Raw genomic sequence first — 144179 nt, 5'->3', positions numbered from 1 at the left:
TGCAGCCACATAAAGAACCATATCTTGAAATGTGACAGTCAGTTCAGTTCAATGCTGATCTCTGCATTTCAGGTTATTTACAAAGCCCTCTGTTCACACGTCTGTGTCTAAAAAAGAAGACAAGAACACAAAAGAATTCACTGACTCATAAAACATCACATAGGTGTGGTGGTGTGAGATGTTGTCTTTAGGGTGTGATAAACTATAAATAACGTACGCCGATATGCTGTCTGTTTCCAAAAACATCTTCACAGCAGTGGCGGTTCCTATTTTTATTGCACACATTCAGTCTCACAAAAGAAGTGTGAGTGGTTTGAAATGTAGAAAAACAATGAATCAGCAAAGAAGTATGTAATAAATTAACTTACTAGCAGTTTAATTAATTGTGGGAGCTTGTGACAAGCAGCAAAAATACTGGATTATACATTTAACCAGTAGTTTTACTCTGGTTTCATGTTAAAGTCATAACGTATCCGTCTGCAACCCTGATGAGAGTCCACAACAGTTTCAAACAGGAGTATCGCTTCATGTGCTTGGAGCCATAATGTTTAAAATGAGTTGATTTTAATTCCTTTAACCGCTTTAATGCACTCACCAGCCACTTTATTATGTACACAGGAAAATCACTGGATGGGATATCTGAAAGATAAACGAAAGCTGTAAAAGACGTATATCTATCTACATATATACAGTATATATATGTATATATATATATACATATATATATATTTGCATGCTTCACTGTGCAGACTGTAAATATGTAAAATGAAAACCAGCAACTGAACATTACCTGAATCATGTTGTGAGCTGCTTATTTCCTCTTCGTGGGAGAAGAGTATTTGTTACACAGTTGGAGAATTTCTTCATTTATTTACTTAGAGGCAGATACAAACACAGCAGTTGTCCAATGCATGCATCGCAGTGTTTGTAGCAGATGCTCATTTGAAAACCCCTAGAAGGGCTTTTATGACAGGAATTGACAGAGTCTAAAAGTATGAAACATACAATAAAAAGACATTTAAACATATGTCATAGAACATGCAAGGACTACATGCACTACATGCAGCCAGGATTTGGCAGCTCTTTTAAAAGATGTTTTACAGAATCTGACAGTACAGTTTCCACTTACTTGATGCTGCTCTGGTGGATCTGCTGCATATCTGTGTTTCTCTGGATGTGTTTACAGAGAGGTGGAGGAGCGATGGTATTTAAAACATATGTAAACAAGCTTAATGTAGTGAAATTCAATCAAAATGCTCAAAGCTCAAGATCTTGTATTTAGTTCAAATGTGACAATGATGAGACCTTATTTCTTTTAGGTCTTTGAAATAGCTTGAAATGATTAGGTGGTAAATGCATCAGTTTTAATTTTTTTTTATCAGCTTTGTGGTTTAAAAAGTTATAAAATTATAAAATGACTGATACTGTTATCAGTAGATACTTAAGTTTGTGATACTAGTGTTGGTATTGGACACGAAAAAGTAATATTGAGCAATTGCTAGATCTAATGGCCATTATTGTTACATTCTGTGGAGATTTCTCTAATAAAATAAAGTAAATCCTAGAGAAAATTTTGTGTGGAAAATCCCACTAAAGCAGCAGTTTCTGAAAAAACTCCTGCCAACCTCTGAGTCACTGAAATTATCTTTCTTGATCATTGCGATTCTCGATTTGAGCTTCAGCGGGTCGTCTCGACCGTTCCTGCATGCCTGAATACAATGAGTTGCTGACGTGTGATCGACTGATTAGGTATTAGCTGCGACACAAAGTTGAACAGGCGTACCTAATAAAGCGGTCGGGGGGAGTCATTTCTCATGTTAACACACTGACTTTTTTCCCCCCACGATGTCAACATTCTCCACACGATGGATTCATAGCTGTTCTCTGTTGAAACAGATGCACATTCTCTCCCTGAGTGGAGTAAACTGGATCTCAGAGGAAGTTTAAACAGACACTAATGTTAATGTTTGTGTGCTTGCACAAAACACACACAGACATTGTGACATCTGTGTGCATTTTCACTGTTAATACACACCTACACCTCACAGCAGAACACTGTAACAACATGTTAGAATAAGAATACAACACACTCCGACAGTGATGAGACATGTTTCAGTCTGAGAATCAAAACAAAAGGTTTACTTTTCTTGTCGTGATTTACAAAATGTTACTAAATTTCTTGCCAAAAAAACAAAACAATCATGTTCGTAAGTGATTTTTATTCATACATGTGTAACTGTACATTGAAATAAGTGTAGGAATATGATAAATTAACATTGACTTCAGTTTACGCGAACAAAAGAGTACTGATAAAGACGAGCTTTTCTGCAGATTAATTGTAGCTTGTTCTACTTTTTCTACTTAAAATACAGCATGTCACCAGAAATGTGCAGCATGAATAGACGCTATCTCAAAAGCGGCTTAAAAATAACCCATTCATAAAGTATAGCTGAGTGAAATGACAGTGTGGCTGATTTTTTTCCTGTCAAACGTCTATGACGGGAGAGGAATTTTAAAATGAAGCAGAACAGGATTCGAGAAGGTGTGTGTGTGTGTGCACTTTTCTTTTTTAGTTTCGGTTGGTTGACGGTTTGTTCTCGATGGTTGAAATAAAAGTAAAGTACTGGTCAGTGCACATTAAAACAAAACACTAGTGTCATTCAGGATCAATGAGGATAATCAGTTTGGGTCACGTCTGCCCATAGTGTCAAAAAAATGTAAATCAGTCGTCAGTAGATTTTCAGTTTCTCAGTTTTTTTTTTTAAAACGATTCCTTAAAAAGGATGGTATTGTAGTTAAAACTCTTCAAAAGAATGACAAAACTTCAATAGATACAAAAAAGGCACATAAAACAGCAATTCAGTCAGGATTGTACAAAAAAACAACAACAACAAAAACAGTCTTTGATCTACTGGATTATTCAGTGAGGACCAGTCATTTTTGAGGCATCAGCACTGGTACGGAGCTTAAATAGGGGCAAATAAATTAGGAAGGAAAAACAAGGATTGTTCTTCTGTCCTGCCTGATTTTAAATCTAAATTTTATTTGCAAATTATATCCGTAAACACAGATTGAAGAACCTGCATGTGAACTCCTTTTAGTTCTCTCTGCCTTTCTAAAGGCAAAATAAAAAGAAAATAAAAGAAAGAAAAAAGTATCCATTAAAGGTTGCAGGAGGGTAATGGTGCAGTTAGTGCTAATGCAGTCGCAACTATACAAGCTAGTTAATGTTTCATAAAAACAGTTTGCAGTTTTGCAGTTTGCAGAGATCAAGTCATTAAAGCACATTTTATTGATAAGGCTATAATATAAGATAACTAAGTTAAAAAGTAACTTTTAATCAATACAAAAATAAATAAAAAGAATAAAAAGATTTGATTGTTCTGTGGCAGAGGTAAAACCTTTATTTCCTAAAGTGTTTTTCAAACAACTTTGCACAGCAGCCATTTAGATGAATCACAGTAAACGAAATTTTTAGCTTCTACGCGGTCACCATCAGTGACGCATGTGCTTTTCCTGCTGAAACATCTCAAAATGGCTGCTGTGCAAAGGGCCGATTGTTTTTATTTAAAAAAAAAAAATAAAAAAAATAAAATGTTTAAACGCTTTCCCTTCCTGATCGAAAAAGGAAAATAACGTCTAAATGAACTTTTCCCTTAACGTGCAGTAGTTTTCAAACATATCAACGAAGCATGTGGACATAAAACGTCCATCATTGAGTGAAAAACTAAAAGGTGAAGCATTTAAGTTCCGTCACAATAAGCGCATGAAACCTTTTCTCAGTTCCCTTATTTGGCTAAATGTCAGAAGTGTGTCGACGACAGTTCTGCACGGCACAGACCGATCAAGTCTCTCACACACAGTCAAAGTTCAGTGCATCAGTTCAGTACGAGTTCCTCATATACGCTGAAGTATAAGTCGTACAGTTGAAGAAGCAACAATAATATCAATAATAATAATGATGATGATGATGATGATGGGGGATTGTGGTGGAAGAGTACCTGGTTTCATCTATGTCAAACTTTAGGTGGAAGCTCAGCGCTGAGGAGAACAGCTTTCAGAAGCTCCATGGAGTCACACATCGTCATCTCTGACCTGGAGGAGAATCAGAAGAGAAGCAGAGAAGAATTACTTTAAATGTCTTTGTTTTAGTAGTTATTCATATAAATTAAGTACATGTTAGGTGTTAGGGTTTCTTTTATAACTACAAACAACAGTATAGAAAAAAATCAGGTACAGATAGTAGCAGTGACGGCCAAAGACTGGGTCAGGACCCACTGATGGGTTGTGGTTGATTTTATTGTTGGGTCCAAATTTCCCCAACTTTTTAGATACGATTTATGTGTAAATGTTTTAAATCAGAGAGTCAGGGCCCACTTTGAAATCCAAACAAAATCCTCTGATGTCCACATTTAAACCTTAAATCATGACTCTGATCAACACTAATAATAATTCCCATGTATATTATTGTTTTCATGTGAACATGGATGATATAAAAATCCAGTGCAGATGAATATTTATTTCTGAACTTGCATGTTTTCAGCCCATCACAGCTGGGCTCCACGTCATATTTTAAAGTTTTTGCGTAATTATCCATCAACATAAATAACAATGTAAGAATCAAAATGAACAAGTTAACATTGAGTGCAAATACTGAAATTCTTTGGCCTGTATGCTGAGTGACACTAGATACTTACACATAAAATGTCATAATATAAAAAGTATTTTTCAAAATCTAATGTACATATTTTAAAGCAGTTAAAACACATGTATTTATAATGAATTTCCTTTCAGAGTCCAGCTGCAGTACCATCATGGCCCAATAGGGGGCGGAGGCCCACACTTTGGGAATCACTGTTTTGAAAACTGTGCACAAAATGAAGTTGTAATTAATTCAGCAGAAATGGCTTAGCCATTTAAAAAAAAAAAGTGGGTCCACATGTAGAAAGTGTAGAAAGGAAACACTGCCCTAAAAGGTCCAGTGCGTACCTGTGTACAGTGTTACCTGCAGGATGCAACTTTACCAACTGAATTTTACACACTGTACTTTTAATAATATATAAAAATGAACAGAGACCTGTTGGGTTTGCACAGGTATGAAGCTAAATTATTATGCAAGTTTGTAAAATGTACAATTTGCCCACTTTACCTTTCATAATGCACACTGATAATATACATAATATGAGGAAAAATTATAGTAAAACATAATTTCAGTTACTTTCTCACCTCTTCACACAACCACGTCAAATGCAAATTTCTCTGCCGCACGTTTCCTGTTGACAGACAGAAAAACAAACATAAACAACATGCAGATAATTTACCAACAACTCCTCGTCTTGTGTTGACACATACTGTATGTGTGTGTGTGAACCAGTGGAAGACAAACGTGCACACTTTCTCACGAGGGAGCACAGTTTATCAGCAAAAGATAATTAAAACGTTTCCTGAAAAGCTGCTTTTGAACATGTCACGTGAATCTAAACAAGCACCTCTCTCACAAATCTGTCATTTTCGGCTTAGTGGACTTCACAGCCACAGAATTGTTGTGTATTTACACAATAGGGACAAAAGATGACGTGTCAGTCACAGAGAGGCGTATTTTTCTTTGAATTTCTCATTGATAAAGTGTCTGCTGTTAATTTCTTTGACACTTAAGGCAAAGTGATAATTATGGTCATTAAGAAAAACCACACACACACCTCTTCTTGTATGCCGGTAAAGTTCCCGGACGCTGAATGTTCAAGGGAATAACTCAACTACAGCGTTGTTTGTAAGAGAAAATATTTGTATTTTAATCGACAAATGAAGAAAAGATCCTCATCGTGCACTGCAAATACAACCCAAGAAAAAAACAGAACACACGCTTCAAGAACCGGAACACAACCAAATACAATAACATCAGCTGCATACACACAAGGAAATCCACAAACATGATGCACACTTGTCTTCCTGGTTGTGTTGTTGTGGCTATTTGCATATTTGTACAGGCCATGTTGTCAAATGACTGTCAATTACACCAATAATTGACATTTATTGGTGTAATAAAAGATCCATGCTGACACTGGAGCATTAAATGCAGAGTTGGTGAATTGTCTTTTGGGTTTGTGCAGGATCTCACAAGAGCCTCAGGTCTGTTTTAGGTCGTTTTCACACCTGATAGTCTCCGCTAGACTCGGTACGGTTGGGGATTCGGTTCAATTGGGGGTTGCAACATTCAGCCGGTCCGAGTTTGCTTTCACACTTTCGCACTTTAGTGAAACAAACCAAACCTTTTGAATTACGTATTCTCCTCCTCGCCTGAGGCGGCGCTGCATCAAGAATTACTGAAGGAGAAGACAAGACAAACAATGAACAAGAAAACTTGCTCATCTGTTGGTTAACTTCTGTTTCCTCCACATAAGAGCAAAACATGGAGCTGCATCAAACCCTATCATTTAACGTGAACATACGACACATATACGCTGCAATAATGGGCTCAGAAATTAGTAGAATAGTAAAATAGTGAGACACTGAGTGAGTGAGAAAGTTAAAGCATCAGCGACCTTTGACCCATTTTGACTGATACATTATGTGTTTACATATTTATAATTTGTAAAGGTTTGTCTTTAATTAAAAAGAATACATGTGAGATTTGTGTCCCCTTGTCCTTTTTGCATGACACAACCTTGTTAAAAAAGTAAACTTCTTTTTAGTAAATTCTAAACAAGCTACTTTTTTTACTTCAACTTGAGTACATTTTTAGACCAGTACTTTAACTTGTACTTAAGTAAAATTGTATCAAATTAGTGATACTTTTACTTGAGTAGAATATTTCAGTACTCTTTGCACCTCCGCTTACACAAAGCCTCTTTAAAGGTCCAGTGTGTAAGAATTTAACAATGAGACTGCAGATCTTTTGATTCCTTTGCAAACTCAAACTTTTCACAAACATGTCACAGAACTGTTGACATGTTTGTTCTTATATTGACTGTTGTTCTTATATAAACATACTGTGGGGGGTAGTAAACTCAATTACTGCCAATAAATTCTGCTAAATGTTAAACACTAGACCTGTAACTGTCCCATAAAAACAACAACATTAACAATGATACATTCCATCCATGATGTTTTAGTACCTGCTTTTCTTCCTGTGATACTGCTGGAGCTTAGCGATAATGAACGCCAAGATCACCAGGCCAACGATGGCGCCCAGCACACCCAGGGTCAGCGGCAGACTCAGCGCCCCGTGGATGGTGTCGTCGCAGAACTCGCCCTTGTAGCCCAGGTCGCACTCGCACACCATGGCGGTTCCTCCGCCCAACGGAGGCACACAGGTGCCATGGCTGCTGCACTGCAGCTCTCTACAGGTGGACAGGCCGGGTTCAATGCCTCGGGGAACAACAGAAGGGGTGGTCATCGCAGAAAACAGGGAGGGAATGAAGGAAAAGTGTGGACTCCTAAGGGAAGGGAATGACAATAGGAAAGGAGACAGATGAATGCAAGGGCACACCCATTAAGACAAAGGTAAACATGACAAAGCAAGAGCACAGACCCAACATTGTGAGCGCTCACTCTGCGCTGACTGGATCACATTGTTCCAGCCTGACTGGACTTGTGCTCTAAACCACTTCTGTGTAGAAAATCCATCACAGTCCATGTCAAACCTTAGCTTTACTTGACATTTAACAGCACATAGTCTTGCTCAACAACAATAAAACTCAAACACAGTGTGACGGCAGAGCAACAATAGTAATGTAAATGGTATGTTAAAGTTTTACTGTGAGCTGCTTGGCGTGGGTGCCTTAAACAGATTTTACTTTTAAATCATAACATGCAAATGACCATAAACTGCAGCTGGCAGATAAACATGTAACAATGGCAATTATTATGTTGTGATGTGTCATTGATTTTAAATTGTTATATTTACTTCCACTACTTCCAGGTATGAATGAAGATGACATTCTAAAACGTTTTCTATACACTTATAGAACTGTCTGGCGATTTTGTACATACATTTTTGACACATGTTACCCCATTATCTATAAATGAAATGTTTGTTTACTGTTTATATGCACATTTCTGTAAAAGCAGTAAATAACTGGTGGCCATTATATGTACATATTAGTAGTTCCGGACATATCTGTAAAATCAATCTCACTCAAGGAAGATCCACAGCGAAGGATCGAAACGCTGTGTCCCCAAAATAAAAGTTTTTTTGTGGCTGTGACAAACATTTTCCTCTAATCTCACCTGTGAAACAATGAGCAGGTTTTAGGATCTGTTATAGTTATATAGATATGTATAATGAGGTGTGGAAAAGCCAAAACAATGTTTTATGACAGTTTGTTAATAGTTAAATGGAATAAATGGTGTTTAGTTACTCTACTTTTCTCACTGTTCAGGTTTCCCATGTCACAGCAGCACAGGATGGGCACACAATAATAGTAATAAAAAACCAAAATCATGTACTCACAAGATGAAAGAATGCAGCCCTGGTGTCCTGAAACAAAGGCTGTGGAGTTGTAGTTTGTTCTTGTCCAGATGTTGGGGAAGAATGTGAAGTTCCTCTATCAGTGAGGGTATCTGTCACAGAAGAGGCAGGAAGAGGAAGAAAGCTGAAACCTATGAATACCTGGCCTCCTCTTTCCCATGAACACACACACACACACATAAAAAACACACTAAACCTCATGCAGCAACTACAAATTTCATAATTGTCTGCTGCAGGTAATCTCTGACTCACCCAGATTAATGCTCTCGCTCATCTGTGGGAAAAGTAATCTTCATGTGAGTGCTGCCTCGCAGACTCGTAGGAATGACGCCAGCTAGAAATGTGACAAAGACACTCCACCTTTCCTGAGAAACACAATAAAAGACATGCCCGATCTCTCTCTCTCTTTCCCTTTCTCTCACACACCCTTACCTGAGGACGAGTTTTATGAAAAACAGTGGGTGTGTGTGTGTGGCCTGTCCAGTGGGGGATAGAGAGAGAAGGCAAGTCAGAACAGGATACAGCTCACACGTCAGTGTCAATGTCTGTGTAATGTGCAGGCGTTCACATATCTTGTGCGTGTGTAAATCCTTCGTTATGCATTTCTAAGCACTGTTTGCTGAAATAATCTATTGTACAGAAGACAAAACACCTTTGGGTTATGTGTTTTTTTTCTCTCTCTCTCTCACAAGTTTGAGTTATAAATTGCTGTGTCACTGGCAAATGTAGAAGAATCACATGGTCAGGGGAAACAAATCACCACCGGCCGCAAACACCAGCATCAACACAGCAATAGTATGGATTAAACTGCACTTTCTGACCATGTTTCAGTTTAATGATATTTGTTATATTACATCTTTTTATTATTTTGTACTTTTAACAGATGCAGTTTCACATAATTGTACATAAACAAAAGCCTCTGGTGTGCGATTGGTCCTCTGACTCAAGTCAAGATACACAACTAAGACATTAAAGCCAGAATAAAATCATAGACAAATCAAGGAGTGGAGGAAAAATTATCTCACCAGTTCGATGTAATTTTTACAGTTAATCTCCATTATAAGAGATAGGGATTTCATGAAAATTTGATAATGTTTAGTGGTGTCTGAGTGGGAAGATTCTTACCTTACTTTAATGGGAACATAGTTAGTTGACGCCCTACCCATCACAAAACATTCAGATTGATCCGTCGACCCATGCTGATGAAAACATAACTTCATGGTGGAGGAAATATTTAAATCCTTATAATAAAAAAGCAGAAAATAAGCAAAATGTCAAGTTAAACCAAAATGAGAGCGAAATATCACATTATGTGTATTGGTCTGTCATGAATGTTCAAGATATTTTTCCATGAACAGTTTAAAAATTTTAAGGCTGTACTGTAGATGATATACAGGTACAGATACGTTACTTTTATGCACAAAATACCTAATTATAACAACTACAGTAAAAATACATGTGCACAGACATGAGTCTCTAGAATTCATGCACGACATCCCTGAGATGAGGTCTCTCCAATTGTACACTACGCTGATTATTAAAGTTAAAAAAACTGCAATAATTAGCTGCAGAACATACCCTTCATTTCTATACAATACCGTCCGATTCTAATAGAAACAGAACCTTCTACCAAAATAGGTCTGATACAGTGATCTAACATCTCAAGTTAACATGCGTTGATTTTATTTATATGTTTATTTCGGTCATGTCAGTTAGATCACTCATCACACATCATCTTGTAGTTCACACAATACACATAACCGAAAGGGAAAGCGGGAGAAGCAAAAGCTTATCTAGTCCCGCCCCCATTATCCACAGAATACATATTTTCATCATACAATGAAGAAATACATGACTCAGCTAAAAAGCTCTTATATATTATTTAGGTTTTCAGAATCTGTGTTTAATGAAGTGTGATAATGAATCATTTTGGAAAGTATATGATTTTTTCATTTTCCAATCCATTTATTTTTACCAGTAATGGGCCGATAACGACACTCTGTACTCGGTACAGAGTTATCGGCTCATCCCTGCTCTCTAGATGGGAAATGTAGGTCGTTTGTGTCATTTCTGAAGTAAACAGCAGTAAAAACATGCGCACACAAGCCTTTACTATCTATGTGAAGATCAGCTTTGGGCGACTGTCAGGCGGAAGTAAATTAACACAGAATCATCCAGTGACAAATATGGAACTACATGTAACTGAAGAAAAGGAACCAGTGTGTCACAAGGAAGTGTCTGGTATCGGGTCACAGTTACGGCTCCAGACTGTCGTGGAGGGCAGTGACAACACTTTGCTGCTGCAACCTGAGCTGAGAGGAGAGAACGGGAATGTTAATGAAAAGTTAAGGAGAATAATGTCACGTTTGAGAAAAACTGCTTACAGGTAGAGACATGACTGAGGTTGCCCTCCTTCCTTCCTACCTGGTCTGGAATGTTTGATTCACACAGACAAAACAATTGCACATGCTCAACAGCTGATATGACAAGTTAGCTCAAGTAAAACAACACCGACAGACTAAGTTAATGTGGAAGGATTAGATGTGTTGAAATATCTGTCTGTTCAAAGTGTGGGTAATAAAAACTTAATTTTAAGAAGTTGAACTGACAGGACAGTTTAAATTGTTCTCAGAATAATTAATCTGGAAAAGTCTCATATGCGGCCAACAATTCAGTCAGAAGTGAATTTAAAACAGAGTCTGGTTATTGGTTCACGTCAAATTGTGTTTATTACAAAATAATCTGCATCAACAGGTTGAAATTCAGGCCCCAAGATGTATATTCTGACATGACTTGTGATATCTGATCAATAACAATACCACAGTTCATCTATTTAGGCTGGAGGGACTTCAACAAAAGCGGGGGGTTGTTGACGTCAACTGGGGTCTCGAGCTCCTGTTGATGAAGAAGAGATCAGAAATGTTGCTCAATAACGACCATGTACAGCAAACTTATAATTAGAACAACCAGTTACTCGTAAAAACGAGGAAAAGCTCGAGAGGTGGAGATATGCTCTAGAAAGGAGAGGAATGAAGGTTAGTCGCAGCAAGACAGAATATATGTGTGTGAATGAGAGGAACCCAAGTGGAACCATGAGGCTACAGGGAGTGGAGATAAAGAAGGTGGAGGACTTGAAATATTTAGGGTCAACAGTCCAGAGCAGTGGAGATTGAGGAAAAGAGGTGAAGAAACGTGTTCAAGCTGGTTGGAATGGGTGGAGAAAAGTGTCAGGGGTAATGTGTGATAAAAGAGTATCAGCCAGAATGAAAGGAAAGATATACAGGACAGTGGTGAGACCAGCGATGATGTATGGTCTAGAGACAGTGGCACTGAGGAAAAGACAGGAAGCAGAGCTGGAGGTAGCAGAGATGAAGATGTTGAGGTTCTCTTTGGGAGTGACGAAGATGGATAGGATCAGGAATGAGTCAATCAGAGGAACAGCACATGTTAGATGTTTTGGAGACAAGGTCAGAGAGGCCAGAATGAGATGGTTTGGTGATGTACAGAGGAGGGATAGTGAGTATATTGGTAGAAGGATGCTGGGGTTGGAACTGCCAGGCAGGAGGTCCAGAGGAAGACCAAAGAGAAGGTTTATGGATGGAGTGAAAAAGGACATGAAGTTACTTGGTGTGAGAGAGGGGGATACAGAGAACAGGGTGAGATGGAGGTTGATTCCCTGCGGCGACCCCTGAAGGGAGCAGCCGAAAGGAAAAGAAGAAGAAGAAGTTACTCGTAAAAAGGTCTAGGAATGTTTACTTATACATTTCACTTTAAGCTGCCATGTTCATACAAGCTATTGGCAAAGTAACTGTAAAAAATAAAGGATAATTCAATTCTAGACGTTTAGTCCGACAGTGATATTGGGTTAGAAGGAAACATAACTACTCCACAGAACAGGAGAGTGTAAAAGCCCTGCAGAGACACCAAAAAGAATATTTGTGTGATATCATCTCATCTGTCCAATAACACTACACAATACAATTTGAAAAATACAAATGTATATGAATATACATAGTAATTTGTGAAACATGGAAAAATAATCTAATTCCCCAAAGGAGAGGCATAATCAGATCCCTTGACTCTTTGGCCAAAAGGATAATGGCAGTCTGAGTTAATGTTTTATTAAACAAATTATTTAAAATCACTGATCCGTCTCTGTATTTTTAATTAATGTCACACTTGAGAATAATATTTCAAGAGTTAACTTTTACTTCCAAGTGTGTTGGAGAACCTATAGTGGCCTTCATTTAGCATCAGAAGTCAAGATGTTTACTTTTGCTGCAGTAGGTAGACTAAACAAAGTCAGGAAAGGTTTTTACCTCAGAGTCAGAATCATAGTGTTCAGATGGCAGGCCCATGTTGGCCATCAGAGTTTCCTTGTCCATGGATCTGTTCCTGAGGGAAGCCCAGGCTCTCCTGTTGACGCCAAAGAACACAAGTCAAACATGTTTATGCCATAGGTGTTTCGGACTAGATTCCCTGTGGTCATGGTGCAAAAGAAATCATTTGATACCTTTTCACAAACATAAAAACAGCAACTGTCAACAGAGCAACGAGGCAGAAGACACCCAGGACAGCAGGGATGTGGCTGTGTCCACTTTCCGTCTCCTGGCAAAACTCTCCCGTGTAACCAGCCAAACAATGGCACCGAGTGACTCTGTCCTCGGAGACACAGTTGCCGTGGCCGCTGCAGTGCTGGAGCTCACAGGACACAGAGTCTTTTTTAACTGGAAGAACAGAGTCTTGTTGGCTGTTAGGGCGAGCGGTGTTTAACAGCTGGGTAGTGCGACTGTCAGTGGGTCTGATCCTGGAAGAGTCCGTGTTTGGACCTGAAGAGAAAGACCATGTTGTTGACAATGGATCTACACTTAGAGGGCACTTTATTAGGTACACCTGTTCAACCAGTTCTTGACACAAATATCGAAGTGATCCGTGTCGAGTGAACTGTCCAAAAAAGAGAAACTATCCTACGGTGGTTCTCTTTTTGTATCACGTCATGTTCATTCACACGCTATGATCGGTGAAGCTGGCAGGAGCAACACGGGTTGAGTTTCTTGCCCACATCAGCATGTAGACTTGCAGAGCCTGTGTCGAACTGCCCTCTGTATCTATCTGTGATAATGTATTTAAACCAAAAAAAACAACATATTTTAGTCCTCTGAAGGTCAATCTTCTGAAAATATTAACTGTATCAAAATTACATTTGCATTATTATTTATCCATTTATAAAGGCTTGTGGTACAGAGGAAAACATCAGACCACAGATTCCAGGTTTGACTCCTGTTTAGATGTGATCATCTTTAAGCCGACTCATACTTCCATCAGTCCAGCCAGCTTCTACCGCTTTATCCTCCACATTTTGTTCAATATTTCTCCACATGAAGTGTATGAAATGCCTCTTATACTGTAGCTTTAACAGTGCAGTGGTGGTCTACATGCTGATGTGTCCCTGGGCAAGACAATTAACTCCAAGTTGCTCCTGACTGCTGAGCCAGTAGCACAGGTTCCATGAAAGTCTTTGCGCATGGCATCGTCTGCCAAATGACCAAATGTAACGTAACAATTTTGTTTGTTTATGAGCTGTAAAACAGTTTCTCCTGTTTCTCCTCCATCTGTCTGAAAACTCACAGGCCTGTTCGTCAGACTGGTCCGAGCAGTCAGAGTGTCCGTCGCAGAACTTGCTGAAGCTGATGCACTTGGTTCCATCGGAGCAGGACTGTTCTCCGTCGGGGCAGTCGGGCAGTGGGATGCAGGAAGTGGCATCGAGGCTGTAGAAGGCCTGTCCACATTTACATGTCCGCCCTCCAGGATAAGGCAGACACAGGTGTTCACACTGGCCATTTTTGTTAGAGCAGCTATTTGTTCCTAGAAAAGATGTGTATTTATTAGTTTCCATTGACAATTACTAATTTAATTTAAATTCAAAGCTTTATCTAAGATGATATAGCAAGGCAAGTTAATTTATATAGCACATTTCAACAAGGCATTTCAAAGTGCTTTACAATGAAAAATAAAAATACAGCAGCAACAGCATTAAAGATATAAAAGACATAATAAAACACAAATGGAGAGGTAAAAGCAAGACGGGAGAAAAAGGAAATTAAAAGTGAGTAAAAGTTGCAGTTACAGCTGACGTGCAGCAGTGAGGATAATTTTAATTTTATTTAAACACAGTGGCAAACAGATAGGTATTCAGACTACATTTTAAATAATGAATTAATGCACTCTTCTGGTTGTTTGCTCCAGATATTTGGGGCATAAAACCTGAAGGCCGTTTTGTCCTGGTTCTGGGGACACAGAGCAAACCTGACCCAGGTGACCTTAGTGGTCTGGAAGGTTCATAGTGAGTCAGCAGGTCAGAAAACCTTTTTTGGGCTTAAAATATTCAGTGCTTCATAGAGTAGCAGCAATAAAAAAATGGTTTGACAGATGGGAAGCCAGAGAAAAGGACCTCAGAACTGGAGTTATGTGTTCCACCTTTTTGGTCTTAGTGAGAAGCAACAAGGGAACCCATTTTATTTGGAGCCTCGAGTCTCAAAATAACAATTTATTAATTCATTGCAAAATCATTAGGGCATGTGGCTGCTTGTCTTTCTTGGGTTTCTAGATTTACACAAATTATGGTTTACACAAGCAATAAAGTTCTGTTGTGGGTGAATCTAAAATATATAAACTATATGAAGTCGATCATTGATGTGGTGGTAACCATACCCACCAGATCATGGGACCTCAACAGTCTTTTATTGCTGTAAATACAAATCAAAGCCTTCAGGCAGTGTATAATGTATGTCTACGCAGACAGTGAGAACATTTCCAGTCAAAGACTGAGTCACACCCAGATTATGCCAAACAGGTGTGACCTCACTTGTCAATGGATAATTGTGTGTGTGGGGAAAGAGCACCAGGCTTCTGCACGTGTCACGTACATGAAGCCAGTGTATTACACAAAGATTTGTGTGTTGTTTTACATTACTGGGCTTTTATTGCGAAAAGGATGTTATTCAAAATGGGAAGGCTACTTGTGGGAATGTGTTTTTCTACCAAAAACATAAGTTTTTTATTTACATAAGTGTTAAGTTCAATTTTACATTCTCACCCCCCCCCCCCCCCCCCCCCCCCCCCCGCAATTCTTCACTTAGATTTTCTTAGTATTTCACCAACTATGTTTACATGAATTGCAACACATTATTTTATGTTGTCTATTTTACAGATAAGTCTGACTTTGCACTGTATGCTGAGCCAAATCCAACGATTTTTGATTCTGATATTAACTTTAATAACACAATCGTTGGACTGTGATACCGCAAAGTAAATAGCATTTACTCACTGGAACTTAACCTGAATAAAGACATACTCAGAATCCTACACTGTAGACAAAGGTAACTGACACAGCCTTCCAGGTTCCTCCTGAAGCCAAATAGGAAGTGAAGATAATTGACTAACCCTGAGGGTGCGACTCCGCTGGTTGCAAAAATAACAATTTGAATGGGTGTCTATGTTAATATTAGCCTCTACTTTGCACTTGGTTGAAAATGTCAGTAAAACATCCCTAGCATAGGTAGTAATAAGTGACTGTTGTGACTATTTTTTTATTTTTAAATTATTTTTTGTAATTGTTGCCCCTGTTGAAGGTATCGCGCACCATTACAGAGCAAAAATGTGGTTGCAAAATTGAGTGTCATCGGTCATGGAAAATAAGCAGGAGGGAACAGCATGAACCTATATTTTCAAACTTCATTTGTCACCCGTCTTTCCAAAGGCAGCAAAGATGGCGACAAGCTTTTAATTTTCCATCTCCCTGCATCCATCTCATTACTCCATTAACTATTCATCTATAACCGAGTGCAAGCTAATTCTATTAATTCTGCAGTGGGGCGTCTTATAACATTTCATCCACTTTCTCCGCAAACAAAAAGTGAGGTAAAACTACACGAGCGTGGACTAATTCATGCAGATGACTAACAAACTGGTTTGACCTTTGCTGAGCAGTGTGCCACAAAGCTGGTTTGCGAGCATTACAAACCTGTTCACAAGCTACTTCCACAATGTGTTCAACAGAAATCTCAACACATCATGGTTAAATGTTAAAAAAAAAAAAGAGGTCTTTGTCAACAGCTGATAAATCAGCATTGCACAGTTGACAGGTTGCAAACACCCTGTGGCCAGTCCAAGCTATGAGTAATACGTGCATGTTTTTGATTACACATTTCTATTTACGCCGCTTGTAAACACCAAGTCACCATCACTGGAGAAGATTCAAAAATGATTTCTTATTTCCTGAAGACTGAATGTTTTTGTGTCATGACCTGACACCTGTGTGTGTGTGTGTGTGTGTGTGTGTGTGATGGCTGCACTGTGCAATAAGTAAGACCTAAAAAGACTGGATGTAAAACATTTTATGACAAATAACAATAATAATAATAATAATATTTTGTATATATAACACTTATTTTTGTCTCTGGTGGTAGGAATAAGTCATCCTTCACTCTCATCCTAAAGCATTTTACCATCATCTTGGCTGGGATATTAACTAAGCATGTTAACTTTTGCAGTCCCACATTTTAATATAGCGATTGGCCAAATTAATTTATTTTTTCTGGTAATGATCTCAAGTCGCCCACAAACTGTAGCTGCAGGTTTGTCACTTGAGGAACAAAGTTCAAATTCAACAGGTTTTAACTCAAAATTATTCCACACTAAGTCTCATTGCTCAGTTTTTGCCTCCATTTTCACTGATTTGAAATTCTGTTTTGCTTTGTTATTTTATACAGTCCTGTCTTCTCATTCCATTGCAGAGTGTTTAAAATCACAAACACACCTGCTGCAGGGTGTAGCCTTACTAAACCTTCTTCTGTTGCCAAACCTATTCAAGTGAGCATAAGTTATAATGCATTTTAAGAGCAGGTGACATTTAATTGTAGAGACACACTTGTTACCCACCAGTCTGGCTGATGTTGCTGTAGGCTTTGACCTCCTCCACGATGGTCTTTGTCTCAAACCACAGTTGTTTAGGCTGAAACCCGTCAGTGAACCACAGCTTGATTACATCTGAATCAAAGATTTAAAAAAAAGATGAAGCAAAAATCCAAGGTTAAGTAACTCTAGATTTCTCTAGAATTAAATAGTCACACTGATGAAACATTAAATGCTTGTGACTGGATATTTAACAGAAAAGACAGGTTTAATGGAGAGAGGAAAGTGTACCGGTGATTTAAAGTGGAAGTGCTTAAAGTTGTCCAACAGAGCAGAGTGATAAGAATTACGTTACTGAATAATGCAAAGTCACATCAGTCTGTGATGCCATCTGCTGCCTGAAGGGGAAAAAGACAAATGAAGTGAAGGTGAGGAATTGAGTTTCCATGAGCAAAACTCAACAGGCTTCAGCAGTGGAAGAGAAGGAGAACAAACCAAGACCAAACCAAAGCATTTAAAAACCCGATTAAGGTTATAATATTTGGGAAGGTTTATTTGAGGAAACTGAATACACCTCCTATCAGTATATTTGCAAACTGTATGACTGCTTAAGGTAAAAATCTATGTTTTTGTAGCCATTGGGGACGTTTATACACAAGTTATACAACACTAAATTTCTGCTGCTCAGCGTCTCTTCATCAAAGCAATAACAAAAGACTTCTGATGTCATGAAGGAGCATGGGAATCATCGTCTTTCAATTTTTTAGATATTTTTATGCATAAATTTTACATATTCTAACTTTAAGCCAAGGGCATTGTCTTATGGAGGCTGCCTCTTTCTACAGCAGCCTGAATGGACGTGCTAATTTGCATTTTGAAGTGGAATCTTATTACACAAATGCAGCAGCACAGCTCCACTCACGCAAAGAAAACTGCCAAGAGTGGGGAGAAAAAAGAGTTGTGAAAGACTAAGGTCACCATTGTTACCCGTCATGCTAAAAAAAAAAAAGCCTGTAAAATAAAAATAGCCTTACCTTTGTCCAGGGTGACCCAGAGGAGGTAGTTCTCAGCATGTGTGAAGGAGATGAGCATACCTGGCCCTGTTTTGAACTGTTTATAGCCTGATCCATCCACACTAATAGAGTTGATTACTCCCTCACCTGACAAAAGGAGAAATAAGAGACATGGAGCAAGCAAATCGATTTGATTTTCTTTTAAATCTACATACCTCTATCAGCCCAGTAGATTGTGACTCCTGTATTAGAAAACACAAGCGATGTGGGGAGGCTCGACTTTCGCCACAGCACTGCTTTGTTCCTGCCGTCCATCCAGGCGCAGTTCACCTGGGCCTCGCTGTTTTCACCCACCACAAATGTTGCTGTGTAGCAGAGTCGTCCTGAGGGAGGATGCAGTGCGATGGATGTGGTGCCCTGAAAGGACAAACGCAGGGGAAAAACTGTAAAATGAGAGCAGAAGCTCAAAAATAGGGAAAAATAAATGCATTGGCTGGGTGTGAAAAGAAGCTTAAAAACGGACAAAATGTGAGCAGCACCTTCAGTGATCCCTGCAGCAGAGAAGTGGTGTAACTGCCTTGGCGGGAGGTCACATGAAGATGGGGCCTGTTGGTGCTGCTCCAGTACAGGTTGGAAGTCACCCAGTCAACTGCCAGAGCCACGACTGGATCATCCTTTTGGGCAGGAAAAAATCCCCAACAGGTTTTCAGGATCTTAACAGACAATTTAAAAGCCTTCAATTTCCTTACCTTCAGCTTTAGGATTTGTCCAGCAGGGGTCAGCCCCTGCCTCGATCTGCCAAGTTTCAACACATCCACAGTTCCTTGATTTGCATCTGCCACAAACACTGACAGCTCATGAATGGACACGTCGAGTCCTGAAGCCTCAGTGACTCCGGGGAGATCCAAAACTCGATTGTTAGGCATTTTCTTAAGAGAAACACCCTCTTCATGCATAGAGCGCAAGAAAATCTATAAGTAGCAGGAGGACAAAATGAAGGAAAACGAGCAAGATTAAGACAAGAGAGCAGTAAAGTAAAGTCACATTTGTTAAAAACCACAATGAGATGATTGACCTGATAGGCTGTCTTGCTAGACAAAAGCAGGATGAAAGTTGACTCTGTGGGCAGAGAACAGGTGATCTTGTCCTTGGAGAGCAGCAGCCCCTTTGGGCATCGACATACTGCAGTAAGGTCACCCACCACCAGAGCTCCTGGAGCTTCAGTCCTGCCTCTCAACACTGGGGCCAAGAGGCAGAGATGGGAGCAGTGTAGCTGATCACAGGGACTAGACACGAATGGCTGGGAAAGTGCATGCATCAGCTGTGGAAGGAGGAAACATGAATGAAGGCTCATAGAAATCCAATTAAATTCTGCACTATATTAGGTGAGATGTGTACTTAATTGGCAAATAAGTGTATTTGTGTAAACAAATGCTCTTTGTGGATGAAACACTTTGTTGAAAGAGGCCAATTGCTCACTTTCAGTCCAAATGGTTGCCCTGGTCTTTTCAGTAGAACCTTTTGATCTTTCCCAGTGTTCTTGTCAGCTGAACGAATAGTTCTTCTCTTTGTGTCGGACCAGAAGACTTTGTCATTGAAGACTGCCACGGAGAAAGGGCTCGGAGTTTCAGCCAACTGAAGAATCTAGTGAGACGAGACGAGCTGCGATCACACGCTCTGAAACATTTTCAGTACAGCGCTTGCTTTGAGATTCACGATGAAAACCTCTTTACCTTCACGTTGTCTCCATCCAGAGAAGCTGAGCCGATGCAGCGCAGCTTCTCATCGGCCCAGTACACCCTGTTGTCCAGGAGGTCATAGGCCAAACTGACAGGCCAACTCAAGCCTTGGCTCACCACCACCTTCCTCTTTGAACCATCCATGCCAGACCGTTCAATCTGTGGGGTGCTGCCAATCTCTGACCACAGCATCAGGCTGAGAACGATTGTAGAATTTATGAAATAGTCCACAATGGTCTTTAACTTTTTATATACAGTGCATTAAAGATAAGAACAGTCTGCAACCCAAAGTCTGCTCAAAGATAAGCAGTCTAGCAAAGGGAGGCAAAAAACATCAGTTGGTCTAATCTTGTTTTGTCGTCCGAGTTCACAGTAAAACAACAATGCCTTGACATGTGACAATGAATTGCCCTTCTAGGATCAATTAATCCTACCCTTTGTGGGGCAGCAGGACCAATGAGCTGGGCTGCTCCAGATCTTCCCCCAGGACCACAGTGTAGTCCTGGGATCTCACTGTAGCGTCGCTGAGCTTCACAGCCAGAATCTGGCCAACAAGTCCATCCACCCAGTATAGGTTCTTACCGACCCAGTCCACAGCAATAAAATCAGACTTCACTCCTGTGACAGATTTCAAATTAATATTTCCTGTCATCACGTGTCAACAGGTCTACTATTAACTAACTAACTTCAATCCTGAGATGGCTCTTACCTTTGATAAGTGTCCCTTTGTTATTTGAGTTTTTCATGTCAACCCAGCGAATGCTCTGATAGTCGGGGCTCAGCCAGTAAACTCTCTGCTGTTTCCAGTGATAATCCAGTGAGAAGACGGGCCGACTGGCAGACGAGAGGAGACGCAGGTTGCTGCTGTGGACGCCCAGGAGTAACAGCTCAGACTGCACCGACGCCAGCAGCCAAGGCTCGTCTAGAGACGGAGACATGACAGCACCAAGAATAAGAGCAGAATTAAAATTAAATTATTGCCCAAGCCAGAAATTGTAAAAAAATAAAAATAAAACACCACATCTTTGTTCAAGGACCTTTTGTCTTGCAGCTTTTGTTGTCAGGCTCCAGGTAGAAGCCTGGGTGACAGTTACAGACGTAAGACCCACGGGTGTTGATGCAGATGTGTCTGCACATGGCGTAGGGTGTTGCTTTGCACTCGTCGATATCCATACAGGACACACCACTGGACTGAAGTCTGAAACCTGCCGCACAGTAACATCTCTGCAAAAATGAGGAGAAAAGGGCATTTTTGTTCCCCAATCCAAAAAGGAATGAGAATCAGTCCATAAAAAGCATACAGAGGTCAAAATGCGTTGAAGGGCAACAGACCGCTCCATTTGGGGTGCTGACACAGCGGTCGTCACAGTGAGGAGCCAACAGGCTGGAGCAGTTGCGTCGAGCACATCCCACACCCTCATCTGATCTGTCAGCACAGTTGGTAAAGCCGTTACACACCAGGTCCATGTCCACACACTCGCCGCTGCCACACTGGAAAAGGTGCGACAGGCATTTTTTCTGGGTGCCTGTGAAAGCAGAGATAGATTTGCTGAGTAAAAACTATTTTTACCAGTTGGGAAATTCTTCATGTTCAATTTTTTTCTCTTATTAAGGCAGTTGCTCTTTTGTAAGTCGCTTTGGATAAAAGTGTCTGCTAAATACTTAAATGTAAATAGCTATGAGTAGAAAGATGCTGAAAAAAATATGCTCACATTTGTTTTCATCTGCACCATTGTGACAGTCATTTGTTCCATCACACTTCCAGGACACCGGGATGCATTGACTGCTGTCGCCACACTGCCACTGGTACTCCCTGCATTTTGCTGGTGGTGTCACACAGTTCTGAACACAAATGAGCAGCCCAAGTTATATATGATGCTTTTTCAACCAATTTCTTTTTCCATTAGCAAAAATTACCTTCTCGTCTGACCCGTCCTTGCAGTCGTCTTCACCATCGCAGAGCCACTCCTTCTGCAAGCACTCGTGGCTGTTTGAGCATCGCAGCTGTGTAAGGCAGCGCGGGGGTCTTCCACATTCCATCTCATCAGAGTGATCCCTGCAGTCAGCGTATCCATCACATCTCAGAGCCTCAGACACACACTTGCCATTAGCACAGCGAAACTGGTTGATCGCACAGGAAACCAAACCTGGCACAGAAATCCAAAGATTAAAGAGCTCTGGTAAGTCATTCACTTGGAATCACATCAATGCTATTTTGGCAGGAATATGTGCTGTTAAAATCTATTGACATAACATATTTAACAGGAAATATTTTAGGCAACTAATCTCTTTGTATGCTGTATTCATAAAAGTGAAGATGTGCCAAAATTGCTGGGAAAAAAGCTAACTGGAGATCATGTTACCAGATTTGGATAATTGACATAGAAAACACTTAATGAAGTGATAGGATTCTTGACAGTTAATGAATTCCACTGATATCTGGTACAGAATTAATCTCTTAATTTAACATTTTGTTTATTTCACATGCATTTCTCAGAAGATTTTTCTCCCGACATGGCAGTGTAAACAGTCTTATGATAATTCCGGAGCTGCAATCCAAGGTCAAAGTCACATACCACACTTTTCCTCATCTGATCCATCACCACAGTCTTTCTCGCCATCACACAGGAAGGTCTCTGGTATGCAGCGAGTGTTGTTGTCACAGCGGTGATGGCAGCCTTCACTTTGCTTTGAACAGTCCACTTCATCAGAGCGGTCCTGACAGTTGTACTGACCGTCGCACACCTGCTCAGAAGGGATGCATCTATTCCCATGAGCGCACCGAAACTCACCTGAGGAAAATCAAAGACCTCATCTCTAATATTATCGAATCAAATGTCTCTTACTTATCGTACTGACTGAAAAACAAACCTGCTTTGCACTGAGCAGCACATCCCTCTTCGTCTGACCCATCCTGGCAGTCTTTCTCGCCATCACACACGTGGCTGTACATGACACAGTCAAGGCCATCTTTACAGGGCTTGAAACCTTTGCGGCACTTCAGAGGTGCTGATTTGGGGTTGGGCATATTGGAGGCTTGGAAAAATGACAGATTAACAGATTATGAAAAGATATTACGAACACAGGTGAAACGGATCGTTTTCTCTTAATTATCAAATGTGTAAACTGATTATCTGTACTTTGATAGCTTTGATCACTAAAATGTTAGGTTGGCACAGCGATGCATGATGGCTTTTAGGATGTTGAGAACTAGTTGAGTTAATAACATATGGCTTGTTACGATGTGGTGTTTTGAGTTTGTAAAGTATTTTGCATCTAATTCACTAGTAGACAGTTCACTGTGTTACCATGGATCAAAATTGGGTTGATAGGTATGGATGTTATTAGGAATGAAACTGATAAATAAAGTGCTTTCCATGTTACTGTTGCATTGAATTTTTCTTACAGAGCGGTATGGGATCACCTGACAGGCACTGCATCTCATCTGAGCTGTCAGGACAGTGGGAACGACCGTCGCACACATTCATACTGGAGACACACTTTCTTCGGTCTTTGCACAAGAAGTCATCTGACGTGAGGGATGAAAGTAGATTTATCAGGAATCAACCAAATTACAGCGACTGAGTGTACCTACTTTTGTATCGAGGTAATGGCTCACCTTTGTTTTTACACTGGAAAACACAGTCTTTCTCATCAAATCCATCAGGACAATCTTGCTGTGTATCACACAGCTGTTTATGAGAGATGCACAGCGATGAACTCGGACAGAGGACAGACGGAGAGATGCAAGCAGACGTGGAAGTGGAGGCAGGAAGCTCGGTTGTTGTTGCGGCAGTAGTGGACTCTGGAGAGTTAAAAACTGCACTGATGTTAAACTCATGCAACCGTTTCAGGACTTAGAAGCTAGACTGTCAGTCTAATTGTCAGTCAAATTGTTTTATTAGGTTTCTATCTCCAAAGATGAATTTACTTACCACAGCCCACTTCATCCGTGCCATCCAGGCAGTCTCTTTCACCATCACACAGGAATTTCTTCGGGATGCAGCGTTTGCCATCGGCACAACGGAATTCGCAGCTTTTGGATTGTTCCCAGCAGTTGACCTCATCAGACTGGTCCCGACACTGTGACTTACCATCACACACCTGAGCTGCAGGGATGCACATATTCCCATGGGAGCACTGGAACTCACCTGGGGTAGCGCAGAGGGGAATGGAAGTGTCACCGTAGGAATATTTCATTATTTAATCTATTACAAAAGATGATCAGTTAAGAGATTATTTGTAATTATATTATAAAGACACAAATTTGATTGCAATGATTTAATTTACCTAATTTGTGGTGTATTTATTATCACAAGGTGGCAGCAGAAGCAAGCTTCAAGTTAGTTTACTGCAGGTGTGTTGAATTGAAATTCTAGGTTTCGTGAAAGCATATTGAAGCTGCTCCTCTAAGCTCAACACACTGTAGATCTCACAGAAGTGATGACATCTATCAGGGTCTTTGAACGCATCTTGTTAGCTGCTCCACTGAGCTCAACACACAGAACCCTGCATTACTTTCTACTAGCTTTAAAATATTTGAATACATGACAAATAATCTGAATGAAGATTTGAATAGTATTTTTGTTTAAAATCTCCATTCCTACACAGTCCAGGGATGTACCTCACTTTCATTTCCACATGTTCTTTTAGTGCTTGAGCTTGATAAAAAAGTGATGTCATCAGTGAATAGGATACAGGAGAAGAATCAAAATTTCAATATAACAGGTTAAAATAACTCACATCATGGTTAAATATTAAAATTACCTTTTTGGCATGTTTTCTGGCATCCCTGCTCATCAGATCCATCCCTGCAGTCCTCCTCTCCGTCACATACATGGCTGTATAAAACACACTCTGTGCCGTCATTACACGACCGCGAGCCAATGCGACACTTCAAAACACTCAGCTGAGATATGGGAGCAGGTGCACTTGGACAGTCGACCTCGTCAGACCCATCGTGACAATGAGAGCGACCGTCACAGACCAGACTTTTTGAGACGCAGCTGCGACGATCTTTGCAGTGGAAGTCAGCTGTGAAAGGCCCAACAACTTTCAAAGTCAAATCTTTTGATCAGGTTTTTTCTGCATAGTTCAAACATACAGAATATGTTGAGTTAATGCACGCCGCTAAGAAGCAACTGAAAGCTATCATTTTAGCTGCCCATATCCCGACTACTTACTCTTATAGGGGCATCTTTTCACACACTGTTCATCAGATCCATCAGGGCAGTCTCTCCTTCCATCACATAGCTGTGTCGAACTTATGCACAAAGAAGAACCTGGACACAGAACTGAAGGACTGGTGCAGCTTGGTATGGTGGGAGACGCAGTAGATAGTTCCACAGGTTCGTGCGGTCCATTTATGGGATTTTTGGTGGTAGAGGTAGTGTCTTTAGCATCTGAAAGTTTGGTACCAAGAGTTAACTGAAGAGAGTTTCTTTTTGAGATAGATTTCTAGATTTCTCAAGTTGTGATCAAAGAACAGCAAACTGAAAAGCAGCTTTAACCTCTCAAACCAAAACTCACCACATCCTTCTTCGTCTGATCCATCCCGGCAGTCTTCCTCTCCATCACAAACGTGACTGAAGAGAACACATTCACTTCCATCTTTGCAATGTCTGGAGCCAAAGCGACACCTCAGGATTTTTGCCCGTGCTACAGGAGCATCTACAGCCAGACAGTCAATCTCATCGGAGCCATCGTGACAGTGAGAGCGACCGTCACAGACCAGACTCCCTGAAACGCAGCTGCGGCGATCTTTGCAGCGGAAGTCAGCTGTGAAAGGCAACAAGTTATCAAACTCAATTCTATTGATCAGACTGTTTTGCGTAGTCTAAATCTACAGATTAACTTGAGATGTTGATATTTTACAGTGCTGCAGCTAAAACCCTAGCTTCTTGTTTAAAGGTCATAACCGACTACTTACTCTTATAGGGGCATCTTTTCACACACTGTTCATCAGATCCATCAGGGCAGTCTCTCCTTCCGTCACATAGCTGTGTCAAATTGATGCACAAAGAAGAACCTGGACACAGAACTGAAGGACTGGTGCAGGGTGGCATGGTGGGAGGCTCAGTAGATGGTTCCACAAATTTAGATTTATTTGAGACGGTTTCTCGAGGAGTGGTGGCATCTTCAGAATCTACAGGTTTTATACCAAGAGTTAGCTGCGATACAAGAAAAACAGCAAAGCAGCTTTAACCTCTGGATAAAAACTCACCACATCCTTCTTCGTCTGATCCATCCCGGCAGTCTTGCTCTCCATCACAAACGTGACTAAAGAGAACACATTCCCTTCCATCTCTGCAATGCCTGGAGCCGAAGCGACACCTCAGGACTTTTGCCTGCGCTGCAGGGGCAGCTGCAGTCGGACAGTTGAGCTCATCTGAGCCATCATGGCAGTGAGAGCGACCGTCGCACACCAGACTCCTGGAGATGCAGCTACGTCGGTCTTTACAGCGAAAATCGTCTGCAAGATAATTGATCGAATTTTAAAAAAATCAGTTCAAGTTTCAGGAGACATGAGGACAGCGTCAAATAAGTTATTGTGAATAAGAAATGCCAACAACACATGACTTACATTTGTTGGGACATCTCTTCACACAGTTCTTTTCATCAAAGCCATCAGGACAATCTTTACGGCCGTCACAAAACTGGCTCGGAGAAATGCAAAGATTACCAGAGAGACAGAGCACAGAGGGGTTGCTGCAGGGCGGCGCAGTCATAGCAGGGGATGTTTTAGATGTAGAGATGTCAGGTGTTGTTGAAGCCACATCTTGGAAGATAAGAATCATCCGGTTAAAATATTATACAACTAAATTTTATGGTTTTGAGCAATTAAGTGATATTTTAAAGAAACCCACCACATTCTAGTTCGTCTGATCCATCCGTACAGTCGCCCTCTCCATCGCACACATGGCTGCTTAGAACACACTCTGTGCCATCTTTACAGGGCTTTGAGCCTATGCGACACTTGAGGACATATGCTTGAATTGCAGGAGAAGCTACGGTCGAACAGTTGACCTCGTCTGAGCCATCGCGACAATGAGAGCGACCGTCGCACAGAAGATCCCTGGCGAGGCAGCGGCTACCGTCCCGGCACTTGAAATCCTCTGAGACCGTTAAATCAAAAAAGGGTTAAAAACACATTTAAAGTCAAATAAGTCAGTCGTGAATGTATTTGCGGATTTGATTTGATATGTTGATCGAAAATAGTAGAAGAACTTTAATATCATATTGAGACTTTACCTGTAGACGGACACGCAGTAGCACATAATTTCTCATCATCTCCATCAGGACAGTCCTGTTTGCCGTCACACAGTTGGGTTTGTGAAAGGCAGACTGACGATTGTCTGCACGGCACAAACGGTGCACTGCAGACTGAGGAACTGGGCACTGAGGAAAGACACCATAATGAGGAAAAATACAATAATAATAATTACAGAAGTGTGCCAAAGGAAAAACAAACATCATACAACTGCCACAACCTGCTGTTGGCTTTTAAACACTAAGAAAGTATTGTACATCACATGTGTTTTTATATTGAGGGTTTTTCTCAGGCTGATAAGGGCAGCTGGTGGCCGATAACTGATGCTGATATTTTCTAAAAAAATATCTCATGATAACTACAAAAAACTCACTTTAGTAACCGGTTACTGAACAACACTAATGGTCTGTCTCTCCAATCTTCATTTTACATCTGTACTGCAGTGCAATTAATGTAGATGGAGTATTTGCAATAAAAACTATGTATAAAACTATGTATTAAATATACATGACAATGTTTGAATGAAGGTTTTAGTGACTTAGTAAATTGTCATTTGACCAAACACCTTGAGATAATTCACTTTTTCAAGCAGAAGCTTACTAGACAAACAAAGAATGAACTTTCTGCTTTACAAAAGACCTCCATAGTTCCATAAAACCCTCAGGAAAGTGAGGATAAGCAGAGGAGGCCTCTGATATAATCTACTACAGTGTCACCACTAGATGTCAGAGAATCTCACACAAAGAACCTTTGCCATTGAATTAAACAAATTCAAAAGGACGCAACAAAATACTAAATAAAACAGAACAGTTTTATTTCTGAATAGTTTTTCTATGCAAGAGTAACATTTGTCTGACCTGATAGAATTTTCCCAAGTGCAGCGATAACTTCTGACACGCGACCTCTCACTGGCATGTTCTGGATAGCTCGGCCTTGACGCCTGTCCCACAGAGTCATGACGTCGTCAGAAAGGGTCAAGAGGAAGGGCTCAAATGCAGCTACGACTGAGCCTGAAATGTTCCATCTTCTTCCTGCCTGATGGCTTCGCTCTTGCAGCAAACTCAAAGTCATCAAACCTGTAAACAAAAAAAGGAAGAAGCAAAAAATCTGGAATAAAACTGTGGTCAACAGTGCAAAAAAATCTGACCTTGAAATGAATACTGTCTTTTTAAAGTGATCTGGCTGGAATATGCTCTTCTCCCTCTTAAGAACTACAACAAAACTATTAATAGTCACTTATTCTTACACAAGAGAAATTTATTTCAGCTGCTGATTCAGATTGGTGATATATGAAGTTAGACAAAAAAAGAAAAATCAACCTGCTGTTTTTGAGTTCCAGAGCAGACTAGTGGCCCTGAGGTCAAAGGCGATGTTGCCTTCGACTCTCCCTGACAACTGCAGCAGCTGTTTGGCTTTGCCTCCCACCATGCTCATGCTGAGGATTTGGTTTTCCTCCAGCCAGAGGATGCCACCTCTCAGCCAGTCCAGGTGAAATTTTCCTATCTCCCTGGTCGTGCGGTATAGCTGCTGCGGGGAGCGACCCTCAGCTGTGGTGGTGCCGATTCTTTTATGGTCACATGACACCCAGAAAACGCTCCCACTCCTCTGGTCTACTTTTATAAGACATACTTAAAAAGAAAAACGAGAGAGACAAGTCAGCAGAAAGAATGCTTATACCTGGAAAGTGACAAGACAGCACCACTATGTGTCAGAAAGAGCTGAAATTAACCATTTGTAACATTGAATTAAGTGTATAATAATCCTGTAAAGGTTTGGTGTCTAAGTAGTGACATCTAGTGGTGAGACTGCAGACTGCCACAAACATAGGTCTCCACCACTCACCACCTCGTCATTTAAAAACTGCATTTTCAGATAGAATTAAAAGGTTTATCTTTCAGAGCAGTACGTTTTTGCCAAAAAACAAACCTAAATATTATACCCTGGACCTTTAAGAGTAACTGATGTGAATATAGTCCTTAATGTGCCACTCAAAGCACAAACCTGGCAAAGCTGTTGGTACCACCTCAGTCTTGACCTGGGTTAAACTAGTCCGTTGGATGTGGCCAGTGTTGTTGGCCCAGAACAGCCAGTCTCTGTACCAGTCCACGTCAAAAGACAGGATGCCGTCATTAGTGGTAAATAGCTGGGTGTCAGTGGACACGTCACCGCTGAACTCCACCAGGTTGATGTTGGTGCTGGTTGCATATACAAATCTTGGATCTAGGGAAACAAAACAAGAAAAAAAAGACTTGAATAAATTCATCCTCACCAAGATTTCACAGGATTGTAAAGAACATATCTGTACAACTGTTTTTCAATTTTGTAAACTACACTTTCCCAAAATGGAGAAGCATGAACAAGCCGGCCTCTTTTCAATAGATTAGTTTTAACCTTGGAGACATAATACTTTACCACTCTGGATAAAGGCACCGTGATGCATAGTGCGTCTTGATAAAAATCCTATTAATAAACCTACATTCACATGTCCCATCAAGCAACAGAACTTTGAGGTTTGGACAAGCGCAGGTGAATCCAGCAGGGTTTCCTTTAGTTAGATGGCAGAGGTGGCAATGAGTCCTCACACAGGCAGAAGAACCTGATGAAAAAACAAAAACGGTGACTATGCAACACCCAGCTCAAAGCAGTACATTCGTTTTTAATGCAGAATACTATGCTATAGACAATCTTAAGGCCCAAACAATATACTCTGATGCAGGCAATTTTTTATTTTCCACCAAATAATTCAGATTTTAAATGGACTAGACTAAATGTGGGCAAAACTGCAGACATGCATATGCAAAATACCTCGAGGCTGCTGAAGCTCATGGAAAATGGTTATTTGAGGAAATTCAGCTTTCCAAAGAAATGTCTTCTGGTTGGGTCGATCCTGCGGAACCTGCCACAGTCCTTTGTCATCAACCCAGTAGAAGAAACTCTCAAAGACAGCCAGGCTGAGAGCTGGTCTGCTGAACAATCCTGAGAAGGAGTAACGTCCAGTCCCATCGATCTTCACCGTCTCTATGGACTGAATAATTATAACACAGTACAGATCGTTTAACTCAATAATTTCATATTCAATTCCCAATATAACACTTCTGTCTCCATTCAATTAACTATGTTTATATTTTTTTAATTAATTCACCTTCTTGAAGTCACTGAGCCAGTATAGCCTCCTGGTGGCCACGTCGGCAGTGAGGCTGTGGGCAGATTGAGCAGTGAGGACGGCCAGAGAGCTCCTGCCTGATCCATCCATCCACGACTTTTCTATCGTCACCCTGTCACCTGGACCTTCATTCATCCAGAACATCATGCTAGAAAACACAAGAAAATCGTTGAAGGACTAAGAAACTCAACAATTCAACAAAGTCACAAAAGAACAAACCCTTAACAAAGTGTAATAATTAAATTAGTATACATTTAAATCCTGTGTCACTAACAGAGATGAAAACTAAAATCGTACCTCTCCACAGGTAGAAGCACCAGATCTGACGGGCTTATGTTTTTGTTGAGCACAGTGGTGTAACTGTTCCCATCTGTTGCCTGCATGTAGATGGCCTTTGTCTGCTCATTGGTCCAGTAAAGGTTTCCATTCAGCCAATCACAAGCCAGACTTTTGATCCCAGGCTCACCTGTTTAAAAGAAATATAGGGACATTTATGAAACATAAGGCTGTGGTTAAAGCTTCACTGTTCAAGGTCATGATCAAACATGATAGAGAACACCCAAATCCAGGCAGCTATGCACCCCCCCATGTTAATGCACATCCTCTACTCTTCAACTCTTGCACTATATAGTTATTCATAGTTGCTAGTTGAAGTTAAAAGTTGCATTTTAACATTTAAGTCCTTAATTTTTCTATAACTCAGGAGCATGTTATGCCATTTTTTATTACATTCTATCAGTTTATCCCTTATTTTTGGGCAGCCCGTGGCCAAGTGGAAAGGGAACTTGGCTTGTAACCGGAAGGGCGCCGGTTCAAGTCCCCACCAGGTCAAAAGGGCTGGGGTACCACTGAGCAAGGTACCCAACCCCCATTGCTCCCCGGGTGCTACTCAGTGTGGCAGCCCACTGCTCCTAATTCTAGGATGGGTCAAATGCAGAGAAATAATTTCCCTAAGAGGATTAATAAGATTTAAATTTAACTTATATGTAACTCCCAGTTTTGGTATCAATAATTGTTACTATGATTTACATGAAGACAAGGTATTTCTCTTTTTAAAAGAAAGTCCAAGGCTCAAAGTCATTGTATCTTTATAAGTTAGCTATAGGAAACTGAATAGTTAGGATATTGCAAAATATTGAGTATTTGCGAAATCATATATTGCAATATAGCCACATAATTACTGTAGTGAAAGCAAGCAATGCCACAAAATGTTTAATGTTTATTTGTAACATTGGGTAAAAAAAAGATATGTTTAAAAACAAATCAATACTAAAAATGCCAAAACAAACAAGTGGAGATGAAAAATATCCTACTATTTCATGTAAATCCAAGCTAGATATAACAAAATCTGCTGTTAAATCACTGTCCAGTTACTCGCTACACTACATTTATGAATGTGACAATTGGAGCACATGACTGACCAGTGTAGGTTATCCAGCCTTGCCGTCCATCACTTTTGTAAATGCTGCCACGGCCGTCGGCCCAGTAGAACAAACCAGGGGCGATGTCGTATGTCAAAGCCACTGCATCCAACACTGGAGTGTGGACAACTTCAAACTGAGACATTACATTCAACAGTCCGATCGCTTTCCTCTGCACCATCAGCAGTCTGGTAGAATTGCCTGGAAATGTTTAACAAGGAAAAATTTAAATATCACTCCAGGTAAGTGTAGACACATTTACAGATTTGGTTTATGGAAAATAACTTTGTAACACCAGCATGTCAAGTGACAGTTTCAGGTTTTGATGTCAACTCCACTGTTTTTGAAGTTCAATCTATGATCTTAGTGATGCTTTTATCTTACTTTTGTCATCTTCTCAGTCACATCAAAAGCCTTACAATTAACATGACAGTCATCTTTATTGTCCATGTGCACTTCTTTTCTGATTTGATCTTTTCAGAGGATGAAACTACAGCCAAAGTAGATTCACAATGTGCACTTAAATTCATGACTGGTTAACCAGCATTTGATCTGTGCCAGTATGTAGTGTGTTTATTTTTTAACTGATAATTATTTGATGCGGGCAAAAGGAAAAACCTCAGTACCTGTTGCAAGACAAATGGAGTTTCTACCCAGCGTGAAGCCTTCTCTGCAGTGGCAGTAGTAGGATCCGATGGCATTAGTGCAGTGATGCATACAGGGAGAAAGAAATGAGGCACACTCATCCACATCTGGGGAGAAAGAGCTGGTTTTAGCTTCACAGGAATTAAAAAAAAACCTGTATTGACTCGTCTTATGCACTACCGCTGCTTTTTTTTGTCATTTTGCTCATGCTACAAATTAAAGAGAAAATGATATAAACATCAATAAACATTTAAAGGCAATAATGGGGGGGGGGGGGGTGTTTGCCCTACACACCTTCACAGATAGCTCCATTAGCAGCAAGCTTATACCCAACAGGACAGGCACACAGACTTCCCCACGGCTCGTCCACACACACATGGCTACAGCCGCCGTTGTTCACGGAGCATACACCACCTGCAAGAGGCAAAATGTGAAGCTTGGTTTTATAGAAATCCATGCATAGGAAGCTTCTTCCATCGTTGTACTTTAATCAGCGATAAACTTACCACACGTCACAGGCTCGTCTCTGCCATCTGAGCACTGAAGTTGTCCATCACACCTTTTTTCAGGGGACAGACATGTCCCATCAGGACACTGCACACTGCCTTCCCCACACACACCTGTAACACATACATTTGTTGTGCATTTTTTTCAAGCATGATATAACAGAATAACCCATAAATGAAGTGGTGGATGAAATAAGGAATTTTTCTTATTCAATTTTTGAAGTCATGAGACAAATTAGATTTTATCTGGCTTAAGTGGCATCTAGTGGTAAGGTTTGCAGATCACAAGCAACCAAATATCGTATGCATACTGTAGCATATCATTCCCAAAAATTGGGTGTGGATGTATTTTTGGGAAGCATTTCAAGGCTTGTGATTTATTATGTAACCTAGTTGGTCATCTTTAAAAAAGGTGGGGCTCCATAAAACAAGTTTGGGGAAACAAAGCTGTAGATCTTTCAAAATGAGACACAGATGAATTCAACCAACTCATCTTGCTCACCACAGTCTTTTTCATCGGATTTGTCCATGCAGTCGTTCACTCTGTTGCAGCGCAGCTCTTTAGGGACACACATGTGGTTCTTACAGGTCCAGTCCGAGTCCAAACAGCCGTCAGTGGCAGGGCAGTTCTCCTCGTCTGAGCCTGAGGGACACTGGGCTTTTCCATCACAGCGGGCTGACGAGTCCACACAGCCGACAGAGTCCAAACAAGAAAACTGACCTGGTGGACACTGAGGGGAGCCTGAGGGTGCTGGAGGGGAAAAACAGCGTGACATAAAGGTTAATTGTGTCCTCTAATATATTAGTTCATAAAATAATCCATTATGCCACTCCTCCACAGATTAAGAGATTTGTCCAGCTCTTGATAATTTGATACCTATTTTTAAGGATCCACATACTGTCTTTAAACTTTATATGTGTATTTTATATAGTGATATCATATTCAGTTCAGCCTTTATTCAGCATGCTATTGTGAGCTTGTGTGTCTGTTCACCTGGACTACAGAAGGAAATAGGCGAGTCGCTTCATTTGAAAGCTCTAACTGAGCTCAAGTATTTGGTACACAGTTCATAATACAAATAAATGTAATAAAACTAAACATTCACAGAGAGAAGGGCAAGAAATGCCATCAAATAGGTGTTTATACAACATATTAAGTTAGAATTAATCTAAATTCACTGGCAATACCATTACAATGTGGTGTTAAATATTTAAGTCTCTCCTTAAGACATAAACTGTGCTACGATTTGTTTTTGGATAAGACCATAAAGTATACCGACCTGCACATTCCATTTCATCAGATCCATCCAGACATTGTCCGGTTCCATCACATCTCAACACATCAGGGATGCACTTTCCATCATCACACTGCCACTGGCCTCGAGGGCATCTGGTTATTTGGCCTAGAGAGGGAGTGAAGATGAAGTCAGAGCAACAACAACACAGACAAGAAACAGAATAGAAAATACATGTCAAGTCATTGATCTACTCTCCTTTTACAAAAAAACATTTAGATTTAATAAGATTTAGACTTCAAATACACTAAATTGTCAACTGAATGCTGCTTCCTGGGGGTCACGCAATAACGGTCATGTCTGTGAAATCTTCAGAGAAATTCATGCGGAAAATAGAGACTTCAACAGAGCACAGAGGGATGTGAATATACAGTACAAGTGTGCTTTTGATTTATTTGCATCTGGAGAAAATTAACCCTGAAGTTGAGTAGTATTTCACAACAGACACAAATGTAATGGAGTAAAGTTGTAAAGTTGCCAGTCCCACAGATTTTCACTTGACAAGAAGGATTTTTTTAAAGCAGGGGCCTCACACTCAAAATGGTCAGGAGGGGAAAATGAACTTTTCAGTGATAAATTAAATTAAAGGTATATCTTGATAATTCATCATACAAGTGCAAATCAAAAATAGCCATGATGACACTGCGCACCATTTCAATGTGGTTGTTTTGATATATAGTTCACAAAAAGAACAAGATGATGAAAATTAATATATAAATAACAAAAACAGACTTAAAACAAAACAAAACATTAAACCAATAACATGTAGACAATTGTAATTCAAACACTGGACAAGCTTGTATATAATTAAATGTTGAATTTAACACATTTAATAATCTGTTTTAAAGTCTTTAAAGTCTAGTTACAGTCCCAAAACCACATAACCTTGTAGGATGTTACAATCTGTACAGCCTACAGTGTCAAACTGATCAAGAACCAAACATAAAATCTGGAAAACTTGAATCAAACACAAACTACAACTACAAACACAAACAAAGCCACTGTAGTTGGTCAAAACCCTTACACACTCCAATAGATAAAGCTTTTATTAATTCATCTGAAGAATTGGTAAATCAACTTCAAAGCCACTCCCTGCCATTTCGAATTTGAATGTGGCACAAAGAAATGGTAATCTGCACAATGCTCATTTGTATAATTACTTAACTGTTGAACTTATATTAGTAAAATAGACAGATTAAATCAGCCATCATTCTAGGTTGATTAACTTCACCTTAATTGTCCAATGTAGAGTTTAAAAGCAATAAAGGCCAATTGAAGGCTTCTACATTTAGGTTTGATGAAAACAGAGGTGGACGCCATGTTACTCCGCCATCTTAACCCAAATCAAAATGGCAGACACAGCCACCCAAGCGTGATTAAATTAAATGAAAATACCACGCTAAAACATACACAGAGTAGCACAAATTATACACAAAAGCACCATTATAAAAACGTTGTTACCTGCAGTAGCTCTCAAGTTAGCCGCAAGAATCAGGCAAATGACGCAGTGCAGGTCCATGTCTGCCCGCGAACCTCCCCGAGACAAACAGCGTCACCTGAGAGGAAACGCTTTAATCAGCGGCTGCAGGTGCGCGACTGTCATCATGACCACACTTACGCAAACAACTTAAATGCTTTAGTGAATAGGTTTTTTTTTTTTGTTTTTTTTTTGCTAAATTCGGAAAATAAGAAATAAATCAGTGTGTTTCTTTGTAATTTTGGAGAAATTTGACACAGTTGGTTGACGTTTTGGTTTTATGGGGTAACATAGCTGTACTTTTTAATTTACTTCGTGGCGAATTTTTAATAAGACATTTTTTAGTGTGTGATCTGTTATTTGTTTACTTACCTGAATGCAATATTATGTACTTGTATTATTATATTTTACTTTTATGGAGGTGAATTATTGATATATATGTCTAAATTCGTAACTATTATCGACAACCTTAATTTGTGCCTATATACCTAATATTTTACATTACATTGTTCCTGTTTATAATGTTTTTTAAACACAGAAGAGAGAGAAAATATATGTTATATTTCATTGTGAATGTTTTCAGTGAAAATCTATTCAATATATAAAAGTATGTCACGGATTTCAGTGAGATTGGGATTATCACATTTGTTTAATGCTGTCCTTGATTACAGCAAATACATGTATTATAATTTACAAATACATAATTTAACATATACAAGAAGGGGAAATACCATAACCAACATATCATACATGGACAAATTGAGAACACATAAACAACGAGGACAGGCATTTTTTACGCACGTTCATTATCCATGTTTATTTCTTTCCTATTTAATAAAACATGATGCCAAAAGTTTAAACTGATATAGAACATTGTTGGGTAAATTCTTCATGTGTTGGTCTGATGAACACATGGTGAATATTTTTTGCTATTCGCATTCAAATTCAGTGGACACCTGTGCGTAAAAGCTCCTGCAAAATGTGCATCAAGTAAAAAAATAAATATATCAATTCTATACATCTGTATTCTATAGAATTTATAAAGAGGTTTTCTGTCATCTCACTCATCCCAAACATCAGTTTACCCTTTGAAACTAATATTTTTTGTTTGATGATATTACAACAAGGAACTATCAAAGAACAGGAATTCTTTAATACTAATGGGTCATTTTTTCTGCATTTGCTTTATTCTCTTTACACATCGTGTTCATCAGAAAAGGATCAAAAGCCTTGTAGTTTTCCTTCAGCTGTTTGTTGCTCTTGTGGAGGTCGAGTGTGCACTTTGTTGTATAAATGACCACCGATCAGGTCACGCCATTATTCATGTCTCTTTCAAGTCAACTGTCAATCATCGTGTATTATTTTCATTGAAGGTGCGCACAATAGTAAAAAGTAAACTAATAAGTGAACCAACACAATATCCTGAAATATATTCATTTAAAAAAAAATAAAGAAACCTTTAATTCAATGTTGATTTCTGTTTACTTCAAAGAAATTTAAGACTAAACTAAAAAAAACAAACAAACAGGATTATCAGAGCCAAAAGGGACAAAACTAAATCATTATTTATTTCATTTGTTGATTTTAGAGGATCAACGAGAAATGTTAATATACATTAAAATAATACACAGAATAGGAAACGGTATATGAAATAAAGAGATGTGCAGGATTAGTCTGAGTGGCCCTCACAATCTTTTCTACATATTGTTGCATTATTCCAATAAAACTGTATCATATTTAATTGTCAAACATTTTGAATGTCTCTATAAAGTCTTTATTTATTATTAATAATAATCATTTTAAATAGATTGGTTTTTATTTCCCAATTGTGTCACAATTCTGTATTTCAATATTATTGTATTACTACTACTACATTTATAAGCAATTATAAGCTTGGAGTATAGGGCACATATTGGCTGCTGAAACTTCTTTTATATTTGACAAATAAATGTTTAGAGGAAACAAATGGACTAGTAAGAAATTTAAATCAAAAATTCAGAATGAAAAATATGACCTTGTTGAATAAGGGTTATGTCTCACATTGACGTTCACGAGCCCTCCTCCCGTGTCATCAGCCGCAGTAACAGGTCTCAACCTGCGCCACAGAAAGTCATTTCTGATTAACTCCTGCCTGTGTTTTACCTCGGTTCCCCATTAATCACAGCGCAGTTGTGCGCTTTGTATAATCTCCTTAACCAAAATTACTGTCACGGCTCCTTATCAAAGGGATCTGACGCGAACAAAACGACAACAATCACCGCATCGTTTCACACCTGAGTCACTACAAAGACCCAACTGGTTTCGATACACAACGACATTGGCACAGTGTTGGAGCGCGCAGTGTTGGATCACACACACGCCCCATCCATCAGGATTGACACTTGTGTTCAAAGGACGTCAGTTCGGAGGTGTGCCAGTATAAATCCAGATATCTGGATCTGACCTGGACCACTCTGAGTTCACCTCTGGAGGAGACAACAGCACCTGCAGTGGAATTATGAAGGGACTAACTTTGGATTTCTCCTTTGCGCTTCTCTTCTTCTTGGTGGATTTGGTTATGGCTCACCGTCCCGACGCGCTCCTCAGCGCCATCAGCTCCAGACGCACAGTGCAGCGGCAGCAGAGCACCAAGCTGCCCCTCTACATGATGCAGCTCTACCGGACTATGCTGACCGAGGACCGCCGGGCTGCTGTCCCCATGAGCCCGATCAGGGCCGAAGATAACCCGGGTCTGCACGACTCCGACTCTGTCATCAGCCTCGTCGCTAAAAGTGAGTATTCAGCAAATTAAAAGCAAATCATGTGTTTTTTGAATGAGGTTTGGTATTATGGTATAGAATTTATATGACATTCTGTTTTGGATTAGGAATGTTCTGCATGAATAATCTCCTTCATATTGTGAGATGTTATAATCTACACTCCTTGAATGCCACATTGATGGATTTTAGCATCATTATTCCTGACTTTGCATTAACACACGCCTACAGAAACTATAGTCACTATAATTTAATCATGTTTCTAATTAATCAAACTCTGCTTGATGAATGTTTTGAAATGCTTATGCAATCGTAGGGATAAAAGCCCCAATGTGCAGATTAGATTCATGAGAATTTGGTGTTCTAATCAATTTTCTTCACTCTCGTGTTCTCCAGGTTGCCACCAGGTTGGAAAACGGTGGTCCGTCACCTTTGACATGTCCTCCATGTCAGCAAGCGACGACATCCAGCTGGCTGAGCTTCGAATCCGCCTGCCCGCCTTCACCGAGTCCTCCCGAGCCTCTGTGGACATCTACCACTCCCAGAAAGTCCAGTGTTTCGACTCCCACTGCCCACAGAAGAGGCTGTTCCTGGGTCACCTGAGGGCTCACCCCAATTCTGCGGCATCCACTTCCTCCTGGAAGGTGTTCAACATGACAGAGATGCTTCACCACTGGCTGCAGCAGGAGCACACTGTGCAGATAATGAATGATGCGGAGGAGGAGGTCAGAGAAGGAGAGCAGGAGGGGGTCCAGCACCATACAACAGACAGGGTCATGATGGTGGTCTTCTCCAGGCAGAACACCAACAGGACGCCGACCATCATCCGCACAGCAGAGCACTCCAAGTATGTCGGCCTGAACAAGGAGCGGGCGGTGGATGATTCAAGCAGCTCCAGGATGAGGAGCAAGAGGCACCACAGGACCCAGGAGCAGAGGCGGAGGCAAACCAGAGCTGCTCCTGCTCACAAGCCAGCAGAGGCGGAGAAGAAGGGTCCTCTGTGCAGGAAGGTGGACATGTGGGTGGACTTTGAGAAGCTCGGCTGGAGTGAGTGGATCGTTTATCCTAAACGGTACAACGCCCATCGCTGCGAGGGGAGCTGTCCCACACCAGTAGACGAGACCTTCACCCCGACCAACCACGCATACATGCAGGTAAGACTGAGTTCATTCACGTAAGACAAAAGCTGTGTGAAGTAATAATTGACGAATGTGCTCTAATCACATGTCCTTCTCCTTCTTCCAGAGTCTTCTGAATCTTCATCACCCACACAAGGTGCCGTGTCTGTCATGTGTGCCGACGCGCCTGGCCCCAATTTCCATGTTGTACTACGAGAACGGACAGATGGTCATGAGGCACCACGAGAACATGGTGGTGGAGGAATGCGGCTGCCACTGAGCGACAGACCTGCAAAGGTTGAAAGGGGGAGAAAAACGCGGGGACTGTAACCGAGGAGTGTGCAGCCCCACAACCAGACACAAAGTGGATGTTCTACATACCGAGCGTCCACAGGCACTTTACAGAGACATTCTGATGTTGGACACTGGGACAGATGCTACTGCTGTGATGCAGGGACATTTTAAAATTAAGGATATAAGAATATGATGAGTTTATTCATACTGTTAGAAGATGAGATGACTGAAGCACTGTAGAAGCAGCTGTACACGAGAGGACTTATGTATGAAGCTGAGATGTTTAAATGCCATAGAAATGACAAAGGAAATGGTGTAAGCAAGCGCTTTAACTTTATTAAGATGTTTGGGTCACATTGATCCATTTATGTGTTCACTATGTACAGTATTACAATAAATTATTTCTTACCTTGAACAGATTTCAGTGATTTTTTTTAATTTTATTTTGACAGTGTTTAGTATGTCAAGTATGGCTGTGTCTCTAACTTCAATAATTTCTGTTCTATCAACATCTCACTGACAAAATGTGTTGTCAGTGATCCAATAAGCGCATCTAACAGTAAATTAAACACCACAGTGTGTGGAACAAATTTTAAATGCCAAGTTTTTGAATGCACAAAATCTTCCAGTTTCTTCCAGGCAACCAGGAAAAAAAACAAATTATATCGAACAGCCACAAGGGGGCGACTTTACTGGTTGCAAAAACATTCAGTTTGAATTAAAGTCCATGGGAAAATAAGTCTAACTTCTTACTCAATTTCTAAAATCACTAAAATATTGATTGTATTGAATGCCTGTAACAAATTAGCACAATTTCAAAATAAAAGTGTTTGTTTTGATACAGAATGAGATATAAAATTCAGAATAAAAGAGGCAAAAAGAATTTTATAAATATCAAAAAGAGACATTGAAGTGGCGGGCTACATGACATTGATTCGGAGGCCGCATGGGGTCCACGGGCCACGAGTTTGAGAGCACTGGACTCTAAAAAGTAAAAGGTTATTTTCAGTGAATTTAAGATAAAATGTAATACATTTTACACATGAAAATACTGGATTTGGCCTCTAACTGTTACTAACTTATTTGTATATCACTGAACATAATGAGTTAAATCACATAAGACATGAATGTTAATAAACGCTGACTTGTGTGACTTGAATGTAAGTCATTTTTTAATGCTTAACTTTAAGTGTTTTTTTTTTTTATAAGAGTACAACATTTTTACACATATTAGCTTTTACAAAGATAAACAAAAACAAGGTTTTTCCCCCCCCAGAATAAATCTGAAAGAAGATTAAACAGTTTAGTAAAACTAGGCCCGTCTTTTCACCGCCACGTAACTATGTTAAAAACCCAGTGGACGACTCTCATCAGATGTCCATTTCGAACTGGGCATCATCTCCTGTGAAGAGAGAAAAGACGTTGAAGTAAGAGAATCGTGGAGAACAGAAAACAAAAAAACTGCGGCTCCACTCTTCCGTCCACATCTTACCTGCCATGTCCTCCGTTTCCAGGCTCTGCTCAGAGACGTCACTGCTGGGCGTCCGCTCGGGCTGCTTCTTGTGGACGGACTGGTTGGGTCTGAGCGGTGTGGTGACTCCAGGGATGTCGGGTAGTTTTGGAGGCGTGAGAGCCAACGGAGAAGTCCGACACTGCAGGAGGAACTTCCTTTCGTAGATGATTCTGGTTCCTGCAGTAGGCAGCGGCGGAAGGGAAGTTATCTCTATGAGAATAGCTATAGCGATATTTCCACCTGTAACTGTATTGTACCAGGCCACACTGTTGTTGTAGTGGTTAGCACTCATGCCTTTGCAGCAAGAAGACCCGGGTTTGCGACCCGGTCGGAACAAGGGCCTCTCTGCATGGAGTTTGCATGTTCTCCATGTGTGCGTGTGGGTTTTCCCAAAATCCAAAAACATGCAGATTTGGGGATTAGGTTAACTGTGGATGGTTGTTTGCCTAAAAATGGCAGACATTTGTGTTAAGAGAAAAAAGATCGAGACTGGAATCAAGGATTTGGGGAATCGTGACTGAAATAATATCAGCCAGTCACATGGCAGCAGATCGAGTTCAGACCGAGCATCAGAGTAAAGAAGAAAGGTGATTTACGCAACTTTGAACATGGCACAGTTGTTGGTGCCAGATGAGCTTGTAAATTCCTCACCAACACTGACAAACAGTGAGCTACTGTATGTGTGCATGTCTACATGATTTAAAACCAGAATTTCAACCTTCAAGTGTGGGATTCACTGTGATACGATATTATCCCAATATTTAAGCTGCGGCTCGAGACCAAATTTACTTGCCGACCACTGACCCAGTGCTTTGTTTTTAAAACAAGTCATTATCACTTATTCCACAGGTGTTCCTCAGTGAGCTACAGTAACTTTTACATCTTTACTGCCTAAAAACCAGGCCGTCACCTATGACCTACTTTTTTTTTTCTTCTGACGTCAACACACGTCCAGTGACCTAATTCACTTTTGATTTTTCAGCATAGAGCCGACTAACAGGACACATTATCAGTTGTATGTAATACAGACGTGCACAGTGTGTGGATTTTCCCACAGTCAAAGAGACGCTTTACTTACAATTCATAATTTATTTCATGCTGGACTCGGATTGTTGTTGTTTTGCAACTACCATATATATTCATATAAAAATATTTTGGATTCCTAACATTTTAGAAAACAAGCAGTAAACTGCTTTTCTTTTCCCCCACTTTAAATCTACCCACTGTGGCTCAGTGTAAACCACATCTAGTAAACATGTTGCTGAAGCTCGACTACAGCGTGAAGTACTAAAAGGTCTATAAATAGAATATGAGCGGGTACAGTCCTATATTTGACTGTACAGTCCTTACAATAACCACTCTATTTCTCATTTGCATTAAAGGTTAAAGCTGCAGCAGCATCAAGACAAATGCCCATGGAAATTAAGAGTCAAAACATCATATCTCACACAGCATCGTCTGTAAAAATGAATACTTGTTTTTTTCAATCAAAACAGACAAAACGAGTGCTTCAGAGTGTCTGTACACATTAATGCAGGCAAAATAGACTTAAAATATGAATATATACAAACCTGCAGTCAGTAAGTGCTAGGGAAACAAACGTATGGTCAGTGAAATTAAATAGATAATTGCAATATAATAATTTAACAGTGCAACTGATATTGACATAAGGTTCATACATGAGACAAAACACTTTGACATAAGATAAAGTGTTTTTTTTTGCCCATTAAGTTTAAACCACTATTAACTTTATTTTGCAACTTGCAAAACCTGCAACTAATCACTATATTTCTTCAAAATGTTTTGATTTGTCCACAGACAGTGATTTCAGTGTCACAGAAGAGCTTTGGTTGATTTAAAAAGCTGAAATCACAGAACCTATATGATCCATCAAACGAATCGGTGATTAATTTAGTGCAGTTACAACTGCAGACATTTTTTTTCTCCTTCAACTGTCCCTTTTGACATTTAACACAATAACCATGAGCACCAGTTTGTTTTATTGTGATAACCTTTTGGGTTCTAATTACAAAGGTCTGTGAAATGTGCAGAACTGTTCAACAATCAAACATTAACAGAAACACGACATATGCTGCAGGTCTTAAACCACTATACTGCAACACAACACAAAGTCATTTTACCCAATTTTATATTTTAATGCATTTATTTATTTCACCTATTTAAAGTCAAATCCCTTTAACTCTTTCAACACTTCATTCCACTTAAGCCTTTAATGTCTATGTTATTCTTAAAATTAGCTTTCACTGTCAAATTCTGTGATCACTGTCATTTAGATTAGAACGATGTGACTGAAAGTTGGTCTTATATATATATACATAATATAAATATTTCAACAAGCTGTCAATGGAGTATTTTCATGCATTTCTTGAATAAACCTGGCATAATAAACCTTTTTCACAGCAGATATTTATTTAAGACCAGGTTTAACCAGTAACATTAATTCTGGGTTCCACTCCAGATTTTAGAGAACCAGGGTCATGCTATAGTTCAAGTTCAAGGGCAGATCACACTCAATACTTGACCTTTGCCCTTTTTCCTGACAAATGTGTTACTTTAATCTAGGGCTGAAACAATTACTCGACTATTAATTGTTTACGAACCAAATCGTCAACTATGAACTAAGATTTTCTGATTTTTCAACTTCCTAAATGTGATTATTTCCTGGTTTCTTTGCTCCATATAACAAAGTAGTCATTAAACCTGAATCATTTTGGTTTGTGGACAAAACAAGACATTTCAGAAACACTGGTCAACATTTTCTGACATTTTATGGACCAAACGATTAAAAATAATCGATTATAAAAAATTTAAACCTACATACATGTTTCATTTCATTTACTGGATGTGTCCCCATAAGGTTATTGAGAAATAATTACACTGTATGGTCATTATAGAACATATAGAATATAAAACAACAAACAGTGGTGATTATAATACATATTCTACTTTGAAAAGCACATAGAGTAAAACTTTTTGTGAAAAAAAGTAGCTTTACAAGGATTTAAAAATAAAACTAGCCATGCTATTGTGACAACAAGTCAAAAACACAATTAAAAAGTAGTCTAAAATGAATAAACGCTGATGTTGAAATGTGTCATGTAAATCCCAGTGAGTCATATTTAGTCATTAAATGCCACATGTCACTTGACCGGGTCGTTACCTCCTGGCGTGGTGCTGAACAGAGTTCCCCCGGGGGTCGTGGAATAGTCCACGGGCATGTGCGCTGCATCGTGGATAGCGACCCGCCTGACAGCGGGGATAGCCCGGCTCTTGGTGGTGCGGCCTCCCGCGGACATGGTCTCTGAAGGTCGGAGTACAGCTGCAAGTGGAGTCGCTGTCAGTGTGGAAGAAGTCAGCAAACTGTTGAGAAACTGGACAGACAGCAGGGGAAAATAAAAATAAAATTCTCCCCGTGGCTCCACGTGTTGTAAATAAAATCCAAAACAAGTCAGAGGAGCACAGAGAGAGAGAGAGAGGACTTCCTACAAAACAACACGAGGAGAGGAGAGCTGTGATTGGCCGAGAGAGGGGGGCGTCACACACGCTGGAAGTTGTAGTTCTTTTTACAGATACATGGAACCACTAGCTCAAATAACATATGTAGTGCTAATATATACTTTTTCACATTTAAACTTGAAAAAAAGTATGTTTCAAGGCTTTAATTGATCACGTTTTAACTAATTCAACTCATAGTTAAAAAAAAAGTCTAGTGCAGGGGACTCAAACTCAGATAATCTGGGGGCCACCTGAACTACAAATCTGGGTAAGAAGGGGCCAAAAATCCAGCTTTGTGGGGGATTATGATATAGCAACAAACGACAGTTGTGACACTATTTTGCATAATTTATAAATAAAAGTGTTTGTTTTGATACGGAACAGCATATAGTTCAAAATGAAAGACATTTATGATATGAAAAGAATCTATAAATATCCAAAAAATAGTGAGTAAAACATTATTTTGTAAAAAGTTTAAGATAAAATGACCTACATTTTTTTTAATAAATACATAAATAAATAGGGCCACACGGTGATGTAGTGGTTAGCACTCTCGCCTTGCAGCGAGAAGACCCGGGTTTGAGCCCCGGTTGGAACAAGGGCCTTTCTGCATGGAGTTTGCATGTTCTCCCCGTGTGTGCGTGGGTTCTCTCCGGGTTCTCCGGCTTCCTCCCACAGTCCAAAAACATGCAATGTGGGGATTAGGTAAATTGGACACTCTAAATTGACCATAGGAGTGAGTGTGAGAGTGAATGGTTGTTTGTCTCTATCTGTGTGTGGCCCTGCGATGGACTGGCGAACTGTCCAGGGTGTACCCCGCCTATCGCCCGATGTAGCTGAGATTGGCACAGCACCCCCCGCGACCCTCTGGCAGAGGATAAAGCGGTAGATGATGACTGACTGACTGACATAAATAAATAAATACACAAGTGAACACTCACCATATGAACAGTTGTTTGTCATTACACCAGAATGAGTGTTTATCAGGGCTGGTCCAAGCCTTAAGCAGAACTTGATTTGGGCCCCCTGCTCCCACCACCTGTGCTTAACTTTTATTGATACAAATATAAAACTATGAATTCCATTAAATATAGATGTGTTATTTACAACAAATGTGTGTGTGTGTAAATAACCTCAGTAGGGCAGTAAAATGACCCAAAAGTGGCCCCTAGATAATAAATAACAAACATGCATTTCCACAGAACAAATGTGCACTAAATGAGCAATCTTTAACTACAAAATCAAATCAAATAACTTAAGATAATCACTATTTAGATATTTAAAAGGTCAAATGTGTACAATTTGGCCAGAATTTTTTCATTACCGAAGAATTGACCACCATGTTCTTGCAATAGCCCACAGTGGACATATTTAACATCATTTGAGTTTTCTCCAACACAAGTGAGGGATATTCAACAGCAACATGTAACTTCACCAATAAATGTTGCAAACACACTGTACCTTTTTTCGCGAAACTGCACAAAACCTGTAAAATGAAGAGTAAAAATAAACAAAGGCAGCACAAATTTTGTCTCTTCACACACAAAACAAGGCACGACGTTTGCTCGTTTGTCACATCTTTGTTTATTAATCCTTGTAAATGGTTTGAGCTGGTGTAACAGGGTAAGATGATCTATACATATCTTCATGTCAGAACGACTCTGATTGAAAGGCTTGTATACATGTTCACGGTTTAACTCTCCTCTCGACCAGGGACGATACAAAAGAAAAGCAAACAAGTGGTCATAGCTACGAAGCCTCTACATTCCCCATGAGATGGGCGTCGGCCTAGTCTACATAATGCTTAAAGAACATCCACAACAACTCTATGAGGGTGCATAGCATTCTAATTAAATATATTTTGTCATATATTTATACATATATTTTTCATAAAAACATCTTTTCTCTTTTTTTTACGTGTGCATGTGCGCGGTTGCATTCCTTAGGATAGAGTATATGATATTGCGTTTACATTGCCATGTATCCATACTAAAAGGAGTATAGGTGATCCCTATTCTTTCGATACACTTAAAATTGTACAATACTCGTTTTTAAAATACATCGTTGCAGGGTTACATGTCCTCTCGAGTCACACGCCGGGTAAAAATCTTTGCTTTTCTTACCCCTCCCCCCGGATCCGAAGTAAGTGTAAAACCAAGCATGATCTCACTCACTCACTCACTCACACACACACACACACACTCACGCTTACATGATATCCATGAAACATAAAAATAGTGATTTTTCATATAGTGCAACATAGAGGATCACGGACAATGCACGTTCAAATTATATCCGGACATAAAACCAATGTAAATGACTCCTGGTTTGCAAATCTGTAAATAATCTAGTTTTTTTTAAAGCAGTAAACATGAGGATAATGCTTGAAAAATCTGTAAGTTATACTTACATTTTGATGGATTTGGTGGTAATGACAAATGAGATGGCGTTAAGACATGTCTATTTAAAATTTAGAACGGCCTCCAGTTTGATGTCGGGAAACATTTTTAAATCTGAAGGCTGATTGGAAGTTTTCCTTGGGAAGACTAAAGACCGTCACCAGGGTCTTTGACCGCCTGATTCAATAACACCGTCTCACACAGAGACATCAATTTAGAAGGGCGGCTTCAAAGAAATTTAAATACAAAAATAGGGTTAATTCTTAAGTAGGTCTTAAAGGTCCAGTGTGTAACATTTAAGATGGGCAGAAAGACAATATATGACACATAAGTATGTTTGAATATGTGTTCAACTGCTTTAAAATGTAAGCTATATAATACAAAATCTATGAAATAAGAATGACTAAAATAAGGAGAATATAGAGAATTAGCAAGAGAATAAATTAAGCAAAAACAGTTACGCCCAACAGACTAGGGTATTGCTTTACAGACGCCGCCATTTTGTTCTATGTTTCTACAGGAGCATGTACGGATGCTTTTTTAAAAAACATAAACAAAGAACAGCTCACAATGCGTAAAACAGCCAAGGACAAAATGTCAGAGAGCTGTGAAAGACGTCCTTTCTGGTATGCGAAGGCCACCGTAGTTCTCCAACAGTCTCACCATTAGATGTCACTAATTCCGACACACTGGACCTTTAAATTCAAAGCTCTAGTCATATGTTCTTTTCTTTAAAATGCCGAAATTCAGCTTCTTTCTTGTGCTCACACCAGAACAAGATAACGAATAAAGGAGAATGTGTCACTTAAGTGACTGTACTGAATAACCAGTATGGACTTTATGAGATAAAGTGTTTAAATTGAATAATTACTGAAATAAAAACACTGTCGGGGCTGCCGTTTTGTCTAGCAGGGACACTATCTCTACGTGTTACAACTACTAGGTGTGCTTGTTTGTAGTTGGAGTGAACGACAGGGTTCCCACACCTTGGTTGACGTTAACTTCAAGGACTTTTCAAGGACTTTCCAGGACCAAATGTGCTAACACAGGTTAAGATGGGAGGGCCGCTTTTATTGATTTGCAGCACGCTCTGCATCTGGACAAATAGATTGTCCTTGGGATCTTGGTGAAAGTCAGTCTTTTTTAATTTTCTTTGGTGAGACACGAGATCTTGGAATTTTCATTTCACGTTTACTCGCTCATTTCTCTGCATGGTCTCACGTCAACTTAACTTCTTTCAAGCACTTTCAATGACCCATGTCTATTAATGGCGATTTTCAAAAAGTTTTGTTTTTAAATGAACAAACTTTCCAGGACCTGTGGGAACCCTGGAATGCTTCACTAATACCTTTTTGGTTTTGTTCATTACTGTTAAAAACAAGTGTCCCTTTGCTGCCCCAAGGAGCTGAACACAACGTGTTTAATGACCTTTTTTTGGTATTTGAATCCAATAACTCCCACTCTCACAGACACACGTGCACACAAACTCGTCATACATGAACCAACAAACACCCCCACCTCCCCCTCCCCAAAAAGCCCCCCCAGCTTGATTCATTTTTTTGTGTCTCGCGCTCTTCCCCCCTCCCCCGAGAGGAAACTTAAAAACATTTTGATTCTGGCCGAGCAGAACTGAAAACCTGAGTGGAATAACAGTGGAAAATGTGTGATATGTGAGTAAAACGTGCGATATACTGTATCTGATGAAAAACATTGTGTGCATTCATATCATGTGTTGGTGTTCATTCATTCATTCATCAGTTTCGGTGTCTCACTCATTCAGGCTACAGTAGCATTTACAGTACTTATGGGATACATGTTTCGTTTTTGTTTTGCAGGAAGTGTGTGTGTGCTACGATGATGTGACCTCCTTCACATGCTGTGGTGCTGCCTTCAGTTTTCTGCATACAGAGAGGAAAAGATCTGGCGGTTAACGTCGACTAAAACTTAAAAGTACACAGAAAAAAATAAAACGAGAGTGTGTTGGTTTTCACCTCTGAGCAGCAGCAGCAGCAGGGTAACATATGTACATTGACACGTCCTGGTTTATAATTTGCTACGTTATATGTTTAAATTCCTTCCCATACCGCTTCAGCTTCAGCTTTTAACCCATTGTTTTCAGCAACAAAGCCTTTTTTATACTGTAGATGAACACAAACTACTCAGCTTCCACTCTACTGTGTACTCTTCGTTTGGTATTATTGCTGTGACATACTCCAAAAAAACTATCTGAGCCATCTGACCAGGCAATGACATATAATTACATAATATTCATGTGTTTGTGGGTGTGCTTTTGTTTGTCTACATGCTTTTTTTTTTCTCTGTTGTGTGTGTGAGTGTGTCTTCACAGTTCACGAGTCTGGGGTCAGTGTTAGTAAGACGTTCACAGTGCTACCTAATCCATTCACAATCACACTCATGCATGCCGCATGATGTTGCCAGAAATCCTTCAAATTAGATCCTTCTCCACTTCGTTCACTTTAAAGTTTCAAATGAAGGAACCAAAACAAATTGGACGCGGCAAAGGTGCTACACCCGTTGCGGAGAAAAAGTAGGGAGCTCACAAAGTTTTCATACATGACAGATGCAGATGGAGATGCCCTGTGATTTTACTGCATATTGATTGAGGCTACTGATAAAGGATGTGCATCAAAATGGCGTGCGCTACTGGGAGGAACCGGCAGATGAAGGCAGAAAACGTCACAAGGGAGGAAAAACTTGATCTTTGTGTGACAGAGCTGCTGCACAGTACAATCAAGCATCATCGGCTGCTTTCTGACGAAAACATTCCACGTGTCTGAAAACCATGTGTCCACGGCAAACAAAGCCGAAAAAGTGAGGCGGACGCGTGCCCTGAAGAAAGAAAAAGGATTTACCAAGAAAGCGAGCGTTGTTTCGACAAAAGAGAACCAAAAAGGACACACAGACGAGAACACTCACGAGTGGAGGAAGCACAGCGGCTTTTCTCACTCCGGCGCTGATTGCGCCGTGACATCACAGGGCCAAATAAGCCAATCATGGGGGGCGGGGCTCAGCGCCACATCAGAAGCAAGAAACACATGCGGTTAGAGAAGAAAACACGCACACATACGCACACATACACAATCTGACACATAGCATAGAGTGCATATATCACACAGAGAGTAACAGGGGAAAGGGTCCAGTGAGAGAAGCGTTTGGAAGGCTCAGCAGAGGCGTAACTGTATACAGATCCATCCGTTGAGGGACTCTTTTTTTTTTTTGGCTGTTGTGTTTACGGGACTCAACTCGCTGACACAATCCACTCCACTTGGACGGGAATTAGGTCCTGAAAACGGCCCATGAGCCACACGTGAGTCAGTCACCGAACCTTGTACCCCTTCAGTTTGTAGATAATGACAGTTGAAAGAGTCAAAGGGCATGCACCAGCAGTCATCATGCGATTACAGTTCACAGGAAGCACTTTTTGTTGCTTTTTTTTTTCTTCTTGGTTATTTTTACTGACATTTATGTTTTGTTTTGTTTTTTTTGTAGAAAAAAATCATGCCTTAGTCTAGTCGACATTTTTCTTTACAAATCTTATAAAACTACACGTTGAACTCCTCTTTTTTCCTCCCCCTCCTTTTTTTCTTTTGTGATTCTGTACGGTCACAGGTTGAGGATGATTCTTGTGTTTGTTGTTTTTGTAGTTTGCACTTTTTTTAGTCTCTGTCGGAGTCTTTCTCTCCTCTCTGTTGCTCATTTTCGTCTGCGGTCTGGTTGTGTTTTTGATGAGGATGTTTTGGCAGTGGCTTTCCTGTCCTGGAAAACAAAACAAACATTGTTAAAGCTGTGGTTTTGTTGATGTTGATGATCATTATTCTGCCTCTGTTTGGTTAGTAAAGCAATCTATCCGACCTGACTGAGGGAGTGTTTGTGTGTATACACCTGCAGCGCTACACGACAGGGTTTTTTGATCAGCGAAATTACAGATTGCATGAATGAATCACTTCCTGTGTGCAGGAATCTGAGAAACTCACTATACTGAGAAAACCAGAGAGAGTGTGGAGCTGATAGGCCTGACAGATATTTGGTTTTATTCAAAAGTTACACACCACAGTTTTTCATTATACATTTTCAGGATCAGTGTTTAGAAATAATGTCTAATTCATGGTTTCAAGATTGTTTTCAGACATAAACTGCAGAAAATGTAAGGAAGATTTAGGCCGAAACATTTTGTGGGGTTTGCAGTTCACCCATGATGAACGTAGTGGAGGATTTTCTGGGTCAAAGACATTAGAGAAAGCGGGAGAACATCTGGAACATCCATGTACAGGTGGAGTCTGGTTTGAGCCTCCGCTCACTGTGAATTATCTGGCGCTTTTCCTGTCACGTTCTCACATGAATTCACTCAAACTTGATTTATGCCCCATCACTTGACTTAAGAAAAATGGGCAGAACATTTCCTCTCCTATCATGTACCGATTTTCTCTCATGTCATGTGATGTTCGTCTTCAAATGTTGGACCAAAACACTCTATGTTGTGCTCATGATTATTCCATTCCATGGATTGTCCACCTTTGTCTACAGTAAATCAAACATTTCTTCACATCTACTTTTAAGTTCTCAGGTTTCATTGAGCAACAGTCATCAATGTATAAACCAGGCTTTAGATTTTATCGAGAGACTATGAGAGCTGACAGGAGAAGCTTGAATTCTCACTTACTTCCCCTCAGGATGGTGGTTAATTTGAAACTCTCTTGCACTGGGCTAAGTGACTGATTCATAATGAGTTTACAGTGTTTGTGTGTGAAACTATGGCATGTAAATGTAACACTACAAATGTACCCTTCTAGCGAGCGTGGTTCCATGTTCATCAGCAAACGGTGTCTCAGCAGCAGCATAGTCCTCCTTCTCCCCTCTCTGTAAAGAAGAAACATAATTTGAATATAAATATAAAACCTTAAAACTGGTATTGGCATCAAAGTTGTTTGTAATCAGGATGTAAAACAAAAGCAGAAATTATCCGTCATCGCAGAAATTCTCCATGTGTTGCACCATGCAACACATTATTCTGGTCTGATTCTGTGACTCCATCAAAATAATCAATTTTGATGACGGTTGTTAAGTGAGGCTAAAATGTTTGTAAATGAGTAAAAACAAAACAAACTGAATGTCTTCTCATCTGATCATTCAAAAAAGGGTAAAAAACGGGATGGACAAAAAATGTTCCTCCTTCAGGCACAGGAAGCGGCGGGTGGTTGGCGTAGCAACCTGACCTGGACCAGCCTCTGCCTCTGCTCCCAAGTATGTTGGCCCGCCTCCTGGTGAGAGAAGCCCAGCCCCCTGCCAAAGGGCTGTGTGTGTCCATGCAGCACATGAAAGTAACCCGTGTCACACACCGGAGTCAGTAGCGCCTCCTGAGCCACGCGCAGGCCCTGCCCGCCGGCGTCACGTCCTGGTGACACAGAGCCGACCCAGCTCTGCAGGGAGTCCTTGTCAGGTAGATAGGGTTGAAATGCTCCACTTCCCACCACCCTGTGAAGAAAAATAGCGATAACGGAAAAGGAGTGGAAGGAGGAAGAACAAGGATTAACACATGACATATAAGTTATGTTGGTGGCCATTTGACTACAGTTTGGTTTGATATTGATACATAGTCAATGCTGCCTTAACTGTGTGCAACTCCTGCTGGTCACTTGCACCTAGAACAAGCGTAAGACATGCTCGGTCTCAGTGAAAACATGTCTGCCATTGAAGACACAAGGAAACACTGATTTCCACCACTAAAATCAACGGTATCTGGTCAGTGATTTTTCATCAGGGCACACAGGAGTTGTTGCTGTACTGCTGCCTGCATTAGTGAGATCAGACAAGTTATTCTTTTACTTTGGTGTTTGAAATACTTTGTTTGGTTTTACATAAGTGACACAAACTTAGTAAACGAGCAGCCGATCAGCAACTCCTGTGTCTTCAAGAGCTAAAAATACAGTTTTTCCTCTATGGACTTCGGTGAGTGTTTAAAACCTTCAGTTTCCAGTCACAAAAGGCTGTTGAACAGCAAAAGGTGGTTAGCTAAAATATACTATAAGGTCCAGTGGGTAAGAATTATGAGACGGCAGACCGTAACAAATGGATGACTCCTCTGCTCAGTGCTTTAGGGAACTACAGTGGCCTTCATTTACCAGAAAGGATGTCATTGTAAGCCTCCACTATAAAATATGGAACACACTCTGGCAGTTTTTTTCTGTTTGGGTTGTTGTCGAAAATAAAGCCCTTGTCTAAGTACATATAACAGGCTTATTCTAATCTTAACTATCCTAGAAGTTCCTAGATCACTCTGCTGGCAGCCATGTCGTCAGTGAGAGCAGGCCTGTTCGCACAGCTCGGCAACACCGATTATGAGTCAGTACCTCGGACAATAACACTTCAATAAACTTCAACTATCGCTTTAAAGTTGACATACCGGTTGTCTCCGTTGTGTTCTGTGGCCCGACTCAGCCCTGACACCTCACACCGCTGGGCATACACCTGCTGGCCTGCAACAACAGAAATCCCTTCCACTGAACCCAGCCTTTCACCTCCTCCTTTTGCTCCTCCTCCTCCTGCCGCAAAGGCGTCCCCTCTCCTCCCATCCAACCTCTGACCTCCCAGCTGGCCATTCAGGTTGACCTTTGGGACAGCGCCACTTGCCCTCACCCTGTCCCTTTCTGCCAGTGCACACACCAGCTCCTGTGGCGCCTCCTCATCCTCAACCTCTCCTTCCTCCTCCTCATCCTCCTCTTCCTCCTCCAGCTCCATGATGGAGCCGCTGGCCCCGCTGGCTCCGCTGCTCGGGCGACCCAAGCTGTAGGGGAGGGAGAGCGTGGCGCCCTCCGAGTCGTCGGCCCGACTGCTGCCATCTAGTGACGAGTCCTCCACTGTAACCAGCGAGGGACTGACCCCTGCTGGCCACACCTGAACATCTGACATCTCCATTAACGTGTCTTCCTCTGTGGTGGCAATGGGCGCACACTCGAGGCTGGACACTTCCTGCCAGTACGGCTCCGCGCCCAGAGGAGAGGGCAAGCTGTACTGCATGGAGGCCGGGGACAGAAGCTCCTCCTGCACCAGCCCGTAACCTGGAGGGATGACAGGGGCGAGACAAAAGAAAGACTAACACCACGCAGGCACAGCCAGGGAGAGCACGGGGAGGTGGTGGGTCAACTGTTTCTCCAGGTTGTCAGGGAAACAGTGGGTCTCAGCTCTGTCCCAATATACTAATATATTGCTATATTCTTATTCCAAGACCCTCAATTAATGCATGTCAATATATATATTTCCACTTTAAAGCAACACTATGTAATTTTGCTAAACAGCAGCACCCTCTTCAGGGACAAAGGTTCAGAGTCTCAGGTTTCTACAGAGATCTATATAAGAAGCTGCCACACAGACTGCTGGAGAATGCGTTGACGTCACCGCCATGTTGGGGGTGCCATTGACAGTGAGAAGGATGCCTTACTCTTGGTATTTTTAGTTTCCTGTTTTTGTTGTGATTGCTTTCTAAGGGGCAGATCACGTAGAGATGTGCTGCGACAGATTATCCTGTGCTGCGACTTTATTAAATCCCACACCAGGGAAATTAACGGGAAAAACACTTTGGAAAAAGCGGGGAGAAGCTCATGTTGGTGGTCTGCGTGCACAACTGGGCAAACTAATTTTGAAATATGAAAGGCGATGGATTCGAGCAGATGACAAACTCTTTGCCTTTGCTTTTGTTTTGGTAGAGGAGCAGGAGGTTGAAAAACTATAAAAAGCAAAGGTTTCGGATTGCAAAGCTCACGTCTTGTTTGTGCCAAGTGGTACTTTTGACCGCACACCTTGCCCTGAAAAGTTGAAAACAACACAGTCGAGTATGTTATTCCTGTCAATCAAAACAACCTACAGTAGTGTCAGGAGGCAGCGTGGGATCATGGGAATTGTTGATTCTGATTGAATGATTCTCAAAAATTACAACCTCGATGAGTGAGGATCTACACAAACACAGGAAAATTATGTTTTTTTCTGACTGGTTTCTCCACACAAAAGACTATTTATTTAATTTCTTTAATTAACTCTTGACCTTGCCGGGTATGATTAAAGCAGTTTGAGCAACTCACAAAATCAAAATGATGAAGTCGTCTTAGTAGGAAAACCATTAGTGTTGCTTTAAAGGGTAGAATAGAATAACACTCAGCTTTTTGTCAAAACATTGACTGATTTCCATCTGTTTTTGGGTTTGATTATACTACTGACATTGGGACACAGCAGTAAGAGTGAGGTGTGGGGAAAAGGGTTGTGGTTTTTCATCCACTGTGAGGTGAACGATGCAGACTTTGCCTCCATAAAGTAAGTGCATATACAGAGCATATACTGTATACTGCATAATGGTTTCTCTTGATAAGAGAAGGAAACAGGTGAGTCAGTAGGAATTGTATGTGCTGATGGGGTTGGCACGATATAGATTTCCAAAGATTTGTGTTATGATCACAAATTGAGTTTATTAAGTATTCAGGCTATCTTGTTTTGAACAAGAAATGTAGCTGCTGTGATACAAAGATCAAAGCTTTTACACAAACACCTCTATTATCGTTCCAACCCGTGGCAGAACTCCCTGGGTGGGAGTCGGTGGCATGTCACAGATTCTGTGGAGGAAAATGCTAAAAGTTACTGTTGCTCTCACACACTTTCCTGCAGCTGCACATCAGTCATTCTTTCATTTGTCTGCATACCAAGCATCCGCTCTCTGCGATCACTGCATGTGCTCGCTCACACTCATACAGAAACGCAGACACATTAAACAAAGTGTCATGTTTATTTGATTTGTGTCTGGTCCCCTTTTATAGTCTTGACTGAAATATGATGGTATGATTTAAAACAAATCATAATCAATATAAAAGCTGAAGTAGGCCTATGTATTACTTAATATTAACAAGGACTAGATCTTGATTTATACGTGAATGAACTTAAACGATAAGGGATATAATATGTATTGGTTAATTAAAAATAACATATATCTAAGAAGATAGTTTAGTTATTGAAGATAGTTAGTTGTTTGTGTTACCAAGACAATAAACAAACACACAGTATAAGGACAATTGAGCGTTATATTATTCCCATGAAGAGTTGAGGTCATTCATAGTTTTATTTCCAATTTAAGTTAAAATATGTATGTTAAATTAACAAAGTAAACAAAGTGATGTAAAGATTTTCATAGCTGATATTTGTGAAAGATTTAGGAAAATGTGGAAGATTTTTTATTTAGACATTTTTCTGAATACTGTAAAATAAACTGCTATCAGGTTAATTAAGTTCAGTGATATTGAAGAGTAAACATATATTTCACCTTAAAACATGCAGACATAAGGGGTGCAGTTTTCAGTTTTGGAGGAAGAATCCAAGGTTCATTGTGAGTTAAGACTTCAAATGTAACTTCAGTCATTTAATTTACAGTATTTTCTGGATTAATCTAAATTATATGACGGTAGACAATGTAAAAAATTGAATATTTCACAAAACCCTTAATACAATATTAGTTTTTAACCTCTGGAGATATATCTATCTTTTAATGTGACAAAAAAATACTGTAGAGAAACAAAATAATAAAGTAACATGATACTGTCAATTTTCAACCTAAAATTTGAAATACTACAATTCATATTCTGAACACACAAACTAATGTGTGTATTTTTAATAAATTACCTATAAATATCCAAAATGTGATTGTGATTTAATATAAATATTGTGTTTGAGTTACCAAAATTACCAAAATATTCCTCAGTTGAGGAATATTACCAAAATATTCCTCAACTATTCTGACAACTTCTATTTCTACATATTTTAATAGTTATTAATATTTATTGCAGCTTAAGACAACAATATCAAGCATTAATGAGTCTTTATTGTGTTGTTAAATGTGGCTCAGAGTTTATGGGCGATAGTGTGGGTCGGCATGTGTGTGTGTGTGTGTTTCTGGGATGGTACAGGGCCAGGATGATGGGAGGTGGCATCAGAATGAGGTGAACAGGGTTGAAGTAATGAGTCGAGATTAGAATGAGAGTTAGGATGAATCTGGGTGAACCTTTCCCTTCACTCCCGCCATTTAAACACAAACACACACAAAACACACATTCACACAAGTGTGTGAAACGCACAGGATGTAGTGAGACACAAATACACTCCACAGTTTGTCAAAAATACACACCAACCACGGACAGACACACTGCACAGCACGCTACTCACTTCACTGTACACACACTTACATACACACACAGACAATACTTCACTCATATTTACATACAGATGTTGACACACACTTTTTGTCTCACAGGGGACACTTAAATATACAGATATAATCACACAAACACACGTCACATTATCATCCCTGCTGGCAAACAACATTCAGATAATGTCATCAGTGAGTCTGTCATCAGACTTGGGCAAAAATGGTTTTATTAAAATCCTTAAAACGTTTGAATTTATAGCTGTAAATGTGGAGCATCATTAAATACAAACCCACAATATTTAATGAATCTAATCATTCAAAATGACATATTTTGCCCATGAACGAAGACACAACATCACAGCAACATTGTGCTTTGAACAATATTATGAGCTAGGCAGCTGGTTATTTGTAATAACGTAGCATTAAAAACCCACACACACCAATTATTTTACAAGAAAGGAAAGTAAGAACATATTTTGTGTTGTTGTTTTTGTTAATATAGCATGTAAAACAAGACTTAATCACACCCAGTGAACAGAGAAAACATTTTACACTGTGAAGAAAAGTCGTACATTGAAAGCATGCCATGCACATAACGATGTCATAATCAAAAATAGCACATTTTATTTCATACAAGAAAGTGCACACTCACACATACATTACACAGTACAGACAAACATCTTCTTAGCTAGTTCTGAGAATAATTATATTCAACTTTCATGTATAAATTCAGTTGCTTTCTTTAGCTTTTTTAAAAAATAGTCTAAAATATCCTCTCTCACACACACACACAAACACATACAAACAGCAAAGCATGCAGCATGCACATGCGCAAACTTTAGTACACATACACACACACAGAGCTGGTTTGAGAGAGGAGGAGAGGGTCCACGCTCGACTGAACGTGGGAGGAGCGCGGGGTAAATAAGATGACAAGAGAAGAGGAGGCCCAGAGGTCAACATGAGGTCATATGAGGTCAGAGGTCGGACAGGTAGAGCTGTGAGGAAGAAGAGCAAGAGAAGGGAGGAGGGAGGAAGGAGCAGGGCGGCTGGGCAGCAGATATGACATGTCATAGGTTCAGAAAGAGAGAGACTGACAGAAGGAGGGAGAGATGGAGACGAAAGAGAGTGAGAGAGATAGAGAAAGAGATTTTGTCTTGAAAAAAAAAAAGGCAGAATTTCAAGGTTGCAAAGACGCTGCACTCACTTAACGATGGGGTAAAAACGTTCAAGGTAAAGACGACAATTTGAATTCAGAATACATTTCATTTTGTCAATTATGTTATGTCAATGTTGTGACTTGCTCGTAGAGCATTGTGGGTAATGCAGTCTTTTAAAGAAACAAAATAGCAGTCCTTGAAAGTATGTCTACCAAAGTACTTTTATTTTAACTGTTTATCCTTCCACAACTGATAAGAAGAAAAAACACTGGTCGGGCTGGAGGTGACACAGTTTTCTTATGTTCTTACACTTAGTGTGCTTTTTAAAAAACTTCTGTGTCGTAGTAATAGGCAGTAAATTAAATGTGCTTTGATTGATTTTAATGTCCTCTTGCTCTCTCGCCATTTATATATTAATATATACACTGTATACTAATAAAGAGAAATGGAATTCACATTTCTTCCATTTCCCTGGCATCCAGTTCTCACCCTTCACCCATAATAATCTCTTTTGAAGGTTTTGAGATTCATGATTTGACAGGCGCCATGTTGATGGATGACAACACCAGCTGTCAATCACACATGGTGTCCACTCACATGCTGTGCTTTATCATTTACAGTATTTACTTCTTTATTGAGACATAAATTACAAAATTGACATTGAAACCCTTAATTCTTCAGGAAAATGTTTGCTGATGTTATAAATCAAGAGAGATTAAAGGATAATTTTCTCCTAAACTTCCATTCAAAGTGAGTTCTTTGTGCAACCAGGTAGCTTATCAAAATATTTTTTACTTCCTGATTGACTTCACAAAGGGTTAACCGGAAGCAGAGGAGACATATCTGAGAGAGAGCAGTGACAACTGCCTTTTATAATCTTATTGGCGGACAGTTAGACAGCTCTGTACATGTCGAAATGGTTTATTCCGTACACGGATAACTGTTTTTTACGTCTATGTAAACATAGTAGCCATAATTTCTTATAAGAGTGGTTTAAAATTGGACTGAAGATACTATGTAAATGTAAACACAACTATTGTCTGCCGTTAGTCAAGCATGAGATTGTGCTTGGTTCTCAGGCAAAGAAAGAGGAAGAAAGACAGCAAGAAAGACAGAAAGAGGAAAAAATAGAAACAAGGTATGAAGGCCCAGAGCACATCTGTGTACTTTTGTTACCTTTGTGTATCCATCCCAGGCACACACACACGCACACACGTATACACACACATATGTGCATGAGTACACGTGCGTGCATGTGTGCACACCCTCACACAGCAACACATACACCCAACATGTAAACTAAACATGTTTGATTAACATGATTAACGTGTTAAAAAGTATGATTTCCTTCTAAAATCCCTGTTAGTAAGAGTGAATGGGGGTTATATCCTCATTTCTCATATTTGTAAAAGAAGAATAAGAACCATCATGTTCAGGGCTCAAATATGAAGTGAAAAAACCGCAACCGAAAAAAAAAAAAGAAAAAACATGAATTATGCCACAGTGCCCTCGGTGCATGCTGCAAAAGGCTGGTGGTTCATGGTGAGAGAATGACACCATTCCTCAGACCTTATTAAAACATGATTTGAGCTCCATCATCATCATCATCAGCATCCTCACTGCTTTCGTTTACATGAGTAGCAAACCACCATGCAGCCCCTTCAACTTACCCCTTCTGAAAAACGGGGGTCTAATAACTCGTGGCTTGTGCACTAGGCGCGGTGGCCTTGTGTCCGTGATCTCTTGTGGAGCAACAGAAACAAGGTAAAAATGCTGTTACCCACACTCAAGGCAACATATAGTGTTGTCTTTACTTGCATGTGATGACCACTAGTTCTGTTTGAGTAAATATGGCTTCCTTTTGCTCAAATACTTACTCAAATAGAATTAGTTTGACTGACCAAAATAATCTGGGTGTAATCTGTAATGATCTTATCTTCTGATCGTTACAGATCAACTAAAAATAATCAAATAATATGAAATAATGAGCTTTATATCTGCCCCTATACACTGATGACTAAGTATTCTCACTCACAACATCATTAATCATCTTTTCTCTTACTGAGAGCGGAGACAATTCATAAAAGGTCACATATTTATGTGGTTGAATATATGAAATCACTTTCTTTTAAAGTTAAAATCCACTGACCACTGATCAACATACTGTTTTGAACAAGGCATGATGTGTGTGCGGTTTGCGACGTGTTTAAGTGCGTCTTACCATTGATGACACTCGGTGACAGCAGCGTGGAGTCACGGTTGCTGAGTCGACATGCTCCCTCCTCTAAAGAACCGGGTGCTGGCTGCGGAGCCTGACCCTCAAGAGACTTCACGATGTCCGCGCGGTCGATGTTCCTCAGTGCGGCGTAAAGACTCTCCACTGAGATGGGAACACAGCAACGGTAAAAGAGAGGGGGAGACAGAGTGCAGAAGGAGATAAAGAAGCAAGTTCAGGAAAGATGGGAAGTTTTATGATGGATATTTTTAAAAGGGCAGCACAGACAGATGCACAGCTTCATACTGAAGAGCCCTAGTTATTAGATCAGACACTGTACACATATCCACTGTGAAACCGGCCTCGGGGACAATGTTGCACTTACTCTTGGCCCTCTTGCCTTCTCTGCTCACCCACAGGTTGAGCAGGGCAGAGCTCTGGTCCAGCAGAGAGTTGGGATTTTCCACACGGATCCTGTTGATGTCGTCCACACCAAAGTGAAGCTCTCGTGCCAACTCTGCGAAGAGGAGAGCAAGCAGGTGAATAAATACACACAAAGAAGAGGAGGAAAGAAAGACATGTACAATATTATAAGTGACTAACCTGCCCAACTCAAACCCAGCTGTTCAGATATGATGTTAATTTTGATCTCTGTCCTCTCCATGGCATTAACTGTGGCTGAAGAGACAAAAACACTACGTTAAGGAACACCTAAAACTGAAAACTGAAAAAGAGTAGCTCTACTGAGCTGAGGAAACTGTAGCTCTGACTCTATTGGGCCATAATACATCTTCTTCTTCTTTTCCTTTTGGCTGCTCCCTTCATGGATCACCACAGTGAATCAACCTCCTCCATCTAACCCTGTTCTCTGTATCCCCCTCTCTCTCACCAACTTACTTCATGTCCTCTTCACTACATCCATAAACCTTCTCTTTGGTCTTCCTCTAGACCTCCTGCCTGGCAGTTCCAACCCCAGCATCCTTCTACCAATATACTCACTATCCCTCCTCTGTACATCACCAAACCATCTCATTCTGGCCTCTCTGACCATGTCTCCAAAACATCTAACATGTGCTGTTCCTCTGATTGACTCATTCCTGATCCTATCCATCTTCGTCACTCCCAAAGAGAACCTCAACATCTTCATCTCTGCTACCTCCAGCTCTGCTTCCTGTCTTTTTCTCAGTGCCACTGTCTCTAGACCATACAGCATCGCTGGTCTCACCACTGTCCTGTATATCTTTTCTTTCATTCTGGCTGATACTCTTTTATCACACATTACCCCTGACACTTTTCTCCACCCATTCCAACCAGCTTGAACACATTTCTTCACCTCTTTTCCACAATCTCCACTGCTCTGGACTGTTGACCCTAAATACTTAAAATCCTCCACCTACTTTATCTCCACTCCCTGTAGCCTCATGGTTCCACTTGGGTTCCTCTCATTCACACACATATATTCTGTCTTGCTGACTAACCTTCATTCCTCTCCTTTCTAAAGCATATCTCGAGCTATTCCTCAACCTGGTCTCTGCTCTCACCACAGATCACAATGTCATCTGCAAACATCATAGTCCATGGAGATTCCTGTCTAACCTCATGTGTCAGTCTGTCCATCACCACCGGAAACAAGAAGAGACTCAGAGCCGAACCCTGATGTAGTCCCACCTCCACCTTGAACTTCTCTGTCACACCTATAGCACACCTCACCGCTGTCTCACAGTTGGCATACATGTCCTGCACCAGTCTAACATACTTCTCTGCCACTACAGACTTCCTCATACAGTACCACAGTTCCTCTCTCGACACCCTGTCATAGGCTTTTTCCAGATCTACAAAGGCACAATGCAGCTCCCTCTGACCTTCTCTGTATTTCTCTACCAGCATTCTTAAAGCAAATACTGCATCTGTAGTACTCTTTCTAGGCATGAAACCATACTGTTGCTCACAAATGCTGACTTCTGCTCTCAGTCTAGTTTCCACTACTCTTTCCAATAACTTCATTGTATGGCTCATCAACTTTATTCCTCTATAGTTACTGCAATTCTGAACATCTCCCTTATTCTTAAAAATGGGCACCATCACACTTCTTCTCCATTCCTCAGGCATCCCCTCACTCTCTAAGATCCTGTTGAATAATCTAACCAGAAACTCTACTGCCTCCTCTCCTAGACACTTCCATACTTCCACAGGTATATCATTGGGACCAACTGCCTTTCCATTCTTCATCCTCTTCAATGCCCCCCTCACTTCATCTTTATTAATCTCTGCTACTTCATGGTTCACAGTAGTCACCTCTTCTACCCTTTGCTCTCTTTCATTTCCCTCATTCATTAGCTCTTCAAAGTACTCTTTCCATCTTCCCATTACTTCTGTGGCACCTGTCAACACATGTCCCTCTCTATCCTTAATCACCCAAACCTGCTGGACATCTTTCCCATCTCTATCTCTCTGTTTTGTCAACCTGTATAAATCATTCTCTCCCTCCTTACTTTCCAACCTAGCATACAAGTCATCATATGCCCTTTGTTTGGCCTTTGCCACCTCTACCTACCTATTGGGCCATAATACATATACATGTGTAAAAGTAGCTGTCAGTGTTTTGAACTTAGCAGGTAAAAAGTAATAAGTATTATATTTTTTTGTATTCCTAAAATACTTACCTTGACAAAAGCACTGCTCTGTTGAAGGAAATAAGCAGTGCCAGGACAACAATGTTTTTGTCCAGTTAATCCTTGTGGTCAGCACATCATATGTGCCAGGTGCTGTTACAATATCATTCCAGTGCTAGTCCCAGCAATCAAAGTAGCATTCAGAAACTGTTACAGAGGGACTGAGGTGCAATGTAGCAGCGCTGTGTATTTGATAGACAGAAAAGGCCTTTCCCCTTCAATCCCACCCACTATTGGTGTCACATGACCAGAATGGCCATCTTGAATCTGTTTATTAACCACAGGCCAGTATCAGGGCTCCTCTGTCTAGCTCCACTGCGAGTTCCTGCTCATTTCCAGTGCTAAGCTACGCTGCTAACGCAAACAGCATCTGCTGCCATGCCATTGGAGGTCGCAGTGGAGACACCAGCGCCATGCAAAACCAATCACATTAGTCATTCATTGGTTGTCATAGCTACCAGGACACTGAGGAAAGAAGAAGAGGCTATTTAGCCAAGTGCCATGGAGCCATTTTGGGAAATTGTTGTGAAATCTTTGCTCGTGTTTTGGTCGCACATTCAGCCAGATTCGCTTCAACTGCACTGCAAGTCTGCAAGTCTGGGTCATACTGAGGAGCAGTGCATTGCATCCAAGGCTCGGTCTGTGTGCCATGCGTACACCCAAGACAGATAAGGGAAAATAGAGAGTAGGAAGCAGAGGGTTTTGGGTAAAAAGGGCAGTGCAACATTCAGTGTCCATCTCCGCCGCGTTTATATCCGGAGAGGGCTGAGGATCAGGCGGTGGATGACTCACCTCCTCCAGACTCGTTCAGAGCGCTGTAGCGCTCTCTCAGGGCAAGAGGGGTTAAAGTTCTTCTGCGCTCCTCACTTCCAGCAACCTTTCGGAATAGATAACAAGAACAAAAGTCACATTATTCCTACATTTAGATTTATATCTGGCATGTCAGTAAGGTAGTAGTTTCCAACCCTGTAAATGAAAAAATAATGATAACTAATAATGAAAAGCAAAGACTATCAACCGATCAGTCAAATCAAAAGCCAAATAAAAGTCAAAATCTTTTTTTTCTGTTCACTTGCTCAAACAGAATCTAAACTGTGTCACCTGATTTTGGGTTTGCATGATCATTTAACAGATTTCTGTTAAGGTCAAATTGTACGATAATTTTGGTATATATGCAACCATTTGCCACGCTTATAATAGATTTTAAACTTGACCTATTTAAACAGTCACTGCCCAGGCCAAATTATGAGAGACTTACCATTAATAATAATATAATATACAGTCTGTCCTCCAGCCAATCGATTGTTCTACAAGTGATGACATCAACTAGTGTGTTTAATTTAGTTTAATTTACTTTAGTAAAATGTGATCTCATCTGGAAAACTCATCAAATACATAGACATGTAGGTAAAATTCAGATTTTGTAAGTCCTTACCTTGACACAAGGTGGCATTGCTATGTTAAGGTTACACAGGACGTGCTGTGTGTCCTCATACTTGGTGCACTTCCTCAGAAAGGATAAAAAGCCAGTGGTATCTTTGTTGCTATCTCTGACCTGGTATCAAGAAAAGACAGATGGAGAGAGGAGAGAGGACGAGACAAAGGAAGGAGAATATGGACAGAGAAAACAGCAGGGATATAGAGAAAGAAGATAGAGGACAGGATAGGTTGGTAAAAGGAGTAAGCAAGGAGAGATGAAGCAAAGAGGATAGGAAACAAGTGAAAGGAAGAGTCAGGTTAAGAGAGAAAGTGAATGAGAAAGGAAGAGAAGGGAAAATAAAGACAGATCAAAAAAGGTATTAGATCCCTCCACAATGTTTGGATCATGTGGCGCAGTAACATGGGACGAGAAGCAGGGGGAAACAGGGATGGAAGCAGTCCACAGGCAGGCGAGGAGGAGAGATTTACCTGCACATTTTACCTGGACGTCTGTCAGACCAGACAGTTACAGAGTGACCCGTGAGAGAAAGAAAGAGAGACAGTGAGACAGACACATAGAGACAGGCAAGGCCGCAAGATAGGAGGGCAAGCCAAGAAAGTGAGGGAGTCACAGGACATGCAAACAGTTACCTGAGTGGGTTTGACAGGTAGATACGCAACCACAATTAAAGTATATTCATCAACGTATTCATGTTGAAAAGTATTAAGGGATGGACATGGACAGAAACACAGTGACTAGGAGATAAATTACCCGAAATTGAATTAATGAAAAAAGAAAAGAAAAATGACAACTATGAAGAGGCACATACATATGGAAACACAGATAAAGTGCAAGAGAAGATGACCAAAGGGATACATTAAAAAATAAAAACATAAAGTAAAATTATCTTTTAATTTGGTCAAAAATAAAAAAATAAATATTTGACAATTTAAAAGATGAAGAGACATACACATCATCCAGTGTAATGTATGTGAAATATATCAAAAGTTATCAAAAACAACATTTATTCATATACTGTACCGCCAAACTAAGACTTACTGCTTGGACTTTAATGAATGTAATTATATAAACAATTGCATGGCTTCTCAGATGTAGTTTGGTGTTTCTGTGATGGTAAGTAAGTGCCAAGGAAACACAGCACTGTTATCTGAGTTTTTAACATGCTAATGTTGAGACACACTGAGTTTAGCTCACAGATATCACAGTATGCACAAAAACCAGCATGTGAACAGGTTGTCTGGGTGATCAGCAGGGAAACTGACTAACAACAACAGGACACACTGAACCCAACAACAATACGATCACAAGCACAGTACTGTGTATGAATAGTGAGTGACAGAAAAGCAGGCATGTGAGCAGTGAGACAGAGACAGACCTTGACAGAGACAGGCAGTCTGTTATCTCTGAAGGCCTGGAAGCTGAAGCTGCGCGGCTGTTGCGTGGCCTTCCTGATGGGCACAAGGTTCCCAGAACACTCCAGGTGCAGCGGCATGCCCTCCAACAGCTGGGAAATAAATGGTACAGGTGACAAGATAAATCAGAAAAGCATGTGATAATGATTCGACCCTCATACAACAACAGATCAATGTCATTAACATACTTTATAAAGACAAAGTGACTCCCCTGTAAGGTAGAAAACACTTCAGAAACAATGTCAGCAAAACCAGCAGTGACAGTGATACTAGCTGCAATTTTGGCTGATCATAAACATGATTACTGGCTACCAGTACACTTTCGGATTGATTTTAAAATGTTCTTGTTTGTTTTTAATTAATTTAATCATTAAATGGGCTGGCACCTGGCTAAACTGCTGCACATACACGCTCCAGTCAGAGTGCCAAGGTTAGCTCCTCGGCTTTGGAATTACCTGCCCCGGGACCTCAGATGTGCCCAGTCTTTTGAGCTATTTGAATCTTTTCTAAAAACCTACCTTTTCTCCTTGGCGTTTAATTGTTGAGCTGGACTCCCGTTTGTCTGCTTTGATGTGCTTTTATATGCACGGTATCGTTTTTTTTGCTGTATGTTTTTGACATCAGTCCGCACAGCACTTTGGTCAACCTTGGTTGTTTTTAAATTTGGTCTATAATTACAAGTTGAGTTGATTGTCTGATATTGAAATTTGCCTAAACCCCTGTCTGCATGTGCCAAACACAGCTGTTGCTGTTCCAGCACCAAGCAGCTCCAGAATTTCCTGGATACAGTCTGTACAAGTTACGTAAAAGAGAGATATACAACATATAATTAACCAAAGTACAAACAAAAATCTCCTCTTTTTATGTGACTAACTAGAAGTGTCATCCACCAATATATGAAATAAGTGAATGATAGATGATATACATAATTAGGAGCTAACTGCCTAAAAGTAGACAACTAAAATTCTCTGACTCTTCATATGGTATGCTTCAATTCAAACCTCGATATCTCGACTGCGAGCCACTTCAGTGAAGTTTTCGTGCAGCTCCAGCGTCTTGTCCATCTTGTCGTCTGTCATGCAATAACAACGCAAGCGTCCTTCGCGGGCTTCATTCATCTTGGCGAAAATAACAAACTTGGCCATATATGGCACAGCCATTAACTCCCGGTACAGCAAGTTGGCAAAGGTCACAACCTCTGCTGTGCGGGGACAGTCTGCCAGCCAGAATCTGGATGGAATAAAAGAGACGAAATGTGGCAGGTTGTATTAATGACATGGGGAAGGGGGGGGGGGGGGAAGAAAGCTTATCCAGGTTTCTGGTGAGGTGCTCACCTTGCAGACACATTAGTGGTAAAGCTCGCACAGTTATTGGCGTACATCAGCTTTGTGGTTCCAGTGATGTCCTCCCACTGAGCTGGTGCTGTTCCACCTGAGGCACAACAACCACACTGTATCATTTGTGCTCTGATAAATAAGGTCAAAACTCAGAAAACTCAACTAAAAGACAATCTTCAAAGTCATTTGTACCAATGACACTGCACAGGAGGCGTAAGCTGGTGGTATCACCCTCCCCGGCATCCCTGGGACTCTCCTTCCATGATGGTGGCAATGGGATGCGCAGTCCGATTGGACGGTGGAATTTGCGTCGGCGTGGTTCGATGGTGACCACTGGGCTGAAGGTCGCCTGGTTTCCAAGCTGTCGTGTCAGCAGTTCATCAGGGATTGGCTGTGCCTGTAGTGGAGGTGGTGAGGGCAAAAAAAAAAGGAGTTAAGCAGGAAAAGGGGAAAAAAACAAAACAAGAATAAGATATAAGGAGTTGAACAGAAGGCAGAGGTATAAATATGCAAGATAAAAATTCAAGCACAAGCACAGTATAAAAGCTAAAATAGATAAAAGTCATTCAAGAGGACAGGAAAAGCGTAGAGAGGATACAAAACAGGACAGTTCTTGTGCAGGAGACAGAAACATCAAACTCACAGCCCATACTCACACATGCAACCCATTCAAATTTCACAACTGACCCAACTCAGATCAGTGCATCAGCTCGGTCAGTGTGGCTCACAACTTAAATCAGGGAACTGAGGAGGGATGAATGGCTGGATAAAAAAAACAGGGAAAACATAAACATAGCAGCATAAGGCAAAGCAAGACTTGCACGCATGCAATTTCCTCAGACAACATCAGCACCATGACAGCTTGCTACTTTGACAAACACAGAAACAGAGTACAACGCAGTGTACAAAAAAACGAAAATGGCGAACCCATAATTTGTCAAAATAGCAGAGGTGAAGTTTGAAAAGAGACTGTGTGTGTAGACATCTCGAAGAGTGAGTCGACCATACATTTGACAAAAAGCTCCAGTTTGGCAGGACAGACACCACGTTACAAGTAAAGCACACTGCAGTACAGCACACCACTTCATGTTAAGTAGTGCATTATCCTGCAAGATTATATCATTAATAGTTATTAATAGTAAAACAAAAATCTGAACAAACCATATGAACACTAACTATATCAGTGTTTAAATGTATTCAAATCAATTTCGGGTCATTATAAATTCACAAATGTCCAGTCAAAGCAGATGAATCATAATAATAATCAGCATTAAAGTGTACGTATCATTTGTCGAACAGAACATCGGTGTTAGACTTGAAATATGTCAAATAACTTCAGCTCATAAAGATTACAAGACAAACAGAAAATGTGGCAGGTAAATGTGTGTGGCACAGTCCACTGAATCACAGATTGATAATCAGATGTATAATTCCAACATCTGTGCTCTGCGATTCATAAAAAAAACACCAGATTGTCTTCAAGAGCAAAATAATAAACAGATAAGCAATTATGAAACGTGGGGATGTATGTATGGTTTATTCCTGCCTTCTCATATCTTTCCTTCTTTGTCTATCCACTGATATACTGGAAGTCCTCTGCTTACCTGCAGTCCCAGTCTCACTCTTTTGGTGACGGCCGTCTCGGGGAAGATGGCCTCGACGTGTGGCACCAGTGTGCAGCTCAGTCGGCCACCCTCCGGACCGATCAGGTCACTCTCCTGCTGAATGCGGGAAACCACGGCAAAGTAGAGTGGGAAGTCAGTGGAGATGATGCGACGGATTCTCTTCTTCTCCAGCTCATCATGACTCTCCAGGTCTACAGAGGGGACAGAGGAAACAAGAGCATTATTATGAACCATTAGAACCATAATATGAGCATGAGTGAGCCGACATCACTGTTCGTCTATGTCAATCTTTGTACAATCCTCCTATAAAAAGGCACCTGTCCTTGTTCTGCAGCCACAGCGTCATATATCAAGACTAAGTCTATGCAAGGTCTCACAGAGAGAGTGATTGTTGTCAAACTGACCTTCATCCATGCCATTCAGGATAGTTTCCAACACTTCGTCGCCATAGCGATTGCGATGTTCCTTCCAAACGGAGCCGTTTTCGCTGCGGAGGACCACAAGCTCTCGGTCCCCTCGGCCCATTGAGGCAAAGTGAGGGATTTCCACGATTACTGGCCTGTGTTAGAAACAACAGCTTGCATTAAAAATCTTTATTTAGTTTTTTTGCATTTAAATGCAAAAAGAAACAAAGCTTGTAAAACTATACATGAGATATGTAGATCTAACATTGTCCACTAGATGGCAGAATATCCATGACAAACTTCATTTTATATGCAGTATAATCTGTAAAATCAAATTTTATCAAGCTTTAAGTTATAAATATTTTTGTTGCGTCCTAAGAATATTTATAAATGCTTTCATATTTTCATTTCACATCAACTCAGTATTTTTTAAATTCCTTTACAAAAACAACTTTAACTCACCCAAGAAACTGCATACTGGAAGGCCCCAGAGAGATGATACGGGAAGCAAGCCCCTCCCCTTCCACCAGTGGAGGAGGTGTGGTCAGTTTCTGCGGTTTGACCAGGCGGCAAGTGATGCGTGTGGGCGCAGCGCAGGTGCGAGGAGGAATGATGACCCGGAGACCGTGGTGTCTGCTGCCACGCATGGAGCCTCCTCGAGCGTCCACCATGAAGCTCACCAGGAAGCTGGGGGTCATACAGTGACACGGCACTTTTATTAATGAGTTCAGCTCACTTAAGCTGTGTGTATATGTGTACATGTCTGTGGTCAGCTGTGAGAACACATTTAGACTCAAACCTGTCTTTTTGAGGGTTTTTTGTTCTCGTGAGGACATTTTGGCTGATCCTCAATTAAGTATTTAGTTGTGGTAGTTGAGGGTGCATTATGTCCTGACTGAGAATGCTGTATATAACTCTATTGTATGTATGTGTGTGTGCACTTGTCTTTGTTACCTCTTTAGGACCTTTTCTGGCACACTCATTAAGACCAAAACCAAAAGCAAAACCTAATTTCTGAGGAACTGGTTAAGTTTTAGGGCTAAGATTTGAGTTGTAGTTAGGTTAAGGTTAGGGTTAGTCAGTAAGGGATAATGCTTTATTAAGGCTGCATAAATGAATGCAAGTCAATGCAGTGTCCTACGAAGAACAGCTGCACAAACCTGTGTGTGTGTGTGTGTGTGTGTTGCTGTGTGCACCGGGGCAACTACTCTTCTCTCATGAGTTCTAATTTTCCATACACCATCCTTCATATTCCACTTTACAAATGCTGACTCACTGTGCTTTGCATAAATTGTGACTGGACAGACTTAATAAATTCACATCATGCTGCATTAACCTTAACAACAAGCTGTTTATGAGTTGCCACCATATACAAAGTGGAACGACCACAGTACTTCATGATCCTAAACATGTAATAAAATCATCCACCTGTAACGAATATGAGGGTTTTTTTTTTTTTTTGAGTATCTGTGGTTCAGTCTTGGGTCACTCTTCATCATCATCACTAATGATTTGTCACTGCTGATGATTTGAGGCCAGGGATGATCCATGATGCTGACGAGTGACCATAAAGGAAGAAAGATGATTCCGTTAAGTGCAGCAACGACTGTGCAGCCACACTTTTCATAACATTTTTCCTTTGACTTCACCTCCAGTGTCCTTGTGTTCATGCTGTCCTTTTAAATTACATTTTTAACACCAGGCCTTGTGTAATCTTTAAAGAAGTCTTCATAATAAGATAGTAATAAAAAAAAAAATCCAATTTAGCACAAATAAAATAAAATATGAGGATCAACAGGGTGCTAAATGTTTTATTAGCTCACCCGGTGTGAATAGGGCTGGCCACGGGGCTGACATTATCTGAAGTCTCTGTAGCAGGACTGCTTGGGATAAGAGAGTCTTCATCATACTCCTTTGACAGAGGGATGGGGGTGTGCTGAGGTCAGAAAGAGAGAAAGAAATGAAAATTTAAGACGCGGTAAAATAACCATGACCGAGAAGCTTAAGACCGAGAATAGTGAGAAGGGATGACAGTAAAAGAGATGCACAGAGAGGGAAAGAAAAAGAAAGCACAATAAAAAGAATGAGAGAAAAAAATATACTTTTACAAGTTAATATCTGTCTTTGATAACATGACACAGGCTTCAAAATAAGTCATGGATGTGCTAAACATCATGGTTAAGCCTACCTGATCTAAGAGAACTGTTTCTGGGGACACACAAGGAATCCTGGGAATAGCAGGAGAATACGGCCTGTGGTAGAAGAAGTCAGAATATGTGACTATAATTCTATAAAAGAAAACTCTAAGAAAAATGAGTTCATCTCATCCTGCTGTTTCTTATAATTCAAAAATGTTCTATGCCAGACATCCAATGGCTAGAACAAAGTTATTCTACGTTCTTACTTTGTTTATTTGTGAGTAATGCACATTATACATATGGGACTTACGTGGTACCCATGCCACCCTCAAAGTCTCTTAGAGTCTTCTTGGGGGACAGGAAGTCATCATCCTGATCCTTGAAGTCGTCAAGCTTCAAGTAGCGTGCTCCATCCATCCCGAGCAACTCGTCACCTGTGGGCAAAACAACAAGGTGAGGAATTTGGGAAAAGGAGGGAAATTGGAGAAACAGTGATGGGTAAAGAAGACAAAAAAATAAAGCACATAAACAATTAGGACTAGACCACAGGGCAAAATGACGCTGAATTCAACTCTCTAGTTCTTCTGCTCGATCATAAAACATGAGTTTCTTAATCTAAGCCAATGGAATTATTTTTTTCCTCTGCACATAGTGACTAATTTTAATGATTTATTTACAAGTGACAGTATGTTGAATTGTGCCTGACTTCGCTACTTCAATCAAAGTAATGTCACTTCATTAAATTCCTCAAATGCAGAAGCAGTAGTTCCCTTCATCTTCACGAAACCACAGAAAAAAGATGGTCACAAAGCAATTTCAGACACACAGGTATTTAGTCCAAGCAATGGAGTCACACTGAGAACATCGAGAGCAAAATGGAAACCAAAGGAATAAAAGAAGAAGAAGATTGGTAAGACAGTGAATATCAACACAGTTTAGGACAGTGCATGGGCGGCAAACTGCGAAGCACCTGAAACAGCTTTTTTTGTTTTTGTTTTTAGTGAGCATGCCCATTAAAGATGAAATCACATGTGGTGATGGTTGTTTCTGTGTGGGAGAAAATAAATCAATTATTAAGAAAGAATGATATTGAAATCATAATCACAAAATGATATTTAAAACACATAATTATGAGCATAGGCATATACGCCTTGTTCCTGGAGGCACTGGAGAAATGATTAAGGGTGGAATGTATGAAGTAGAAGTGGCAAAACAAGCTCAAAGCAGCAACAGCATAAACCCAGGTTTGGTCTGCCTATGAATAAATAAAATTATAGTCCACCTCCTTTAACCAAACGTGACTGACCTTATCACTGTGCTAACACTGATATGCCTCTGTGTTTTTCAGCCCTCTGTAGCAACATAGTTAATGGAGTGGCTAAATATGCTAGTGTACATTAGCTATAGGTCATCCTCCCATCCCAAAATACTGAGTAAATCGAACAGTGTTCAAGTAACACTGAAACTGTTTCAATACACTGTTGCATCGCATTGTTCTAACGTGATATTCACATACAGTAAAGTAGTCCAGCAGTTTTGAATTAACACTAAAAAAGTCTATTTAACTCTCTTTATATCTAAATATAACACAAATCCCATAACTTGTCCTCGAGGTAACAGGTGATTAGTGTCCAGTTACCATGGAAAACACCGGCTCTGCTTCAGCGACAGGATACATCAAAAGTATCGTTGGGGATAGTTTTTTAAAGCAATTAAAAGAAATGCAGCACAAAGCAAACATCGGATATGAAGCGTGTGTATGAAAACTTTTTAAATTATGTTTTAAAAGTTTCCCTGATTTGATTCGATTTCTTTAAAGCAGAGCGACAAAGGCACAGACAATAATTTTGTGTTTGTGGAAGTGCCACAGCTGGGTCTCGGCGTGTGTAACAGCCCAGTGATCAATTAGGCTGTTAGAAGTAGGAATAACTGCAATGCTGCTGAATTGGAAGGAGGCCATTTATCATTTGAATGCTGGGATACTGGACTTCTGTTAATAATGAGACCATGAACAGATGTGCACTGCACACCGGCAAAAAAATAAGGAAAATGTTGTGACTACATGCCGATGAAAAAAAGAGGCACATTTTTTCATTTAAATAAATCTCTGAGCAGAAGAGAACAACAGTAGAGAGGACAAAGAGAGAAAAGCAAACAGGGCTGGAGTTGAGAACAGACTCAGAGGAACTGATAAGAAAGACAATTAGTGACGCACAGAGAAAATGACAAGTACAACTGCAGTGAAGGCACAAGGTCACTAGCCACGATACAGACACAGTCCTACCTAACGTTAGCTGGGCAACCCCTACAAAACAAATGGGGAAAGGTGTTATAAACAGTCACATATACATTTAAATACACTTTGATATGTCAGAATATCTCCAAAAACAGTCTTCTCCAACCAGAGTCACAGCTGAAAATAAATTATCAAAGCTGTATCTGTGATGTGTTTAATGTAATGAAATCTAAAAGCATACCTTCATCCTCTGAAACATCCAAAATCTCATCCACTGTCTCAGGGAAACTCATGCGATGCTTCTCTGTAGTGATCTGTTAAGAGCAGGGGGAGGTTGGAAGTGAGACGTGTTGGAGAGTGAGATGGAGCAGAAAAACAGACGGAAAACACAGACTCAGTTTGCAAACAGTGGACGGAGCCGAACCTGATCGAGACAAGGAAATTATTTTATTGAACACCTGAGTCACAGTGTGTCAAGGCTACTTCTGTGCGCATTAGTGTCACCATGCAGACCAAGCATGATGTGTTGCTCACCGTGGAAACAGACTCCTCGGTAACCAGCTTCAGCACGTCAATGACCGAGATGTAACCCAGCCGCTTTGCAATGCCGAGAGGAGACGTCCCATTCTGTACAGAATAGGACGAGAGAGATCACACAAAATGTATTAATACTTTGGTTTGATCTATATTTGCAGTAAATTATATAATACCATTTCGTCAGATACAGTAAATGGAAATGTCATAATGTGATACACTTTTTAAACGTTTGTCACTGTACAGACACGAAAAGCAGTCAGTAAACAGTACATTAAAGGAATGCAAAGAAAAGTGTTTAATACAATTTAAAGGAAAAAATGAAAATGCAAACCTATAGATGTCAACAAAAACACAAGGAACATAACAAAGCGAGACATTTATCATAACATAATCCATAATCCAGTGGTATTTTGTGGAATTTTAGATGTGGTCATTTGCAACACATTAATTAATTGAGAATATTTACTCAATATATGCAGGAGAAAATACATAGCAACTGGAGATGCTTGCAGATGACTTAGATAATAAGGCATTAAGTCTGTGTCTCACCGATGTGATCTCATTGGGCTGGGCACCATGTTTCAAGAGCAGGGTGACAATATCAGTATGGCCCTGCTGAGCCGCCTGGTGGAGAGGGGTATAGCCCATCTGAGAAAATAGGAGGGGAGAAAGTTCAGCAAAGCTAGCAGCGTTTCAATCTATGATTTTGGCACCAAAATGTGGCTCCCATCAGTCTGCCCATATTCATTAACTAATCACTGGTGGTTAAACAAACAAGGACATACAACCACTAATAGCTAGTGGCTTGAACCTGCTAATCAAAAAGGGCCAAATCGAATAATGACAATTACCCTTGTCTTGCTGTCCACATGAGCCTGCTGCTGCAGAAGGAACTTTACCATCTTGATGTTGCCATAGTGACAGGCCACATGAAGGGGTGTGTAACCCATCTGAGAGGACAAGAAAGCGGGTTTGCAGTTGTTCAGTAGCATCATGGTATAATATATAAAATGATGCTTCCTAATAATTCAATAACATCTTTGTGCCATATTGAACTTATTCTTGAAGTAGACATGGACTCACCCTTGAAGCAGCATATACAGAGGCTCCCTGCTTGACCAGTGTGTCAGCGATGCCCACATGACCCTCCTGAGCTACAAGATGCAGAGGGGTCAGTCCACTCTAAAAGAAAAACAACCAGAGCAATGAGCAGTATGTCTTCATTTAACAGTATTTTAATGTTTGTCTGTTTTGGTGGATATAATAAAGTCTGGTCACACAACCATACTTTTCATCCTCAAACATCCTTGCAATCATAACCACGCATATTACATTTCACCCGAGACTGACGCATTTTTGATCCAGTCTTCTGTTGTACCTTGTTTCCCAGATTTACGTTGGCCTGTTTGGAGATGAGCAGAGCCACCATGTCAGGCCGTCCCTCCTGTGAAGCCAGGTGCAGGGGTGAGATGCCTTGGAGGGACTCCGAATTGGGTGAAGCCCCATTCTGCAGTAGACAACTGGCCACTTCCATCTGGTTCTGCTTGGCTGCTATGTGCAGGGGAGTGTAACCATTCTGTAGAGAGAAACAAGGACAAACAGATGCAGACCGCCATCTTTTTCGGGATCCTGCTTTTCTAATTTTACATTTAACTAGACTGGTGTTGTGAGGGAGCAAAGACGTACCATGTTATTTACTGTAAGTTTTAGGAAGAGACTAATTTCAGTCTGTTTTGGTAATTGTGTCAGTGACAGGTTCTGTGCACGCATATGTGCACGTACACATATGTGAGCGTCTTACTCGAGCTGTGCTGTGTGCAGATCCTCCCTTGCTGACCAGAAGTCTAACAACATCCAGGTTGTTGTGATGGACGGCCACATGAAGAGGTGCCAGACCATTCTGTTAAACACACATACACATACAGATGTGCACATATATAAAACAGTAGACACACATACAAAAAACCCACACACACGTTTGCACAGCTATTCTTAGGATACTACAATGACTTCCATTCATTTGGACAGCCACACAAAGCATTGTCCTTAACTTTAACCATAACCAGTTAATGCTTTAACCAAACCACAAATTCACATTTCCTCAGAAATTAGGTCTGCCTCATTAGAACCAGGTTCTGGTCTCCATGAGGACTACTGACAAGGTCAGTGTTCATGCCATAAAGAGGTAACAAATACAAGTACACACACATACATATAAAAAACATAAAACACATGCCATGATATTCTATCAATCAGCCTGACATCCATCCCAGTGAGGTCAGGCTTTCTCACTGTACGACAAAGATCGGAACTACAAGCAGCACAGATTGTCTCACCTTCCCAGCTGCATTTGGATTAGCTCCTCTTTCCAAAAGTAGCTCTGCTACGTCTACCTTTCCATATTTAGAGGCCACATGGAGGGGAGTGAAGCCTTTCTGCTCAAAAGAAAGAAGGACACACAGAGCTATTTTTTACATAGTTATCATATCTCATATCTCATGCTATTTTTGAAAGTAGTCTTTTTTTCATCGTTTGGAAGCTGAACCTAAAGTAGCATCAAGCAGCAATAAAACTGTACATTAACATTGTTTTTTTTGTGCCAGTTACAGTTGAAATATCCTTCCATGCAGGCATCTACCCTACCTTCGTCATCTTGATCTGCTGTGCCCCAGCGTCCAGCAACATTCGAATGGTGTGTACATGTCCCTCACGTGCAGCAATGTGTAAGGGCGTGTGGCCAGCAGTTGTTGAAGAATCAGGGTTGGCCTTGTGCTCTATGAGCAGCTTGACAAGCTCCTTGTGGCCCATACGAGCAGCACAGTGTAGAGGTGTCTGGTCATCCTGGACGAAGAAGAAGGAGAAGGAGGTTCAACAGGGTTTTAAGAAAAAATTAAAATGACAACAAGTCAGAAGCCCCTAATTAACCTGTTAGTGATGTAAGCTAATGTTATTGTGTACTTGAGTTTTAAAGCAACAAGAAATAGCCAGCAAGATATACAGAACAGAGTGACAACAACAGATACGAGCATATGCTGCGTATTTCGTGTTGTGATGATTTAAGTAAAACTTCACAGCTCATAAATACCTTAGCCTTGGCATCTACTTGTGCTGAATTCTGCAGCAAGAACTGAGCAACTTCACAGTGTCCAGCTCTGGAGGCCATGTGGAGAGGAGTCTCCACTTTCTGGTGGAAAAAAAACACGCACAACATTCAATGTACACATTGTAAGTTGCAAACAACAAAAAAATCTATGATTTAAAATCCGCATTTAACTTATGATTAAAACAAATCCAACAATAAAACCCTCCTGAGCTACAAGATGCAGAGGGGTCAACCCACTCTAAAAGAAAAAATAATCAGAGCGATTGATCAAATTATAATATATAGAGTATTTTTACATACAAAATTAATCATCTTCTGTAATAAATTGTGTAATTGTGAGTTCACTCTCTCTAAAGTACCTTTTTACAAAGCATCATAGCATGGATAATTGACTCAGCTGGCTATATTAAAATAAAAATAATGCAGTGATGTGGAAGAAAAGACAGGGTTCTCACCACATTGGAAGCATTAGGTGAAGCCCCTCTTTGAAGCAAGTGCTTCACTATATTCAAATGGCCCATGAACGCTGCTACATGAAGAGGAGTGAGACCAGACTGCACACACAAATACAGACATATGCATTATAGAGGCATTAAATAAAGTTCTAGTTAATTGGCTAAATCTGACCGACAGGTCTGACATCTGACAAGATATGTAGCGATGTAGAAAATACCGTTGCTTGAGCATAAATTAAGATTCGAGAGGTTGCGAATTAAGTCACAAAATGGTGGCGACAAAAGTCAAAATAGTCATGTCAGGAAAACTCTACTATACACCAGCAGTTATCTGACATTTTGTCCTTTGTGGTCACATTGTCTCACCTCTGTGACAGCTTCTAGGGAGGCAGAGTGCTTCAGCAGCAGGTCCATAGACCGCATGTGGTTCTTCTTGCAAGCAATATGGAGAGGTGTGAAGCCGTTCTGGAAATACAGAGGAAATGTTTCACAACAAGACGCTACAGCACGCGCGTACAGTTTTCTGTTATACTAAAGATGAGTACAGTAAAGCTGAACTGTGTGACAATTTCAAACTTTTTCTCCCTGAAAAAATATCTAAAGAAGAGAGTTAATCACCAGAGCACGTGCATTGGCTTTGGCCCCCTTGTCCAGTAGGACTTTGGCCATGCGATGGTGACCACAGTGGGCTGCTACATGAAGCGGGGTTAAATGGTCCAACGTGATATCATCAATCTCAGCGCTGCATTGTAGTAGCTGCTTGACGCAGTCCATGTGGTCCCCCTGAGCTGCCATGTGGATGGGGGACAGACCATTCTGTACGAGACAAAGAGTAGGACATAAAGTGAGAAGAAAAAAAAAAAAAAAGAGAACGTAGAGCGGCAATAGAGAGAGATTTGTCATTGTGAATGTATCATCCTGTATGTAGAGCGGCGCCAAAAGAGATTAAATTTCCTGTGTTCAGAACAGCATAGTCCGTAGAGAGAACAGGATCAATCAATGATTCATGGAGATCAAATTTAAAGTCCGTAGTCAACAGACCGGTCAGATATCTTGATTTAAGCTAAAAGGCTACAGGGCAGTCATGGTGATTGTAACATTTCATTTAAATCACCTACCTTGGTTTTAGCCTGAATGGGAGCACCGTGTTCCATCAGGATCTCGATAATACGAACGTGCCCATTCCTGGCTGCACAGTGGAGAGGAGTCAGCTCATCCTACACAGAGATGAAGATTAAACGACATGAGAGACAGAAAGAGGATCATTAGCAGGGAGGATAACAAATGAGGGGGACAGAGTCTGTGAACATGTATAGGTGACAAAATACCTAAATGAATGGATCTACGATGAATGAGGATGGGGAGATTATTGAAATCTGAATCTTTGACTTTTGTACTTGTTTCCTGATATGTTTGAGTAATACATTAATAGGGTAACTGAAGAAAATTTTAACATTTAAATTTAAAGACAAAATGTAAACAACAGATAGGGCTCAACAAGTTCACATTTATTTTCTACTCCTTTTTGATACAGAACAGTGGAATTTCTTTAACTTTATTACTTTACACTGCCGTACCTTCTACCTTACCTTTACTTATACTTTTTTTTCTAAAGGTTTACTTTTAAATTATCCAAATAATTCTATTCATTCATTCCTACCTTTGTTTTGGCATCAATCTGTGCTCCTCTGTCCAGCAGTAGTCTGACCATCATCATGTTGCCCCTCCTGGAAGCGATATGAAGGGGCGTGATGCCGTTCTAAGGAAGCAAAGGAATTGTAAAGAGGCTGATTGAATCATTCATCACCATGTGTCATTGTTTTCTACAGCATACTTCATGTATGCTGTAGAAAACAACGACAAATGGTGATGTGACAATACTAAAGAAAAAGGACCTATTAAAACAACAACATGAGCAGGGAAAATAACACTCATTATTCTCTTCAGATGCGTCAGTTTTGACTTTGGGTGCTGAGATAAACTGACCTTGGGTGTGAAGTTTACATTGGCTCCTCTGTTCAGCAGCAGTTGGGCTACACTCATGTTCTCATAGTGGGCTGCAATATGGAGAGGTGTGAAACCAGTCTATAGAGAAAGAGTCGCAATGGGAAAGAGAGAGTGAGAGAACAAAAGTGTAAACAAGGATAATTGCAATCTATTTATATTCACTATTTAAAGACAAGGTTGGAAAGTGCATGGCATATATTATACAGCCACTGGGAAGATAAAGGAAGAACAATAAAACAAAAAAAAGTCATTTTCTATTGAGCTGTTGTATCGGTACACACAGATAATAGGTTCATACCTTGCTGAGTACATCTGGATTGGGGTCGTTCTGTAGGAGTACTGCAGCGGTGCGCGTGTCGTCGTTTCGTGCGGCGATGTGCAGCGCGGGGAGGCGAACCTTGCCCTTGGTGCCATAGTTGATGAGCAGCGCCACAACGTTTTCGTGGCCCTGCTGGAGGGCTACGGCCAGGGGAGTGAAGCCGTCCTGAGTGGCAAAAAGAGATTGAAAGAGAAAGATAAAAGTGTGGGAGAAAAAAAAACGTTATTTTTAATCAGTTCAGTTCCATTTATTATTGGACAGACACAAACAAAATACAAGAGAAAAATATCCTGCCTAACAGAATTAGTCCGCCACACTGCGTGAGCGATTATACAGGCAATAATTAAAGATAACCTGAAGTTTGCAGCTATTGCATTTGCAGGTAATTTGCTTGTTTTAATAGAAGTATTTTAGGAAACAGTATTCAGTGAAATGACTGCTTACTTTCTTTTTTTTTTGCACTGGAAAACATCTTTTATACCTGTGTAAAAGTAAACCCACATTCTCACATATTGTGTGCTTTTCTGACAATGACGTTGAAGGCTCTGATTACTTATCATTAGTGGGGCAACTCATGGCAACCACAGACACACTCATAATCACACAGGACAGGTTGAAGAGACACGTACCTCAGTTGGGAGACTCTGATTAGCACCGTTCTCGAGCAGGAACTTGACCACCTCCAAGTGATTCTCCTGTGCTGCCATGTACAGAGGACTGAACCCTTTCTGCGTGGACACAAACGCATTGTTGTGTGTAGTTACTAATCCACAATCAATTATTACAAGACGTGTTGTCATGGATACATATGTATTGGCATAATGGAACATGGGCTTGAAATTAGGCAGTGTTTATCTTGACAAGGACTTCATTCACTCATCTTTACATACAATACCATGAAAATATATGGACAAACAGTTTATACCAGCTAGAAACAAACTAACACATACATGCATACATACATACACCAGATGAGGCAACACACACACACACAGTTCAGGGTGACTCACATGTGACTGGGCATTAACGTTGGCACCGTAGTTGACAAGCTCAGCCACCACTTTATCCTGGCCTGCAAGCGCTGCAATATGGAGAGCAGTGTTCCCTTTCTGGAGGTCAAACACACATACGCAGGTTGGCACGCAGGCACACACACACACAGAGAAGACGAGAGAAGAATATAGAGTGAATATGAGGGAAGTATTGCAGCCTAATAGCCCATATCTGACACTGAGAATCTAACTTTTAAACTATATCTATTGTTTATTGCATCCAGGCAGTATATAAAATGTGAGCAATTTTATTTATATTCCTTTTAAGCATTTAGAAGCAAAACGCAGACACTGTACACATTAAATCTACCCTTTATTACTTGATGAAAGATAAAGTTGGACACATTGACTTTAAAACATTGCATACGTGTTTGAATTTGTTAAGAAACACAATATTACGTGATTCTTTGTAAGAAAGCTGGAGGATTTCTTTAAGCTGTTCCTAAACTTGCCTGTGTGGTTAGAATGATTTCACAGAGCTTTATTGATTTCAGTTCACCATGAAACACTCCACAGAACAAGCACGCAGAGTGGAGACAAATACCTTGGTGATGGCTTCCAGCTCAATGCCACAGTGCAGCAGCTCCAGAACCATTTTGACGTGACCTTCTTTAGAAGCCAAGTGCAACCCGTTGAGACCATTCTGAAGGAGGAAACAGAGGGATTTACAGTAGTCTTACAGAACTTAGAGGAAAAAAAATATTGTAATTATACATCCTAAAGCTCCAGTAAAGGTCTAGTAATCCTGTCAATGTAGATTATTGAAAATAAATCTGCATTTACAGGGCACCAAAATGACTAATGAGTTCATGTCATAATACATACTCAACCCTGAGTAACACATTTAATATCACTAACATTCATGCTAATTATGCCAAGCATAACATAAAAGTCTGCTTTTAGAATGACCAACATAAGCAATGAAACTGGATCTGCATGTATGTGCTGCATCAACACTTAACAGTGGGCAGGTCTGTCTCTTGGTGCTGAAGGCTGAAGTGATGTCTGCCATTGTTGTTTGCCTTTGTCCAGTAAAACACATCAGTAACAGGGAGAAAATCTGGCTGACACAGTCAACTTCTGCCACACGCAACACTGAGCAACAAGCCGATAATGCAGCTCTGCAGTGCTTTATGCTGCTCCATTCAAAGTGAATGACAAGTGCTTCAGTTGGTGCCTCCACCATGTACATGTGAATCCAGCTTAAGGTTGTGTTATGTTAGGAAAAAGGAAACACTCTGTGAGAAGAGCAGCAGATGCTCATTTGCTCTGCAGAACAACATCACTCGTCTATTAACTGTATCTCCATTAAAGGAAAAACAAAAGGAGAGCGGCTGGCAGACAACTGTTCTGCCTCAGTGGTCCATTCATCTGTCTGATTGTCTGTCTGTATTTCTGGGTGGCTTCACGTCCTTCACATGAGGTCTGCGCTGAACACTGCCTGCTGTAACCAATATGTCCACTAGGAGGCTCCATGATCCAGCATGTGACCGGGCTTCACGTATGAGACTGCAGTGTCCATTCAAATGGGCAACACAGCCTCTCTTTCTGTGAGGTGCACTGAGTAATGGGAAACACACACAGTGAGGACACGTTGTTGACATAATGCATTCCCTAGCCCCTTACCGTAACCTTAACCATCATAACTAAGTGAACCCTTAACCTAACCCTAAAACCAAGTCTTAACACTGCAAAGACCTTTAAAGATGTGGAGTCCAAACAAATGTCCCCACAAGGTCAAAATGTCCTCACAAAGATAGGTTTGTCGATATAAATGTAAGATATATACACAAGTACACACACACACACATAGTTCATATACATTTGCACGGCACGTTTTATATTCGGCACAAAAAAGACACAACACTATCATTCGTGAAATACAGAAGGTATTAAAAGACAGAAGGTTATAAGAGACTACAGCTGCAACTAATGATTATTTCCATAATGGCTTAACCTGTCCATTATTTTAGGCCCTAAAATATCAGAATACTTAAAAGAAAATGTTGATGATCACAATTTTTTGTTTTGTCCATAAACCATAACCCTAAGAAGCTGGAAAAATCAAGGAGCTTGTTTTAATAATTTAAAAAATAACACTCAAACCGATTGATTGGTTATCAAACTAGCTGGCAGCTAATTAGGTAATGAAATAATAATTGATAAACCCTAATACAGTCTTATAAATGTGGGGGGGAGCAATTTCACATTTCTTATATATATTTTGATTAAAATACAAAGGAGAAGAAAAAGAAGAGGTAGAAGACAGAAGAAGAAGAGGACAGCATGACAGAAGGGCCAAAGATTTAAAGAACTACCCTATAATCTAATATACTAAATAATGTATGTTCATCACTTTATACAAAGACAGTGAATCAGGGGTTGTGAATATTTAATTTCAATTTTCTTTTACCTCACAGTGAGATTACTGTGATTCTGTGTCCTGGTGCTTTCGAAAGTTCCTCTAGAACATTCACACAATGTTTGTTCTTTCCCAGCGGAAACTAATGAAGTCCTTAAGTACAATTCTCGTTTTCAACCTGATTCATAATCATTGAACCGCAGGGGGCTTTCTGTTTACCACAGTGTGGTGATATAGAGGTCCATCCTGGCCCAGACATCTTTGAAACTTCTGTCATTTACAATCAAATTCTTTCCATGCTTGTGAGGGAGACACTAATCCACTGCATTAATAATTCATCCAGTCTGGCAGTAAATGTTTTTTTTTGCTTCTCATGGCTTCAACAGAGGGCGTTACATACAAGAGTCACTCCATATTTATTATTCTATGCAGTGACAGTGGAGCAGCTAACACTGTAATAAATGGCAGCCAAAAGGCAACACAATAATGAACCAATAAAGACAGACAATGTTAAAATGGCTGCCACTGTTAGACACTAGTAAAGAACCAGAAGGTGATTTCAAGGAAAGTAGCTAACAAAGTGAAATTGATTATTAGAACAGAACCAGTGGACTAACTCGAGCCGTAACATAACCTCGCCTTGCTCTGCTATTCTGAGTTCAACGCTTCGATTTTTAAAATCAAATATTTCTGATTTTCTTATTTCCAAGATTTGACTTCTGTTGAGAGAGTGCACAGACTTGCTGCAACCAGGCACTGAACTCACTGATATAGTAGAACACATACTACACACATGTACTGTATATCTACAATTACAACCACAAAAAAAAGACTGCCACTGAAAATAAGTAAAGTTATTTTGACGACTTCATACTAAAAAAAGTTATCTTTGACTTGGTTTGATGCTTCAAACAGGTACTGTTGTGTTATTTTGACATGCAGATTACTGATCTAATTAAATGATTTTCATTCAGCAGAAATTGAAAATAAAATAATAATATATATACTTATTTCACCCTATCTCAGCTGGGATGGGCACCAGCCACCCTGCGACCCTCGCGTAGGGTATAAAGCAGTAGAAAATGAATGTGCAATCAGCTAATTGTATGACTAATTGTTTTTCATTACCCCAGAATAAGTCTTTTATATTTATATCAGAAGCTGGGCCAGCTCTAAACGAAGGCTACCATTTTGCACCAATGTGTTTTTACAATGGTCCACAATGGAGTTTTGGTCCTAAGTGAAGGCTACATAGGTTCTCGTACACACTTCAAATTTCATCAATAAATGTTGCTAATAAATGTGGTGGAATTGATTCAAACAAACACGAAGGAAAGAGAATGACACACACCCCAATCTGCCAAACCAAAATAAAACCTTCTGCCTGAAAGTTGGCGTCATGTCCGTCTCATGTTCTCATATTATGGGTATGTAAAGACCGACTGTGACATAAAATCCATAGTTTGACTTTGTCATCCACAACAGACTAAACTATCATTTAACCTTAGGAAGAGAGACAATGGATGAAAGCCAAAAGTACATTTCAGACTCCAGACTCCTGCCCAGGATGCACCAGATGGCACTTGATCATGAAAATGGAAGGAGAAAACAGAGGGTATGTCGTATTATTATGATACGTATTCCTTTCTGTATACGAAATAACATGATTACCGCTGTTCACTCGGCACATCTGTCAGCTTTAGCTGCAATTTAATTTGTTGTGTTGTTAACTGAAATGTTCGTCACATACACAAAAAGCAGACACAAGCATGGATGGATGTTTTAGCGAACGTTGCCAAATCCCTCTTACTTGATTAGCTATGTTAATGTCGAGTCCATTCTTGATGTGATCCAGAGCCTTGTCCAGGTTTCCTGAACGAGCTGCACGCAGAAAGCTGGTGGATGCATCAGCCTGCAAACGAACAAAGAAGAGAACTGTTAAATGAGAACACAGAGATACAAATCAACACATGTCCATGTGTAGGGCTGCAAACTGTACCTGTTATATGAAGCAAATAAACCAGAACATATACACAGTTTTAATGATTTAAAAAACACTGATTTATCAATTACCAAAACAGTGGGAAATTAATTGATGTGTATATAAGACTCAACATGAAATACTGTTGCATAGGAGTAATAAACACAGCTCCTCCAACATTATCCACATGTTTTTGACATAACGGGAAAAAAAAAGCCCCAGACAGGTTACAAACTGCGTGTGAACACGCTAAACAATAATATTAAAGCATCAATTTAATGCAACACACAAGGCAGGGAATATCACTGGCTCACCTGCCCTCTGTAAAAGGCTTAAAATGTCAGACTCTTTGCAGGCGAGCTTCGCCCACACTATTGAGTTTGGCAGACATTCATAGCCCAGCACACTTTGCCACGAGCTCTGCTGTCTGGCTGCCTGATCTCAGAGGAAATACGCCTGTGGCTCGTGAGCGTGTCAGTGTTTGTACGCCCACCTCTGAATTCATTCATCAGCCGGTAGTTTAATGCAGCTGACCTGCACAATGAGACGTCTCCAGTGCCCCGAGGAGGAAATACCGCACAACGTATCGTACTCTTGACCACTCGCTCCTTCCTTGTCACCGGAAGAATTATGTGTCTGTTTGAGCTGTTATTCTCAAGTGGCTTAATTATACTACACTGTTGAAAGGGCATCACCTGCCCTTTTCGGATGATGAAGGCATCCCTTTTTTTCCTCCTCTCTCGTCTCCTGTCTGTGCTGATGCAATAGAAGCCGATGCTCTTTGTTTATGTGAATGATGCACTTCATTAGACTTTATCATATAAAGGAGATTCAATTTTCGGCCACTCAATACCATCTCACCTACTTCAATGTATATTACTTAAAATAAAATGTCCGTTAGATTCAAACCAAGCTGCGTGCTTGAGAATTGCTTTTTGGTGACGTCTTTCAACCGGGAGTTCAGTAGCAAGACCTGCAACCAGGCATCTTATTGGATGACATTATCTGTTGATCACACTGCCATCCACTCACATTATCATCTATTTTCCCTCTAAAGTGGAACATAATTTACAACATTAACATCATGTGCTACTGAAGAAGACCTGGAATTAGCGATTGAGACGATTATCTCCTCAGGAAAATGTTGACTGATGTCCTAAAGCGGGAAGTCAGCTCATTTTCAGATAAACCTTCATCCAATTTTTGGGTACGGTTTATGATTTAAACCACTGTCAAATTAGTTTGCACTTGCTGATTAAGCCTATCAGCTCCATACAACAGTTGCTGTTACTGAGGTAAATATAGCAGCATTTACAGCAAGAGATTTGTTTAATGTCAACATTGCGCTTGCAAAGCGAGATGGTTGCAACCAGGTTGGAGTATGACTGAGAACACAAACAGGCGTCCATAAAGGGGCAGAAATAAATTATACTGCTCACAAAAAACACACAAAAATTAACCCTTCTTGCTCCCACCCACATGCACTGCTTTTGTATACAAACGCACAATATGAAAAAAAAGAAAGAACTATTAAAGCCACATTCACACCAAATAGCATAACAATCTTATTTGATGTGTTGGTGTTTTACTATTTTCCTTGTGTCTCTAAACACTAAAATGGCTCTGCAGCAATTTTTATCTCTTCACTATCTCATCTCCCTGAAGACATTACTCAGCATCAGAGAACTGAGGGACAAGATTTCAAACTGTCACTAAGAGGAGCCGCACCTTTACATCCTAAATCATCGTTTTAACCACTGACACACAGTAAACACTTTAAAGTTGTTTACAAAATCACTTACCAAAACTGTGCTTGCTCATGAGCTGTGGTCACTTTTCTGTGTGTGTACATGTTGAGGCAACACCGACACTTAGCCATGAGCTGACCACAAACTCTAATACATGTGAAGACCATAAACTCTGCAGCAGTTGGAATGGAATCCATTTTGTCCCACTACAGCTCCCTCCATCTTTCCAAGTTCCATCCATCACAGAAGTCTGACAGTTACTTACTGTGCATCACTCTGTACAGTATAAACACTGGCTGCCTCTAATCTGCCTGTGCCGAAATCTGATTTTCCTAAATTTCCTTTTCTGTAGGTGAAATAAAGAGCCAGTTTTGACTGCACATAGAGCTCACAAAACCTGAAGAAGAGACAGATGCACATTTTATCTCAGCTCAACACTTCACAGGCAATTCAAATTTAACTTATTATATTGAATTTCAGTCTTGAAAATGAAGGTTTGTGAGTTAAATGCAGTAATTTGTAGATGATTGTCCAATATGTGACAAAAGACAAACCCACCCTTGTCTCCAAGAATAACATATGATCTTATACGCACTGGCACTAATAACAAAGGTGATTAATATAAATTAATTAAAAATAAATGTTCCAACTTATATAAAAAACCTCAGCACATTTTAATCCAGAAAACAGACATAGAACTAAATTTTAAAATAACACAAAAAGAAGCAATAACCCGGGGTTATTTACTTTCATAATTCAATCTCTGATGAAATACTTAAAAGGTTTTGATTGTAAGGGGAAATCCAGTCCACATTAGTCAAATTCATTGGTCATGTTCCCTCAAGAATTGTAAAAGCAGATAAAAGCCCACTGTAGCTGATGGGAACACACAAACAAAGTGTGGAAGAAAGTAGCAAAATGTACACGGATTACAAGCAAAATATATTGTATTTGCACTGTTATTAAAGAGCGACATCCCTCAGGATTCGGTCAACCTCTTAGAGTCCACAAGTCAGTCACCACTGACCCATGTGAGCCTTGCAGACACACACATAACCCACCACCCACTCCAGCTAAGAAAACACTGATTAAAGAAACATAGTGAACAAAAATGATCTTGTACACGGGTGTAGATGAGGCATGACCTCACAAGTGTCTTGGATTTGTCTGGATATGTGTCACATTAACACAATATAGAAAATGATGTTAAGCGCATTAACCTTAAAAGCATGTATGTAGTACTAATAACTGTTTTTTAACTGATTTCAATTAAAAACAAAGCCTGTTTTAATGATCCAAACACAAAATAATAAAAGCTGCATTCATATGTGTAAGGCTACACACTCATATGCTGGGAATATGATGACTGTAACATGTTGACATGCACACAAGAGAGTGTGACGTTTTTTGTGTGCATGTTTCTTTTAGGATTTGCTTGTCCTTGTGCTTTGACTGTCAGTATGTGTCGTGATACACAATGCGTATCATCTCTGTGTGTTTGTGTGGCTGACCCACACAAATTCAAAAATCATTTAATATGTTCTCACACACACACACACACACACAGATTTGCATACTTTGTGCCATGCCCAAAATAGATTTGCTTCTCTGACAAAAAGGCATGAAAGAAGCCAGAAGAGGCGACGACTTTGGTTATTGATAGTGAGATACAAAGACTGTGTTCACACAAAAACGCACATTTGATAAAAACACATAACAAATAGTCAAAACGAGTAAAATAAACCAAGTTATATAAAAAAAAACCTGGTCTCACAGGATGAGTAACACCTCATTCCTTAAAAGGGAGAACTAAAAAAACACAAGGAATTGAGTCACACACTTAATATAATCTGTTACATAAGCTGCTGTTACCATGTTAACTTTACACTTACAATGTAAATCCATGACCCCAGAAATGTAATTTAATGACCTGAGAAAATGAAAGGAGGTGGCAATTAATTGCACAATAGTAAAATGTTCAAATAGGAAGACACTGCAATTATGTGGTAAAGACATAACTCGTTACAACATAGCATTACAGTATGATGAAATTCTGCAGTGCTGCAAAAATAAACTGGCCAAAAAGTTGTTGAAAAATGTCAAATCATCATTATTTTAATATATTTTTTTAGCGAGTGAGTGAGTGATTTTTCCTCACTGCAAGATACTCCTGCAAACTCCTCTTCTGATGACAAACTACAGTTTTTTATGATCAGCCGTCTAGATTATGGGAGCGATCGAGAGCCACGAATATCACAAACTGTTTGTGGTGGTGGTGGTCGTCTGCGCCTCTCCTCTGACACAAGTCATAGGCAGAACGGTGTGTTTTTATTGTAGTGAAAGCTTCCGTCACTGCTGATTTTGAAACGCAACGCTTAAACTCGAGGCCCATTCGTCACAATCCAATATGCATCACGCTTGTACAAACGCAGCACGCACTACTACACTATTACTGTTGCTGGTGTTAAAATCAATGATCATTTAGGGAGACCCTTTGATTTTTCTAACCTTTTTATGAAATTGGCAAAAATGGAAAATCAACAGCTCAATAAATGTTCCACTGCTGCCAATTTTCTTGTAAAACGGCCCATTTAACTGGATAATTCACAGCTTGCCACGTGAAAATCTTTTAATGCTTTCTTCACAATTGAAAAATTAAGTCTGATACTTTATCATAAACACCAGCAACTTAACCTTATACTTAATAAACCTATTTGTCAATGTTTATGTCAGTTCCCAAGCGTCTTCTTGACAGCAAAAGCAAATTCAGGAGATGAATATGAATATAATACTTTTCACTGTCTAACATTGTTTAATAGGAAAGAGAAAATATAAAGAGAACTTGGGTGAAACAGCAAAGAATTGGACAAAGGGAGTCAAGATAAAAAAAAAAACTGAGAGCAATCCATTTCAACAGTCAGACGTTACTATATTAGGAGGCAGAGGCTGAAAAGTCAAGGATCTGAGCCAGTGCTGAAGCAGAATATTTTGGGCGCATTGAGACAAAATGCTGGTGGAGAGTCACAGATCATAAGTGTGAATGGAGAAAATGTGGCTGTTTGTCCTTGTGAGTAAAGCAATAAAGAAAACTTTGTCCACATGATGCTAAAAACAGATGTGTATCGAGAAAAATTACCTATAAACACATGCATGCAACCTAAAACTAAAAATAGCTGCATAGACGAGTCGACACCGCATGTCAGTGTTGGCACTAATACAGAGGAAGATAGATCACAGTGATGAAACCTCATGGGTTTAAAACAAAGACCAACTTCTGTAACAACAGACAGGAGCCACAGTGAACTCACACATACATGAGAGAACTATCACAATGTGGAGTCTCACAGCAGAAGGTACATTTGTGTATAAATTTGAGTTAGATGAAGCTCTGCAGGTTTGACAGAAGAAGTATATAATAAAGGAAAAACAAATGTGTGTGTATGAACAAAGTCCACTGTTCCTGTTTTGCTCAAAATTAATGAGAGGGGAAACTTGGACAGAAGTTACCTGGCCAAAGAGGAGGGAGTTTACAGCGGGAATTTATGAAAAATGTGCATCATTTCCAACTTGAAAGACGTGATTGAAACACAGTTTGACATTTAATCAAAAAAGGATCTTAAACGTCACACAGTAGTTGTCAGATGCACCACTTCATTAATTAGAAAGGACATATGATATGTGAATGAATAAAACAGCGATAGTAGACTCAAGGCAAAAAAAAAAGAAGAAAAAATCTAATAATGTTCAAGTGTTTTATTAAAAATTCATTGGTATTTTAGATAATACATGTGACGGACGGGCTGATGAATTAAGACAGGGGGAAAAGATTTAACTGCATTTGAATAATGAATTTAGTTAATAACTTATCTTGTCAAGTGGTAATATTATGGTCTACTATCATACTGCTGACTCATCTTATGTGCCAGGGAAATATGACTTTGCGGTAATGTGACTGTGACATTGGGGTATTTGTAATATTATATAATTATTAGATTTGCAGTTTTTTTTAACCTCAGTTAAAAGTTGGCTGATGTATCTGCACTGTTTGTGTACAAAAATACAAATGTAAAATGTAGGGAGAGATCACATTGAGAGCTGTGTAGGAGTTTGATTGATATGAATTCTGCTCCTATATGCATGTAGATGTAGATGAAAAGACACAGACGCAGGATATTTAAATGATTAAACATAAAATGAATGCTGCATTTGACAGTTTACCTTCAGTCATTAACAAATAACTTCAATGTAAATTATACGAACATGTACATTAACATGCTATTCAGTGGTACAGAGCTTTCTAATGACAGCTGATATATGTGATATATGTGTTAATCTGCAGTGGCTTACTCCAAATCCTCACACTAATACTACATATACATAGACTGTGTGATCATGCATCAAAAATAATCCAAATCAAAACAACAGCTTGTTTGGGCAAAGCCCAAAAGAGCATCTACCAAGCACTTAACTGTCCAAATGATACACAAGTAAAGTATCTGCATGCATGTCCTTTTCTCTCAGACAAAAGTTGGGTTTGGAGTATTAACTCTTGGTAAATCAGTCTTACATGTGCAACATGCTTGCACAAGCAGCTCTGTGTCTGCAAAGGCCAACTCATATCAGAGTAGGGGTGGGAATCACAGGGTAAATCACGATACAATACGCGATACATGGTCCACAATACCAATAATATCGCAATGCAACAATTCTGTGATAATATATATTGCAAGACAATCATATAGCGATACATCACAATATCTGTCCAACTGTTCATTTGTTAATTAAAATATCACTATTTGCCCTGACGAGGAAGGACATTATATTTTGACCCACCCCTAGATTAGAGCTTAATAGATTCCATGATATGCTGATACAAATATATTTGTACACACACACTCACACACACCGAATGTCTCATTTGACTGTTAAAGAATAACACATTAAAACAAGGGCCTTCCTCTTGTCTTCTCTATCCCTGAGTGAAAACAGAGCACCTGAAATATTTATAGCCTGTGTCGGGCCAATTATCCTGCAACTCAAAAGCATGCTGTTCTTTATTTCTATACATGTGCCTTGATCTCTAACTTCAGACACAAACTGTGTGCTAATATTGGGGCTGTTAAAATATATGTATAGACATTTACAGTAAGATAAAAGATATTTCCCATCATAACTCAGAAGTGACAAAATTCAATGCTATGTGTTGGTTCCTTATCTGTTGCCAGTTTTCACTGCTGTGTTTTCTGTGCAATGACAATAAAAGGAAGTCTAAGTCTAAGTCTATATAGGTTTTTTTTGTTACTGTGACACTCACTTCAAGCTAAAAATATAAATTACAGCTCATACAACTGCTGCACATACATGATTATGCTGTGTATCGCTACTGATTTCCAAAAAGGTCCCAATTTGATTTGATACAGAGTAGTTTAGTCATGACTAAAGATGCCTCTAACCTGGTGCATCATTAAAAATATTAATGTTTACATTAAAAAAAAACCAGTACAGTCGTAGGGGATAATTCACAAGTCGAACTTTTAAAACCCGTTTAAGTTTCACATACGACCTACAAGGACACCAGACAGTTTGAAGTAATTACTCAAGTGTTTCAGCAGCTTGGCCTGCACCCATGTCCTCTTCACTCATCAGCAGAAGACAACAGTGACAGTGGAGGACAAAAACAAAATAAACTGTTCACTTGACTGCACAGCATCTGAAAAGTGGCACGTAGGAATACTTTTGATTCTACACTATAGATGGCAAAGTGATGAACTCCGCAAACTCAGCTGTTACATTAGTTGTTAGCTCCAGCTGAGAAACTAACTATTGTGGTAAAGTCTTGCGATATCGGTGCAGAGGATACAGGAAATGGCTTGTATAAAAAGATTGATCTAAGGGTTTTATGATGTGATGACAGTTTGTTCTTGACTGTGTTACTCAGAGATACATGCCAAAATGTGAAAACTACACAAAACACACTAATGTCACCTAGTATTTATCATGGTATGAGTAGTTTCCCCTGCTATAAAGTGGGCATGTTAAAGTGCGGGTATGTCTTCAACCACCTACAAAAATGTTAGCTTTGGTGTGAAGCCTGTACTAAACACTGTTCTTCCTCCTCCAAACTCTATAATTTATCACTGATCCATTTTAATTTCTTAGCCCAAACCCTCACTGATCTGCTGTCGCTCTACCATCATTAGAATCCATCATTATAGATTATTACAGGCATACTGGTAAATACATACATATTTCTGTTGAGAACTTTTGGAAGATTTCCATCTTTTTTCTTCTTCTTTTTTTAATCAATATCTGTAAGTATTTTTGCCAAGAGCACACAGAAAAGAGGGACAAAACAGAGAGAGAGAGAGAGGACAATCGAGTGACAGGATGAATCAGCCCTGAACCCCTGAGTTCATAAGCTCTTCTTCATTTGCTCAGCTACACATCATATCCAATCATTCCATGTCATTACTCCTCCAACATTTCTCTCTCATCCTCACATCTCTCGCAGCTTTTGGGGAACCCTTTCTCTCTCTCTCTCTCCCTCTGCTCTCTCCTTTTTCATAACCTTTCAATATTTATGAGCACTGCAGAAATGCTACAGGAAAAGCATGCTGGGTATAGAGCTGTCCCTCAGAGTCTGCTCCTGACGTCATCACTCTGTGCTGACATTCTGAGCTCTGTGCCCCGCCTTAGCATTAAAAGTCAACCTCAGTGTCAGCACAATCCGATATCTGACGACGCACATTAACAACTCACAGAGGACTAATGTTATATCTGGGAATGGAGACATCAACGAAAGTTGCATCTAAATTATTATGGCTTTGGTGAATGAGTGTCAGGTGTTGGTAACTGCATCTGACATCCAGTAATAAAACATGCTTTAAATGTTCATCTGAGCAATCAGAGGTCATAAAGAAACAATTAAATAAAGCCATAAAATAGGTCCACTATTGAAGAAATTACATGAGGGTAGCATTATGTTGAAACATACAAGGAGATGAAAAGATCTAGTTACTCTAACTTATAACTTATGTTTATACAAATGATGATTGCTGAATATAGTAATTAGTAATGACTAATTAGAACAACTATCCTATAGCGATGCAACAATGAATAGATATTAATCTGAAATCAGTTATTAAATACAAATACAGACCACTGTATCCATCTATGAAGATGCACACTAAAGTTATGAATTGTTTAATGAAGCAACTTGACTGTTTTGCATATTCAAACTCTCATTAAAAGACTCACTTTGCTTGTGAGCAATTCTCGCTACGCTCATAAAACTTGACTGTTTAATTTTTGTGTTACTGTCGTTGTAATGTAAATGAGAAAAAGGATGCCTCCGAGACACTGTTTTATTTAGACATAATATTACCTCTAAAGTTTTGCTAACACATCTTTTCTGGTTTATATTGTACACCCGCGTTTTTAAATATTCATCCTCTTATAACATGAAAGCACATTTTCCTTGAAGGACTGCTGCCTGTAATCTGGAACATTTTAAGAAGAGGATTATATTTTCAACAGGTGCTTGTGCAGTCTACTTCATTTTTATCTTCCTCTCTGACGACAGAACACAGTAAGGGGATTTAAGCTGATTGCCCAGTGTGGCCGAAGGCCTTTCTCTGATTGTCCAATTAGCTCTCAGAGGTAAGACGTTAAATAAAGCACCACATGATTCCAAGTTGATTTCAGATGGATCTATATTAGTGATGTGATCAAAGTAGTGCAAACAACTTAAAACTGAAAGCTATGCAACGTTTGATTTGCTGGATGTGATCCATACCTAAATGTCAAATTTAAAACCAAGGAAAAATTACTTACTTTTTTTCATCGATAATGAGATTGATAGCACTCACATAACTGTCAGTTAAATAATAGATAAAGATTAAACAAATATAATGTGTTAATTAGTAAACAGCTACAGTAGTTTCTATGCTAAATGGCTGCAGGCTCTACATGCGATAGTAGTACGATTTTGGCATCAATCTTCATAATTTTAGGCTACATTCGGATTACCAGCCACATTGCTTCATGTTAAAAACAAATTTTAAAAATATTAAGTGGAAAGAGGGGACACATGAGTGGAAGAGGAGCCACTATGTCTGAAAGTCATGTGTGCATAAGTAATGCAGAGCACTTAGCGGCACATGGTCTGTGACTGAACTGCACTTTCCCCCATAAGGACAATATACACCAAGTGTTAGAGAAGGGAACGTGAAGCAGAGGGAGGAGCGAGGGTGATGGATGGGAAGACGGAGGAAGAAAGGAAGGACGTATAGAATAGAGAGAGGATGTTTGATAGTGTAACACCAAATAAAGGATGGAATAAAGAACATGAAGGAATAATGAGAGAAATAATGAGCTAATGGAAAGGGATGGAGGAAGAAGGGTATGTGGTGGAGGTGCTAAAAGGACAGAGGAGGAAAAAAAGAAGCAGGTCAGAAGGAATATTGAGGTCAAACATGTCCACCTCAACATTAAACCTGATGAATGTGAGCAAGACGATCATATTTCCGAATGGTATCTAACATCACAAGCACTTCCAGGTAGTTTTTTGTATGTTTCCATTCCAAAACACCAATGCATGGTGTACAATATTCCTCTGCTAACTACTGTACCTCCAGCAACAAGCATCAGACTCGGCATACGTCAAGGGTTAAAGCGAGACATACATGAGAATCCACCGCTTTAAGAAGACTATTCGAATTCTATCTGTTTTGGTGGTTGACGCATGGTCGAAAAGTCCAGAAGACAAATTAATCCATTAGGGTGGACATGACTTTTATGGTCAGTGATATAGAGAAGCAGAGGTCAGGTGAAAGTGAGAAAGACAGACAGAGGAGGGGTGAAAGTGAGCCGGGAGATAACGATCACGTGTCAGCGCAGCCTATCCTAGCGTGTGATTGGAGAGATTTATGTTTTAGAGCAATTCATTCCTGTGCTGGTGCATTTTCTTTTTACTTTCACCCTTCCCTCCCCCACCATCACAAGGAGAGGTTAGAGGTCATGGTCAGAACAGGAGAACAGGAGAAGAAGAGGTTGGAAGACAATGAAGTGAGGTCCATTATTTGTGTTAAGCTACTTCTATAACACTGGGTATCCCATTTTGAGTCAACACATTCCCGCCATTTTGTCTGTGCGTCTGTCAAATATGTTCATCTCACTGACCAGAGGTGGGGAACCTTTGAACTCTTGGCACTAGTGATTTATCAACAAAAAGCAACTCGGAGAGAGAAAAAATAAAAGAGTTGTCATGACTGCAATGTTTTTTCTACTATAACAGAAAATAGGAAAAAACAGGAGGTTCCCTTCAAACGTGGAAGTTAAATTTCATCACTAATCTTGAGAAGAGCAGAACAGATTACTGACATTACAAATACTACCTAGTTTCTGTCTATAGGAATAATGCTGCTTGATAACAGGTAGAAATTACTGTCTTAGCGAGCCCTGCAAAGAACTACCAAAGGGGAGGATAAACATTAGAGATGCACCAACCCAGATCACAAGTACTGGATCAAAGCCAACCAGGGCAGGTTAAAGGATTGCAGTCCCTGCTATAGACTACCTATAAATCTTTGTGTACAGTCTCAGTTCCCTTCGTCACTCACACAACTCAAGTCAGTTGACATGAATCAGTAGTGACTCCGAATTCAAGCACTACACTCTATCCCCTTTAAACATTCCTCATTAGACAGACTGCACTCACTCATTCACACACATATACACACAGTGAAGTTCACACACACAAACGGGAACTAAACACTCCTCTGCCGCGCTGTCCCAGCAGATGACACAGCATTGTAACACTTCTCATTTCACCACTGTCACTTTGGTTATTTACTCCGTCTTCCCCCAACCATCTGTCACCTGCTCGTTTTGAGGTGAGCTCAGGTCAAGATTGTGGACGCTGTCAACGCCTTTAGGCGGTGGTACTTTCAGTGTGTGTGGATGTTTAACTTTGACAATGTGTTCAGGGACACATTTTCACTGGCATACTATTACTGCATATAAAAACTCTTTAGTAACTCTTTAGTTGCTCTAATTTGTGACTCATAAAAACCATAAAGATAATGCATATAAGTTACAGTGTTTGTGTTTTCCTCAATTAAAACAGGTTAAGGACTAAAAATATCTACATTATACAATGATGGAGATATGCATGGTGTGTTCGACATTTTTAATTTATGATTAAGTGTTAATTATTTAGGTGCATCATTGCATAAATTACCTAATAGGGTGATGTTACTCCACTGCAAAAAATATAATAAAACCCATGTTTGAATATGCTGTTTCGACATACATCTGTAAAAAATCTACACTAAAATTCTCCTTTTGCAACATAGTTATATCATGTTCAGCCTGTCTATATTTGAGAACTTCATTATTTTGAGAATTGGGAAACACTAATCTGCATTTTAGGTTATGGACCTAACGATTAATTTAAGAAAATAAACGACTGATTAATCAAATATGAAAATAATCGTAAGTTCCAGTCCTAATTTTAGGGTTTACCTACAAAAAGTAAATGTCTGCTATGCAAATAATATGTTTTTCCATCTGTACTATGCGTATCTGTAGCAAACATATCTGTAACATAACATTTACAGACAAAATACAGAGATGTTAAATAGAGTAAATACTCAAATGATGAATTCAACCACAATTAAATTAGTTTAGATATACTGCAAGAAATTAACCACAGCTCTTAACCACAGAAGTCACTGTAAGGTCACTGCAGGATGAAACGTTGCATGGTTGGATGTTAGATGTCGGATCATTTGTGTTTGTGGTCCGGGAAGGAGAGATAGATGGTTTTGAGGCACAGGAGAGGGTTGGGAGGGAAGGAAGGAAGGAAGGAAAAAGCTGCTGCCCAATCATGACATTGACTGACTGACTACCAAATCACCCGTGTCATGAATCAGAACTGTAGAGCGCTCTGGAGCTGACACATAACTCACACAAGCACGCTGACCGGCACAAGAAGACAAAAACACACACACACACACACAAATGCACACAGGCTCAACATGCACTGTATGTGGATGCATGTGCAAATGTATAAACACCTGTGTGTACTCAGTTCACGTGCAGACATGTCAGCGCGGACTCACTTTGCAACATGCTACATCATCTTCAATTCCGCTGTCAACAGGCAGTCACACGAGGTGACATATGCTCCTCACTGCAGGATGTAAAGACTCCAGCACACACAAGAGTGCGCATGTCAGCTCGCTGCCCACTGTGTGCTGCATACACAACATAAGCAAATCACCCAAAGCCACTCAACAAGTTACTGGTATTCACCACTCTGTTTTCTGGGAAGATAATTCTCCTTAAAATGGATACACTCCTCTCAACCTTCTCATAATAGATGGATTCAGGAAATACTGCAGTGTAAGCTTGAGAGGATCAGGTTCTCCCTGAGAGGTTCCAATTATAAAACCTGGCAAACCCTTCCTTTTGGACACACTGACAAACCTGGATATCAACAAAATATAACCGAGGTGAACCCATCCTAATTTATTTTAGGACATGAATGGAAGAAACCAACAATAACATGAATGTGCAAAACACAGTCAGCTGTAAAAGCCGATCTCCCAGCAGCCTTCACACGTCAGGTGGGGTTGAAAATCCCTACAATATCACTCAGTCCTTTTTCTTAAACAGAATGGAGGACACACACTAGGCCTGAACAATTGCAATTAGCAAATCACAAAGGCAGCAATTTAATCATTCAACTTCTGATTTGATGACCTGCGTACCCTGGTTCCTCCCCCTCTGTGTGCTGGGATTGGCTCCAGCAACCCGTGACCCTCATACGGAGCATAACGCGGTAGACAAAAATAGACAATGAATGAATTTTAGATTATTCTATTTTCTTTGCCAATTACAAAAGTAACACCTGCATGTTGGAAAGTTCACATTATTGGATTACAGTTTAAGTTAATATTTTTGATGGTACTGTAGAGCTTGGGTAATGCTCCATCTCGTTTAAAACCTATAGCACAGTTAATATTGCACTGAGACTCGTCTTTAAAAAAAACACATTATATTGCAAATCAAATCTCAATGGCAGTTATCTGTCAGAGTAATCATAAAATCATTCAGCCCTGACAGAGACACGGCGCAAACAGGCAGATAAAAATGCAACGTGATAAACTATCACAGGTACAAGAACAACAAGATATATGAACATTTATCAGCGCTGTCTTTCACAACATACCATTTGATCGACATTAATTTATTTCATCATCTGTCCAAACACATAAAAACACACTTTCAAATATCCAACATAACATAAACTAATAAAAGCTCTAATTTCAAAGATATATACACAACTGGGACTTAAATCGGTAGACAAAACAAATGTAAAGAACTCACTCGACAGGGGAGCACACTATTTTAGAAAGAGCAGAAACACTATTGCTTGATTTGGTATCTTCCAAAACATACCAGTTGTCAGATTTTTTATGTAATTTCTCCAGTAATAGGAAACTTTGTTCATATTTATTTTTGCATTTCTGTGCATGCCTGTACATGGCATGGCAGCTCTACATGGCAGCTCTGTGTTCTTATATGAGACGGGTGGGCTGTTCCTACTGTGTATGCCTGTGTAAGTGACAGCAGGTCATCACTAATCACCCTGTGGGTGTAGAGTCATACCAGTAAGCGTCACACTGAGAAAGCCATGGAAACAAGGAGAGGCTGATCGAGGATGAAAGAGGGAAAGTCATGTCAGGGAGGACGAAACACACAAAATGCTGCAGAAGATGAGATCGAAGGGCACGGCTAGAGTTCACAACAATAGCTCTATGTCTGATAGGACCACTACTGCTTCTAAAGATAGCAACGATGTAGCAATAGCAGTAATGATTTCAGCACCAGGCTCCATCTCTTTGCCACACTAGTATTTGAAATTATATCCACAATGAAATGCACTGTAAAAACTAAATAAAACTCACAAAACCAAAACCACAAAAAAAATGGATATCGTCTTAACATGCCACAATCAGAAAAAAATGGCATTAGCCTCCACCACAAAATTGCTGCTGCGGCTGCTGGTCTGACACAGGATGGTGACCACTCCAGAAGCCAATCGATAGAGGCAACTTCTTATGATTCAGCACTCTACTCAGGTTCACGAGGGCCATTTTAGCCCACGAGGAGCCATTCGTCAATGGGACAATCGCTTGATGCCAGGGTCATATAGAAAGCACAAGGTCCAGCAGGAGTTAACACACAGAGAGCATGTCAATTTGAGGCTGCAGCAAGTGGCTTGTCCCCAGAGGGCAGACTAATATCATTTTCCATAAAGCGCAGATTAGCACGGCGAGAGATACAGAGTGAGAAAATTAGAGAGAGAATGAAATACTGAAGGAATCCTGATCCAAACTCATTAACATATTCACAGAGGTGGGGGGGGGGGATCGTGGGGTTAAAGCAGATGCCAAGATGATCACAGGGACACAAACACACACAAGATGTGAGACTATTGAATCCAATCAGGATTAGTCAATAAAGAGCAGTCGACGAGACAGTTAAAGTGCTACAAGAAGAGTAAATTGATGAGAGAGATTGAGAGAGATGAGTCAATACAATACAATACTCAGTATCTGTCTGAATGTAAAAGAAATATAACATAACTGAGTCAGGCGGTTTATTATTCTTTATGTGGCAGATTATTTTTTACATTGTTGGGAGTATGTGTTGTGGCTCGGTGGTGAATAGATGTAAAAATGACTGCATTGGATTGATGTTGGTATAGATATTCAAGGTTGTGATATTGGACACAAGGTCTTAAGGCAAAATAAATTGATACACTGTATATTGAAAACACAAGAAGGGGCAGTTTTGTCAATAAAAAAAGGATATATGTAAAATATGTACAGCAGTAACCGCTAGTACTGCAATCCCAATCCAAAACAACGCAGAATACGGTTGCCAAAGTAAAAAGGAGCAGTGGTTATACTTGGTGGTGCTCTGTGTTCATGCACAAAGTACCCATACACATACCGTACATACAACTATCCCACAGTGTGTCTTAGTTTGATAAACTTCACAATTTTCCATTTTCAACAGCAGATTGAAAGTGAAAGTGTGTCTGCTCCGAGCAACAGCAGCAGACAATTACCACAACATGAGAAGAGAGATAAGGAACAATGACTGTAAGAGATTACATGCTTTAAATAGCTGAAGACAAAGTGTGTGACATCTCCACTACACAGTGCAGACCCTCTCTTCTTCTCTGGTTGAGACATTTGAGAAGTAGTGAGGTAGTAGTGTGCTTTTTAAGTTTTGGTAACTTTTGGCATTTCTGACCTATGTCTGCAGCTCGCTGTGATGGACAGCAGCATTTGCTGGCAGCATTTGTGTTTACGTGCTATGAGCTGTGTTATTGGACGGTGACAGTGGAGTTTGTGGCCCACAGATGAAAATTAAAATTGTGAATATACCGGCTGTGCCATTGTACTCAGTGAAGCCAGTATTTTAAATTAACTTTATCTTTAATCTCTGATGACATATCATGCTCATTTCAAAACTTAATACGTTTTCTCATACATATCCCTTTTAATGTACCAGTGAGAAGTGACTGAGCTCTTTCCAAAGTTCATGCTATAATAAACCATATGCATCAGGGAGACCTATAAATATGAGCTAGACAAGCTGACACACTGCAACAGCAGCAGAAAGCTGCAATTCATTCAGAGTCACAGCCACAAATTACCAGGTGGCGATGCGTCACAAATGTCTATCGTATAGGTGCTTTCATACATGTACAGACTGACAATCCCGACACCTTTGAAACTGTAAACTAAATGAACTTGTTTTGTTCCTCTTTGTAAAGTCTGTATCTGGCTTAGAGGACAATCATATTAAACACTTACGGTCTAATTAATATTTCTGAAACCATATAATAAGCGTGAGATGTGAAACACAGGGGGAAAATCTACAACAGAATACCTGATCTTTCCGCAGCAATTTTTTTTTAACAAATTGGCACAAAGACAGATTTGTAAATTGAGATAAAGATTGTTCCACATTTTTGGGGTCTGAGCACCCTATTGAAAATGAAGGAGTGATACAAATTGGTACCTAATTCTGATTATGCAAATTAGAGTGTAATTATAATGCATAATCAATCACAATTTTTTCTTGCTTCAGGTCAGCTTGGTGTCTTGAATTCTGATGATGAAGCCTCAGCTTCTTAAGATATAGGATTAAGGCGTTGTTCTTAATTTGTATGCTATGTGCATGGTTTTCCTCTCACCTTGGCCTCTCCTGTGGTCAATCAAAACGTATGACAGCTGAGTCGGTGCTTCATTACAACTAGGCCACAATCATCATCAGTTATTTTAAGCTTTAATATCATTTCCCTGAGTTTTATGCAAACTTCCATACTTCTTTTAAGCTTTTTATCACTTTAATGTTGTCAATTTATCTTTTTCATTAAAACATATTTGCACATAATTCTACATATTCATATACATTTTGTGCTCTCATGTTCTTACTTTTGGGGATGGGGTTTCCTCATTATGTTTTTATTCTATATTCCTGATATCTGTGAAGGACTTTCTGCGTGAAAAGTGCTATATGAAAAATAGGATATTAATTGCTGTGTCTAGTCGTACAGTATTTAAAAATAAAGAGAATATAAACTCATGTGAGCGTAGTCTGCATGCACTCAATCAGTCAATCAAGTCAGACGTTGCGGTGATTCATGCAAGTCGTTTTGGTGAAACAGAAAGTGTGATATCACCATGACACGTCTGACTCCCAGCATCACTACTGTACCATAGCTGGATTGCTGCTGTGAATGAATCACACAGGGGATGATAAAGTAACACAAGTGAATGGCAGTGCTGAAAACAGAATCTCTCACTGTCTGCGATTGAGTCACCGGCTCTTGTGCTCTTGTGACTTTGGTAACAGATGCTCGCAGGAAATAAACAAAAAACAAGAAGATGGGGGCCAAGCCAAATTCCAGGGGAGTATCTTCCTTTTCACTGTTTTATGATAAATGACGATTATCCAATTATTTCAGAGCAGTATTAATACCTACCCGTCTGCTCCTGTTTACCCACTAACTTGACATGCTAGAGAATCACATTTTATGACTCACAGGCTGCTCTGGCAAAACATTATGTCAACATTTATTTATTGGACTCTGCTAATGGTTGGCTGCAATATGAATCATTAGCGAAACTTGGTTTACTGGAGGTGCCGTAATAGACGAGACACATTGTAATGGCTCACTGATGGTGACATGTCATGTTGCTGAAAACCGGGAAAACAAAATTGAAATAGATGGACTTAATATAGTCTGCTTTTCTGGGTGGGAGTGTTTAATGTTTGAATTTAACTCCTGGCCTCCCTGCTATTCCATGCGGTTTGTCAAACTAGATGGTATGGACAATGAATGGTGGATCAGGAGGGTATGGATGGGGACAAGAGTGGAAAAGAGAAAATGCAAAAGTGTCTTCTTTTAGGAGTTAATTTACATTGGTTGTGGTACACAAGTAACAAATTCTTGCCAATCAGTAAATGCACAGCACAGCACACATTTACCTGGTCTATTGTCAAATGAGTTGATACAATGCTGATAAAGTCTATCAGCTCCACACAACACGTGATGCATTTCATGACTGATGAAAAGAAGGCAGAAGCATTCTCATCCTTTAGAAAGTCTGATGTCACTGCCCACAACCTGGGTTGAAAACGCCAAGAGGCAACCACAAAACTGCTGAAGACATGTCTTCCTCATAGCAGTGTCTCTGTTGCTCATTGCAGAAGCTCAGATCATGTCTGGTTTTTACTTCCAGTAGCTTGTTTTTATGCTACAGATCATATTCACTTATAAACTAAAATACCTTTAGCAACAAAAGTTACACAATGGAGCTTTAAATGTTTTTTAAAAGCAAGAACTTTCAATTTTATAGTGGTTATCAAGGGGGCACTGGGTAGACGGACCCAAATAGCAGCCGGCCCCCAGTACTGCGACTTTACAGAGTCTGAATAATTAGTCAGTGGAACTGATATCTGAAACATGCATGTTTGACTGACAGCAGCATATACTATTTACAAGACAGAAAAACAATTAAGGAGAATAATAGAGAGATGAAGAGAAATAGATAAAGAGAGGTTAAGTAAAGCCACAATGAGGCAACAGACAGAGGAAAATAGAGCGCACACAGGGGGAACAAACAGTTGCAGCACTTTTCCGTCTTCCATTGAGATTTTAAAATTGAATTAGCAATGAAGTATTTAACATGTGGATTTTCCAACTCAATGCACCGGTGCAGTCGACAACAGACATGGACGACGGTGCAGGGAAACATGCAGAACTGATGATCACTATCATTTATCGTTTTTTTTCTACATGCAGGAGTACATTAACAACCAGCAACGTGAGATTATACCCAAAGGGAGAGGAGAAATGTAGAAGGGGGGAAAGCGAAGCAGAAAGATGACAAGGATGGGTTGAGGTTGAGGGAAAAACAATCAGTCTGGATATCCAGCCATCAACTCGAGCTGTTGTGTTCCCAGCCACCAATGAGTGCTGCTGATGCAGGCTTTGTCGGAGCAGAGAGTGAAGAATGACAGCCAGTTGTTGGCAGGGATGTTTGGAACCCTGTGACGTTGCATTTTGTAGTTTTCAATAAAACCAATACTGTGTTCCTCTATAATCCCACTACTTAGATTATAGATAACCCTTTAGCATAGGTTAGTTATTGAGTGATGAGCCAGCTCTTGCATCTGCCATTAGGCAGGAATCCCTGTGACCCCAACCACCTGCCTCATCAGGCAGACATGGACACCTGCAACCCAGCGAACCACCTGCGCCTGTCTGTTCATGCCCCAACCAGTGGGATAAAGGTGACAACGCTTGCTAAAAAAAGCAGCTTTGAAATCTGAAAAAAAAAAGGATACATTTTACACTTCCATCTCCAAAAGTGTCAGATTTAGCACCAAGGCAAAGTAATCACTCCTGAAGGAAAGCTAATAATCCCAGAACAAGAAAAGAACGTGATTTCACTAAGCAGCTCCTAGGGACTACATCTTGGTAGAAGTAAGATATAAGAAAGAGATTAAAACTGAGCACACACAACCTCAGTGTAAACAAGGTGAAATAAGAGCACCCCTCACCTCGTTAAACAATACAGCCTTAGAAGTGAAAGTATTGACTGCAGGGCATTATATTAAATTGCATTTTATTGTATGTATGAGGCTTTGTGTGCATACATTAAATTACCATGAAACTCAAATCCATCTCAGTCCAAGGCCTAAGATTGATCTTGAAACTCAATCTTGAAAAGTATTTGTGTTTAAAAAAAAAGTAAAAAAAAAAGTGTCACACCACCACAACAATGTGAATTTCTGGATTTTTGGATCGAGCACTGGGTCCATTAGCAAACACACATATACCGTAACATGCGTTTAGACCAGCAGAGGAAAGTGATGGAGTCAGGGTGTGCCTGAGAGCAGCTGCTTCAGTGCATCAGTGCATTAGTGGTTCCTGCAGGCCACATGATCCATGTAGACCTTGAGGAGCACTAATTCCATTACATAATACCCAGCTCCTGCTCTAAGAGAGAGAGAGAGAAAGAAAGAGAGAGAGAGAGAGAGAGAGAGTATGTGTATGTATGTGCAGTCATTGTATATTTAAAAGTGTGTGTGTGTGTGGGGCAACGTGCCAGTCTGCATTACTTTCAATCTTCCTCTAATGATTCTGAAGAATTAACACTGCTCACATACCACACTTAATGAGCCAAATGCATCACCAGTGCTGGGTAGTATATACTGTATCTAGTTCAATTACAATTACATAAAAGATTGTAACTGTTGTCTTTTTAAGATGTCCCTTTTGATGAAAACATGGAACTCCGTAGGTTACCAAATCTCTGAATAATCCGGAAAACTCTCATCAGACTTGCTATGAGTTAAAAATCAGCTCAACATATAAACTGGAGCGGGTATACTCATTTTTTCCCTTCAAGCATTTCCTGTCAAGTTATTGATCTATGCGGGGAATTTCATCTCCAACCAAGATATGCCCTCGTCCATCTCTCCGTCCTTCCATCACCCCGCCACGTGAAGTGTCACTCCGTAACCGCCATGGGAACATCAGTCACCTCAGACCGCCTCTTAACTGACCCAAGGGTAACGATAAACATTGCCCAAAGATTTACAGCTTGAACCCCTCCCTCTGCATACCAGGCTAACCACACTGGTTGGCCTTGCTTAACAATGGTGATGGATGCTGTGATGAGCAGACTGGCACATGAGCCGTTACTCTTGAGCAACTCGTCGAATGCACATGGATCTAACGGCCCATCAGCACATTGACTCTCTGACCATTCCAATGTTCAACAACTGTTGCATGTTGGGAAACAGTGTCAAATATAAAAAATGACCTAGGTGTGGAAAATCCATCACAATATACTGGTTGGCTTGAGTTAAACAGGAACCAACCACTCTAATAAAACACAAGAGAAACTAAAAATATCTAGTTTCATCTACACAAAATGATTGGGGGGGTAAAACCAAAATTTATTTAGACAAACTTAGGTTTGTCAATTGTTTTCTCAGAGCACATATTCAACAAAAATCATCAGTTTAACACATTTCTAATAAACAATTTACTACTTTTTTTCCTCGGATTAACTTTCCACAAAGGCACGGTCAGGTTTACTCCGATCTACAGATCAAAACCCAAGAGTACAGTCCAGGATAAGCCCTTGTGAGGTGTGATAAATACTGGCCATCATGCCTCTATTCTGGTATCTCCCTATGTTGTTTGAGCAGGAACAGATCTGGGGCAACATCAGCTACATGATCTGAGCAGGTGCTAAGCTAGCTCACAGTTATGGTGTGTAGATACTGCAGATGGTTCGCTCTGGTCTCAGATGAAGTGTAATCCTAGGCTGGCAGGCAAATATAGCCTGTGGCTGCTTTGGGCTGGGCTTGAGTGCTGCTTTGCTCGGCTTGACCTTGGTTCATCATGCTCTCAGTTTCCTCAGTGGGAATGAGAAGCACCAGCCCATACTTCCCATTATCATTATCTTACGAAAACAAGTGATCCAATGTTAAGTCTTTACACCGTACTGCCCGAGACTACCGAAAAGAAAAAAAACAATGCAAAGATTTAAACAATTGGTTATAAGTGTTCGCACATAAATAACTGCTTTGATGAGTTTAACTGTATAATTGTCTTATGTCTCACACGGATATGGACCTAAAGTGTAATGTATGTAGTCTGTACAATAAAGAAACTTTTTTCATGTTTTGCAATAATGCAAGTTAGTGTAGATAATAAAATGTAGTAGCAGGCAATAGCAGCACACACTGTGAGATGTGGTCATCCTTCATTTCTAACACTGTCAAAACATTTTCCCAGGCTATCGTTGGTCACCAGACCATGACAACAGTCATCTTAGAACCTCTTTTTAGTAGCCACGGTCCAAATAAATCATTTCTTTCAATGATTCAAAGTATACCAGGCACTACAGCCCTTACAGCCATGTATGCTACTGTACCTATCCACTAAATGGCACAGTTAACAGCTAAATACTATGAGATTACTACATTAATGCTAAAACTAAGATCTAACACAGGAGTGATAATTAGATTCTCATTCAAATGAAAGCTAATGTTGACAGCTGCATGTATGTATACATAGGCAGCTATTTGCTCAAACATGTCATTATGTTTTCCTGAACATTAGTGGCAAGAATGTTGAATAGAACTTTTCAAAAGGAGGTTATTATTAAATTACATACTGCACCTAAATCCTAAAGGTGGCTTGTGCAGATCTATTCACATACTGTACAGGTTTACAGAAAAAGACTGCACAAAGAATCACAAACATCAGTCGCTAGGATTCTAGGGCACTTCCTAAAGAGTGCCTTTCCCATGGGCTCACATAAACATCCTCAATTTCCTCCATCTCCCTGCACAAACATATAGTGAATTCACATATTCTTCATACCACCTCCTCCGCTGAATGTGGGACAACATACAACACTTTATTAAACCTCGGCAGAGCTGCGTCGCTGTGTGCAAAGGTTTGACACAAGAAAAAGTAGCTGAAAATATCAAAGGCAGCAGCTGAGCAGAAAGCGACGAAAGTCTAACATCAATGCTGACCCATGTGCACTGAAAAGCTATCCTATATGAACATGAAGATGTATGACTGAAAAGCACAGTATTCATACTTTCACGTGTTACCCTCCGGAGCTTATTGTAGTTCTAAATCGTCTGACCTGAAGCAAATGAATTCTAATCACGCCGGGTTGAATGGGACAATTGGATGAGATGAGAGGCTTTCTGCTGTGCAACGGCAGTGACATGAATTACAACCTAAATGAGGTGCTAAATTGCACCCAAAGATTTGGGATATTTATAATAGCCAAATTGGGATTAATTTTTCCTCAGTCTAACACTGAAATGATATCGTATATGCAGATGACACAATTTTCAATTACCAAAATGACATATTATTTAAAGTAATTCAGTTTTGTTTTGCTTGAGAACAGTAATGGGCAGAGGGTCAATGTAAAAGGGAGTGTTGTATAGGGCTGACTATCCATACGGTTAGATAAAACCCTGAAGCCCTGCTATTTCACACAAAAACAGTAACTGCGTGTACACACATGCACACATATAACTCAAGCAAGCACACACGAGTTTTACACAAAGCTCGCACACTATCCATTAGCAGATCGTTGGCTCCATTGTATTAAGTGCAGGCCTGAAGGAAACAGTAAAATGTGCATGACCAAGGAGGCTCATGCTGAGCTCCTACAGTAAAAGCCTTCGTGTCCCAGATTAGTCGCCCCCATTGGCTACAAAGACCTGAAAATGAACCCAAACAATGTCCATCTCACATTGAAGATGACCAAGCATTTCTACTCCATTCATATTATTCCTTTCTTTGTGTTTATTCTTATTCCATAATACACTTGCATTTATGAATTGCATGGGTTTGCAATGTGCTCATTGGTATGAATCACGTGCCAGTGAAAGTGAAAGTTTGATTTTAATGAATCGCTTATAACTAAAACAAAGCTTAGATAAAGGTTTTTTGTTTCATTTACCCTATTCCATTTGCCTCTGCCTATTTATAGTGTTGTTACCCTTTGTTATCACACACCTTCCGGACTGGAATCTCATGAAACATAAGGTTGGCCAGATTTAACAGATCAGTACCTCAGTGTGTCAGAGTCACATCTCAAGTCAACATTTGGGCAAATATACTGTAAGTAAGAGACTGGACACAATAAAGGAACTGGATCGAGACTGAGACCTAAGAAAACCTTGATCAGGACTGTTGTGACATGTGAACATACAGTGGGGATCAATGATGTATGGGCCGAGGATCATCCTGTGTCTTGACGGACAGCCATTTGGATCCTCCGGCTCAGGGCCGGTGAAATTTATTTGGGTCTACCACTTGACTTTTTTGTTCCATAACCCTCAGGATCTTTTAAGAAGTTTTAAATGACCGTCTTACTGCGTCCAACCTCAGCAGCAATGGCACGCTGCGAGAGGCCTTGCTGATGCTGCTCAACAATCCGACCGCGTTCAAAGAGAGAAAGCTTTTTTGCTTTTGCCATCAGGAGGTCATGACAGTGTGGATACCTGACAGAAAATGGCACTGAATTCACATTTTTGCGACGATTTAGACTTTTGATCAGCTGATAAACAGCCTATTTCAGTTTAATGGTTGTTTGCAATAAATTGCTTACTCAATTTCTTTTTTGTCTCACTCACATTTCTTCTTTTTGCATTTTGAAGCACTACTTAGAACCTTCTTAAGATCCAACAGTGCAAAATGTACATTCTTGCAATTTTTCAACTGGTCTTAAAATTTTGATCAAGAGTGTATATAAATATATATACATACATACATACATGTGTATATATATATATATATATATATATATATATATATATATATACATGTGTGTACTTTACATCATTGATCCCCACTGTATGTTTACCAGTCCCATGTCACAACAGTCCTGCGGCTTTGAATAATGGATGTCCTGATCAAGGATGTCCTTAGGTCTCAGTCTCGATTCAGCTCCTTTATTGTGTCCAGTCTCTTACTTACAGTATATTTGTCAAGTGTTGACTTTGACACACTGAGGTACTGATCTGCTAAATCTGGCCCACCTTATGTTTCATGTGATTCCAGTCCTGAAGATGTGTGATAACAAAGGGTAACAACACTATAAATAGGCAGAGGCAAATGGAGTAGGGTAAATGAAAAAAACAACCTTTATCTAAGCTTTGTTTTAGCTATAACAATTCATTAAAATCCTGATCATCTGGATCAGCCTCAAGACCGACATTTATAAGTTTGGCTCGGAAATATCTGAGCATTAAACCTTAAGTGTCGGAAACAACCTTTCTTATTCACTGGCACGTGATTCATACCAATGAGCACATTGCAAACCCATGCAATTCATAAATGCAAGTGTATGATAGAATAAGAATAAACACAAAGAAAGGAATAATTGAATGGAGTAGAAATGCTTGGTCATCTTCAATATATGTATGTGTATATATATATATACACACACACACATACATATACATACATATATGTGTATATATATATATATATATATATATATATATATATATATATATATATATATATATATATAAACGTCAATTCTATTGACGTTTAAAATATACTCCACTTTCACATTACTGCTGATTTATACATGTCAAACTCATTATCATGTAGCTATTCTGTGGACTGGAGACTTTTCGGGTTCCCAGTAAGAATAGGCAGAGAAAAGATATAATAATAATAATAATTCATAAACCTGACACCTGTGACACTAATGTTAGTGTATAGGCTGAATCTGAATACGTGAAAAACATAAATGTTATATTTTTTAATCAGGAGAAGGGCAGATTTTCTCTCTGTCTAAATTAGGAATCAGAAACAAAAGTCATAAACATATCGGTGGTCTGGGAAAACACAGAGACGCGACACACAGCTGGTGGGAACACATACATGAGAGAAACTCAGTGGTCACTGCACACAGCATTGATGCTCCCGCGACACATCTAGTATGAACCAGGACTTAGGGCTATTCCAAACCTTCTCAGCAGTCATATGACATCTACCTTAGTCAACAGAGCTAGCCGAGCTCAACTGTACTTTCTACTCTCTAACTAGATTACTGTCAAGCCATTCCTCACTTATCACAGATCTCTGTTGGCACTGTAGTGAATGACCTTTGGGAGTAGAAGAGAATAGAGATACCACGTTGCCAAGTTTGATTTACATCGAATGGAGCCAATTAACATCCCCTGGACATTAAGACCTGCTGCCTGTGCCTCTTCCTCTCTCGCTCTCTCTCTCTCTGTGACTTGCTTCTCAGTTACTCAGTCTCTACAAATAATGAGCACAAGCTTGGTCAACTCTTCAATGGTAAAATTAACATGAGAAGTGAATTTTAAGTTGCCTATTACATATCATATCAGGGTATCTTGGATTTATTTTCAATTCTTTACATTTCAACATTTCTGCACAGCTATTCCAATTAATCAAGGTCAAGGTCAAGTCATTTTTATGTACTAAAATAATAATTTAACATCAAGCATATTGGCGAGACACAACACACTGGTATCTAATCTCCCTAAAGTAGATTTTGTTACCATGCATGACCGGTAAAAATCCGAAAGTATCAGTCCTCACACTGCCTAATTATAAGTTAGGTTAGTTCTTTGATTGTTTATGAAGGCGTTATCTAACAAGCTGATTGTAAGCCACATTCAAGCCATTCAAAGCGCTCCTACCTACAGTATACATATGTTGTAGCCATTCAACGAATCAGCAGGTGTGATTATGTCAATCTTGCATTGACCATCCAAAACACATAAAACCGTATCTTGGTAAACATCACTACTATCATCCTGGTTGATGTGCTCAGTCATGGCATAAAAGTATAGATATCAATTTTATTTGAGTTAGTTTCAGCTCAGTGTGTTCAGTGTTCAATTTTCAAAACCTGAAGAAAGCCGTTAATTATCATATCTTAACGTCAAATTCACACTGACCTTATTTTAGCCTTGTTACATAACAAACATGATGAAAGGATGCGACCAATTTACGGTGTCTCCAATGTAATTGAGTTTGTAAAGGAGTTATGTAATCTTCAAATCTCTGATGCTGTGTCAATTTGTGTCATTTTATTCCTATTAATCGAACTGTGCCGCATTCTGCATGTTGTTCTGTATTGAAAATCACATGATTAGAATGCAGAGATGAACGAAATAGAGAGCGATTCCATGAATGCAAAGTAAATGAGGGAAAAGACTGAGTATACAACGAAAGATCTCAGAAAACCCCCAGCAAAAGCCACATGATACATATACAATCTGTTTGATGCTGACTGAACAATAATAACAGGAAAAGGAGATTACAACTCATGAGCAACCCCAGCCCTCTAGAGCAGAATATGATTATTTTTGTACTCGGCTGCCTCTTTTCCCATGTGCATGTCTTTCTCACAAACCATGATTTATTTGTGTTACACGCTGAATTACACATTATAATTTGGTTAATTGCATACACAACAAAAAGAAGATGTTTTAAACTGTTCAACAAGTGTCTTATATAAAGCATATCAGAGCTGCCAAGTGTGAGAGCACGGCAGCACAACCCCAATAAAATCTGCACCCAAAGGCACAGTGCGAGAGCGAGAGTGCGGGGGAAGAGTGAATGAGAGCTCTTGTGCCTATAGGGTGTGATACTGTGTGCCTACACATAAAAAAATAAAAGTAAGTAAACTAGAAACACCAAATAATTAGGGCTGAATTATCTAACATGTTGTGAGCCCAAACAGCAACATAGATTAATATCTTCCATCTATCGCCCTCCATTTTATTTCTCCCCTATTGAAAGAAAAATCTCTAATATCTCTAATATCAGGGAATAGACACCACATCTACAAACACCATTTCAGAGTATGCAGAACATATCAGTGTCAGTGTGATTATATGCGTAAAAATACGTGTCGATTCACTGAACTTGCACTGCATTAATATGAATGAGCTGCAGCCATGCAAGGAAACCCAAATGCTTCTTATGTGAAAAAACTATGACATCCTGTTGTTTCATCAACAGCCTGTATTGGTCTTAACTCCAGCAACACAGTCATCATCATCATCATCAGTTTAATTTCTCTTCCCCCCAAAGACACATATCTAATGAATCAAACACAACCTGCACTGGAGCATAAGTGGCAGACTGGTTGGCCTACACACACATACACACACTCTCTCACACACATACACACACTCTCACCAGCTGAGGCTGCAACACCCATTGAGTAATGATCATACATGTGTACCTGCATCTATGCCAATCTTGCACAATTAATGCAGTGAGAGAGAGACTTCTAGAGAAAGACAGGTGAGAGGAGGGGAAGAGGGGTGTGAGAAACACCGTCACCAAGAGACAGCCAGCCATACCTTACGCCTGCGGTCTCTGGATCGATTCCTCTTTTTTATCTTTTCCTCCTCCTTCTCCCTCTGCTCCTGGGCGGCGGCCTCCGCGAAATCCTTGGCCTTGCGGAGCTGCTTGGCGGCTTGCGCCATGGTGCCGCTGCTACTGCTGCTGCTGCTGCCCCAGTCGCCGTTGCTCCAGCCCTCCTCTGACTCACACTACCTCTGGTCGTCCCTGTTTCCCGCCTCCCTTGGTCCCGCTGTCCCCCAAGCCCCCGTCACTCACTAGCGCTCCTCTAGTGGCCACCACGACATGTGTGTGTAAAAGGCAAGCAATGGAAATTCCTCAGTCCAGATATGTGTGCGTGTATGTGGGTTATGTTGATGCTACTGCAGGCAGAGGACAGCCTCTAGCAGCCACACTGAAAGATGCTACAGCTAGTGGTGCTGATGCTGGTGCCTGTGCCGCGGCTGCTACTCATCCACTCAGCTTGCACTGCGCTGAATTGCCTCCCCTCCCCCTTCATCCATCCTACCTTCCCTCCTTCTCTCCTTCTCTCCTCCCTCTTCCCCTGTGCTTGCACAGACCTGTCACACAGTCCTGTGTTCGGCACAGTGGGAAATCCTGCTGCATCGCACCCTCTTTGTATCTGTCAAATGTCCCCCTCTTCCTGCTGCTCTGCTTCTTTTTCCACAGTTTCTACCTCCGCTTAAGGCTTTTCTCTCACAATAGGTGTTGTTGCATCTTGCATAACTGAGTGACAAAAGACGAGGGCGCCAGAGCTGCGGAATGCCTTCAGATGGGGTTTTTTCCTCATGTTTTGCCTTTCTCTGACCACGGCTTTTCCATGGCACCTCCCTCCTGGAAATAGATAGACAAAAACACCATGTTCAATTAAAATGGACATCATTTGTTTTATCTAATACACAGTGCATGTTCTTCTGTGTCATGATTCTTGATAATTTTAGGTATTAAATGCTTACGCTAAGGTGGCATACACATATGGTGCCATGCATTATCATAAACACCAGCCTACACTCCTCCCTCTTGAGGCAGACAGGAAGAAAAAAACATCAACAACATAAATGCTTCATAAAAACTGCATGTATTATCCTACTCTTTCTTTCCACTGTTTTCCTTTTTTCCATTCCATCAGGAGGAAATGCATGGATGTTCCATGCAGCAAGTCAATAGTGCATGACTAAACAGTAGGCAGAGACAGTAAAATCCGAAGACGAAAACTGCAGTGACTGATATATTGAAGTTAACCTATTTCTATATTTAATACCATGTATCTGTACCTCTCTATATTTTTACTGAATGTTACTTACTTTGGTTTCAGTTTTTCTCGTAAACTGGAACCAAGTATAAATATTTGATACATGAGATATTTGCAGCAAGGAGGAAATGCCATGAGACCCAGAATAAATACTTGTTAAATTTAGAGATGCCATCTGCGAAGAGATGAACACACAATCATATTAAGTAATTTATAAATCAGGTGTACTGGCGAGACACAACACACATGCAAGTAAAATCAAATATAGTGGCTATAGTAGACAACAAGTGGATATCCAACAATAACAGCATCTGAGGATATACACTCACCTGCCAATTTATTAGGTACAGAGGACAGTTAAAGTGGCAGGAGTGTGCGATCAGCGATGGTCTTCTACATACCATGGTGGAAAAAAGTGGTTATGTTAGTTACTGTGACCATTCCATCATTTCAAACCAGTCTGGTCATTTCCCTCTGGCATCAACAGAGGCATGCTCTGGTGAGAAGAATGTACAAGTAGATCACTGTAGATCATCATTTTCTGAAATACTGCAAAATTCAAAACACATAAGATTACCTTTTGCCACCATTCTGATACTCAATTTGAAGTTCACTAGGTTGTCTTAACCACTACATGCCTAAATGCAATGACTTGCTGCTCACATATGAGAGGCTAATTAGATGTTATGTTAACAAGAAGTTGAACAGGTGTGTCTAATAATGTGGCTGGTTTGTGTATTTTATATGCCTTTATTAACTCTGTTTTCTATTTATTTGCAAGTGTATAAATGCCATAACATTCATTGTACATTCATCTTACATTTGCTTACAGGGTTGAATGGTATTATAGCCAGAGCTTCTTTCGAAATTTCACATTGGAATTACCTTCATAAGATGCACATGCACAGTCAAGACTATATGCACATCAAAATGACTCAGTAGGTGAAGGGTTGCTCTGCAAAAGTTTTCTGCCCTCATGACGTGATTCAAATGGTCTTTGGCAGACACAAATCTTTTCTATGACCACCCACTGACACACTTTTATAATTGAACCACCATTGACACATCAGTCTCGTGTATGGACATCTCTGTGCTGCCATAAATTAAATTTTTGCAAGGACGTTTCCGCACTGTTTTCAGAACTGCTCATCATTTCTCACAAAAAAACAATCATGATACAAAAGCATGCTATTAATAAAAGGTGTACAAAACATATATTTTGATAATCACTTGTTATCTTTACAATGTCTTTATTATGTAAATATATTTACCTCAAGTCTTTACTCTGCGCTTTACTCCATTAGTACATACATTGCAGTTCAATAATACAGTACGTTAAGTAGCTAACTAGTACTTACCCTAATGCTGCCAAGTTAGCAGTTATAGAACGTTTAGAAAACGTTAGGAAAACTTTCCATGACAACCACAGGATAACCTAGGGCAAAACTTCAGGGAACTTTCCTGCAACTAAAAGTTAGCGTTCCCAGAACGTTCCAGAAACTGTTAGCTGGGTAGCCACGCTGCTTAATAAGGAAGACATAAAGTTTACCGGCTCTGCTCACAGGCTAGCATGACAGGCTAGTGCTACCCCTACTGCTAGCTAACTATGACAATACGAGTCGACGACATATTCACTACCGATATCAACGACGTCATTCTTACTAGTCAAACGTTTCGACTAGTTTTGATATCTGTAATTCAGTTATAACTAGTCAAAAGGACGCCACAAATATCCATAATCCATCATAATAACTAGTATGGCATTTAACCGCCAAGTTTGACTACCTGGAGGTACCGTTACAGATATCTATGACGTCATTTGTACTTGCCAAAACGACAGTTACAGATATTTGCAATTCAGTTTTTACTAGTCAAAATGACGTAGATTTTGCCATTCATGTGTTTGGGGATACTGTATCTCTAATTCCAGTTTCAGATAGCTACAACATCATTATAGTCCCAATTGAAGTTTGAGATATACAACGTCATTCTGACTGTCTGAAACCTAATTCAAGATATCTCAAAAGGAGATATAGATATCTTCAACTGAGGATAAATAAAGATATTGTGGACTAGTCATAATGGCATAGATATCTGGCACAAATCTGAGATATCTACACATTTCTATAATGACAAACCCCATACAAAAGAATAGCAAAAGTGACGTCATTCATACTAGTAAAAAACTGAATAGCAGATATAAGTATAATGAATATCCTGTCTACCGATTAAATGTTAAAACCGCTTGCCATGTGGGGCCAAGCTTACAGTCACTGAGCTGCATACTGATCAGTAGCTTAATAATGTTATATAATGTGTTATTATTTTTATTTAATATTTTGAATTTTTCTTGTGCAATCAGTATTGATGACAGTAGTGAAGAATTACATAATTTCTGTGTGATGACGTGTCAGGCAAAGTGTCCTCCAGCTGCTGGCTCACACAGTGTTAATACACTCCTGAATCCGTATTCTCATCAACAGATAGTGCTGAGATTTATGATGGATGAAAATGATGACAGCACTCGCGCTGATTCTGCCAGTCCCTCAGCCAAACCGTGGTGTGCTAAAAATGGAAACTGATGAAGCAGTCGAAAATGTTCACCTTCTGTTTTACCTGAGGTCGACTCATGTCTGTGACAACACTGTTCTTCTGGAGTGAAATAAACAAATAAAGGTTGATAATGGTAAAAAAAAATAAAAATAAATGAAGGCCATTGATTAAACAACCAAAAATCTGTATTTTTCTTATGTTTTGTTTTTTCCAGACCTGAAACACACATTTAACCCTGTGACCTTAACCTTGAACTTTGAACTCGAAGGTTAAATCATTTATATGTATGAAACCTAAGCTATGAAACAAATAGTTTTGAGCATTTTTATATCAATTTCCATTAGAAATGTTGTATTTGGAAATGACTCCTTATTTACATAGGACTAGTATGACTAGACTAATAACAATGTAAAAGAACACACTTAAAAAAATCTGCTTTAGAAGATTCCAGGGTATGTTACATGATCGTGTATAAATAATTTTTCACTGTCAGTGGCAGGAATGTAAAAAATACACATAAAAGGAAACTGGACAGTAGTGCAGTTGCTACACGAGTGAAATACAGAACATCTTCCTTCTTATTTGTGAAGTCCTGATTCATTATGGCGCAGCATGGAGAAAAAGTCTAATATTTATCACCAGCATGTGATGCTCTGCATACCTGAGTAGATGACTCTGTTTGAGTATAAGGTGATTTGTGAGTCTTTGTTGCTATGTGATATTTATAGAACAAGTGGACTGCTGCCATTTAAAGCCCTTAAACTGCACAAGAAAAAAAAAGCCTTCCGTTCACTGTGTTATAGCACCACCAGGTGGTAGCTAATTGTTATTGCAATGGTATAGTTTTTTTTCATAATAGAATATCCTGCTTGAAACTGCTATGTGGGTACTGGCTTTCCCGAAACATGTTGCCAACAACATTATATGATATATGATTTTGTTTGAGTAAATGTAAAACCAGGCCTCTATGTGCATAACAATAATAAATAATGTTTAGTATCTCCAAACTGCCGTGCTGTTATGAATCTCATGCTCTCTGTCCCTCTGACCTCCAAAGCAGATGCTCAGCATCCACTAGTCTTTGCCCTTGACAGTGACTTGCACTTCCCTCAGCAGAAAATACAAGGCAGGGGGCAAAAGCTGGTACTCGGACATTTGTTACTGTTTCCAACATGAACTGTGTGGTCTCTGAAATAAAGCCAGAGGCTGTGAGGTCTTTCATTTTTCCACACAATAGACACCATCACGTGTCCCGGCACATTGTAAACTGTGGACATTTACTGTTTAGTAAGGAGAGTACAAGTTGATGATTTTTCTTTCTTTTTCTTTACCACAGAATATGTGGAGGCTGGAGTCTGTTTGTTACTTCTCTATCACCAATATAATATACTGTATAATAATCCTGCTCATGTAATGACCTATATACGACCTCACATTTATAGTCATTTAAAATAAACGACAGAGAAATACTGCTATCAGGTTCCTGCACTGCCTTTAACGACCACAACTATTGCTGCTAGTACAGTTATAATGATTGCCTTTTTGTCCGTTACAAACTCAGCTCACTTACACACTTGAAACTGTAGGTGTCAGCACAGTTTCAACACAGCATGACTCAGCCACACAGGCCTTTGAGGAGAAAAGTATGACTCTACACACATGAGAGAGAGAGAGATAACCTGCTAATCTGCTGCTGTAAACGAAGGCTCTGTTCTGTTAGACGGTGTCACTTTAATTTAAAATTGCAATTGTTAGAAATACTGTGAGAATTGTGTGAAATCAGCAGCACAATAACTGGTATGGTATAGCTTGACTATAGGTGTACTGTTGGCTCTAAACATTGCTCAGCACAGTAGAAATGACATATTACTAATGCAAATATGCACACAAACAATTTTTGTTTTATCAGCAATTTATAGCCACTGCACCGTGAAGACAATAGGCTGGGGTGTGTTTCATTCTGGCACATAAATAGTCAAAGGAAGGAACTAAAAAAAAAACAACATTCTAGCAACAACCTTTAATGTTAAATATTGTTCAAATACAATATAAACATAAGATTTGAAAGACTTTTTGCTGCCTATTTTTCCCCTGCTCTCCTGCCGCCTGGACATCTCCACCTCTCAGTGCTCCTTCCTGACCCTAGATGTGTCAGAATTATCCATTTGAACTCACAAATGGGATTAAAAGAAACATAATATATAATTGAATGTGACCATGAAAGCTTAGGTTGTAAAGGCTTCAAGCACATGACTGAAAATGGATTGAACTACTACACAAGCAATTGTTAAGTATGATGCACAGCCTGTTTGTGTTTTATCTTGTCATTTCTTAAATCATATCTGACGTTTGATAACATTTTTATTTCTTTTCACTGTGCAGTGCAGTGCAGATATAACTCTTTCGTCCATTGATTTAGATGGAGCCCGCTCTTGTAAACTGGAAATAACTGACCGGTGGCGATGCCAAAATGGCTGCAGAGTGGTGAGTCTATTCTATTCTATAATGACTTTGCTTTCACTATCATTGTAGATATCTATGTCTATATTTAGCTTTGACTGGTCAGGCAGCCAACTGACTGCGGCATTCTCCTCATGTTTACAGTCTGTATGTGTCCAGGCTATATATATTTATATATATATATATATATATATATATATATATATATATGTATATATATATTATTCAATAATTTGTGCTTTATTGTGAAATTGCTGACTATTACAGGAAACCTCTCTTAACTTGTTTAAGTGTCATTTTTACTGTTCAGTTTTTACAACAGTATGGGAGCTGGGTGAGCTCTGTGGAGGCCAACATTTTGGACCACTATGTTTTCACAGTAGCCCACAGTGGACAATCTTTTGAGTTTTGATGCTAAATGAAGGCTGCAACATGTAACTTCATTAATAAATGTTGCTAAATTTAACAATTTGTACATTTAAATGTAGTACTTTTTAAAAAATATAATGGCAAGTAAGGAACTACATTTACTCGCATTACCGTAATTGAGTCGGCCTTTTGTGTACTTGTACACAAACAATGGCCTGAATCAAAAAGGACAGGTGAATTGATGTTAATTAAGGTCCCTGAGTGAATGAGAAATTTAAAACATTTGTGACCTTTGACCCATTTTGACTGATACAATTCATGTGAGATTTGTGTCCCCTTGTCCCTTTTGCACGACACAAGAAAGAACCCCAACCTTGTTATTAAAGTAACTAAGTAACTTTTACTACATTTTAAACAAGCTACTTTTTTACTTTAACAGTACATGTTTAGACTAGTACTTTGAAAAGTAGAATATTTCAGTACTCTTTCCACCTCTTGGAAAACAGTGCTTAGTTACAGTTATATGGTATAAATGTGAAGTTAAAGTAGACAATTTACTATCATATATAATAGTACAGAGGTCTGTACACACAGTTCTTTGCTGTGTAGTTTTGCAATGTACTGCAACTAGAAACGTATTTACTGTGAAAGTCAAATATTTTATAGTGCACAGATGCAAATAAATTTTTTTTACAACACATTCCTGTAATGGCGCCTGCATATTGAAAGTGATAGTAAAAATTATATTACATGGATAAAATGTCATTGATTGATTTATGCTGCCACGAAGAGTGTAGATTTTTTTCTTTTTTCTTTCCCCATATCATGCTGTGCATGACTGCTCCTCCATTAGGACCCACTGATCAGCAGGACTGGGCGTGCTAGACTGAGCCACTCTGTGAGAATCAAAGTGCTTCAGGGGGGTTGAGGGAGGTTGGTGGGTGTATGAAAGCTTGGCCGGCATCCAGGAATTATCTCAGAGTCACCTCCGTGGAAGCCAAGACGCCACAATACTGCAGACCAGCTTCCTGTCAAGAAGAAGAATATTGCAAACTTTCTCCCTTTCCCCCCTGAAATGCTGATGAGGAGACTAGCACACACGGCACTTCTGCATTGCTTATAACACAGTCTCCTTTTTCATTGTCAAAGCTCTTTCGGTGAGCAGCTGATGATGGTGTGTGACTTGCATATTTATCAGCTTTTGAACCGTTATTGGATTCCTCCTCACCCTCCCATCACTGTCTATAGGTTTCGCTCATGAGCGTGTGAGGAGGAGTAAGTATGAGGCACGCTGCAAGGCGCTGATAGACTTGTCATAATCACCCGTGAATCTGAGCACCAGATGAATTTGTCTTGTTCACTACAGTATGTGGAACCTGCAGACCTCGCCTCCCTCCTGGTTTGCTGCTGCCGGGAAACTCGCTGACCTCTGAGTCTTGCATTACCTGCCAGGGCCTGAGAGAGCAGCTCAAATGCACTTGAGGACACGACTTGCGCTGCTTTCCGATCAATGCTCATTGACTATGCCTTTTTTTAATTTATTTAGTTTTACAAGGGTTACATTACAGTAAATGTGTCCGCTTTGCAGTGGTTCCGCAAACTGCAGGTTGTTCCATAAATTAGGAGGAGGCACAGCGGAGATGTGTAGAGGTCTAGTCCTCCTCCAGTGGCTGCATGGTATACGACAGAGCAAAGTGCTTTTCTTCTGCCTTCAGTTTATGTTGCATCATGATGATAAAGAGATGGGAAATGACTGGACATGTTGCCATGTGATACGTATAATAAACATGCAGAGGTGGAAAGTGTGCAGTCACTCCCGGAAGAGTTGAAAAGCTTGAAAATGTTCAATGCAAGAAGAAAAAAACAGTCGTGACCTCAACCATGTGACCTACTATTTTAAATAATTTAGGGTTTGCAACCAAAAAGTGACCTGCAAACCCAGCTCCTATTGGACGATACCAGCTGTCAATCACACTGATCTCCACTCATGTTCTATTTTTTCTTGAAATGAGAACATCATTTATAAAACTAAACCTAAAAAATGTCCTGATGTTGTAAATGATGTGTAGAAGTAGCTTGTTTTTGCAGCCAGTGGGGTCCCCCCCCCTGCTGGCTATTCAATATATTCTCACTTCCTGGTTGGCTTCATTAGACACACTGGCAGACTATACATCCACTTTTTTTAATAATAGTCTACGTTTTATTGGATGATCTAACCTTAAAATCACACATGATACCTCCCTAAATATTTTTTAAATGTCATTTTACTCAAAGTACAACTTAAATTAGCTACTTTTTTATCTCATGATCATGATTTATGATCAACATGATCATAAAATACTTCAACCACTTATAACATCACAGCTACATCGTATAAGGTGCATTTAGAGAGCAATCTGACCTTATTTTAGATTTGTTTCCAAAAAAAAAAAGACAAAGCAGGAACTGAATTTATTCAATTAATTAAAGGAAAAACTTAAATATCACATAGGCCGAGTATTCAGGGATATCAGTGTGGAACTTTGGTATAATGGGGCAAGCTCTGCCAGAACCAGGTGAATAAAAATGGACTCAGTCCTCTAGTGTAAATAGTGAAGCCAAAGAAGTAGGACAGAAATAACATTTAGCCACCAGGGGGCAACACTTGCAAAATGAACTCACACATTTGCATCCACGGAAGTATTTGGTAAAAAGAGTTATTGTCTCAATCGCTAGTTTCACGTCTTCTTCAATAGAGCATGATGACAATTTAGTAAATTATTTTCCCATTTTGATGAAAATGAAAGCTAAAGCTTGACACATATGAGTGGAGACACCAGTTTGACTGACAGGACAGGGAGCTGTATTTGATCTTTTCAGGTCTTGTGAATGTGGTTCACGTGTATGCGCCGCCTGCATTGTCTTGGCTGTGAGCTCAAGGTCAACCCAGCCCAGTCCCTGAGTCCCTGAACGCTGTGGACTCAGTTTTAATTAAGGCTATCTCTGCACTTAGCTCTGCTTTCCCTAAATAATCTCCCGTGTCCCTGCTGCTGAAAAACACTCCACAGCACGATGCTGCCACCCACATGCTTTATTGGTGTGCGTGTCTTTCACTGAGGAGAGAGGCTTCTGTCTGGCTGCTCCGTCATAAAAGACGGAACAGTGCAATGCTGCAGTGACGTCTGTCCTTCTGGCAGTTTCTCCCCTGTCTGTACAGAATCATGGCCAAGTGACCATCAGGTTCTCCGTGACCTTTTTCTTTCTGTCTTCATTGCTGGGTTTGGCCAGACTGTTCCACATGAAGGCCACTTTGCTCTTCACAACCTTCAATGCAGCATTTTTTTTTTTATATAGATCTTGACACAATCCTGTCTCTGAGCTCTGCAGGTTCCTTTGACCTCAGGGTTTTTGGGATTTACTCTGACATGCAGTGTGAGATCTCAGGATGTGCTTCTCCAAATCACGTCATGGGAGTGAATATGAAGTATATCTGAGTTTCAAATGCCATGTAAAGGTCAGCTGTTTGATCCTCAGCTTCATCAACTCAGTGTGCTGACGTGGTCTCGAGCAATTGAAGCATTTATAATAGAAAATAATGCTACATTTACTGTAGATTCAGTATTTGAAAGGCCATGTGAATGAATAAATGGCAAAAATTCTAATATTGTATTTCTATTCAAGGTTACAGACCTTGTCATTTTACTTTCCTGCCTCTGCTCACATCAGAGTGAGGAAGGAAATATTCAATAACACTAGTTAGCCACTCAATCTTTTGTTTTTTCATTTCACGGTGTGTATTCGTCACTAATACACGACTAATTCTTGCCATTTGCTGTGTGTTCTGTCACTAAAGCTCTCCCTATGTAGTGCAAACGCACAATAGAACCAAGCGAGACAACTGTTCCCATGATGCCACACTCTCAATGTTTCAAACTAGGTCTGATGTTATTGTTTTAATTGAGAGACACCTAGCGGCAGCAGAAATTATATAATGTGTATATTATTATTATTATTATTATTATTACAATAATAATATATAATTATATTATAATAATAATAATGATAATAATACTACATTTCTTATCTGTTATCATTGTGTTACGTGCACAATATTACTCTCTTGCAAATGTATCATTTGACTGTTCCTCATGTTTGGACTGAAGTGGGGAGAAGAGGGTTAGTTCAGTTTTGCTGTCCTCTCTCTGTTTGGAATACTCTCATATCTGAACTCAAATGACTAAACTCAAATTTCATCTGAAGCTTTTTCGCTCCGTCTTAAATGACCATTGACCAGTGTCTGTGATCTTAAAGTTTGAACTTTTAAACTGTTGTTTTTTTGTAATTCATTGTTTGTAATATACTGTTTTATTGTCAGTCAGTCAGTCATCATCTACCGCTTTATCCTCCACCAGAGGGTCGCGGGGGGTGCTGTGCCAATCTCAGCTACATCGGGCGATAGGCGGGGTTCACCCTGGACAGTCTGTTTTCTTGTATTTGTGATTGTTTATTAAGACGTGTGCTACTGACCTCTTGGCCAGGTCACCGTAGTAAATGATCTCAATGGGTCTTTTACCTGATTAAATAAAGGTTAAATAATAATTCAAAAAAAATAAACAAGGCGTAGTTTGCCAGTGTTTCAGCAAATATCCAGCCTTTAGTGCATCACTGTAAGGATTCCCAACAGCACAGTGACTATATACAGTATACACTATTTACTGTATGTATACATACAGCATTTTTACTCCTTATCTACGGCTAAGCTGCTGCAACTCGTGAATTTCCCTTGAGGGGGAATTAACAAAGTTTGATCTTATTCTAAATTACCCCCGGAGGCACAGAGCGTCTCGTCCCATTAACACCTTTTTTCTGGGCTAACAAAATACAAAGTGCTTTAACTCATTAGTCAATAATGTTATTAAGGGCAATCCTGAGAATTAAACAACAACATCACAACCTCTTCATTACGTCTTCCCACTTCAATGACATGCACTTTTTCTTTCTTTCTTTCTTTTCTTTTTTTTTTTGGGGTTCGTTGAGTTTGCCGGCGAGGGAGGGAGGAGAAATATAATTTCCGATGCTCGTCTGCTGCAGCGTTTCTTTCACAGATACATATTTTACGACTGTTAATAAGTCAAGATTACACCGGAGAGGCAGAGGGGGAGCCAGGAGGATTCGTACTCTGCTCAAATCAACTTTTTTTGGTGTGTTTATGGACTAATTATTTGCAGATATGAACTGTGTCAGTTTATGGGACAGTGCAGTTATGAGTACGGTGAGTGGCATAAAAACTCACCTCATCTGTCCCCTTGCCCCCTCGCTGCCTTACTGCAGAGAGACCCAGGCAGAGAGAGAGAGAGGAAGAGAGAGAGGAAGAGGGAGAGAAGGTATTCAAATGAAGAGAGGGAGGAGGCAGAGTTTTTTGGAAACAGGGAAGTGGAAGTGAGCTGCACTGCAGCAACTGGGCGTTGGCTCTGCACGCACACACACACACACACGCACGCACACACAGAAAGAAAGGCAATAAAAGGCCTGATGAAGAGGAAACAGAATGACTGTGAGAGGGAATGAGACGCAAGGTGTTAAAGAGAAAGAAACAGATATGAATAAAAATATGACAGAGTAACTGAAAGCCTGCTAAGACTCCAGTATAGGCTCAAGGTTACCTCGGTAAACTGTGCAAAATAACAGTTTCGACACTGGAATCTAGAAATATGTGCTACTTTTATTTAGTGCCAACACCAACAACTTTAAAGAGAAAATACTGCAAAACATCATTTTCACTCCACTTTATGAGTCAGTAAATGCAATTTTAAGTTATACTATAATGACACAAGTGACATATTTACATGATAACCTTAACTTTATACGATTTATACGATTTAAGGGAAATAATACGGTATATTTGTAGTTTTTACAGAAAGAATAACTTGTTTTCTCAATGTGTTGTTCAAGCTTTGACTTATTATAAATACAGGATATACACTATGGTAAAATTGTATGCAGTTTATCATAATATCGTATGTACACAGACCTTCTCTGATGTTCTAAAATTAAGATCTGACTCCTTGTATGTCAGCATTTGTGGAACTTAAAGTAAGATACCCTAAAAAAACGTTAAATGTAGTAATTTCACTTCATTTGTCATTAAAAATGAAAGAAAAGCTTTGAAGCAGCAGCAGGGAATTAATTTGCTGATTTTATGGTTTGGATTGATATGTACAGTATCAACACTTATGCCCATATTGGGTCATTCGGAAGTGCCACATACCCATGTGCCGAATTCTTCACTCATTAATTTTTCTTTCCAAAAATAGTTCAAAAATAGTGACTTAAACTCCTGAGTTGCTGCATCATTTTCCTCCACTTTCACTCGTTCTGACTGTTTCTTACTGCTTCTTACTGCTTCTGCTTCATTCCTGCTCTCAATTAAACACCAATAAATCATCAATGGGACTTTGGATAATGGACATAAATTGTTTATTAGCACACGTCTTTTGTTTTTTCTTGTTGATGCCGCAGGAATGATCATCGGCGCCGCTTCGATTCTATTTCATATACAGTGCCTGTTTGGTGCAGCTATTCTTCTGAGGACTCTGCTTTGACTTTATATTCATTTGTACAGCCTAAACAAAGCATTAACCACCAGTTAATGCCTAACCCAAACCTTAACTTAACCACAATTCAAATCTTTATCTTTATCTTTAACAAGTTCCTCAGAAATGAGGTTCTGCCTCATGAGAATGAGGCTGTGGTCTCTGTGAGGACTACTGGTCCTGACAAGGTCAGTGTTTATGCCAGAACTGGTCCGAAAGAGGTAACAAATACAAAGACACATACACACTTCATATATATACAACCAATAATGTGTAAGTAACAAACTCCCTTATCACCCATTTCACCGTAAAAAAAGACAATATAATGTTTAAAAACGTAAGCATTTTTTTTAACGTCCTCTCTAAATTGGCCCGTCTCTCTCTTTCTCATCGCTCTGCTGCTGTCCCGTTCTCTTTCACTCCCTCTTTTCCTCTCTTTCAAGCTTTTCTTCTCTCCACTCCTCTCTCACTCCCCCTCTCTCCATCTTTTATTTCTTTCCTCCCTCTCTCCTCAGGCCAGGAAAAAAGTGCTGTGTCTGCAGGGGGGGTTATTTGGTGCAGGAGACGGGGAGTAATTGATAATGGTGCCGCTTGCTGCTTTTCGCTATCAAGAGAGCTGTGTTTGCTTTTAAAGGGGAAACGAGACAGAGACAGAAAGAGAGGAGCTGGAGAGTGAGAGAGGGATGGAGAGACAGAAACATGAAGACGGCACGAGCGAGAGACAATTTAGAGAGTTCAGAAGTGACACAGCAGTGTTCTGTCACGTGCACGGACTGCATTTTGTGTTGACATTTTCAGCTGTTACATTTGCTGTTCTAATCAGAGTTGTTGTTTGTGTATAAGTCAGCTGTTTTTCTATTAACGCTAACATTTGTTGGTTTACTAAATCCAACAAAACAAACAAACAAAAAAAACTGAGTCTTATTTTTATTTTATATCTACATACATGCACATAAATAATAAATAATATGTTTTTTAATGTCTCAATTGTGCTCGCTCTTGTATAAGGGTTTCTTAAACCAATTCATGGAGCATCTCAACAGAGGAGTCTCAATTCATTTCCATTTGTTGCAATATGTCTTCTGTGTTTCTGACTGTATTTTCACTAAACCAGTGAGAGCAAATGTACAAATTTATAGTTAATAAAAACATATAATATACCATATAATAATGCTGTGTTTCCATCATCGTACGGTGTGGTACAGCATGTTTTGGAACGGTAACGTCCTGGGTCAGGCTTGCGTTTTGACTGAGAACAGTTCCTGCACTCAGTAGAGTACAAACACTTTGTTACTTAAGTACAAAATTCACATATCTGTACTTGACTTTATTATTTATATTTCTGGCAACGTTTACTTTTGCTCCACTACATTTCCTGTAACTATCTTTGTTACTCGTTACTAAAAATCAGAAGAAGAAGAAGAGGTGGTAATGGTCTGTATTCTTTTCTAGTCTTGATGAGTTGCTTTACACTTTCATTTTACCATTCACCCATTCATCATGGGGTCGTGTCTTACTCAAGGGCACATATAGACTAAAAGAGCCAGGAATTAAACCCACAACCTTCCAGTTAAAAGACAACTCGTCCTACCACTGAGCCACCATGCCTAAATCCTTACTCCTCACGTTTTCAATACTTTTACTTCTAAACCTTAAGACTTTTGATACTTAAGTACAGTAAATGTCATGTACTTTAAGACTTTTACTTAAGTAGTATTATAAAAAGGTGACTTCAACTTCTACCAAAGTCATTTTCCGGTAAGATACTTGTACTTTTACTCAAGTATCACCTTTTAGGTACTTTATACTAGGTAGGCGGAGTGTGGGCTGTGGCACATAGCTGTGTAGCATGGCCTTCCATGGAATTTTTACACTGATAGCAAGGAACGTGACATGAATTTCTTGGTTAATCAATCAGCTGACGATCTAGTCGCACTATACCACTTTACTGTGGAAGCCCAAGGGAAGGGAACAGAAGCATGGAACGGTTGTGGCTGGAAAGACAGCTTCGTTTTCCTGTAGTTCACCTACAGAGCAGCACTGAAGCAATGCAAACATAAAGAGGCAGTGATGCACAACACAAGGAACAGTACGACACGGAAGACGACATATGTAAACATTTTCTACATCACAACTTGCCAGAAGAAGAACAGTAAAAGAAAATCAGATTTTCAGATTCAGCTCAAGGTGAAACAACATGAGTCATAACCCCCTCTGTCTTCTTCTTCTTCTCCTCCTCCTCCCCCATGTGAACGGTTGCTGATGCAGTTGTTTACAAATTCTGGGTTCTCCAGCATCAGTTGTTGACTGCATCAGACCTGCTTCACCGCTGAATGTGCCCAAATTAAATATAGATGAGATCTCCCGGCTCTCTGTGGTGATGACACTGTGGCGTACGAGCAACAATACACCACAGTGTGATACAGTGAGTGAATCTTACACGGCAGCAAGTACCATGACCTTACACACACACACACACACACACACGTGCATACAATACATCCATAATAAATGAAAGTAGTCTCCAAGCTGTAAAAGAACTTTTGATTTTCACTTTTTTTGAAATGCACAGATGTCTCCTGCAAGCAGACACGTATCCACTAGTGTCTATATGTTGTGCTTTAATGTCATGAGTAAGCATTTAGGCATGGTGGCTCAGTGGTAGGACGAGTTGTCTTTGAACTGGAAGGTTGTGGGTTTAATTCCTGGCTCTTTTAGTCTATATGTGCCCTTGAGTAAGACACGACCCCATGATGAATGGGTGAATGGTAAAATGAAAGTGTAAAGCAACTCATCAAGACTAGAAAAGAATACAGACCATTACCACCTCTTATTCTTCTTCTTCTGATTTTTATTTGATAGTTACGAGTAACAAAGATAGTTACAGGAAATGTAGTGGAGCAAAAGTAAACGTTGCCAGAAATATAAATAATAAAGTCAAGTACAGTCTGTACAAAATTAAGTACAAAATTCACATATTTTGTACTTAATTGTGATATATATCCGCTGTTGGTCTCATTCCTCTATCTCTACCTCGCCTATACCTCGTCCCCTTCCTCTCCTCTGTTTCCCATTTCTCCTTTCACCCCAACCAGTCTAGGCATGCCTATAGTACTTGCTCATTGTGTGAATTGTTGGGATTCTCTTCTCTCTATAATTTGGGGTTTCTGCCTTATTATGTACAGTGCCTTGAGATAATGTATGTGTTTGACAACATGTTAGACATAATGTATTAAGTCAAGTATCTTACCAAAAAATGACTTTAGTAGAAGTTGAAGTCACTTTTTTAATAATATTACTTAAGTAAATGTCTTAAAGTATATCACATTTACTGTACTTAAGTATCAAAAGACTTAAGGTTTAGAGGAAAGAGTGTTACATACGTGAGGAGTAAGGATTGAGCAATGGCGGCTCAGTGGTAGGGCAAGTTGTCTTTCAACTGGAGGGTTGTGGGTAAAATTCTTGACTCTTGACATATGTCCTTGAGCAAGACACTTAACCTCATGATGAATGGGTGAATGTCAAAACTATAGTGTAAAGCAGCTTTTATTTGGTAGTAACGAGTAGCAAAGATAGTTAGAGGAAATGTAGTGGAGTAAAAGATATGTGAATTTTAAGTACAGTAACAAAGTATTTGTACTTACAGTATATTACTTCACTGATTTCAGGTTTGTATTTTTCTATTTTGATCTCCGTCAAACTTTCACTCCGAAGAGTAAAGTCTGGAGAAAACAACAACGACAACAACAACACACATAAGGGACATAGATAACAAAAAGAAATTGGAAAGTTTTGACACTCTGCGAAGAAACTTCATCATCATCATGCACAAGGGAATACCTGCCCCTCCTGAAATTCAGATACACTGCACCCCCTCCCACGCGTCCTTCTCCCTCTTCACAGGAAATGAGATATGCTGATGAAGCCGCTCGCTGCGTCTCTTCTGCCTCGAGACAAAAAAACATTTTGGCACTTTAGAAACATCAAAGTCAGTCAGGCAACTCAGAAAGAAAGAAGCCAGTGATATTTCACAGCCGGTGATGGAGTGTGTGCTCCACGACGTGTGATGGGATATTTAAATGGTTTGTGTCTCTTAACTCGAGCTCTGAGGACTAACTTTGAGCTGTTGGATTTTCTCAGATTTATGCTAAGAATTTTTTCTTGCAAAACAACACTCTTTTTTTTGTATAAAAAACAGTTATACTTGTATATTGTGCAGCCATAAAACGTGTTAATTAAGTTTTAAATCACTCAGCCCATAAATGTGGTTTTTGGGGGCTGTTTGAAAGTAAATACTGAAGAAAATCGATCAGAAGAGACCTGAACAAAATTACATAATAAAAATGTCACTTTAAACTTTAATTTGTGCTTGTGTATAAAAAATGTAAATACACTTTTTTTATTGCATATTATTTTCTTATCTATGTCTTATTTACTTTTTTGTTCCACTGAGGGGAGTTGCTTTTAAATAGCAGTATCTATTCTATTCTATTCTATTCTATTCTATTCTATTCTATTCTATTCTATTCTATTCTATTCTATTCTATTCTATTCCATGTAATCAAATCACTCTCCATCTCAATAAACTATATATAAATAGGGGTGAAAATTGCAGGGTAACTCACTACATGGCCCATGACCACACTATCACAATAAAGTGATTCTGCAATAATCAACTTATTGCAAAACAATCATATGACAATATTTGTCTAAATGTACTAACTTTTCTGTAAAAAGTTTTCTTACACCTTTGTTCAACTGTCCTGCTGTCAACTTCTTCAATCACTTAAAACTAGTGTATATAACTTTAAATTATCATCAAATGTCTGTGTTTCTCGGTATAGTGGTGTTTAGATCTCATGTCGGAGACATTCCAGCACTGCACACAGGAAGTGCTTCTTTTTTACGCCAAGACAGACAGAGGAGAAGTGAGCCATGCTGAATCTGACTGAAAAAAACACGAAAAAGCACCTGTAAAAAGTTGAAATGAAAGAAATGAAGAAGTTTGAAGAAGTTTTTACTTGTCTCCACCCGCCCCTGAAATCCTGCAATGACTGTGTATATACAACAAATGCTTCCCCAGTCAAGTCAGAGCCTGTTTTCAGACACACATGGCATTGAAATAATATTACGCCATTTCTGTTCACGGAGACCAAACAGAAGCGGAATGATAATAATAATAACAATAATAATAAGTTCTAACATCTGCTCTCATTACATTACTGTGAGACACATCACTGCAGCAGAGACACTGACTGTCTTTTTTAGAATTAAAATATCAATATTTGGTGTCAGTGCATCAGAAAATGTATCTCACGGGTCAAGATGATGATGATATATTTGTTGAATGGGTGCTTTTGTTCCACCGTCTGACTCAGAAAACAACACAATAAAAAAAAACCCTCAGGGCATAAACTGAATGGATCAACAACTCTCATTTCCACACACAGTCACAGTTTGCAGTTTGATGCAGAGTGCAGGTTTTCTTTTTTTCTCCACTCTCATGAAATATGCAAAGTTGACCTCTGTAATTGCCGTATGCGCCAGTCAGGGTTGCGTGACTGCAAGTTTCATGGAGCAAAACTGAGGCGACGGCTCACTCATCCACGACACTGAACGTCTGGCTCACAGCACAAATCTAATCTAAGTGGGATTACAGGAGGAGGGAAGTGTCATGATTTTTCTGTGTTTTTGTTTTTTTTCAAATTTACATAAACATGACACTCGTATTGATGTCCTCAACATGAGTGAGTGAGTGCAGACATTTCTATATACTGTAACAGTAGCGGGACGAGCCCTGATAGCGTCAGCATATTCAGTAACAGATCCATAATATCTCAAATTACACTACTACAAATAACATTTGCCCAGGTTTTTTATCGCGCACTGAGATATATTACTGGAATCTCCACACCCTATTCTATGCTGTACATCATAGTCTGCCAAATATGTAATGGCCACATTGTATAATGATTTTTCGGCCCTAAAATTAAAGTAGCATCGGAAAAAAGTGACCATTTATGATGAGACGAGTGCAGAACAATACCTCTTTTTGGAGGACTGCTGCTCAATAAAAAGGTCACTGTGTGTTTGTGTGTTACTGTGTTGTGTGTTTTTACTGCATGTCTTGTCCTGTGTATTAAAGGGTTTTAGTACATTGTGTATTTTTGCTTTTGTCAGAAGCTGGTGACAAACATAACGTGTGTACATTTTTACATATGAAATGACAAAAAAGAATCTTGATTTTTTTTATCCTCCACCAACCAATCCCAGGGCTGACACAGTGTGAAAGGTGTGGTTCACCCAGGACAGGTCGCCCACATACAGAGACATTGTCACATTCACGTCTACAGTCAAAATAACCTCTGCATGTTTTTGGATTATGGAAGGAAACGGGAGAAAAGCCACGCACACACAAACGGATGTCACACGGAATGGTCCTCGGTCTAACCTGGATTAGATTTTGGTGACCTTCTTGCTGTGAGGCAACAGTACTAGTCACTACTTCGCCGTATGGCCACAAGTCATTTCTTCATATATTAAGCGATACATGCTGGCTGGGCCCAGGGGATGACTTTTGAAGTTGAACTTTTCTGAATTACATTTTTTTTTTCCTCTTAGACTCATGATTCAGTTTTTCAACAGAGGTCTTAAACTCGCGGCCCGTGGGCCACATGCAGCCCTCCAATTGATTTGAAGTGGCCCTCCAAATGATATCAAATTATGTATGTTTTTTTTAATGAATAGATTAAAACAAACACTTTTATTTTGAAATTCTGTCAACTACTGGCACAAATATTGTTATTGCAATATCATGATGGAATGTTATAATATATATTTTTAAGCACATATCACCCACCCCTAATGAATTGTTGCTTTTACCCCATAAACTTGGGCTTCTTCTTTCACTTGACCGGCCCCCTCCTGACGAGACTCGATGCTCAGAGGCCCCCATGTCCTTTGAGTTTGAGACTCTTGCTCTACAATAACTTATGTCTAATATTTATAATTGTTAAGTGTCTTTTTTGAGTGTGGCTATTTTACTGTTTTTGGGGATTCATTCAGGAGGTAACTACTTGTTGGGGATAACTTCAGTCTCTCTGGGACCCCCCCCCCCCCAATAAACATAAACACTGCTGCCTAATGTGTTGCTATGGTAACCAGGGCCCCAAAGAAGAGATACACAGGCAAATCTCTGATAAGACAAAATACTTGCCTTAGAAAAAAAGTGATTATTGCTTGAAAACTACAAATTCTATTTGTCACCAGGCTTCTGTGAAGACAGTGACGTACTATGTTTGTGCCAGTTTGTAAAGTCTATTTTTGACTTTAATATGACAGCTATGTTTCATTATTACCCTCTGTACTTCCAGATGATTTATTAAAAAGAAAAATGTGTGTCACATGACATTTAGAGTAGGTTGCAGTAAGGATTTTAGCTTTCAAAGGACTTCACTATTATCATATTCTGACATAAAGGGAACAACAAAGTGTAAATCACAATTAAATAATGGAGCACTAACGAATCACACCATGGAACAATTACACAAAGCACAGGGTAAACAGTTAGAGAAGCAGCTGTGAGAGTGTGAGCTGTGAGAGCGAGGGGGGCAACTGCAGGATTATTCAGGTTGTGAAATTAAAAAAAAGAAAAGAAAAGGGGGGGGGAAGCGCTAACTTTTTCATGTGAGAGCAAACGCCGAGGTGCAGCGTCGATGCAAGGCTCCAACGAGCATGAGTCATCGGCTTTGAGGAAACACTCCTCACCCTGCGTCACCTCCTTCGATCCACACTACACCCCTGCCTCTCCTTTAACGCATCGCCATACGCTGCATCTCGTAATAGTATTTTTTTACTTATAAAAAAAAGTCTGAGCAAGCACAGTGAGCAGTTTCTGCACTAACAAGCAAAAAAATATATATATAAAAAATATACATATCAATTTATAATGCAAGGCAAGAGAAGGTGCAGAGCAGGGCTGCAGTTAAGCTTGAATGAATGAAAACACTACATAGTGAATGTAATATATACTTATTTATGTGTAAATTTTTTCGTCTGAGAAAAGAGAAGAAAGAAAAGGAAACAATAAGTGACACTTTATCTTATCTTATGTGACCCTAATTCAGGGCTGGGCCCTGGGGGATGACACCCTGAATAAGAGCCCGCAAACAAACACTGAAATCGGTGCGTGTGTGCCAAAATGTTCTGAAACCTCTGCTGCATTGGGCATTTCTTCCCGCTTTCTGAAGTGCAATGTTATTGCGCCTTCAATTTTGTCCCGTGTCGAGATTCCCAGTGCGTGAGGAAATATATTGTTCACATACACTTAAATGCCGTATATATATCTCACATACATGAGAGGGTTGTCACAACTGCGCACACACACACACACACACACACACACACACACACAGTCCCTCTGAGTTGAGGGATTATATACTGTCTCAGAATACTAAGTGGTACTTAGCAGGATTGGCTACAGGCGTCCCACACTGGTGCTGCGTTACTGAACCTATTACTGTTGGGAAATAAATGGACCCTCTGCTTAACTTCCTGCCATTCTTTGAATTACAAACACTTTACTTCTAGAGCCCCCCGAAACTGCTGCTGATGTCTTGATGGTTCTGCTGCTGCAGACCAACAAGACGTCAAAGATGGAGCAAAAAAACGCAATCCTATACTGATAACAAAACATGGGAATAGAACAGAAGGTTACAGTAGATATATTTCTATTACTATGTTTACGGTTATCTTTCCAATTCATTATTATGGCCTTGAATAAACTTTTCTCAGGCTCCATGACACGGGGTTCACCCCGTGTCGAGTCTAGTGTGTTTTTAGTATCTAAAATATTACAATTTCTAGTGTAAAAGGAGAACAACACCTATTGGAGGTGTTTATAATGTGTTTGAAACTAATAACTAATGTTTAGTGATATTCACTGACTTCTTGTCGCACAAACTGGACTATGTGCTTGAAGTTTAAATCCTGGTCAGAAATGTTAAGGATAATCTAAACATACAAGTTGGCAAAATCTAATGCAAAGTTAGCAAATTCATTTTAGCATTATTATTATTATAATAAGTTATCTTAAAACAAAATGTGTAAAAATAAGTGAAGCACAGGAAGTAGGATCCAAAGTCTACGGGGACATTAGCCTACTCAACTGATTCATAATGTCAGGAAACATTTCCCAGATTATTTAATGGTCTAAATCATTACTTTCAAGTCTTCTTTAATAGAACACAATGTACATTTTGTAAATGATGGCACATAAAAGTGCACCCCAGGGTTGATTGACAGCAGGTATCATCCAAGTCATCATCCAGTCACTTCAGGGAGTTTGTTTTACAACTGGAAGACTACATCCATTTTTTAAATGCCGTCAAATCGGTAAAATCATGCAAGCATAAAGAAGTCATGTTTTTTTTTCTTAAGCTGGAGAAAATAAAATATACATTAAGAGGCGCAAGGGAGACATTTCAACCAAAAGGGGCAACCTTTCATAACGCATTTTAATCTCCTGCACCGATTGCCTCGTGACTAATTTCATGCTGTGCCAGTCATTTGATTGTTTATCTTATTTATTTCTCCTCCTTCTTAGCGTTTTGTAATCTCTGTGTTAGGGGAGGGAGGGGTGGGTGTCTTTATACTGTGTGTGTGTGTGTGTGTGTGTGGGGGGGGGGGGTCAGGATCATAAATGTGTTACCTGTGTTCTACCTCTTTGCAGCCATTTCCTATTACTTTGCTAATTGTACTTACAGAAGTTATGATTATTTCACTCTTTTACTGCACAAAAAAACACAAAAAGCATGTAATTGTGATATTGTGTACACGTAGCCCTACTTGCAATAAAAAGATTTATAGAAAAAACCAAAAAAAAAAACATGCAAGCACAAACACGGACATATCTATAGAGTATAAACCCTATAGTACCTTTCTCTCTCTCCCTCTCTTGGATTCACTCTCCAATGCTCTCTCCTCTCCTCTCCTCTCCTCCCCTCCCCACTGTGCCCTTCCCTCACTCAGCTCTATCATGATTCTGCAGCTCAGCCTCTGCAGCATGACTCCACTTTCCTCTCTGCACCTCAGCCATCGCTGACAACTCCAAGAGAAATACTGGGAATGGCTTTAAATATCCAGAGGCAGAGCAACAACAGCGCACACACACACACACACACACACACACACACTCTTGTGTTGACACACATGGCACACCACGCTCTCAGAACTAGACAGGCTGTTTAATTACGTCCCGGTGCAGCCATTAGGCCTTTTAAAGCTGGAAATAGTGTAAACAACACAACACACAGAGTTTTTCTTCAGCACCAACTATTCAGACATTCTCCCTGCATCTCTGTGTTTGTGCTCTGCATGGATCGCGGGGGGGGGGGGAAGAAAAAATGTGTTTTCATTGACTTGATTTATGGGCCATAAAACAGCTCGCGACAGGCCGTGGAGAAGGGCAAAAAACAAGTGCTCGAAAACACCGTATAAAGCTGAATAAAGACAGGCTGATTACCTCGGGCGACGTCCCTTGGTTTGACGTAAACATGCATCATGCATTAGGGCTCTGTTGGATTTTCACTGCTGAATCAGAGAAATAAAGTCCTGTCATTGTAAACGTGTGTGACCGCTTCATCTCTGCTTCCACACCTGAGAGGAGTAGCTCACCACCTGATTCCTATCACGTGATTTGATTGTTGTCAGAGGTCAACTCACCAGCTGCTTTGAGGCCTCGGGTTTAGCTCCGTATATTTTCATCATTCAAACATGTTTGATTGACAACACTCGTGACAATCTTGTTGACTTCATGCAATTGACTGATTGATTTTTAATGTATTATTTATTTATTTACATCATTTATTTTGGTTGAATCATGTTTTTTTTTTTTTTATGTTTGTAATTTAACTTGCGGCTTTCATTTTTTTTTACATCATATGGAACATATACCAAGGAGAAAAGGAACGTCATGCAGTGTTAAAGAAGACCTGGAACTAGTGATCGCGACCATTAACTCCTCAAAAAAAGTATTAATGATGTAATAAATCAAGTGACAAGTTATTTTCTAACAGATGTATTAACATATAAACAGACTTCTAATGGCCATTAAAGAGAATGCAGGTGTCAGGCACTTCGACATTGGCTTCATTTCCTAGTCCTTAAGATGACAGCAAGGTTGTTTTATTATCTGTTATTGCTCTAAAGTAGTGGTTAATATTATTATATTATTTTGAAACTTGCTAGTATCTGAGTATCACTTGTGCTGTAATTTTTGTGTGGTACAAACACACAGAGAAACGCACGTCGTACAACAGCTGATGAGTCATGTTTGGCTGAGTCATCCAAGTCAAACGAGGTAAAACTTCAGTATAACTGTTTCTTTGTCCTTCTAACAGCTCAAAACTTTTTTTTTTATATATCTACCTTTGTGCACGTATACTTTTATGTCTGAATGTAGCAGCACAGCTGTCACCTATGAGCACATTTGCAAATCTAATTGAACACATTTTAAGTTCAAGTTTAATCTGTTTCAAAGTCGGCTTTTTTTCCACCCTCGGTCTGCTACACTGTAGCAGCAAGCAATGAAATAAAGCAATGCAGTGAGGTCATTCCCTGAGGCACAAGGTACTGAAGAGACGACCCACAGAGGGCCATCACATTAAAATGTCCAGAAATGACAAACGGGTACAGAGACATAAAAAAAAGAAAAGGAGAGACAGTGAATCTGCCTCTGTGTAGGTGGAGACGGCAGAGGAGGGAGGAGGGTTGCGGAGGAAATGGGCGATGAGTGACTCTGCAGATTAGAAACATGATGTCAGAGCTGTGTAGGTGAGCCAGGATACTGAGGATACACAGAAGACTGAGAACTGAACACAGGCTTTATTTTTTTACGTGCAGATGAACTACTCCTGAAATATTTTTTACATCAAATTGAAAATGTCTGCTTTTCTTATCGCTGTAAATAATGATTAAAGTCTAGGTGGATGGACGGATATCATCGTTTATTGTTATGTTACGGATTCAAACAGAATTGTCTGTTTATAGTATTAACGCCATTTCGTGCGTGATGACGAGAGCATAAGCATGACTCAGACACTTGGAGGGGCCGTCCCATCTTATTGGCTTGTCATCACTGATGAAGTGTTTAACCTCATCGACCACTTGTACACAGTAAGTAATAAACAAGTAATAAAAGGCCAGGAGTGGCACTCGGTTTAGTCCCTTTAGCTGCAACGTTTGACATATTGTTCCTTCGGATGGAACTTAGTTATAATTCATTTCTTCTCTCTGACTTCCTATCATTTCAAACCAGTCTGGTCATTCTCTTCTGACCTGGAACCAGGGACCAGGAACTCACTGGACATGTTTCCCTTTCATTGGACCATGAAAAACCCAGATTAGCAGTTTCTGAAATATAACACCCCTGCCATGTTCAAAGACACTTCAATCACATTCCTTGCACTGAGTTGCTGCCATATAATGATTAGATATTTGTGCTAAGAGGTTCACCCAATAAAGTGGCTGCAGCGTGTCGATGCTAAAAAACTGCCAAGTCACTGTACTTTCAAAATATAATCTCCCCCGAATGAGTTTCATTTCGTGAAACCCGACACTGGTGGAATAATTGAATATGGGGTCTCACTGTGGTCACCCTGAGTCGGGTAATTCACTTTAATCTGCTTTGCCTTCGCTGATCACTCGCTTCCTCTCCCAGAGGAGAAAAAGCTGCTGACTGAAGCTTTAAATACTCATTGTGAGGCGAGGCCTTGTCAGCATGTGAGACAGAGACACAGACAGAGGGACAGTAGTCTGCCTGTATGTACCATGTGTGTGTCCCCTGTCATGTGTGTGTATGACCAGTCTCTGCATGTTCAGCCAAATATCAGACTCGTCCTTTTGTTCTGGATGACCATGAAGAACAGCAGCAGCAGCAGCAGCAGCAGCAGCGTGACGGCTGATCTTCCCTCTCAGGTCAATTTATTTGCAAGCTGCTACATGTGTAAACAAATTTGTCTCAATGACTCCGCTGTAGGAACGTATTGACATCTTAAGCAAGGCTCACAACACGTGCTGACTGAATAGCTCGGGGACAACAAAGGCTCACGTAGCGAGTAGAAGAGAGCGGCTCAAACGCGCTACAAAGCAATATCGCTATGCTGTGAGAGCATCACTCTGAAAACAATATATGCAGACTAAAAAGTCTTTAGTTTTACATGAAAATCATTTTGATGAGCTTGTTTCTAGTAGCTCTTGAGGACAGTTGTGCTTTAAACGTACTATCACTGACAGTTCTTAATAACGTTTCTTGTCACTGGAGCAACCCCTGAAATGTTAATTAAAAACACACTTTTTAAGTTATTTTTGATGACCTTTTCCATGTGTTTATTGTTTAGTTTTTGCATTGAACATAAAATACATAAGTGCACTGCAGTGAAGACACATAATTCAAACTGGAGACAGAAACCGTTGGTGTTGTTCTATCAATGTTTATTCAACTTAGACAATTTTGGGCATCATTTGTAATTAAACTTTTATATTTTGAACAGACGGAAAATAAAAAAAAGGAAATTGGCCCCAAAACTCACATCAGTCGACCTCTCGTAAACAACAAGCGAGAGACATTTACAACATAGGGACCAAAGCGAGTCCTGAGGCTGCGCAGGGTCATGAGACTCACCGAGCTCTTGCATCATTTATCTGTTGAAACAAAATCTGGCATTGAATTCAAAGTACAAGGTTTGGGGGCGAAATACGAAGTGCGGGATAAATCGGTTTCCAATTAAACTTGGATATCAACGGAAAATATAGGAGTTCCATTAACGTGTTGAGGAAGTACCTGCTGCAATACATGCGTGTGATTTATGTATTTGTGCATCTTTAAACTAGGTCTCTCAACTAATCTCAGGGATTTCTTTGTGTGTATAAATCATAAATCATGACACACCCAGGCTCCATACAGGTCCAGTGTGTGTGTGTGTGTGTGCGTGTGAGGTGACATAGCTACACTCTTGGGCTTTTGCCAACTATCCCCCCCCCCCTTCCTGTGTGAGGAGAATGTGTAATAGTTTTTGTTCCCTGTGGCGACTTATCTGTCCACCCTTTTTAGAGGATCACCTGTGAGAAAAGATGCTGTATCTGCCCAAGGTATGGACAGAGAGAGGGGGAGGAGAGAGAGAGAGAGAGAGAGAGAGAGAGAGAGAGAGAGAGAGAGGGAGCGCTACTGATGCATTGCAGATAAACTGCAGATCCCAGTGTAAGCCCTCCCTTTCTCATTTTCTATGCAACCCCCGCTCTTGTTGATCTTTTTCTTTTCGTCCGGCCACTATCCACCATGGCGTCACTGCCTCCACACCTCCCACTAAGATCACCCCATATAGCCATCTACAGCCTGTCACAGCCTGCCCACCTCACTCTCTGCTCCCTTTAACCTTACAACTCTCACCCATCCATCCTTAAGAGCCAACAACTGGTTTCACCTTTTGCAGAATACTGCAGTCTGAAGCTCCGTTTGTAAAGACAGGAGTCCTTCATAAATTCATGATTCTTTCTGCCTACTCACTCCTTTGTTGAGTCTGAGTCCGACTTTTGCATGAAATATTGTATATTCGTTCACCGTTAAAGAAACAGCTTTTAGAATATTTAACGGTGAACAAACATACAATATTTAATGTATTGTGTAACCTGCAAATGTAGCAAATGTTAAATTCAAACCACTGTCTGATCAAGGTAATCACCTTAAAACATCACTTATTCTGTGTTTCTCACTGTTGAGGGTTTTAGATTTAGATTGGTGACATTCCCACACTGCACACAGTGATTTCTTCAAGATAGATAGAGGGGAGAGGGACATTGTGCTAGTAAAGTGAGACAGTTGGCTCTGCCCTTGTCCAAGTCATTTTGGAATATTGTTGCCACTGTTATCTTAGTTTTTTTGTGTACCGGCTTATTCTCTTACTTCCAGGTTTAAATCGGGAGTGGAAACACTGGTGCATGCACAGAACACCCAATTGCATTATCCGGGCGTGTTAGTTTGACTTCGATAAATTCAGTTTTGTACGATTTCAGTTGGACTAACTTGTTTACTGGTTTTAGTGTAGACTAACAAAATGATGACATTTTTCTTGTCATATACACAAATTGAAGATCATTTCTGTTCACATAGACCAAAAAGAGGCAGAATAATAAAATCAACAACAAAAATCCCCCACAGTTATCCACAGCAGCTTCAAGATTGACAGAACAGATAATTAAGAACCAAAAACAACCTTTTGAGTAATGTGTGCTGACTAATTCCAAGCTGTTTTAGGTGTGGAAATAACAAAGACAATGACACCAACCTCATCAACTCAATATTTTCAGGTGAAACCAATTACTACTACAACAAAAGATCACATTCTTAAGTCAGTCTTGTGCGAAGCTGCATTCAACTTCAGTGATTTTAGTTCTTAAGTGAAGCTGTTAAAGGATATTTATGTCTGTGCAGATTCATTGTTGTGCTATAAAGGCTATATAGACATCCTTTCTTGGCCAATATATGCATCGGCAGAGCTTTGAAGACCTCTGGGGAAACAAAATGTCAATCAATGTTGGTCAATACACAACAAACCTGAGATGGGTGCTGAACACGCAATAATCTTAATCCAACACTGTCAAGCTCCTAAAGTGCAAACATATGCATGAACACATCACACACTGAAGTAGACAAATATGCACATGTGGGTATCACAACATTTCATTTCACACTGCCCGTGTGACCGATGTAACAGACATTTGGGATATTTAACGGTTACACACCACAGTTCTCACTACTCTAACTTATATCTTGTTTATCCTTGTACGTAGTTTTAGTAAGATATATAGCTTTATAGTTAGATTGCTCTGTTTGCACTGAATGGGACTGCATATCATTTCGTTGGACTTTGTGTCTGTTTAATGACAATGAAGAGTTCTGACTTTGGATATCTGAAAGCCTAACTTTGGCCTTAAACCAGGAGTTTCAAACCCAAATGCCCTGTGGGACTGAGCATCTACTGTAGTCTGGTCAGGAGGGGGCCGGTCAAGTGAAAAAAGTCAAACATTTTGGGAAAAAGCAACTGTTCAGTAGGGGTGGGGGTGGGGGTTGGACAATATGATCTTAAAAATACATAGCAATTTTCCATCCTATAGCAGTAACAATATTTGTGATATTTCACAGAGTTTCAAATCTAAAGCATTAGCCCTTTAACACCGAGCGTATCACATGTTTGTATCGTAATTATGATATATAGTTCATAATATAAATGTATTCAAGATGCAAAATGTAAGTTAAAAAAAAAACCCATATAACTAATTATATCTTAATATTAAGTGGTGGGCCACATAAAATTGGTTGGAGGGTCGCATGTGGCCCGTGGGCCATGAGTTTAACACCACTGCCTTAAACCCTTGCCAGGCAGACAATGTGATATAGATATATAAACGTCATACAAATATCCAATTATCCAAAGTAAAAATGCAAACGCTGCTCATAAATAAAAAGGTCACCCTGTCCTTGCAGTTTCTATATATCAG

General features: G+C 39.8%; 5 protein-coding genes across 10 annotated transcripts; 1 reads left to right on the top strand and 4 right to left on the bottom strand.

The window, feature by feature from the left end:
• Positions 1 to 2199: 2199 nt before the first annotated feature.
• On the bottom strand, positions 2200 to 8961 carry LOC131446805 (sushi, von Willebrand factor type A, EGF and pentraxin domain-containing protein 1-like). Of its 2 annotated transcripts, XR_009233965.1 has the most exons (5): positions 8723 to 8955; positions 8453 to 8562; positions 7116 to 7436; positions 5227 to 5273; positions 2200 to 4095 (listed from the first exon to the last, which is right to left on the bottom strand). XR_009233965.1 is itself a non-coding variant. In XM_058618256.1 (4 exons), the coding sequence occupies exons 3-4, from the start codon at positions 7394 to 7396 to the stop codon at positions 6314 to 6316; spliced, it is 291 nt and encodes a 96-aa protein (XP_058474239.1). In that variant the 5' UTR covers positions 7397 to 7436; positions 8453 to 8562; positions 8723 to 8961; the 3' UTR covers positions 5287 to 6313. The 2 variants fall into 2 exon arrangements, 1 of the variants encoding a protein (XP_058474239.1); XM_058618256.1 differs by lacking the exons at positions 2200 to 4095; positions 5227 to 5273 and adding an exon at positions 5287 to 6323 and having other exon boundaries at positions 8723 to 8961.
• A 2082-nt stretch (positions 8962 to 11043) lies between these two features.
• LOC131446408 (low-density lipoprotein receptor-related protein 2-like) lies at positions 11044 to 35990 on the bottom strand. Of its 3 annotated transcripts, XM_058617605.1 has the most exons (45): positions 35897 to 35990; positions 34421 to 34543; positions 33643 to 33891; positions 33141 to 33254; positions 32929 to 33048; positions 32616 to 32741; positions 31990 to 32190; positions 30866 to 31034; positions 30548 to 30716; positions 30211 to 30430; positions 29882 to 30001; positions 29407 to 29625; positions 28725 to 29033; positions 28263 to 28481; positions 27387 to 27533; positions 27002 to 27250; positions 26719 to 26913; positions 26359 to 26607; positions 26065 to 26280; positions 25665 to 25913; positions 25319 to 25537; positions 24903 to 25169; positions 24071 to 24286; positions 23755 to 23955; positions 23542 to 23664; positions 23007 to 23171; positions 22712 to 22927; positions 22053 to 22282; positions 21848 to 21977; positions 21468 to 21661; positions 21173 to 21359; positions 20845 to 21057; positions 20570 to 20753; positions 20130 to 20331; positions 19876 to 20040; positions 19472 to 19717; positions 19146 to 19367; positions 18936 to 19070; positions 18612 to 18813; positions 18418 to 18543; positions 17411 to 17518; positions 14099 to 14335; positions 12984 to 13299; positions 12790 to 12886; positions 11044 to 11365 (listed from the first exon to the last, which is right to left on the bottom strand). In XM_058617605.1, exons 1-45 carry the CDS (start codon positions 35952 to 35954, stop codon positions 11300 to 11302), a joined length of 8388 nt encoding a protein of 2795 aa, XP_058473588.1. In that variant the 5' UTR covers positions 35955 to 35990; the 3' UTR covers positions 11044 to 11299. The 3 variants fall into 3 exon arrangements, 2 of the variants coding, with proteins under 2 accessions (XP_058473588.1, XP_058473589.1); XM_058617606.1 differs by lacking the exon at positions 26065 to 26280; XR_009233915.1 differs by lacking the exons at positions 11044 to 11365; positions 12790 to 12886; positions 12984 to 13299 and adding an exon at positions 17675 to 17781 and having other exon boundaries at positions 14306 to 14335.
• A 2077-nt stretch (positions 35991 to 38067) lies between these two features.
• Positions 38068 to 40370, top strand: LOC131446410 (nodal homolog 2-A-like). The gene is made up of 3 exons (XM_058617609.1): positions 38068 to 38683; positions 39065 to 39822; positions 39914 to 40370. The coding sequence occupies exons 1-3, from the start codon at positions 38410 to 38412 to the stop codon at positions 40064 to 40066; spliced, it is 1185 nt and encodes a 394-aa protein (XP_058473592.1). The 5' UTR covers positions 38068 to 38409; the 3' UTR covers positions 40067 to 40370.
• Positions 40371 to 40396: 26 nt separating this feature from the next.
• On the bottom strand, positions 40397 to 45087 carry LOC131446409 (eukaryotic translation initiation factor 4E-binding protein 1-like). The gene is made up of 3 exons (XM_058617608.1): positions 44775 to 45087; positions 41573 to 41770; positions 40397 to 41482 (listed from the first exon to the last, which is right to left on the bottom strand). Exons 1-3 carry the CDS (start codon positions 44908 to 44910, stop codon positions 41451 to 41453), a joined length of 366 nt encoding a protein of 121 aa, XP_058473591.1. The 5' UTR covers positions 44911 to 45087; the 3' UTR covers positions 40397 to 41450.
• Positions 45088 to 50359: 5272 nt separating this feature from the next.
• Positions 50360 to 117424, bottom strand: ank1b (ankyrin 1, erythrocytic b). 3 transcript variants are annotated; one of them, XM_058616505.1, is made up of 44 exons: positions 117030 to 117424; positions 116001 to 116064; positions 114419 to 115253; positions 85992 to 86093; positions 82364 to 82462; positions 81778 to 81876; positions 81397 to 81495; positions 80747 to 80932; positions 80428 to 80526; positions 80102 to 80200; positions 79560 to 79658; positions 79060 to 79257; positions 78808 to 78906; positions 78442 to 78540; positions 77969 to 78067; positions 77527 to 77724; positions 77220 to 77318; positions 76685 to 76783; positions 76262 to 76459; positions 75967 to 76065; positions 75735 to 75833; positions 75433 to 75531; positions 74881 to 74973; positions 74588 to 74660; positions 74395 to 74415; positions 72421 to 72544; positions 72161 to 72224; positions 71796 to 71908; positions 70435 to 70659; positions 69973 to 70127; positions 69548 to 69759; positions 68136 to 68340; positions 67941 to 68037; positions 67608 to 67836; positions 66570 to 66698; positions 65189 to 65308; positions 64546 to 64630; positions 61685 to 61759; positions 61467 to 61598; positions 61088 to 61246; positions 53930 to 54584; positions 52743 to 53001; positions 52312 to 52386; positions 50360 to 51285 (listed from the first exon to the last, which is right to left on the bottom strand). In XM_058616505.1, exons 3-44 carry the CDS (start codon positions 114542 to 114544, stop codon positions 51223 to 51225), a joined length of 5757 nt encoding a protein of 1918 aa, XP_058472488.1. In that variant the 5' UTR covers positions 114545 to 115253; positions 116001 to 116064; positions 117030 to 117424; the 3' UTR covers positions 50360 to 51222. The 3 variants fall into 3 exon arrangements, with proteins under 3 accessions (XP_058472488.1, XP_058472489.1, XP_058472490.1); XM_058616506.1 differs by having other exon boundaries at positions 52866 to 53001; positions 117030 to 117423; XM_058616507.1 differs by having other exon boundaries at positions 53930 to 54002; positions 117030 to 117423.
• Positions 117425 to 144179: the final 26755 nt, after the last annotated feature.

This window comes from Solea solea, chromosome 19 (assembly GCF_958295425.1).
Source record: "Solea solea chromosome 19, fSolSol10.1, whole genome shotgun sequence".
Classification (NCBI taxonomy): Eukaryota; Metazoa; Chordata; class Actinopteri; order Pleuronectiformes; family Soleidae; genus Solea; species Solea solea.
The sequence above is the reverse complement of the archived record's forward strand: the minus strand, read 5'-3'. Positions and strand labels throughout refer to the sequence as shown.

What these genes read in the sequence shown, in the direction of transcription:
- LOC131446805 (XM_058618256.1), bottom strand. Translation starts at nt 7,396, where the DNA reads ATGACCACCCCTTCTGTTGTTCCCCGAGGCATTGAACCCGGCCTGTCC.
- LOC131446408 (XM_058617605.1), bottom strand. Translation starts at nt 35,954, where the DNA reads ATGGACCTGCACTGCGTCATTTGCCTGATTCTTGCGGCTAACTTGAGA. An exon ending in CTGGAACTCAAAAACAGCAG is followed by an intron (nt 28,482 to 28,724) that starts GTTGATTTTTCT and finishes TTTTGTTTACAG; the next exon opens with GTTTGATGACTTTGAGTTTG. An exon ending in GTCCTGCTGCCCCACAAAGG is followed by an intron (nt 20,332 to 20,569) that starts GTAGGATTAATT and finishes AATCGTTCTCAG; the next exon opens with CCTGATGCTGTGGTCAGAGA.
- LOC131446410 (XM_058617609.1), top strand. Translation starts at nt 38,410, where the DNA reads ATGAAGGGACTAACTTTGGATTTCTCCTTTGCGCTTCTCTTCTTCTTG. An exon ending in CATCAGCCTCGTCGCTAAAA is followed by an intron (nt 38,684 to 39,064) that starts GTGAGTATTCAG and finishes CGTGTTCTCCAG; the next exon opens with GTTGCCACCAGGTTGGAAAA. An exon ending in CCAACCACGCATACATGCAG is followed by an intron (nt 39,823 to 39,913) that starts GTAAGACTGAGT and finishes TCCTTCTTCCAG; the next exon opens with AGTCTTCTGAATCTTCATCA.
- LOC131446409 (XM_058617608.1), bottom strand. Translation starts at nt 44,910, where the DNA reads ATGTCCGCGGGAGGCCGCACCACCAAGAGCCGGGCTATCCCCGCTGTC. An exon ending in GTTCAGCACCACGCCAGGAG is followed by an intron (nt 41,771 to 44,774) that starts GTAACGACCCGG and finishes TGCCTACTGCAG; the next exon opens with GAACCAGAATCATCTACGAA. An exon ending in GGAAACGGAGGACATGGCAG is followed by an intron (nt 41,483 to 41,572) that starts GTAAGATGTGGA and finishes CTCTCTTCACAG; the next exon opens with GAGATGATGCCCAGTTCGAA.
- ank1b (XM_058616505.1), bottom strand. Translation starts at nt 114,544, where the DNA reads ATGGCGCAAGCCGCCAAGCAGCTCCGCAAGGCCAAGGATTTCGCGGAG. An exon ending in AGCTGGAAGCCATCACCAAG is followed by an intron (nt 81,877 to 82,363) that starts GTATTTGTCTCC and finishes TTTGACCTCCAG; the next exon opens with AAAGGGAACACTGCTCTCCA. An exon ending in GGTTGCCCAGCTAACGTTAG is followed by an intron (nt 72,545 to 74,394) that starts GTAGGACTGTGT and finishes TTTTGCCCACAG; the next exon opens with GTGACGAGTTGCTCGGGATG.